General features: G+C 45.7%; 3 protein-coding genes across 4 annotated transcripts; 1 reads left to right on the top strand and 2 right to left on the bottom strand.

Moving 5' to 3' along the window:
• Positions 1-19181: 19181 nt before the first annotated feature.
• Positions 19182-64633, bottom strand: Arhgap19 (Rho GTPase activating protein 19). 2 transcript variants are annotated; one of them, XM_059258125.1, is made up of 12 exons: positions 64548-64633; positions 48447-48712; positions 45654-45734; positions 44041-44250; positions 40385-40611; positions 38579-38665; positions 35366-35431; positions 33483-33674; positions 31154-31252; positions 27028-27138; positions 26170-26248; positions 19182-22849 (listed from the first exon to the last, which is right to left on the bottom strand). In XM_059258125.1, exons 1-12 carry the CDS (start codon positions 64601-64603, stop codon positions 22839-22841), a joined length of 1485 nt encoding a protein of 494 aa, XP_059114108.1. In that variant the 5' UTR covers positions 64604-64633; the 3' UTR covers positions 19182-22838. The 2 variants fall into 2 exon arrangements, with proteins under 2 accessions (XP_059114108.1, XP_059114117.1); XM_059258134.1 differs by lacking the exon at positions 31154-31252.
• A 21444-nt stretch (positions 64634-86077) lies between these two features.
• Frat1 (FRAT regulator of WNT signaling pathway 1) lies at positions 86078-87687 on the top strand. Its single transcript, XM_059246583.1, has one exon. The coding sequence runs from the start codon at positions 86248-86250 to the stop codon at positions 87085-87087; it is 840 nt and encodes a 279-aa protein (XP_059102566.1). The 5' UTR covers positions 86078-86247; the 3' UTR covers positions 87088-87687.
• Positions 87688-102233: 14546 nt separating this feature from the next.
• Positions 102234-103452, bottom strand: Frat2 (FRAT regulator of WNT signaling pathway 2). Its single transcript, XM_059246571.1, has one exon. The coding sequence runs from the start codon at positions 103256-103258 to the stop codon at positions 102557-102559; it is 702 nt and encodes a 233-aa protein (XP_059102554.1). The 5' UTR covers positions 103259-103452; the 3' UTR covers positions 102234-102556.
• Between the last annotated feature and the right edge of the window lie 10341 nt (positions 103453-113793).

Raw genomic sequence — 113793 nt, 5'->3', positions numbered from 1 at the left:
TCAGAGACCGGCAGCTGGAGGAGAGAGAGGGAAGAGAAAGGAGAAAGCAGGGCCCCACAGTGTGCTCGGCCGCCACCAGGTGCTGAGCGTGTGCCAACTCGGAGCAAGCGCCAGGAGTCTAGAGGCTTCTACTTGGCTCTCGCCAGGCTTCGTACACCTCAACCGTAGTTCTCAACAAATCTGAAAAAGTTTTCACCGTGATTTCTTCACATTTTTCCTGCCCCTCCTCTCTTCCCTCTCCATCCGGAACCCCACATCTGTGGAAATCAGGCCCCTTGAGGTTGTCTCGCACCTCACTGCTGCTCTGTTCGGATTCCTTAGTCTTGTGGCTGTGTTTTGTTTTGATAGGTTTCTATTGTGTTCTTCCGTTCATCGTCTTCTCTCTTTCAGTGTCTAGCCCACGGTTAGGCCCATCTAGTACAACATCCCAAACGCTGCAGTTTTTGTCTGTAGTTACAGGACTTAGGACCGAACCTGGGGCTTTACACCAGCCTGGGCAAGCACTCTGCCGCTGAACTGCATTTTCTCAGCTTTTGAGACATGGGTTCCCTAAGTTACCCAAGCTGCCCTGGAACTCATTCTGTAACTTGGGTCGACACTGAACTTGAACTCTTCCTGCCTCAGCCTTCTCAGCAGCTCAGAGTACATGTTCACACCACCGCTCCCATTCCACATATCTTCTCTATTTTGATTATTATTTACTTTATGTGTACCATTATTTTGTCTGCATGTATGATTGTTTATATACTACATGTATGTCTGGGGCCTGAGGAGGCCAGAAGAGGAAATCAGGTCCCCTGGAACTGGAGTTACAGATGGTTGTGAGGGACCATGTGGGTGCTGGGGATTCCTCTGCAAGAGCAGGAAGCACTCTTAACTGCTGAGCCATGTCTCCAGGCCTGCCTCAATATGTCTTAATACGCTTGCTCCCTCCACTTCTTTACATGTGGAATAGGGTTCAAATCTATTGATTTTCGTCAGCTGTGTTATTTCCAGGCCAGCTTTGGCTGATTGATTTTTCTCTTCCTTATGGGCAGATTTTCCTATTATTTTCAATCCTAGTAGTGTTAATGGATATGAGATTGTGTGTGTGTGTGTGTGTGTGTGTGTGTGTGTGTGTGTGTGTGATTTGTTGTCATTGTCTTGTTGCTATTGTTTGGTTTTTTTTGTTGTTGTTTATTTTGCCTTTGTTGCCAAAGCAGGTTATAAACTTCTGGGCGAAAACATCCTCCAGAGGAGCTGGGGCTCGGACTGGCTGTTTCTTGTCACTGTGACAACGCCCCTGCAGAAGCAGCTTCTTCGGGAGAGAGGTGTGTTCAGGCTCACCTTTAGAGGCTGCATTCCGTCCTGACTGAAGCTTGGGGCAAGACTTGTTCATACCTTAGGAGATCAGGCAGCAGAGCACAGGCCCAACTGAGCCAGGCTACAACCCACCTCCAGTGACCTGCCTCTCCCAGCCAGGCCCCACAGCCTCCCAAGACATCACCACCAGCTGGGGGCCAGGGGTTCAAACACACGAGCCTGTGGGGGACACTTCAGACTCAAACCATAACAGAGCTGTAGGCGCGCACCACTGTGCCCGACTTACTCTGATATTACTGAAGAATAATTTTGAGCTTTGTTCTGGAATAGAGTCAAGTTACTTGGAACAGACTAATCCTTTTGCAGCATGCTTTTGAGCCTTCGTAAGACCAGAACTGCCTTCATCTAGGACTGACACCCCCCTGAAGAACATCTTCCACAAGCTTACCCAGTATCCCATGAAGGCAGAGCCTGCTCTTTGTGGCTGGTAAAACACCAACTACTCCCTGCTGGAGCTCCAAGGATGCTGTGGCCTGATCCATTAAGACGGAACTTCCTGCGACTTCAGGTGGCGCTCACATCTGCTCTAACGGTCCTCAGCACACCCTTGGCAGACGCTCTCTGCACTGCAAACCTCCATCTCATCTTCCCGAGGACTTCAGCCAGGGGGGCCTCCTGCCCTCAGCTCCTCTCCTCTGCTCAGGTCGATGGGGCTCCTCTGGACTCGTCCGTTCCCTGGGAACTCTCTCCAGCTACAAACCTGGCCATGACACGGCTCGTCACACTTGCTTTCCTTCTGTTAGGAATCTCCACCCCACATCACCTACTAAGCGTTTCCTGTCTGAAAATAGTTAGTTCATTCACATCCCCTGCTTTCTCATCATTTAAGGCAGAGGGGTAAATTTGGCCCATTGTCCCATCTTGATTAGAAATGGAATTTTTTTGAGGGGTGTTTCCTTGTTTTTTTGGTTTTTGTTTTTTGACAGTTAGCACACTGAACTCTGGAACATTTGGAGGCCTCGTCCTTTCTGATGAAGATGTTTTCCCCGGGACCCCAGGGCAGGCACTTACTCTCTGGGGCTGCAGCCCTAGGACGCCAAAGGAGACACTGCTAGGGTGTTTCCCTGCAGGAGAGAAGGCTGAGGGCGATGATTTCAGTTGGGCTGGTGATGCCATCTGGATCTGCCTGTAGATGGAGGTGTCTGCTAAGAGGGGTCCAGCACAAAGGGATCAATCAGAGCACTACCTACGGACAAAGGAAACGGGGCAGTAAAGGCCCTTGGGGAGGGGTCCAGCACCATCTGTAAAGGGGTAAACACAGATTTGCCTCTCTTCCCTGGACCAGCTCTGTAGCCCATATTCAGTTTTCCAGTCACCTGGTCCTCAGTTTCCCTCGTTGGGGACAGATGAATACACCTCAGCCCAGTCCAGCTGAATGCTTCATGGCACATCAGAAAATCATCACAAGCCTCACTTTACAGGTAAGGAAAATAGAGACGTCCCTAGAGTAGTGACGTCCACAGGGCAGAGCGGAGTGCCCGCTCCCCATGCCTTGCATATCAAACTTCTTCTTTCTGGGTCTGCCTGCCACCTACAGGTAAGCTCCCATGCTATTCCTGACCCAGGACCAGCTAGTAAGGGCTCAAGATGTGTGTAAAACTGAAATAAACTGGGGTGGAAACAGAGAAGTAAGTCCTCGATCTTTGAGGACTTACAAACCCCAGAAATCTAGGGACACTGGGACTAAGGATGTAGCTGGGAGTGGAGCACTTGCCTAGTGTGTGCACAGTGGGGCCGACCCCCAGCGCTATAAACGGAAGAGAAGGGGGGAGGGGGAAGGTTGGAGGGTGCGAGGGAGGGAAGCTCTTGGGAGGGAGGAAGGAACGCAGAAATATTAACAGGTGATCAAAGCGACCAGTAGAGACTGGACAAGCTGACCCAACTCAGGCCCCGCCCAGGGAGCGAGCTCCTCCCACAGGGAAAATCCCGGCTGCTCACTCCCTTCCCCACCCACCTGCTCACTCGTTCTCCCAAGACTCAGGGTAGGGAGATCCCAAAGGCCTTGCTTTACAGTCTCAGAGCTAGGGCTGGAGAGAGATGGCTCAGTGGTTAAGAACCTGTACTGTTCTTACAGAGAACTCAAGTCCAGTTCCAGCACTGTGACTCCCACTCCAGGTATCTGACACCCTCTTCTGGCCTCCACAGGCACCTGCATGCATTTGCTCATAGACACACACACACACACACACACACACACACACACACACACACACACTTAACAATTAAATAAAAACATACACTCTTAGGGCTGAGGAGCAGGGACGAGGATGTATTCCAGATAGTAGGGTGCTTGCCTAGCATGCAAGAGGTCCAGGTACAATCTGCAGTGTGTGGTACACACTTGTAAACCCAGCACTGGGGATGTGGAGGCAGGAGGATAAGTTGCCCTTGGCCACATAGTGAGTTCAAGACCAACTGTGCTGCACTAGACCTTGTCTTAAAAATAAAAACTTAAAGACTAGAACATTCCACAGTTTCTAGTTACAGTCTGTGTAATGTTTTCTTAAATTATTTGTATTAGTCCATTAAATAAGTATTTACTGTGCACCCACCATGAACAAGCCCTGTGTAGCTGAAATGAGAAGTGTGAACCTTGTTCAAGTCAAAGGCATGTTTACCAGTCAGGAGTCCCTAATGTGGTGAGCAAACGCAGAGTTGGTACAAGCCATGAATAAAGTCGCTATTATTTTCAAAAGTCCAGGTCAAAGGAGGTCACTTTTTAACAACATTATTACCTTTCTGGACTTTCTAGGCACAAAGAACGGATCAGTGGGCCGGGGGAGTCCCAAGCATTTTCTATTCAGAACAGTTAAGATAGATTCTGGGACAGCCACAGAAACGGAAGAAGATTGGACATCATCAGAGCAAGTCTGGGCAAACCCCAGAAAAGTCAAGAAAGAATTGGTGGGTTAAAAACTTATTCAAGGGGCTGGAGAGATGGCTTAGTGGTTAAGAGCACCGACTGCTTTTCCAGAAGATCTGAGTTCAATTCCCAGCACCCACATGGCAGCTCACAACTGTCTGTAACTTCTGTTCCAGGGAATCTGGCACCCTCACACAGACATACACGCAGGCAAAACACCAATGCACACAATTTTTTTTTAAATTTTAAAGAGTTATTCAACTCTGAAGACACTAAAGTTCAATGAAGTCACTGAAAAGAGAAAAGATTTGGGCTGTGTATGTCAGAGATGTATCGGAGGTGTATTGAACCCTGTGAGACCTTGGGTTCAATCCTCAGCAGAGGAACAGGATAAGCAGGGTGGGGGAGAAAGAGCAGAAGGAAGAAGGAGGGAGGAAGGAAGGGATATTAAACAATGAGGTGCCTGGGTGTATTAGGTGTTTGATATCCTGTCTCAGAGGCAGAGACCTCTTGGACAGCTCCGTGTCTGCCTGAAGCCCAGCATAATGATTGACATATGTCAGAGACTGTTCAATTTGATGTAACTCAGTGTACGATGAGGAAGAGTCACTTATCCCACCAGCCAATTCACCCACTCTTGTTCCCAGCAGGTTCCTCTCCAGGATGCACGGGTAGGTGTGATTAAGTCCACCAAAGACTATTTACAGCAGCTTCACTCATAACGGCTCAAACTTGGGGGCCAGCCAGACGCTCCACGGCGTGACTTATAAGTAAGCTGTGTTTTAACCACACAGCGGAACAATGAGCGAAAACAAACCACCCAGCAACGTGAGTTAATTGCACAGGCATTAATGGGGAACGAGAAGCCAGAAATCTGTGCACATGTTGCTTCGTTCCGTTTATACGAAGTCAAACAGGATCAAAAGAAATTTATGATATAAACATCAAGAGAAATGAATTTCACACCTGTAATCCCAGGACTGGAAAGACTTAAGCAGGAGGACAGCCTGGGCTACACAGTGAGTTCCAGGCTAGCCTGGACTATATAGAGTGAGTCCTTGTCTCAAAAATATAAAATTCAATAAGAACAGAAACAAAGATTAAGTTTGAAATAGTGTGACTAAAGGGGGGTACAGACAAGCATCTTGGGTGGGATTATGAATGTAGATGTATACGCACATATGTACACATACACACTTACACATATGTGAAAGTATTTATCAACTTATACAAGTAAATTAGTGTGTTTTATGAGGATGTAAGAAGAAAATTATTTCTTTCTGTGATGACAAACACAGAGAAAGCGAAGTACCACACACACACACACCAGCCCATGGTGTCAATAATTAATCACCGGATTTCCAATGTGGAGCTCAGCCTCAGAACCATTCAATCTGTGCTCCCCGCAGTGTGCTTTGATACAGAACCGGCTGGCTTCCCGTCATGCATACCTAGTGTGTGCACTGCATGCCCAGTGTGTGCACTGCATGCCCAGTGTGTGCACTGCACGCCCAGCGTGCGCACTGCATGCCCAGCGTGTGCACTGCAGGACAATGCTCCAGTGAATGGTCTTCATATACAGTGGCGGTACCAGATTATACCGGGTGGTGACATCATAGCCCTCCCAGTCTGTACAATCTGATTTCACACAACAGAATCACTTGTTAATGCACTTCTCTGAATGTGTCCCATCATTAAGCAACATGTGCCCGCGCCTTCCTTCATTAAGAGGTTTAATAGAGGTGCACTGTTGGCCTTGTTCATTCAGCTGAGCTTTGAGAAGTGGAGAAGCTGCTCCCTGGCTCCTGGTAGCTTCCCTGAAGCCCAGGTTCAGGCCCCAGGAGGAAATGGCCTCTCAAGTGTAGATTGAGGTGTGGCAGGGTAACAGTCTAAGGGACACTAGACTGAGAAGACCCCTCAGCAGGGGATAACCCAGCCCACAGGGAGCCGTGAGTCCTAGCAGGGTGCAGTCAGACTAGGCTGATTCTACCATGGAACAAACCAGATTTTCTCCCCTGGCAGGGAGTGGAAAAGGAAGAGAAGGAGAAACACTCCCCTGCAGGAGATGGCACTCTGTGACTTGCCTAAGGTCTGCTGGTGTCCTCAAATGCAGCTGTGAGCAGCAGTCCCCAGCTTCTGGCATTTTCTCAGTGCTGGTTACACCTCCTTCAGCTAATGCTTCAAGGCTCACAAGCTCCTCCACATTCACAACAACGGGGGCTGGGCGAGGCAGGAGGTCTCTTCTACCCCTACCTTTTGTTGTTTTGGTTTGGTTTGGTTTGGTTTTTGGTTTTAGGTAAGATCTCTAGCCTAGGCTGGCCTCGAACTCTCCATGTAGCTGAGTCTGATCTGGAACTGCTAATGTCTTGCCTCTACCTCCTGAGTGCTGAGGTCACAGGCAAGAGCTGTGACACCCTGTGTATACCATGCTGGTGCTAGAGCCCAAGGTCTCATGCATGCTAGACAGTGCTCAACCAGCTGAGCTCCATCCCCAGTTTGTCCCTACTTTAAAATAAGAAAACTAAAGGTTGGAGATGCAAGTAACTCATGAACATCTTAAAGATTCAAACACAAGTTGACCTGACCCCAAAGCCCATGCTCCTTCTCCAACTCAGAATTCTACACCCCGCCATCCTGCCAATCAAGTGAAAGGGTGAGATGAGCACTCCCAGACACTAATGGGCAGACTTCTCCTGTACCTTTCTCAAGAAGCAGTTAGAGCAGCTGTTCTCAACCTGTGGGTCGTGACCCCTTTGCAGTCCAACGACCCCTTCACAGGGGTCACCTAAAACCATCAGAAAACACAGATATTTACATTACAATTCATAACAGTAGCAAAATTATAGTTATGAGGTAGCAAGGAAAATAATTTTATGGTTGGGGCTCACCACCCCATGAGGAACTGTATTAAAGGGCCGCAGCATTAGGAAGGTTGAAAACCACTGTCTTAGAGGTCACCCAATCCTTTGAGATTTACTGGAAACTATCCCTGTGGGCCCTCTGCTGTTTGCCAATCTTTGCAAGTCCTTTGCCTTCATAAAATCATTTTTGTTGGCCGTGTATGGTGGCACACACCTTTAATCCCAGCACTTGTGAGACAGAGCCAAGCAGATCTCTGTGAGTTCAAGGCCAGCTTGTTGTAGAATATTATTTTAAGATGTGTTACATTTGGTTATGCTGCAGAACAAATGTTTTAGTGATGCAAAGGTGTGTTGCATTCCTTAGTTGCATTTGTTTAACTCTGTGAAGCTGTGTTACTGTGCCTGTGAAAAACACCTGATGGTCTAATAAAGCACTGAACAGACAATAGCAAGGCAGGAGAAAGGATAGGCAGGGCTGGCAGGCAGAGAGAATAAATAGGAGAAATCTGGGAGGAAAAAAAAAGAGTGAGAGAAGGAGGAGGAGCAAGAGAGATCAAGGAGCAAGAAAAGAAGGGGCCAGCCACCTAGCTACCCAGCCACCTAGCTACCCAGCCACACAGCCACACAGCCAGCCACAGAGTAAAAGGGAAAGTAAGATGTACAGAAATATGGAAAGAAAAAAGCCCAGAGGCAAAGGTAGATGGGATAATTTAAGTTAAGAAAAGCTGGCAAGCAACAAGCCAAAATAAGGCTGGGCACTTATAACTAAGAATACGCCTCCCTGGGTGATGTATTTGGGAGCTGGGTGGTTGGCCCCCAAAGAGCTAAGAGCAAAGAGTAAAAACAAACAACACCAGCTGGTCTACAAAGCAAGCTCCAGGACAGCCAGGACTGCATAGAGAGACCCTGTCTATCAAAAAGAAATCATTTTATTGCCATTTACTAGGGCTTCAAGAGAGGAAAACCAGGTTAATTCAACCAGCTATCATCCATAAAATCTGGGCTCTTCTATATATTTTTATAAACAATGACTGTTTTCAGTAATAGCTCGTACAAAACTCATATATATAAAACAAAGCTAGGCATGGTGGCACACTGCTGAAATCACATCACTTGGGAGGCTGAGGCAGGAGAGTGACAAGTTCCAGGCCAGTGTTGACTACACAATGAGACCTTACTTAAAACACACACGCACACACACACACACACACACACACACACACACACACACACACATATACATGTAATCACAAATTTTGGGATATAGGGCAGGGAGATGGCTTGGTAGATCAAACTGTCTGCTGTACAAGCATAAAGATATGAGTTGAATGCTTGGCACCCACACAAAGATCCAGGTGTGGAGGCATACACCAGTAATCCCAACACTGGGGACAAAAACAAGAGCATCCCAGGGGCTTGCCGCCTGCCGGTCTAGATGACGTGATAAGCTCCAGGTCCAGTGAGGGACTTTGGCAAAAGTGGATAAGGTGATTAAAGAAGACAGCCCAGCATCCTCTGCCTCCACATGCACATGAATAGGCAAACATACTCACAAACATATATACAGGCACACACACACAAACACACACACACACACACACACACACACACACACACACACACATGCTAGCTGGGGTGCGTTGGTTGTAACATGGCTTCTCTCCAGTGGCCAAACTGTCAAAGATCCTTTTGCAGCTAATTAACAAAAATGGAATGATCAAATTAGAACAACACCGTTTTGAACGCACCAGTTAATTAATGGATGTAAGCCCTGAGCATCAGCAACTGTGGCATCCCTCCTCAACCCCTCCACATGCACAGTAACAAGACATTATGTCCCTTTTGATGAAAGAGAACATCACCACCTCAAGCTGCAAAAAATAATCAAAGCCTAATTCTGACGAAGCCTCTAAAAATACAGGCAGAGGACATGCTGAGCTTGTCATTAGTAAAACCTGGGATCAGGGGACAGCTACCAGCTGAAAGCCCCTGGGTTTTACAACATACATTATAAGTGGGGAGGCAGACCTTTGCATAAAGAAAGGCTTAAAAGATACATCAAATTAAAACGTATGTAGATGCATAGCCAAGTTCATAGCCACATTCTTCACAAGAGCCCAGAGAAGAAGCTTAGTGTCCAGGAGCAGGTGAACGGATAGTGGAGTGTGAGATGCACATGCAACGTAACGTCGTCCCATCATCACGAAAGAGGGAAATTCTGGCACATGGTGCAATATGGATGGACTCTTAAAGGACATGGTGCCAAATAAAATAAGTCAGCCACACAAAACACAAGTAGAGTTGTATATGGCAGCTCACACCTGCAATCCCAGCACTCAGGAGGTGGCTCTCTGTGAGTCTGAGAAGGCACACATGGGTGAAAAAAATCATAAATAAATGTAGGAAAGTGATTCCCATGAAAGCCCAGAGAGGAGTTAGTTGGTGTGGAGGAAAAGGAGAGGGCCAAGGAGACTTCTCAGATGCATTTACCACGGTGGCCACTTTCCAATACCTCAGTAAGCTGTGTGTGAGTCTTCAGCAATTTTTCATTATCATCCCAAATACAATTAAAAAGTAAGAAAAAAAAATAAAGAAAACACAATAGGCAGTTGCAGTGCCGCATGCCTGCAATCCCAGCTCTCGGGAGGAAGAGGCAGGAGAATCAGGAGTTCAAGTTCCTCTTCAGCTACACAGAAAGTTTGAGGCCCTGGGCTAGATGATTCCCAGTCTTGACTTAAAGAGGGAGCAGGGGGAGCTACTGTAATCCTCTCAAGAACCACAGTCTGCGAAAACAAGCATTTTATATGGACTAACAGAGAAGAATTAGGAGTGGGGGACCCGGGGCTGAGCCAGCCCCCCCATCCTCTCCCTCTGGGTTCTTACAAAGCCTTCTGCTATACCCTTTCCTCCTTGGGCCTGGACCCCAGGTCCCATGAGTACCCGTACAGCCCACCTCCACCTCTAGGGACATTCTCATAGAGCCAGCACAATTGAGCTCTGCCTGGGGTCACAGGGCATGACAAGCCAGGGTCTCACCCTCAGGAGCACAGCATAGAGTGACTCAGACGCCCTGGTACCAGCTGTCAAGTCCCACTTTCTGGTCCCCACACTCTCTGATGTGAACTCACCCACTGTCCTTCTGCCACCCTGCTGTCACGGGGTCAGGGTTAGGAGAGCATTCTGCCTGTCTCTGTGAGGAATGTCCCCACATGCACAGAGTCCCTGGCATCCACGCAAAGAGGCGCTTCAGCTCTGAATGTTGACTGCTAGATACAAATCTGAGCTGCACCCTGACCTCGGGAAGATGCTCTGTGAGATCCCGAGCCTCAGTCTCCCCAGGTGTAAAGTGGGGCTCTCTTAGAGGTGTCATGGGTCTTGATAAGCTCCTAGCTCAGAGTAAGTCGTCAGTAATTGTTATTTCATTGACAGGACACTAGTATTGAGCTGGAACTCAGGGAGTCGAGAGCTGATCTGGCTATGCTAGTAGGTTCTGTCCGGTCAAGTCAGGACAGGGCATCTGAGGACAAGCTCCGAGACTGTAGAGTCAGGACTGCTCTAAGGCACTTCAGCCTCACACTGCAGGTGGCCCTTGGGTGAGAGACACCGAGGGACTAAATACCACAGTGGAAAGCAGTCAGCTCTCCCTCCAGCTGCACCCCCACCCTTACCCCTACCGTGTGCCGTTTTGAGGGGCTCTGGAGCCCTACCTCCCTAGCTGCTCCCTCTTCTCTTCACCTTGGACTGCTCCGAACCTCTAACCAGCTGGGCTGGACCTGGACCAGAAAGCTCAAGACCGTCATTCAGACCTGGCTTCCTGGTCTTCCACAGAGGGCTCAGAGCCCCTCCTCAGGCCCCCCATCACCCCCATCCCTGTCAAGTCAAGGTCTGGGTACTTGCCCAAGACCTAAAATTATTCTTAAAGACGCAAGCCTCCATCAACTGAAGAACCTCCCTCCCCTTCTCACTGCCCCGGGCCAGACCGTGCAGAGGGTTCACAGGGCAAGCACTGTGATGTGGCTGGGGCCACCAGTGATAAATATGGCTGGCACAGCCCAAATGCCCCTCCCCCTCCCTCCTTTCTCCTTGCTAACAAACCAATTTCATTCAGTCCCCCTCCCTGGCACCGTTTTTTTTTTTTAATGATTTATTTTATTATTTTTTTTGATGTGTATGAGTGTTTTACTCGGTGTACGTCTGAGCACCATGTGCATATCTGGTACCCTTGGAGGTCAGGAAACAGTGCTGGATTCCCTGGAACTGGGTTATGGACAGTTGTGAGTCACCATGTGGGTGCTGGGAATTGAACCTGGGTCCCCTGTAAGAACAAACGCTCATAGCTGCTGAGCCATCTCTCCAGCCCCTGACCCTGTAACATCTTTTTTGATCACTCTAAGCCATCTTAGGATGATGCTTCATTCTCCCACAATCCTCTGATTAGGAAGGAGTGTGTATGTGGCTGTTCTCGACACTGAACCGGGTCTCCGTGTCTGCTGGAGACTGTTGTTGGGAAATTTTTCCCCACACTTACTGAGGACACAGGAATATTGTGTGACATGGTGTGAGCTCCTCTGGCTCACACCATATCACACAATAATGCCTGGATCTGGGGCAGCCCTCTATGACCCTGAGAAAACAAATGACATTCTGAGAGCCACAGAGCTGAAGGCAGGAGGAATCTGGGGGCTGGAGAGATGGATCAGTAGATAAGAGCACTGACTGCCAAATCCAACTACCTGAGTTCCATGCCTGGAACTCACAAAAACTCGACAGAGTTGCCCTCTGACCTCCATACATGTGTTGTGGCTTGGACACACACCAACTCCACACAGAATAATAATCTAAAAAAAAAAAAAAAAAAAAAACCCTCCAGGAGAGGTTAGTTCAAGCTGCAGTGGGAACCCCACTGGTGGAGCTAAGACCCCTGCTTGGAAGATGGAAGCTTTCTCGGGGAGGAATCTTTTGAACTAGGTCTTAATGAAACTGGACACCTCTGGACCTGACAAGAATGTTCTTCAGACTCGAGCAGTACAGCGTCTTCCCACACACTCCTTGGCCATTTGTATCTTTTTCTTTGGGCAGGGTAAGGATCACAGGGTCTTGCTATGTGACTCAGGCTGGTTTCAAACTCAAGACTCTCCTACCTCAGTCTCCTCCAGCATGCTGGGATTGCAGGCATGCACCACCACACTTGGCCATTCCCACTTGTATCAGGATGCCCTCCTTCGATATACGACTTGCAAATACTTGATCCGTTTTGTGAGTCTGCATATCGTTTTACATCTTTTGAATCTGTCATGTGCATAAATGTAGCTAGAGTTTTCCTGCCTGGCCCACAGTCAGGACAAATCTCTGTCACCCGCCAGTCCTACAGCCGCTCAGACCCAACCAAGTAAACACAGAGACTTATATTGCTTACAAACTGTATGGCCGTGGCAGGCTGCTTGCTAACTGTTCTTATATCTTAAATTAATCCATTTCTATAAATCTATACCTTGCCACGTGGCTCGTGGCTTACCAGCATCTTCACATGCTGCTTGTCATGGTGGTGGCTGGCAGTGTCTCCCTCCACCTTCCTGTTCTCTCAATTCTCCTCTCTATTAGTCCTGCCTATACTTCCTGTCTGGCTACTGGCCAATCAGTGTTTTATTTATTGACCAATCAGCAACACATTTGACATACAGACCATCCCATAGCACATAGCACATAGATGCTTTAATTTTTCTGATAGAGACAACAAGAACATGAACATGAATACCTGTACATACATGAACACGTGCACACACAAAGTAAAAAGGAACAGGTGAAATTTATTTTAATATATTTCACTTAACCTAACACATCTGAAATTTTATTCTGTCAGCATGTAGGACATAATCAAAGTTAAAACTATTTCTTTGGTACTAACTTCAAAAGTAGACATGTAAACATAGCCCACATCAGCTGTGTATGATACAACGTATATAAACAGGCTTTCATATCCATCCTTCAGCTTCCACTCAATATATGGATATGACAAGGTGCAACTATCCCTTGTACATGCTCCTCTTCCTCTTTCTCAGAAGGGGCTAGATGACACGCAAAGTCCCCTAGAGAGCAGAGAGAGAAAGTCTGCGTACCTGCTGCCCCCTCACGCCTGCCTGGCCCCAAGTTCACAGCTGATTGTCTCAGTTTCCTTCTTCCTGTCCAGTTGCAGGCTCCCCTTGTCCACCAGTACATTGGTCGATGAAGGTCCTTCACCTGGAGGGGCAACCTTCCACCGCGGAAAGGGCTCGATCCCAGCTCCACTCTGGCCAGCTGTAGACTTCTATCACCTTCTGGCACTGCTATGGAAACGCTAGGCAGCGCCTGCCCCATCGTTGCTGAGCTTCTGATTGTTCAGGGCAGTCTGCCCTTGGCTCAGAAGCAGCAGGAGTCCAACATGGCTAAGTGCAGCCTCAACAGAAATGTGTGTGTCCCCTGAGAGATGCCTTCCCCCATCAGAACGAGACCCACACGGCAGCGGAGCTGCAAGCCGCTCAAGTGGAAGCAATCCACCCGAGAGTAACTTCACAGCAAGGGGAGCCCCTCGGAACCCACGCTTTGATTTCCGTGGTGGGGAACAGTGAGTCTCCAAGCACATACTGCATCCTGTGAAACAGAACTCTGATTTTCCAGGCCAACTGGTACCGGCACCAGGTCTTCAGCTGGCAGTTCCATGCCACCCTCAGGCTGCTTCGTGGATAGGGGCATGTGGTCAAACTAGTAATTTTGCATAAGCAACAATCTGTCGCTAAACGTGGGTAGCTCTGAAATAAGATCCCTGATCAGAAACATGTTGTGTGGTACAGCATGCTGGTGAGGCACTCCGTGAACACCCAGATGGGTTGGCAGAAGTGTTTCAGAAGGGACAGCAAATAAACACCTCTCTCACTAGGACAAATCATGCTCCCTCAATGATGGAAGGGGTCCAGTGTGACCAACCTGCCCCAGATGGCTGGCTGCCTGGCCCCTCTCCTCCAAAATGGTACACGTCTAAACCTCCTGTAAGACATTTTTCTTCCTTCCTCCATCCACACAGTTCTTCTTCTCAGGGCCTCCTGTGGCTCAGCAGCGATAGATAAGTCTTCAGGCTACAGCTTAGCAAGAGCCCAGTGCTCAGGCTCAGCAGTTTGTGTCTACACTGAGCGGGCTGTAAGTGCGGCCACTTCAAGAGACAGCGCGGTGAACGAGCAAACACTGGCCGCCTAGGCTGGGCTACCAGCCTCCACTGTTAGGGCATCACCAGCACTCCCGGGACAGGAGAGAACTTTGCCTCTGTAGGCTGTTTCCTCACTCTTGATACAGAATGGAAACCCAAGGGTAGCCGAGGCCAGCAACGCCTCGCGGTAGGATGGAAGGACTGGTTCCCCTTCGGTGTGGGACACAAGGAAGGCTTTCTCAAGTTCTCAGCTAACAGCTGAGTCTCCTTCATACCATCATAGGTCTTTGGTTCTAAACAATGTTAAGAAAATGTTCCTCACAAGAAACACCTTTCACTTGCTAAGTTCTAAAAGGTTATTAGTTATAGTCAAGCAAGATGGCTCAGCAGGTCAAGGTGCTTGCTGCCAACCCTGACGACCTAAATTCAATCCCAGGTACCCACATGGTGGAAGGAGAGAACTGACTCTACCAAGCTGCCCTCTTGACATCACTATATACTGAGGTGTGCATACACACACACACACACACACACACACACACACACACACACACAAATAAATGTAATTTGAAAATTGCTAGTTACTATGTACATAGTATATGTACAGGACAGTGGGTTTCCTTGTGACATTTACATACATATATATCATTGTACTTTGCTTGTGTTCACTCTCCCTCACTGCCCTCCCCATTGGTGACCTCAGCTGGTCCCTTTGCTCCCCTAAAACAACTCCCCCTTCTGTTTTCTACTATTATTACATGTTAATGTGTTAGCTTTAAAATTGCACATTTAATTTTTTGCCTTTTCGTAAAGTGTCTTCTGCATGGATATTAGCCTGTAGGACAGCAGGAAACAGGTGTTTTATTCCTAGACTAAGGGTTTTTCCTGTGTGTGTGTGTGTGTGTGTGTGTGTGTGTGTGTGTGTGTGTGTGCATCACCCCTATATGGGGATCAGAGGACAACTTGGGGGAGTTATTTCATTCTTCCCACCATGTGGGTCCTGGTGTGACAACTCTTCTGCTCTAGATTAAGTGGGGGAGGTGGTGGGGGTGTTGGTTTTTCAAGACAAGGTTTCTCTGTGTAACAGTCCTGGCTGTCCTGGAACTTGCTCTGTAGATCAGGCTGGCCTTGAACTTACCAAGTCCCACCTGCCTCTGCCTGCCAAGTGCTGGGATTAAAGGCGTGCACCACCACCCCCCGGCTAGATTAAGTTGTTAATGGTTTGGGATCTTTCTGACTCACTTCACTTCTGTCTAAAATAAGCCAAAGACAGGAAGATCTCAGGGTGTCTCCACCCTTTCTACAGTTTACTGCCTAGAGCATTGAGTAAAAGGTCACTTCCTCCATCTAGTGGCCTAAACGGTGATTACAGCAACATGAGACGACATTATCCTGCAGGCGACATGGAGCTTCCTGGGTGAACAGTGGAAATTAAATGTGATTTTCTGAATTGAGATATAATGTCTTTGCAAATGTATGCTACATCTTGAAGACTTAGTGTGGGGAAAAGTTAAAACATCTAACAATTGTTTCTACTGACTCTAGACATCTTGTGGTGGAGGAAGTAGCAGGGGTCATAATCCAACTGTAAGCCCAGAGTTGACTGCACCAGAGGTCTGCCTGGGGAAGAAATTCTCTAGCTCCCAGGGGAGCACCCTCACCCTGTAACACGGGATATAAAATGCCTGAGGTGCAGTGGGTGCTTGGTTAAAAAAGAACAGGTGTTATTCCTCTCCTCAGAGCTGATGGCTAGCACGGTCTCATGGTCTGCCATATGGTTTACTTCTTACCTCCTTTACCCCCCAACTGATTAGAATCCCTCATAGTTGGAGAGCCGCTCAATTCGGCCCCCCTGCACCCCGACTTTATGCCAACTGTGCTTGCTACACAAGACACTGGCTCACAGCTGGACTTCCTTTGCTGTCCCATGCCACCCTACCCACACTTGCCTATTCTTCCCAGTGAGTCTTCTCTCCCTTGGGTAGCCTTTAATCAGCCCCACCAACGAACACAAAACTACCCACATACTGCTTCCCCTATATCCACACCTCTCAGTATGGTCCCTGGAGCAACCTGTTCATCTGGGAACCAGTTAAAAATGAACGTTTTGAGGCTTCAGACATCCGAGGCCAGGAACTCCTGGAGCTCCACCCAGCTGTGTTTCAGTAAGTGCTTCGGTTGGCTTCTGCAGCATTCAAGCTCCAGAGCTACCGCTCTGTACCCCCACATGCTAGCCCACTGATACCACTTCCTGTGCTGAGGGTCTGCTCCTTCCTTTCTTCCTGTCTCCACCCGTGAAGACTGTCCTGTCCTGATTCCCTGCACCTCCGCATGCATGGCAACCCTCAGAAACGTAGTCATGAGCATGTTTCTGTCACCAGTGCAGACTGTTTCTAAAGTTTATCCAGTCATTTCTTAAGGCATTTTGTATGTAGGGTGCTTCTCTTGCATGTACATTTGTGCACCGTGTGCCTGCCTAGTGCCTGTGGAAGCCAGAAGAGGGCAGCAGATCTCCTGGAACCGGAGTTACAGACAGTTGTGAGCTACCACGTGGGTGCTGGGGATTGAACCCAAGTCCTCTAGAAGAACAGTCAGTGCTCTTAATTACTGAGCCATCTGTCCAGCCCCTCAATTACTTTGACACTAATATAATACAGAGTTTATTCTGGTCCTAAACAACCTATCAATTCAAATGTAATACACAAGCCCTGTTTCCCCTATACATTACATGAAGCAGTCCTCTGTGCATTCATGCCGGACATGTGAACTCTAGGATGATAACAACTGATGGCCAGGCATGGTGGTGGCACACGCCTTTAATCCCGGCACTTGGAAGGCAGAGTAGTGAATCTCTGTGAGTTCCACAACAGCCAGGACTACCTTGCATGAGAGAGAGAGAGAGAGAGAGAGAGAGAGAGAGAGAGAGAGAGAGAGAGAGAGAGAGAGTACAAGGCAGCTGAGTGAGACCCCTAACCTCTTCCAGAAGCTTCTGAGACTGAGGAATATGAGCAGGTAGAGCAGAAAGTTCCTGTGGAGAATTCCTACACAGCTCTTTAAACTGAGGCAGGGCAAATAAACACAAAGGACTTCCTTTATAGAGCAGCAGTATTGACTTTTGAGTTGACATTCCCTCACAGCACAACTACGTGGGGAGCAAACTAAATAGATCTGAAAATATAAAAAAAATTTCAAAAAAATTTAACAAAAAAATGCTGTTTGCACAGTGGAGTTTCTTAGTCCCACCAATGGGCCAGGTCACATCACACACACACACACACACACACACAGCATCCAGAGGTGTGAAGCATTCTGAAAGCCCATCAGGAATGAGAGAATGGCCTCTGCTTTTCTCTGGTTTCCAGCAAGATCCGCCTGTCTGTCCACGCTGCCTCAGCACTGTGATTACAGCCGCCCAGTCTACACTGGCTTTTATGTGGGTGCAGGGATCTGAACTCGGTTCCTCACTCTTGCATGGCGAGTGCTCTCAGCCAGAGCCCTCTCCCCAGCTTCCACTTGCTCTTCTAGTGCTTATATCCAAGTGCTTACGTTTGTGACTCATTTTCTAACATTGGATGTGGCACTTGTAATGTATGCAGTCACATGCCATGGGTGTTTCATGAACAAGAGACTGTATGCAACAGTGGTCCCATAAGAGTGTCATAGGCTGAAACTGCCACTGTCTGGTCAAGTCATAACTGCCACCCACAGAGTGGTGTGTTATTATGTGTGATGGTGCTTGTGGAAAACAACCTACTTTGCCACCAGCCATATAAAAGTGCATCCCATACATTATGAACAGTACACACTGGGCCGTAACAGCTATGTTACTGTTTACCACTAACCATGCTTTACTTTTTATCATTATTTTAGGAAGGACTCTTCTATTTACAAAAAAAAAAAAAAAAAAAAGCACTTTCTGTAAGCAGCATGGCACACTACGCCAGCATCCTCACATCTTGCTGACTGTGTCTCCTAAGGCCACATATGTAAGTACTCTATGATGTCACACAACAGCAAAATTGTGTAATGATGCATTTCTCAGAATGTATTCTTGTCAATAAACAATGAATGTCCCTTTCATATTACACTTTCATTTCAGGCTATTTCCACCCTCTGAGGCACTGCCATAGACACTGATCGGAAAACGTGGTGACTGCACCTGTCTCAAGTACAAACTTGAGCAGCCCTGTGGACCTTCATTCTTCTGGCTCGTGAGGGCTGCTCTTTCTCAAACCAGATTTGGTTTGACTGAATTAATCATTCCTTAATACCAAGGCACAAAGAGTAAAGACAACCTATTTCTAGAAATTTTAAAAGGGAGTTGGGTGTACTTTGTAAACGGAGTCTGTTGGAGCGCACAGCCCAAAAGCTATTCCCCCCACAATATGGACTAACTCAGAGTAAGGCACTAATTTAAACACCCTGCTCTCCTCAAGGAACAGGCCACCTACCCCGGGGCTCAGTTTTGTTGGTCTTGGTTTGGTTTGGTTTTTGAGACAAAGTCTCTCTATATAGCCCTGGCTGTCCTCCAGGACTCACTCTGTAGACCAGGCTGGCCTCAAACTCCCATAGATCGGCCTGCCTCTGTTTCCCAAGTGCTGGGATTAAAGGCATGTGCTACCATGCCTGGCCTCAGCCTTGTTTTGTTTTGAAGTTATTTTGCTTACGTAATCCAGTCTGGCCTCAACTCACAACCTCCTGCCTCTGCCTCCCAAATCCCAGGATTAGAGGTGTGTGCTACCCCATCTAGCTAAATCTCATCAGTTAAAGCCCCACTCCTCCTGACCCACCCAATACCCTCCCCCCACTGGAAAACACACCAAAGAAGAGCACTTTGCAGAGGTATCTTGTTCCTTAGAACAAGAAGCCACCTCTCTTCAAAGCAATGTGAGCCAAGAGACCAGTCAGAACCCACAGATAGGAAACAGAAATTTAATTTCAGAATATTACATGAATATAAAAACAATATATATGATGTTTCTTTATAATTACACATATCTGCAAAATAACCAAAAGTAACAAACAGGTGCAACCTTCTCTTAAGAAACCTTTTGGGGGTCAAGTGAGTGAGTGTGTAGACCATGCACAGGCAAGCCTTGCTGAAAGGCCTTGGGTGAGAGAATGTCCCCTGCAGCCCATTGGTCCAAGCACGTCAGAGGCATGCTCAAAGGCTCTTTAGCTTGGGCTGTAGCCTCACGCACTCCAGTTTCCATGGTGACACAAGCACTCAGGCTATTCATCCTGCATCTCCTCACTAGCCCACCTCCATTGAGTCCACACTGCTCTCAGCGTTAGCTGTCCAGTTAGTGAAGCCAGCTTCTGACAGTGAGTCTGCCATGGGGCTAACAGGCACGGGGTCACTCAAAAGCGTCCCCTTAGGAGCCAAACTTGAGGACAGTCCTATTGGTTTAGATCTTGATCCTAGCTTCAGTCTGCAGGCTTCAGGGTGTAGGAGAGCAGAGATGATGTGTTTCCAGGGGAAAGATACCATAACGACCTCCGCACATGACTGAGGACAGTCCCAGTGGGAGGCCCTACTTAGAACAAGCAGGCAGGCAGTCCAGAAACAGCAGTTCTCAAAGATGGCCATGGTCACATGGCCAGTCACAGTGGCTGCCAGGTCCCCTAAAAGCCAGTATTTCACACCATACACAGACACAGGCTCCTGAGAGGAAAGCCAGACAGAACACTACTCAGGAGGAAAGAACGGCTCTGCCCTGAGATGAGCTGACCTCCATACAAAACAACACAGCCCCCTCCAGAGCCTAAATCGCCACCGTCAGCATCCTGTACGACCTCATCTCCCAGGGGTGTTTTCACCGCAATCCTGACTGACTCTAGGAGGACCTTCTGAGTAAAGCACATTCTGTGTGGAGGGCCAACCGTGGGTTCCCTCAGGACTCATCAGCCGTGACTCTCAAATGTTCTGGTACTCGGATACAACCAATGTCTCCCAATTCTCGTTCCCTTCAGCGTGTGTGCTGGGGGAGGGGAGGTTCAAACCTTATCACTGACCTAGTGAGAAAATCCACTTCTGTGAAAGATTAAAAAAAGGGCCCAGCCTTCATTCATTTGCCCAGTGCAGATCCAAATTCGACATGATCTATCTCTTCATACTTGTGTCCCTCTGGTAAAAATATACTCCCTATGTTGACACATCAAAGCCTGTGGCAATTAACCCCACAAAGAAAGGAAAGGTACTTCCAGAGAGATTGTTCCAACATGAAAAATAAACACAACAAACATCCTTTAAGACATAGGTCAGCTGGGTGGTGATGGCTTATGCCTTTCTTTAATCCTGGCACTTGGGAGGCAGAGGCAGGAGAACTCTGAATTCAAGGCCAACTTGCCTTGGTCTACAGAGTTCCAGGATAGCCAAGGCTGCAGAGAAACCCTGTCTCAAAAAATAAAAAATAAAAGACACAGGTTAAAACATTAGTTAAAGACTGGCTCAAAAACAGCAACTGTCCCCATAAGAAGGGCGACAGCAAGCTTCTGGAGTAATGATGGAATTTTTGTCTGAGTTTCCCCAGGAGACACCACAGGATTAGAACAGCCACATATTACAAGACACAGAAGGTTATGCTGTCCCTCAAGCTCATTCTGCACAGGATCACAGCTCCTATAAGAAAAAAATGACCTATAATACCCTTAAATCAAGAGAATGACTATCCAATAAATAAATAAAATACAAATTCCCAAATACACATGGTAACTGCCCAAGAGGCCAGCTGTAGAAAAGCATGTGCACGGAGTAAACTTCTCTCTCACACCCTCACCCAGACCACCCATGGTCATTAGTTCCACTCATTCAATCCTGCTCCTTCTCTCTCTCTCTCTCTCTTCTCTCTGTCTCTAACAGAGTTCAGAACTCCTGGACACATCCAGGCCCTGCCCGGCCCTGCCCAGGGCCACATCGCAGCATGGTGGAACACACTTAAAGGAAACTTGGTGCTGGGGAGAATGTCTTTGATTTGGTAATACAAAAGGATTTCTGTTTAACCTCACTATATATCTGCTACAAGAACTTTATTTAAAAAGAAATACCTTTTCTTAGTGACAACAACAAAAAGAGCCACACAGAAGCCTAGACAAATGAATTTGCTGACGAAGACCTTTAAGAATGACCTAAAACTCCTTTAGAGAAGGAACTAAAACATCTCCACTGCTCCCAAACTATCCAGCTGAAGGCCAAATACCACATTTTCCTTCACCACTGCTGTTAAAGTAACAAATAAACAGTATAGTATGGAAGAGAGGACTGACAGACAGACACAAAGTCAGCCTCTGCTACCCCAGAGTCGGCTCTCCTTTCAACAACAACATAGCATTTCCAACTGTCTATCATTAGGCTGGCAAACCATATTTGCTGTGTGCCTGGATCCCCACAGTGGAGAGGGGACGGCTGCACAGTTCAACATCCTCACCTGCACCTGCTGCTCACTGGGCAGTGGCTCCTGCTGTACTCCTGCTTCCTGTGCCCATCCCGACAGGGAGAGGGGCAGTGAGCAACTGCTCTAGATCACTGGGACACACCACACTGCTTCCTGTGGGAACTCTTCATTAAATCCTATGGGCCCTGCAGAGACAGTTACACATGCCTTTCCTGATTCCCAGCTGCTCTCAGGAGAGTGCTGAGTGGCATATTGACACCTAGGACTGTGTGACTGGGTCCGACCAGAGCCAGCTAGCCCTTCCTGGGACCGCTTCAGTGTCCACACATGCAGACTGCAGCAAGCTCTGTGGCAGCTCGTGACTCTTCTCGCGTCCCAGGATCTGGCACAGAATGTCGCAGTGGCACCAGAGATGTCTCGGGTGAGATGATAGCCATGGAGGAAGCAAGCTAACAAACACACAACTATTCTCACACCACTCGGGGGAAGATTTGAGGCATGGGGTGCAGCTGACTAGCGGAAATCTGTCAAAACACACTGGACCGAGTTCTTTCTCACTGCCAGGTCAAATCCCCTATATGAGACACAGAAATAGTAAAGACTGTCTAGAAAAGCTATAAATTCTTTGAACACAAATAAGATAGAGATTTCTCAATCTCGGAACAAAAAGAGGTCAAAGACGTTTAACATAGAATCCACTTAGGTTATGAATCTAAACAATGGCTTTTAAAACAAGTAAATAAACAATCAATTACTCACCACTAACAACATGGAGAAAAGCCCTAAATACCAGTTAAAATGTAACAGTCCACTAAGACTGACAGTGCTTTTAAGAACTATTACTAGCAATTAAACATAAAATTTCCCATTTTGAAGAAGCAGAAGCGAGCTGAGCACATTGACTGAGCATAGCTGGGCCTGCCCACCTACGGCCCGGTGTGAGCTGGCTGGTGTCTAGTGGCTTCCTGACGGTAAAACAAACAGAGCGGAGCAGTCTCTCAGAGGCACAGCTTCAAAGACATCCAGTGAGTGGGTTAGAGGTATCAGTCGGTCATGGTTGATTGGCTTTCACAATTCAATATGCAGGGAGCAAGCTGCAAACTTCACTGAGAACAAAAGTAACACCTGTCCCACTAAAGAGAAACTTCACCGTGGACAACAGGGGAACTCTAGCTGACCCTTCAGAGGAATCCTAGGTTAAAACAGAAACAAGAGGATTAGACAATAATTAAAACATTCATTTTTAAAAATACCCCATCTAAAAGCTACAGAATCTACACTTAGTATTTTCTCCACACTTAGGATTAAATAATGTGAGACTGTGACCCTCTACCCAGTAAACATCATTGAGTCTGCTTGGTCTAGTCCTAGCTTGCTAACTCTCAACAGTCATGATGACAGTAACAGTCATCACTTCATAAGGGCAGTATGGTGACGGCTGTTAGCCCCAGTTCCTTGTACACATTGTCTCATTTATCCTCACCGCTACCTAGATGGGAGGTAGTGTGCTGTCATTTCACAGATGCAGAATCTGCAGCCCACAGAAGCTAGCCTGCCCCAGGATAGAAAGCTATCAAGCATGGCAATGGAGCGCTGACCCGAGTCTGAGTGAATACGGAGCTTGTGCTGTTACCAGCACTGCCCTGCTCACCAGAGAACACTCCCTAAAACCAAGAGCAACAAGCCACTGCCACTGCTGAGTCAAGGAGAAGAGCACCGGCGTTGGAGGTGGGTGGGTGTGCACGTCTGTGTGTCGGCAGGACGAGGGGCTGAACCCAGGGCACTGTGTATGCTAGGCAAGGACTTGACCACTGATATTACATATCCTTAAGTCTGACCCTTGCAAGCCTCCTTGAGCCAGATGCAGAGATATGACAATACACATGAAATAAACACCATAGATCATAGTCAATGTCCATACTTTAGCAGTGCTGACAAGATTCAATGGAAAAGTACTCTGTTTGGCTCAGTTAGCCAGACAAGGCTTCAAAGAGGAGAGCGAGGGAAAGTTCAGCTGGACTTTGAAGAATTAGAAAGATGTGACTACTGAAAAGAATGCTCCTTGATGAGTGGGTACTCCATCATGTGTTCTCATCTGGGATAATTTTGCCCCTGTATCCTCAAGGGACACTGGTAATGTCTGGAGGAACTTTCAGTTATCATAACTGAGGGCAGGATGCTAGTGGCATCTACGGGATCAAAGCTGCTAGATATCACCAATGCACAAGGTCACTCCACCCAAGGAATTATGACCCAAAGTGTCAACAGTGGCCAGAATAAGAAGCCCTTTGCCAAACAGAAGTCTCCATTATGCTATTGATGGTGACAGTGACAGTGCACTATCTTCTTCTGGGGGTGACTTCAACACCAGTGTCAACAGCTAGGATTGTATCCACTGTTCTGCAAGACAGATACATGGCAGGCAGGCTACTGAGCCGCAAGCTTGGAGACTGGAGAGTTCAGATCTAACAATGCTATTTGGGAGTGAACTGTGGAAGCAGATCAAGGTGCTAAGAAGGGCAAAATGCAAGAGAGAAGAGTGGAAAATTTAACTCAGTTAGCCAAAAACAAGCCAGATGTGGTGGTATACAATCCTATATAATGCCTATAATCCCAGCTACTCACGAGGCAGAAGTAAGAAGAGCGCAAGCTTAAGGCCAACCTCAAAAACCTAAAAGAAACCATGTCTCAAAAGAGGAAGAAACTCTTTAAGAAAGGAAGGGGACTGCCTAAGAATGTAGCTCAATAGTAGGGCATGTGTGAAGCCCTGGATTCAATCCCATCACCACACAAACTAAATACAACAGACAGACCCGAGAGACCGGCAGACCACAGTAAACCACAGTAAACAGGGAGAGGTTAAAGAGGAATACAAAAAGAGTGGGGTTGTCAGGACAGCAGGCTACAGTGCCCAAAGAGGAGGAGGGTCCTGACATGTGAGGATGCCATTCCTCATCCACCAAAACGGCATGCATGATCTGTGGGCTGCTACTCTCCTGAAGAAACTCCTTCCTTTCTTTCCAAAACAGAGTTGTCAAGATAAGAAATGATTTTCTGCTTCTCTTTAAAAATGAAAGTAACAAAAGGCACAATTGATACAAAATAGCATAGTCTTTAGAAAAATAACTCATGCTTTGATTTGTGGCCATTTAAAAAATATTTGAATATGAGTAACTCAAACCCTGAGCTTGCTTCAATAGCAGTTCTGTGCAAAAGAAAGGGAGGAAGAGAAGCGGGCTCGGGCACTCATCAAAGTGATGAGAAGAGCATACTACAGCCTAATTTCCTAGAAAAGAACAAGGCTTCATCACGACCACGACTCTGTTGTGATGGGCATGGGACCCAAGGCCTCACACGTGCTCTACCACTGAGCTTCATGGCCAACACACTTGTACTCTTTCTATTGCTCATATATCAAGTAGTAACTGAACTTCCAGAAATTCTCCTGAGTGCAGAGATTTCAACTGTGCAGGACCATGCCTGCCCACAGCAGCTTTTTAACAGAAGAACTCAGAACAGTGATCTTGGCATTAAAAAAATCCTCTCTCCCTGGTGCCCTCTTCTGGCTTGCAGGCATACATGCAAGCAGAACATTGTATACACAATAAATAAATAAATCTTTAAAAATAAAAAGATCCTCTCTCTCTTTGAGAAACCTTGTCTCAAAAAAAACCAAATAAATAAACAAACAAACAAACAGATAAATAGATAGATAGATAGATAGATAGATAGATAGATAGATAGATAGATAAATAAATAAATGATCCTCTCTGAAGTAAATAGCTTCAAAACCATGCTGACATGATTTCCAAGGTCCTTCTGCATCAGAAAAACTTCAGTGATGCCAGACAGTGGTGGCACACACCTTTAATCCCAGCACTCGGGAGGCAGGTGGATCTCTGAGTTAGAGGCCAGCCTGATCTACAGAGTGAGTTCCAGGATAGCCAAGGCTACACAGAGAAACTCTGTCTTAGAAAAAGAAAGAAGAGAAAAGAAGAGCAAAGCAAAGCAAAGCTTTGGTGACCAGGTCTGAAGTCTGCACAGAAGAGGAACGTGATTGAGTGGACTCTGGGCATGGCCATTCTCGGCCTCACACGGCTTTCGTACTTGTCCCACCTGCTTTAACACGTGCTCTTAAAACAGCTGATGGGAGCCGGGCGGTGTTGGCGCACGCCTTTAATCCCAGCACTCGGGAGGCAGAGCCAGGCGGATCTCTGTGAGTTCGAGGCCAGCCTGGGCTACCAAGTGAGTTCCAGGAAAGGCACAAAGCTACACAGAGAAACCCTGTCTCAAAAAACCAAAAAAATAAATAAATAAAACAAAACAGCTGATGTGTGGGTCTTGTCTGTGCAGTGGGTCAGTGCCTGAAGACAGTGCTAAACAGAATAACCATCCCAATTCCCTCTGACTACAAGTAGAGCACCTTGGACATTCCAACAAGAACCACTGCTGACCGAGGAGACACAGACAAGAAGGCATCCAGTAAGAACAGAGGACAATGACAGTGAGTACCTTTTCTCCCCTCTTTCTTCCCCTCAGACCATTTCAATCTGGTTGGTGTCATTGTGACAGTCGGAGAGCCAGAAAAAAACTGTAACGAGAAAAGTGTACAGAGGCTTAAACGGTCAAATGTCAGTGCTTCTTCACAGAGACCTAAGTTATACCTCTCCAATCTCTACTGGCTAATGTTAGCTTACTGAACAGCCTAGGCTACCTTGAAGGACTTAAATGCTAACCTGCCCTTGACATTCTGCTACGAACTAACTGACCCTTCAGCACTTGTTTACAGAGCCATTGTGCTGGATTGGCCATCTGTACTTGTAACCAGCTATGCTGGTTAGTTTTTTTTTTTAATCAACTTGACACAAGTGTCATCAGGGAGAGGGACCCTCAATTGAGATAATGCTCCATCAGACTGGCCTGTAGGCAAGCACATGGGGGCATTTTCTTGATTAATGATTAATGTAGAAGGGCACAGGCACTGGGGATGCCCCCCAGGCAGATAGCCTTGGGTTCTACAAAAAAAAAAGACAGAGAGAGACGCTTAGTGAGCCATGGAGAGCAAGCCAGTAAGCAGTGCTCCTCCATGGCCTCTGCTTCAGTTCCTGCAATGACTTCCCTCCATGATGGACGTAAGCTATAAGCTAAATAAACCCTTTTCTTCCTGAGTTTTGGTCAATGTTTATCACAGCAACAGAAAGGACATTAATACACATGATGTACCTTTCTTAAACTCAAAACAAATTAAATGATTTGGTGAAAACCTACAGAAAAGGCCCTGAGTACTGCTGACTGAGCCAGAGAATCACAGTAGAACAAGCGCCAGCCTATTAGCCTTCCACAGAGGACAGGGAAAGAACGTGTTCTTACCAAGCTCACATTTTCTTTGCTGACTCTCTTCAGTTCACCCATGGCCACAGACTCTGGAGTAGGGGACTTGTTTTTTTTTTCTGACATCATCTGATTGCCCAGGACTTTGCGCTGATTGGGAAATGGAAAATACTTTGTTCATTAGCATTTACTATTTTGTAGCTGTACTAGTCTTTAAAACTACAACTTCCTCAATGAAAACACTCAGCATCCTGATAACTTCTGCACAGACACAGGCTATATCATACAAAGAAGGGGAAGGCACATAGCAAACAAGAATTACTGTTTCTCTGGTGATTTAACCTACCTGATATTAGCTACTAGCAGTACATCTGTGAGCATGAAAGAAAGACCAGTCACTCTCAAGGGCTGGGCCTTTTTGGAGTTGAGGGGTTTGTGGAAGGTGTGTGCTCTCTGGCAGCTGCTAAGGGTCCCTTCCTCTCCCCACTAGGGAATCACAGACTGGGTCGACTCTAGGATTCTGCTTCTCTGTCCTCCTCACACATGACTAGTAAATGTGCAGAAATTGTCTAAGAATTCCTAATACAGCCACAAAAGGCTCCAGGCCTTCTCAGGGGGCCACATGACCATTGACACAAAGAGCAAGAATACAAGGTCTTCTCAACGGCCTGGAAGCTGATGTGACCTGCTGCGGCAGCTCATGGTAACAACTCTTAGAGGAGCCCCCATCTTCCCTGCAGAATAAGTCTGAATTCCAAAACAAGAATATTATCAAAACTAAAACAACAAAGAAAAACTATTCAACAGAACTAAAAAACTAAAGCATTAAAGTCTACATTATATCTATCGACAGGGGGTCCAGAATATCCTGATGTGATCAACTATTTATACGACATACTACTCCAGAGGAAAACCTTCCAAAGCAAGAGGTCAATGCAGGACCCACTGTCAGACACACTCTGTAAAACTGGGAGAAAAGCAAAATTCCACTAGTTTTAATTTTTTTTAAGATTTTATTTTATTTTTATTTGTGTGTGTGCACACATATGCGCATGTGAGTACAGGTGACTGCAGAGAGCAATCAGATCCACCGGAGCTGGTTTTGTGGGCAGGTGTAAGCTGCCCAAGATGGGTGCTGGGAACTGAGCTCTGGTCGTCTGGAAGAGCAGTGAGTACTCTTACCTGCTGAGCCATCTCTCCAGCTTCCAAAGTTTTAGATAGAAATCAAATAGCTTTTTTTTTTTGGATTTTTCCAGAAAAGGTTTCTCTGTGTAGTTTTGGTGCCTGTCCTGGATCTTGCTCTGTAGACCTGGCTGGCTCTGCCTCCCGAGTTCTAGGATTAAAGGCGTGCACCAACACTGCCCGGCCAAATAGCTGTTTTTTAAAAGGAACCAAATCGCTAAAACACACACACATACACACACACACAAATGCTAGAAAAATAAGGCCTGCAGACCCTCCCTTAGAAGGCAGGACTCACTGAAGATGCTGAACAGAGAACGGCAGGATCCATGAGACCAGCTGTAGAGCTTCCAGTGAATTTTCCAAAGGGCATTCTGGATTGGACCTACCATGTTTAAGGCCCCAGCACCCCTCACAAATAAAAAGAGTACTTAACCACTTCACTGCAGAGCTACTGAGCGAAATGTCTGTATCTTCTATCAGTTCAAAAATCTCTTCATTTATAATGAAAACATCTCACCCCTCTGTTTTATAAATTTGCTATTATAACCTCGGTGTTTGAAGCTGTTGTTAGCTTGGGATGTAGCACAATGGCAGAGTGCTTGCTCACAGGTATGAGGCCCTGGATTCAGCTGACAGCTGCCACCAAAAAAAGAAAAAATAATAATATTCTAAAATGTTTCATCCGATAACTTCTGAAGTTCAAGTACTCCCTTAGTAAAGAGGTAAGTAATAGCCAAACAGACAACACCACCTACATTTCAAACAATAACTACCAATACACCTCAAGCCAAAACACAAAATCACATCACTCCAGCTTCAATTACAGGAACACTTATATGTAGCCAGAGCTACACAGTGAGACCCTGTCTCAAAAAGAAAGAGAAAAGAACTTAACTTACAATCAAGTTTATGACCTTCTCCACTTAGTGGATATTTCAGTGGCATTACTCCAGTCACAGTGTCATAAAACACTGCCAGCTCACCCATCCCCACACTATCCCTCCTAAACAAAAGATAACGCCTCATTCCCTCCATACTTCAGGCCACCAGGAGTCACAAATCATTTCCTGTCTCCATGACTTTGACCACTTTAGTACCTCAAATAAGCAGAACTGTCCAACATTTGACCTTTGGTGACTGGTTTATATGACGCAGCATCACGTCCTCAGGGCCCACAGAGTGAGGAGTGCATCAGACTCTACATCCTTTCTGAGGATGAATAACCTGATATACAAATGACTCCCTGAGCCCCTGCTTTCAATTTGTTGGTATATACACAGAACTGAAATGGGTGGGTCATAAAGTAATCCTGGTGTTGATTTCTGAGAGACCGCCATACTGTTTCCCCAGCAGCTCTGCCGTTTTATATTCCTAGCAGTAGTGTACAGGGTCTTCATTTCCCTACATCCTCATCGACATTTGTAACTTTCTGTTTTGTCGACAGTAGTCATCCTAGTGAGTTCACTTTACATGCCCCTGATGATTATGATGATGAACACCTTTTCCTGTCTTTCTTGGTCACATGTGTGTCTTGAGACAAATGTCTATTCTGGTTATTTGCCTGTTTTTTGGTTTTTGGGTTTTGGGTTTTTTTTGGGTTTTTTTTGGGGGGGAGGGGGGGTTTGAGACAGGGTTTCTCTGTGTAGCTTTGGAGCCTGTCCTGGATCTCGCTCTGTAGCCCAGGCTGGCCTCAAACTCACAGAGATCTGCTTGCCTCTGCCTCCCGAGTGCCGCGATTGCAGGTGTGGGCCACCACCACCCGGGTATTTGCCTGTTTTAAAATGAGCTTGGATTTTCAGTAATTTTGAGCTATACAAGTTCCTTCTATTTCTGGATAGTGTCTCCTAACCAGATCCATGACTTTCAACTATTCTCTCCTGTCCCACAAATTGCCTTTTCACTGCACTGTGGATAGCAAAGGAAACTCTCCACAGCAAGTGTCATGTCCCAAAGGCCACTGGCCCCATCCATGAGGATGAAGAATGGATTCTAGACCTCTACAAAACACAAAAAGGATCAAAGTTAGGGCCGAGTGAAAGTGCAACTGCTGATGACTTCAGCATAAAGGGGAGAAAATGTAAAGGCACACATTTGTTAGAGAAAAAATGCAAGTTTTAGTCAAAAGGCTCTTGATATCTGTAGAATTACATACTTTAACAATATTGAAACAATTTTTAAAAGAAAAGTAGAACTAAGAACAGAGCTAATCCCTTTGGATCAGCCCGCCTTAGTCAGACATTGAAATGAGGAGCCTAGGACCATTAAATCACCTACTGCCATCTGATGGCAACATTCACTACCTGCACTCATGTTCAGCCATCTGCATACACAGCAGCAACAACACAGAAACAGACTTTCTAATAGTTCAAAAAACAAGATTTCTAATCATTTTGACACATTAAAAGAGACTAAAACAACAGTGAAATCATTAAGTTCACCAAAATTAAAGATATCAAAATTCACTGGGGTATTAGAAAATCCATTTGTCCAACAATTTCCCTAGTCCTCAGCTTGCTCACTTCCCCACACATGTAGCGAACCGCATAAAGAAGTGTGTAGTGTGCCTAGGCAGTGGTGGTGGTGCACACCTTTAATCCCAGCACTCGGGAGGCAGAGACAGGCCGATCTCTGTGAGTTCGAGGCCAGCCTGGTCTACAAAGCAAGTTCCAGAACAGCCAGAGTTAGACAGAGAAACCCTGTCTCAGGAAGAAAAAAAAAAGTGTGTAGTATGAAGCAGGAAGCAAGAGACTCCTATCCCCAGACACGGGGAAGAAGGGAAGGCTGCTGCTGCTTTCCCTACCGAGTTCCTTCCATTTGTGACACAGTAGAATGCTTTGGAAAAAAGCCTTTCCAAACTCGGTCCCTCACCAATTAACCTTGGTAGAACTCCACGGAATAGCATTAAGCTGTCTGTGCACAAGCAGAGAAGACACACGTGTCCTGAGAAGCGATGTGGACAGCAGCAGCGCAGCCGGCTCACCTTAATAAGCCCACTAAAGGAGCGTGAACGGGCTCTCTTCTGGACCCTGGGTGTGGAAGGCTCTCGCCCTGGTGTCTGAGTCAAAGACTGCTTATGGAACTACAAGAAAATACAGAGTACATTTGATTAATATTGTCCCATCAAGAAACAACAGTCTAAGGCAAGCAACAGCTGAGTGTAGATACCCAGAAAGCCAGAGTCTGTGTAGATGTAGAGAGTAGGTTGATAAGCAATCACAAAAGCACAAGTGACATTCACTATCCCTGTTTACAGACAGTAAACCAAGATCCAGAATGGTTATGAACTGCTCTAAGATCTGACAGTAAACCAGAATTAGTTTTGCATCAAGTACCTTGGAAATAGAAAGTTACTAGCACAACCCATGACAGCCCTCGGTTTAACAAATTGTATGCCAGGATTAATTTTTTTTTTTAAAGATTTATTTATTTATTTTGTATACAGCATGTATGACCAGAAGAAGGCACCGGATCTCATTACAGATGGTTGTGAGCCACCATGTGGTTGCTGGGAATTGAACTCAGGACCTCTGGAAGAGAAGCCAGTGCTCTTAACCTCTGAGCCATCTCTCCAGCCCCAGGATTAATTTTTTAAGGTAGAATCTCATGTAGCAGAGGCTGGCCTCAATTCTCTGTATGGCCAAAAACAACTTTTAGTTCCTAATCTCCCTGCCTCCATCTTCCAAGTCATGACATTATAAAGCTAGAAGGCTATACCCAGTTTATGAGGTGTCAGAGATCCAGGCCAGGGCCTCGTGAATATAGAGCAAACACTCTACCAAGTGAGCTACATTCCTAAACCAGAATGTTCCTAAGGTATTAAAGCTCTCTAACCATCCACCAGCAATACTGTGAAGGGAAAGAGACTAAATGCAAACTTTTAATGTTTTGTGTGGAGGCATCTCCAGGAGAAAAAGGGAAGACATAAGTTAGTAAGTTAGTGTATAGTCTTTAGCCAATGCTCTCATTTACTGATGTGTGTGTGTGTGTGTGTGTGTGTGTGTGTGTGTGTGTGTGTGTGTTTGGTTTTGTGACAGGGTCTCACTGTGTAGCTCTGGCTGTCCTAGAACTCACTATGTAGACCAGGCTACTGAACTCAGAGATCTGCTTGTCTCCACCTCCCTACTGCTGGGATTAGAGACATATGACACCACACTCAAATTCTGCAGTCCTAAACCATCTCTAAGGCCACAACAAAACACTTATAAAGGACTTTGTCAACTGCTGAGAACAGCTCAGTTTCCAACATTATCTGATACTTTTTTATATGTTGCCCTATGCTGGAGATGCCCAAAAAATAAATAAAGGCAACTTCACTCAAAGAAAGTACTAACTGAACAAGAAATTTAAAAAGCTGACTGCTGTACTTGGGTCTACAGTGTCCTCCAAAGCCAGGTCTGGGGTCAGGGGTGGAAGGTATCTATCCTATGGAAGGGCCTCCTGGGAAGTCTTGGTTCACTGGGGCCATGCCCTCAAAGAGTACTACAGCCCCTGACCATGAGATACACTGTTTTGCCCTTAACACATGCTGATGCCAAGATGTCAAACCTCCCACAGGCCCAACAGCAACAGGGCCACTCAGTTGTGGACAGAAACTTCCACAACTGTGCTCCAAGCGTTCCTCCTTCCTTTAGCGTGTTGATTATCCTGGGAGTTTGTACAGGAAGGGAAAACTGAATAAAATGCACTGACCTTGCCTATGCAGCTAAAATTCAAGAGGGACTGAGACGAATTTCCCAAGAAACTCCCAAGCAGTAAGGATTCATTCATACTATGCTTTGAGTCCTCAAAATGGCAAATGAAAGGCCTAATCTTACTTCCAAAACCCCAAAAGAAGCAAACTCAGACACCAGAATTCCTGTTCAATATACTTGAGCCTGCTTTATGGTGTTTCCTAACTGCAAACCATTCCATCAGGAAGAGCTACCCCTTCCGCTCTACCAGCCATTCTGCCCATCCTCTCCACCTTCACAAGTGTGACACAGGCATGTAACTATTACTGTTGTGCAAACCTGAAAGTTGAAATTCAGAAATTAAATTATTTACCTAGAAAACATAGAGCATTTCAATTCTGGACCATTGGAACTGTTGGTTCTCTCCAAGCAAACTTGGAGATGTTCTAAGCACAGTTAACTTCAGAAAGCCAAGCACTTGCACACCTCTCTTCAGGACAGGAGTGCATTGCGGTTCCATGGACCAGCCTGCTATTTTGGCTGGGCCAAAGCTTGTTCCCAGTGAGAGTGAAACCCAAGTGAGATCTCAGCTGCTCTCTGGGGATTCCCAGGGCCCACCCCACTCCCCCATCCTGGCACCTGTCTGATAAGCTGCTTCTTCTTTGCTGAGTCTGGCATGTTATGAACATGCTGGAAGAGTTCTTTCAGGGCCTCTTCTGTATGCTGCTGGGTCTCCTCCTGTTGAGAACAAGAATCGAACCTGTTCCGTTTCTGAGATCTTGCCAGCTGGAAGGACATGCCATGCCAAGAGGTTGTCAGATCAAGATCATCCTACAGAAAAATTTATAAAAAAGCAAATTAATACATCCTCAATACTCTTACATAACTTTCTGTTAATAGCATCATATATTTCTCAAAGCTCATTTGCTCATATGCTGCTGGCTAACTTTTATTGTCAACTTGACACAACCAACAGTCACTGGAAAGAGGGAACCTCCACTGAGGAATTGCCTTAATCAGACTGGCCTGTGGCCATATCTGTCAGAGATTGTCCTGACGAACGTGGGAGGGGGAGGGCCCAGCCCACTGTAGGTGGCACCATCTCTAGGCAGGTGAGCCTTGACTATCCAAGAAAGCTAGCTAAGCATGAGCCAGTGAGTGAGCCAGCAAGCAGCATTCAGGGTTTCCACTTCTGTTTAAGCTACTGCCCTGAGTTCTCTCAGTGATGTGACCTGGAAGTGGAAGATGAAATTAACCCTTTTCTACTCTAAGCTGCCTTGGTCATAGTGTTTATCACGGCAACAGAAAGCAATCTAGAATACCATCTTTTTTCTCTCCCTTTTTATTGAGAGAGAGAGAGAGAGAGAGAGAGAGAGAGAGAGAGAGAGAGAGAGAGAGAGAGAGAGAGAGTATGTGTGTGGCTCCCATGAAGGCCAGAAGAGGATGTCAATTTCCCCCAGAGCTGGAGTTACAGATGGCTGCAAGTCACACAACATGGATGCTGGGGACCAAAGTACAGTCCTCTACAAGAGCAGCAAGTGATCAAATCTTTTAACTATTTGACAGTTTAACCACATCAATGAACTTGAATAAGAATGAATTATATAGGAGTGGATATAGGCTGCATATCTGGCCTCTATTGGCACCCATGCACATACCCATACACATGAGTAAAAATTAAAGGCTGGGCATGGTAGAGTCAGAGGCAGGCAGATCTCTTTGAGTTCAATGCCAGTCTGTTCTATATAGCCAGTCTCAAGATAGTCAGGGCTACACAGAGAGACCCTGGACTCAAACCAAGATCCAAGACCCAACATTACCACCACCACCACCACCACCACCACACACACACACACACACACACACACACACACACACACACAAATAAATAAATAAATAAATAAATAAATAAATAAATAAATAAATAAAAAATTAGGACTGGAGATATGGCTTAGTAGTTTAAAACACTGGCTGCTCTTTCTGAAGACCTAGATTTGATTCCCAGGACACATATGGCAGTTCACAGTCACTTGTAACTCAAGTTCCAGAGGATCCAACACCACCTTCTGACTTCTACAGGCTACTGCACACAAGTGGTAAACTTATACACACATAAAATAAAATAAATATTTTAATTAAATTAAAATTTTAAAAAAGAATTATATAATACTGGACCTCTGTTACTATAATGTATTTGATATTTACAGGTTGCTTAGATCATAGGCTATAAAAATACAATGCATCTTATGAAAAACTTTAACCTAAGATCTGTCATGACACTAATGTAGAGTATATCATCCACCAATGAGGACCTCTGAAAGCAAACAAGCAAGCATATTATACATAGGGGCATTTTAATTCCACAACTTTCTTCTTAGTCTCTGTCCCTGCTAAAACGAATGATTATGTAAGTTTGAGCTGTAACATTAAAAACAATGGCTTAATGATGATGTTACATTTTGTTTTAAAACTTCACTAATCTTAGTCCTTCCCTTGTTTGAAGACCAGTTTCCTGTTCTTACCTTTGACACTGGGGTTCTGGAGCCCAGATAGTACAATCTGGCACATTCCCGAATATAAGCAGGAGCCTGAGTAGGACATAAAAGAAAACCAGGGCTCAGTGGCTAATAGGACTACAATTCTTTCAGGCCACAGAAAGAGAATCATAACATTATCTAACGGACAGATTACTGTGGAAAGCCAAACACTTGCCAAAATACCATATTTGACCAAATAGGCACCTCAACAGATCTAATGGGAAACTAGAAAAATACCACTGTAGTTGCCGATGTTTTAAAAAACCAATACAGCCGGGCGGTGGTGGCTCACGCCTTTAATCCCAGCACTCGGGAGGCAGAGCCAGGCAGATCTCTGTGAGTTCGAGGCCAGCCTGGGCTACCAAGTGAGTTCCAGGAGAGGCACAAAGCTACACAGAGAAACCCTGTCTCGAAAATAAATAAATAAATAAATAAATAAATAAATAAATAAATAAAAATAAAAAACCAATACAGCATGTGGCACTCACGTGAGCCAACATACAAATACAGACCATTCCCAGTGTTTCTCTCTGCCTCCCGCTTGCAGATCAAGATGGGAGCTCTCAGCAGCTCCTGCTGCCATGCCTTTGCTCTGCCGTCATAGGCTCTAACTGTCTAAAACCATACGCCTAAATTAAATGCTTTCTTTTCTAAGTTGCCTTGGTTAGCTGTGCTTGGTGGTGCACACCTTTAATCCCAGTATTTGGGAGGCAGAGGCAGGTGGATCTCTGTGAGTTGGAGGCCAGCCTGGTCTACATAATGAGTTCCAAGACAGCCAGAGCTACATAGAGAGACTCTGTCTCTAAAAAAAACAAACAAATAAAACAAACAACAACAAAAAAAAAAATCAAAAAGTTGTCTTAGCCATTGTGTCTTGTCAGCAACAGAACAAAAGTAACGATGACATATGAAAAAATGTTCCATATCACCCATCTCTACAGACATCAGAACTACAGTGAGACCCATCCCACATCCACTAGGACAACAACAATCAGAAAATAATATCAGGAAAAACAGGGTTGTTAAGGACATGGATCCTACTCTGCTATTAGGAGAAATGGAAAACAGTGTGGCAGTTTCTCAAAAACACTTAAAAAGTATTACCATACGATCTAGGAAATACACCAAAAAGAATAAAGGCAGAAGCCAAGCAGTGGTGGCACACGCTCAGGAGGCAAAGGCAGGCAGATCTCTGAGAAACCTCAAAAAACCAAAACAAAAAATAAAAAGAATAAAGGCAAGACTTTAAGAAATGTTTAACCATCCATGTTCACAGCAGCATTACTCACAACAGCTTAACCATAGAAGCAATCTAAATGTTTATTCATATATGAATAGATTAGCAGGACATGAATATATACACATGGAATACTATATAGCCTTAAGAAAGGAAAAGCTGTCACATGCTACTCTGTGGATAAATTTGAAGACATTATGCTGAGTAAGTCAGTCAGTCATAAAAAGACAAAAACTAAAAATATTAAAAAAAAGATCTACCATATGACCCAACTATCTCACTCCTGGACATGCACACCCAGAGAACTCCATATCCTCATACAACAGCTGCACCCCATGTTGACTGCTGCTTTAATCACCATAGCAAAGAATTGGAATTGATCTAGTTGTCTATCAACAGATGAATGGATAGTGAAAATTTGATATATACAAAAAAATAGACTACTACTTAGCTTTAAAGAAAAACGAGGTTAAAAATTGGCAGGAAAATGGATGGACTTAGAATGTATAATATTAAGCAAAGTCACACTCAGAAATAAAGCACATGTACTCTCATATGCAGAGTCTAGGCGTATACAATATATGTATATGTAAACAAGTGCGTATGTGGATGCAGTATAACATGAACAAAAGGGAAGAAGGCTAACAGTGAGTGAGGAAGGCCTGAACACAGGTGGTAGACATGAGTTATGGAAGAGGATGTAAACGAATTGTTTTTTTAGTTCTAACTCTGTCATGGATTGTTGGTTTGGGTGGTGGATAAGTGCATAAAATATAATCAATCCTGAGAGTGAAAAAATGAAACATGAAGCTTCACAGATTCCATTTCAAGTACCAATTCTAACTGTAAATAAGTTCATTAAGTTGTATAGACTTTGGGTTAATTTTGGTGTGTGACATCTTTATTTGCAAACTTTTTTTTTTTTTTTTTTTTTTTTTTTGGTTTTTCGAGACAGGGTTTCTCTGTGTAGCTTTGCGCCTTTTCCTGGAACTCACTTGGTAGCCCAGGCTGGCCTCGAACTCACAGAGATCCGCCTGGCTCTGCCTCCCGAGTGCTGGGATTAAAGGCGTGCGCCACCACCGCCCAGCGGCAAACTTTTTTTATTGTTGTTGTTTTAGTTTGGTTTGGTTTGTTTTTTTTTTTTTTTTTTTTTTTTGAGACAGGGTTTCTCTATGTAGCCCTGGATGTCCTGGAACTCACTCTGTAGACCAGGCTGGCCTCAAACTCAGAGATCTACCTGCTCTGGCTCCTGAGTGCTGGGATTAAAAGTCTGTGCCACCACGCCTGGCTTGCAAGAGTTTTTTTAATAATAAAGTTTACTTTAAATAAAAGAAAAGAGGGGACTAGAACTAGGTGGTGCTCTTGGATATTCTCATCCTCTCCAGAGGACAAAAGATTCCCTATCAAGGAGGTACACTCTAATGACCAAGATGTGCCTGCAGGGCCATTCCTAAATTCTTAGCAACAGCAGTGGGTCAGGGCTGCAATCTAAAAAGGTCCTTTCTCCAGGACAGCTAGGATCCTCTCCCTGAAGCAGGGGGCCTTTAGGAAACTCAAGACACTGCAGCTCAGCTGTTCAGCAGAAAACCAAAGTAGAGGACTTCCCTTTCAAATATTAGCACATGTGGCGTTTGTGTAACAGACTAAATCCATGAAATCTACACACGACATACACATTTCTTGAGAAACTTATCCCCAGAAACACTGCCTGCTTGGGCCGCAAGAGACAGTATGGCATGAAAAGGGGCTGCCAAACCACAACCTTGGTTTTTGTGGTAGGTAGGCAAGGTCACACTTGGCAACCACCAGCTAGCCAGAGCACAGAGAAGCCTTGGCTCCCATTTCTAGCCCTCCCACCACCCATTATGCTTTACAATCCCAAACAACGCCTCTCCTCCAGGATCCTACTCTGTCCCCATCTTCCCTGTCCTGTTACTAGCCAAATGCCATCCCTTACCTACCTTAAAAAGTTTCTGGGAGTGTTTGATCATAAAAGCCATCCCAGTATTTAATTTTGTGATATTCTCCTGAAGGTCATTAGCAGTGACCTAGACAGTGGAAAGAGATGGGGAAAAAAAGGACATTAAGAACTGGGAAGTGTTCAACAGTACTTCGTCACTTTGGGTTAGCAAGTTTCCACTTGAAATGACATAATAGCACAGATGTGTGTCCCTAAAGTGACCAGGAAATCCTTAAGCTTTCTTCATTTCCTACTTCTGCTCACAGACATCTAAGCAGAAAATCTAACCTAGGATTCAAAACACACACAGCAGAAAAGCCAGTCTGTACTGGCCATCCAAGACACTGGCTCTGCAGAGATTGAGGCTTTCATCCAGAGAACCGTCTACTAACACTACTAGAGCTGACATCTCTCTACAATACAGTCAAACTGCCATTGACCCCTTCTCTTGTTTCTCTTGCCTCCTTAAGCATTTCAGCATCTCTATATGCCATGCCTTCATCCTTGTTATTTCATCTGTTTGCTCTTCCCAAGGCCTCACACACGCTTCCTTTTATAACCACAGCTTGTTTCTTTCCAACAGCACTGAAGGTTTTATCTCAGTCGATTGTTTGGGAGAGGTCAAGCTCAGGCTATAGCACATACTCTGACGATAGGCTTCAAGCCTAACCCTCTAGAACTTGGTTAGCTAATTCAAAAGCCTTCACCATGAGACTTGAGCTCCTTGATGTAGATAACTGTCGGTGTATCTGCTTCCCATTAACCCACCCCTGGCTTTTCAGAGCAGTTCATTAATTTTGACTTGTTACTTACTGAGATAAAATATTACATATAACCTCTCTCCTTAACTTTCCTTTCCTTATTTCTTCGTTTGTTTGTTTCGTTGGTTGGTTGGTTGGTTTTGGCTTTTCAAGACAGGGTTTCTCTGTGTAATAGCTCTGGCTGTCCTGGAACTTGCTTTATAGACCAGGCTTGCCTCAAACATGCAGAGATCCACCCACCTCTGCCTCCTGAGTGCTGGGATTACAGGCATGTACCACCACTGCCCAGCTCCTTATTTCTTATACTCTCAAAAACCTCCCCCTGGTCACTATAACAATCTGTTCTATTGTCTTTCTAACAACTCACGAGGTAACTGATAACAGCTACTCCCTGCCCACTGGACATAGAAAGTATAAAGAAACAGGTAACAGATCTGGGCTGTAGTTTCCAACCCAGATAAACTACTCATAATCTCATCTCCTATCAAAGCCTGTGTTGTGAAGAGGTGGGAACCTGAGCTTCATGTGTTCAGGTCAAACATTTGTTTAACAGACTATTTGAAAATGTAAGGCAGTAATGAGGCCATGACCCCAGTAAGAAGCACACTTAGTTTTATGAAAGGAAACTGAATATATGGAGTAAAACCATAGGAACAGGCTAGACTACATTGTCACATGATCACACTACTCTATTCTAAACCTTTAGAAATCAATTTGTATTAATCCTTCAATCATTAGAAATCAACCTGATTTACACAGGAACATTCCTATTAAGATGGGACTCACACTGTCTAGACAAAACAAATATTCTAGCTTCTTTAGCAGCTAGAATGTTCCAGAAAGAAGTAGCCATGCAGGGTCACTGGAGACTGACGTATCAGTGAGGTTACAAAAACCAGGCCCCTCAGCTTTAATGACTCCTAAGCTCCTAACCTCATAAATATGAAGGCTGGACCTTGGATCCTTGATAACCTCACCATGTACAACCACAGGAGGGGCCCAGCCTGAGAAAGCCAACCCCTGAAGATCTTCCCCTCAATACTAACATTTTTGGGCCACAGGACATGGGGTGCAAACATAAGGGCAAGGTTGTGGGCAGACATCTTATTCTTGTCTTGCTTCTTCGCTGTTTGATACAGGAGATCAAGCAGTAACTTCAGCAAGTTCCGATTGGCTGGAGGGAGGATGAGGAAAAGCAGTTGCAGGGCCTCAATCTGCCGCTCCTTGTCTGGTATGCTGGTCTTATTTCCTTTATCATCAAACTGCATCAAATCTTAAAAAATAATAATGAAAAGGAAGGAATAAGGCAAAGAAAAGTCAATGCTACTTATTATTGATTATTATTTTCCACTCAGTCCCACCAAATAAAGAGAAGGAATAGCCGGGCGGTGGTGGCGCATGCCTTTAATCCCAGCACTCGGGAGGCAGAGCCAGGTGGATCTCTGTGAGTTCGAGGCCAGCCTGGGCTACCAAGTGAGTTCCAGGAAAGGCGCAAAACTACACAGAGAAACCCTGCCTCGAAAAACCAGAAAAAAAAAAAAAAAAAGAGAAGGAATAAAAGAATCAATCATAAAGGAAATTCAAAACTGCTAATACCTTAGGAAGGTCCTAGATTCAAATATCAACACTGTAAAAATAAAATGAAATGAAATAGGCAATGGGTTTTGCAAAGTACTTCCTGTGTGACTATGAACATGTTAGCAGGCATAGCATGAGCCCCGGCACAAGAAAGAAAATGCAAAACACAACAAATACTATGTCAATCTAATTCAATAACTAAAGGCAATCCAATTTTAAGATGTGGGAAAGAGTTAAGTAGGTTAAGTGTGGTGACGTACACCTGTGTGCCTAGCACTCAGGAGGCTGAGAGGCAGCCTGAGACATATAGTGGCACCTTATCTCAAAGAAATAACAAAAACAAGCAAAAAGCAAAAAACACTGAATAGATATTCCTTCCAAGAAAATAACACACACAAGCCAGGCATGATGACACACACCTATAGTTCTAGCTACTTAGGAGACTGAGGTAGAAGGATTGCGAGTGTGACATAATTTAGCAATGCATGGTCAATGTAAAGAAAAGCGGGAAAGGAAGAGAAAGGATAGAAGGGAGACGTCATACGAGGGGTCAGAAAGCCTGAGCATGCTTGAATCGTCTATCAGGAAAACCACAAGATACTACTTTACACCTACTAGGATGAGCTGAACAAAAGTACTGACAATACAAATACTGGAACACAAGCATTACCTTCTACTGCAGGTGGGAGTGTTAAATGGTGTAATCACTTTGGGTCTTTTTTAAATCTATATGGGTCTTCTGCCTGCATGTAAGTCTGTGCACCATGTTTGTGCACTGCCCACTTAGGCCAGAAGAGGGCATCAGATCCCCTGGAACTGGAGTTACAGATAGAGATTGTTGTGAGCCACCAAGCGGATGCTGGGAGTCAAACCAGGGTCCTCTGAAGAGCAGCCAGTACTCTTAACCACTGAACCATCTCTCCAGCCCTAGTGTAAACACTTTGGAAAACATCTGGGCAGTGCCTCAAAAAGTTAATTACAATTATGTCCCAGCACTACTCAAAAGAATTAAAATCAGCCGGGCGGTGGTGGCGCACGCCTTTAATCCCAGCACTCGGGAGGCAGAGCCAGGCGGATCTCAGTGAGTTCGAGGCCAGCCTGGGCTACCAAGTGAGTTCCAGGAAAGGCGCAAAGCTACACAGAGAAACCCTGTCTCGAAAAAAAAAAAAAAAGAAAAAAAAAAAAAAAAAGAATTAAAATCAAGTCCACACGCACCTCTGACAATGTCAGCCCTTCTCCTCTTCCCTAGTCGGACAGGTTATGGCTAAAGGGTAAGTCAGAGGGAATCATACACAGGATGACTCCTCTCCAACTGTGCCACACCTTCCCATGTTCTCAAGAGCATTGAGTCACCAGGCAGCACAGTAGAGGATGTCAGATACTGTACCAAATGAGGAGCTTAGCGGGAAGGCAAATAAAGCAAATACTCTACATGTTAACACATAAAATACCATTTATACTTTCTCATCTTTTTCATTCTTTGTTTGCTTAGGTTTGTTGTTGTTGTTGTTGTTGTTGTTGTTTTTGTTGTTTCAAGACACGGTTTCTCTGTGTAGCTTTGGAGCCTGTCCTGGAACTCGCTCTGTAGACCAGGCTGTCCTCGAACTCACAGAGATCCACCTGCCTCTGCCTCCCAAGTGCTGGAATTAAAGGTGTGCACCACCACTGCCAGCCTCTAATCTTTTTCAAGGATCTAAAACTTTATTTCTCTGAAATGTAACTGTAAAATTCCATGCATATTAGTAACTTATCATCATTTGTACTATTAAAATCACCAGTGAATGTGACTTTAAAAACCTCAGCTAAAGAGCTGGAGAGATGGCTCAGAGGTTAAGAGCATTTGACTCACAGAGGGGGTAGTAAGAAAGAGAGGGAGGAAAGGAAGGAGAGAGGGAGGCAGAGAAGGTGAAGGGTGGAGGAAAAGGGGGTGGGAAGAGAGAAAGGAAATACCATGGGTGGAAAACTAAGCATGGATTTTGACACTGTGTGCACTTAGAGCCTACTGTAGCATAATAGCTGTGCAATTTAAGAATGAATTCCCTACCACATAGACACAAAGAATGAGAAAACTAAGAGCTAAGAATAGAACAGTCTCCAAGATACACTAAGTGAAAAAGCAAACACAGAACAATGGGTATAATATTCTGCCTTTACATAAACAGAGGGAAAAAAGGATACATACACACACACACACACACACACACACACACACACACACACACACACAGTGTACAAAACACCTCTGGAAAGCTACATTAGACATCACAGCCCTGGTTGCCTCTGGGAAGAACAGGTGCTGGGAATAGGGTAGGAGAGAAGCTTTTTTATCATGACCATTGAGTATTATTTGCCTGCTCAATAAGCAAATAATAATGCTTTTAAAAGAAGAGCTTGCAGAGTCAGAGATGACCTCAACTTAGGCATGGAAATACCTGCAAAAACTCCAAACCAAGGCAAAAGCACAGAACCAGCAACCACCTGAGAGGTATAAACCCAGTGAAACACCCAACCCTATGGGAGGCACACCTTTATCGAGCAATTGAAATGTTCCAAGTGTGGTGGTAGGCTACATCTGAGATACAAAAATCAACAAGAAATTTATTTATCAAAAACATTTAAGGGGATTTAGAGATGACTCAGAGGTTAAGAGCACTTGTTGCTCTTGCAGACAAAAACACCCATACATATAAAATAAAAATAAATAAATCTTTTAAGAAAATATTTTTTCAAAGGAAAACATTTAAAGTCTGTGAGATATCTCAAAAGGTAAAGAAGCTTGCTGCCAAGCCTGATGACCTGAGATTAGTCCTCAAGACCCACATGGTAGAAGAGAACTGATTCCCAAAAACTGTCTTCTGACCTCCACATACATACCAGGTCGTTGCACATGAACACACAAAATAATTGTAATTTTCTAAAAATGTTTCAAAGGGAGAAGGATGAAGAGGAAGAAGACAGTAACTGATCAAACCAAACTTAACTAGCCAAGAGTTGTAAGTACATTAGGATCATGAAGTCTGAGCCAGTATCAGCACCACAGTGAGTAATAAGCAATAGGAGCTCACAAAGGACTTCACTAAACTGAAAAAAATATTTCCATCTCTTTCTTACTTCTTATACTCACCTGCAATTTTGAGGTGTACATGGAAATGTTTATGGGTAAGCAGGGGCTCTGGTAACTCTCCTAGAAACATCTTCAGTAGCGTGGCAACATCATTTGAGTGAAACTCTCCTGAATCCAAGTCAATATCGGTTCCATTATTGAGAGCATCCCTCAAAAGCTGCTGTCGGACACTGTTGCCTGGTACTCTGAACAAGCCTTCTACTCGCAAGTCTGCTTAGCATGGACAGCCAAAAGAGAACAGAGGAGAATCATGGTTAATGTACATAGTATAAACATGGCTTCCCTTTAAAGACCTTCCACAGCACCCTTTATAAAGGAGGTTTTGCCAATATTTCTAGGGAAGCTTAAAACCTTTTTGGCCCCCCTGAGCACCTAGAGATGACTCAAACTGAAAGGTGGTCCTGCAAAGGTCATTCATCCTCCTGAGGTACCACTGGATACCAAATTTAACAAAATCAATAGGCAAAAAAAAAAAAGCTTGAAAAACAAATCTCAAGACCTTTATCCTTGTTCCTCACAGACTCTCAAGGATCTGAGTTCATCTATGGGCGTTTGTGGTTCCTATAAACTGTTTCCTTCAGCCAAGAATAAACCTAGACTCTCTGCATTATTGTGTGACTCTAACAGATCACTCTGCAGCTAAGAGACTCCCAAAAGCTTAGGTCACTCCAAATGAGCTGCTCCCATCCAACTAGGCTCTAAACTCACATAAGGAGATCTCAAAAGACAGATAGACAGACACATTGTTTGATCTGGAAGAAGCTTGTCCATGTTTCCATCTTTGAGTATTCCCCCCATTTCAGGGCCAGGCAGGTGACAATAAAGGAATGAATGGGACCCACAACAAACTGCACAACACATCCCTGTGCTCCAGCAGGTCACGTCCACAAAGCAGCTGGGCTGAAGGAAGCCAAGGATTCTCATCACACAAACAAGCTGAAAACCTGGATTCTCTCCATCTTAAAACCCTGATGGCTGGTTATGTTTTTAATCTACCTTTTGCCAAAATAAAAAAAAAATGTAAAAACTTTTTAAAAACCCACAGATCCTGATGCCTCCAACCCTTTCAAGACGTGAGTCCACAATCTCTGTTGTGCTCCTCCTGCACAGTCTCACACCCAGTAAGTCAGAAAGGCACATCTGGTTGGTATTTAAATGTATCAAGTCATATAAAAAGCTCCACATTTTACAAGTTCTTGACTGTGCTGAGCTCTTAGATGGCATACACACACAACCCACAGGACTACTAAAAACTAAATGAGAATTAACTGAAGAGTGTATGCTAATCACAGAACTCTGAAAATGGAAGTATGATGCTTTCTTGAAAAATGTCCTAATTCTTTAGGAATAAGGAATTCTTCCAGAATTGTCTAATAGGTAATTATGATTTCATAGACATTATCTAATTTATCTACATCTTTGAAAGCAAAGCAAATCAATAATGGACATGAAATTCAAAGGGAAATATATTTTTAAAATCTACCACCTGAAAATCAGTGGTTCATTTCTTTGTTGATGGGTAGTTGGCATTTACTAACTCATCAGCCAACTCTCAATGGAAAACTGGCAATTCTTCATTAAACACTGAATACTGAAGCTTTGAGTAGTCTTACTTTTGTGCAGATATTCAATCAGTTGGTATATCTGGGCAATGCCTTCCTCTGTCAGTGGAGATCCAAATACCACTCCTTTTTCTGAAAAAAACATATCATAGGACAGGGCTGTATCACATAAAGAGTACAAGGCCATCAATGTAATGATTCTTTCTACGCATATTTATTTGGTCAGGGGCGGGGGCATGACAAACATGTGGTGTTCAGAGGACAACTTATGAAAGATGGTTCTTCCCTTCCACCATGTGGGTCCTGGGGCTCAAACTCAGGTCAGCAGACTGGCAGTGGATGGATGTCTTTATCTGCTGAGCCTTCTCACCAGTTCATGATTTTAAAAGCATTCAAGCATTCTACTTTCATTAAATGTTTTCACAAGATTGGTAAACAAAAAGTTAAAAAAAAAAAAAATTTAGACTAAAAACTAGAAATACACCAAAAAATGCTGTCAGCTCTGGGTCCAATTCCCAGCACTCACATGGCAGCTCACTTCTGACTGTGACTCCAGTTCCAGGGGATCCAATACCTTCACACAGACATACATGCAGGCAAAACACCAATGCACTTTAAAAATACATAAATCCTTAAAAAGAAAAAAAAGAAATAGTGCTCTACACTTCCTAAGTGGCTTTGAGGCCTGCTCCACAGGAGGGAATTCATACCTGGTACTATAAGCCTGGTCAAAAGCCCATGGCTGAGCCGGGCGGTGGTGGCGCACGCCTTTAATCCCAGCACTCGGAGGCAGAGCCAGGCGGATCTTTGTGAGTTCGAGGTCAGCCTGGTCTACAGAGTGAGTTCCAGGAAAGGCGCAAAGCTACACAGAGAAACCCTGTCTCGAAAAACTAAAAAAAAAAAAAAAGCCCATGGCTGGGGAGGCCCACTGGGCCTTCAGGAGCAACCTACTACTACTGTTTTGCTAAATTGTCAAGCTGTCAAACTGACTTGAAATGTTTATGCTACAGATGTGAGCTGCTCTCAACTTCAGTCAGAAAACCTTCTTTTCCAAGAGGGCATCAGTTAATGTAGACTCATAATGGTCACAGTGCCTCAAATAGCTGATTGTGTATTCAACCCTAAATGGAACATCAATATCAACATTCTCCCCAAAAAGAGACAAGACAGAAAAAAAAAAAAAAGTAGGAGCTGGGGATGGAGATGAACAAGGTGAAATGCTCTCTTCTGAACATGAAACAGCCATTACACTTAAGACCTGACAGCAACTGTGATTATCTGCAAAAGACCTGCACAAGATTAAGCCAATCAACATTACAGGCCCCACCCCAGCTGAGGAGCTATTTCAGTTGATGGCTGCTGGGGCAGCCATTTTTCTCTGGGTGTGCAGCCACTGGTAAATTCCTCATGTTCCCATACCTGTGTGTATGCAGGCAGCACAACTTATACTCTGTGGGTTATTTTAAAAAGGAAAAAAAGCCAAGCAGTGGTGGTGCATGCCTTTAACCCTAGAACTCAGAGGGCAGAGGAAGGCAGATCTCTTGAGTTCCAGGCCACTCTGGTCTACAGAGTAAGTTGCAGGACAGCCAGAGCTGCACAGAGAAACTCTATGGGGGAGGGGGGGTGGCACACACTTTTCATTTCAACACTGAGGAACAGAGGCAGGTAGACCTCTGGTGAGTTCAAAGCTACCTTAGTCTACATAGCATGTTCCAGGCTAGCCAGGGCTACATAAGAGATACTATCTAAAAATAAACAAACTGAAAGAAAGGAAGAACGGGAATATGAAGCTCAGATGGGGACATACTCGGGAGAGTCCAGGGGAAGTCAAAAGGAAGGAGGCAACAGCATCAAAATACAACTGCATACACGTATGCCTAATATGGATGTAGCCATGAGTTCATCTTCAGTAGAACAAAAAAAATTGTTCAGGCTTCCTTGACTGTACTCTCTTGCTATGTAACTTTATTTTCTCTAGTATCATTTTAACTGACCAGAGCAGTGCATTCCTGCAGTCTCAGCTACTCTAAAGGCTAAGGCAGGATGATCACTTGAGCCTAGTGAGACCAGCCTAAACAACAGAGTGAGATACCAACTCAGAGAGAGGGAGAGAGAGAGGAGAAAGGAAGGAAGGACAGAAGGTCACCTGAAAAACATTAGTTTAGTACAATATTCATAGGGCATGAAAATTAAGATGCCCTTGATAACTACCTAAACTAACCATATCCTCTCTCAGGTACTGAATATATTTTCTATCTTCTCTCCTCTCCCCTCCTCCCTTTTCTTCACCTCCACTTCCCTTCTCTCCTCTCCTCCTTCCTCTCATCTTCCTCTTTCTCTGACAGCATTTCACAAATGTGCCCAAGTTCCCTCAAACTTCAGATACTCTTGCCTCAGCCATCCAAATGCTGGGATTACAAGATCTGCATCACCATGCAGGTTTAAGTATTTCTTCATCTAGACAGTTTCATAATTTTTATCATTACTGTTTAAAGTTCTACTAATGAAAATGAGGGTAAAAGACCAAAAACTGCTTTAGGATAATTACAACTTCCCAGTGAGGGTACAGATGTTAAGGGGATAAAGCACAGTCCTGGAAGCCCACTTCAGCAAGTTAAGAATACTGTCACTCTTGCAGAGGACCTGGCATGGCAGCTCACAACTGCCTGTAACTCCCTTCCAGGGTATCTGACGCCATCTTCTGGCTGCCATGGGCACTGCATATACCTGGCACAAACAAGCAGGCACAAAACAGATAGCATACATTTAAAATACATTTTTTTAAAAAGAGAGTAAAGCCCAATCAGCAGCTAAGACTGTGCCCGTCACAGACACAAGACCTACCCTTCCGCTTGAGAGACATTAGAGACCTGAAGAACCCTGCGGCTGGGCCAGCCCCGCCAGGCAGCTTCAGGTCCACTTCCCCCATCAGCTGAGCCAGCTCAGTTCCAGGCAAATCAATAAGTCTCGTGATGTTGCTGACCACCAACTCGGTAAACACCTCCGGTTTCTCATGTCGGAGTTTCTCCACAAAAAAGTCAGGATTGAAGATAACAGGCTGACCTCGAAGGGGGGAATCATTGCAAATGACAAAATTGCAGATGGCATCACTGGAAGAAAAAAAAAGTTGAACAGAAGGCTCTTTGGAGGAATTGCTTTTGTGTTTCTTACTTCCTACCCCAAGGGTTCTGCAGTTCCTGAGTCTACACACAGCTGAGGGTTCCTAACAGGCTGCTTCCTCTAACAGAAGCCGCTGACCTTGGAATCTGCTCTTCATCGCAAAAGCATTCACAGAATGGAAGAGGCTTACAGCTATGGAAAGATATACATTAATCTAGCTTTGCCTAGGCCCACAGACAGGTTTTAGTTGTTTATTCATTTAGTTAGTGGCTCTTTGAGCATGCTAGTCAAATGCTTTCTGACACTGTACTACTGTATCTCAAACCCACTTTTCCTTTTAAACATTTCCATTCTGGATGCCTCTGACTCATGAGTTATCTAACTCTTGCTCAGAAAGGTTTTTCTCTATAGGGCCCTGATCTTCATATTTAAGAACTCAATTGTTGCCAGCAGTGGTGGTGCACGCCTTTAATCTCAGCACTCGGGAGGCAGAGGCAGGGGGATCTCAAGTTGAAGGCCAGCCTGGTCTACAGAATGAGTTCCAGGACAGCCAGGATTACATGGAGAAACTATCTTGGAGAAAAAAAAAAAAAAACTCAATTGTTGGGCCAGTAAGACAGCCAAGCCTGATGACCTGAGTTTGATCCCTGACTCCCACATGGTGGCAGAAGAGAACTGACTCCCACCAGTTGTCCTCTCATCCCCACATACATGCTGTGGTGCACACACTCACAAACACACACAAAATAAATAAGTGTCAAAAATGTTTTTATGTGTAAACATTTTTAAAATAACATTGTTGGGCATGGTGGCACGTGACTGCAATCTCAGCACTCTCCAGAGGCTGAAGGGAAGACTGGGGGGGGGGGGGGGGCGCGCTGAAGACCAGCCTATAACAAAGAGATCCTGACTAGAGGCAGTTAAGTTGCTAGAGAGATAGCTCAGCAGTTTAAGAGCACTTGCTACTTTTCCAGAGACCTGAGTTTGGTCACCAGCACCCCTATCAAGTAGCTCACAACTGCCAGTAACTACAGCTCCAGGGGATCTGAAAATAAATTTTTACAAGACTTCTAAAAAATTATAATTAGTATTATTAAATTAATAAAAATAAGAACTGTACTATTCCACCTCCTATAGCACACACATCATCGAATGTACTTACCATCTATTATCTCTAATGGCTGATTCTAATCCTTATCATATATGTATACAGTCATCAATCATATAGCCCATGAATAAATATAACACACATCACAAAGGACAACTTATCCTATTTCAGTAAAGCAAAGTTAAGTTCACCTGACTCATACAATACTTCCACAATAAAATGTCTACTGCACCCAGGCTATCAAGTACTGTTCCAGGAAAAGTAATGCCTCTAAATATTAAACAGAGCTAATCAACAACATATCTTTCTAACACAACATGATCTTCCTTTCTGGTGTTGGGCTTTTGCATTCTAGGCAAGTACCCTTCCCAGCAATATCCCAAACCTTGTTTGTTTGTTTGTTTGGTTGGTTGGTTGGTTGGTTGGTTGGTTTGGTTTGGTTTGGTTTGGTTTGGTTTGGTGTTGGTTTTTCAGACAGTTTCACTCCATAGACCAAGCTGGTCTGAAACTCATTTTACATCCCTACTGCCTCAATCTCCCAAATACTGGGATTACAGGTGTAAACTATCATACCCAGGTAATAAATTTTGTTTGTGATACTGGGAGTTAAACCTAGGACTGAGTACATGTTAGACATGCTCTACCAATGAGCCACATCCTCAACCCGGCTGATAATTTTTAATAACAGTATAATGACAACAAGACACAGATAAGTAAACTTCAAAGTTCATCTGTACTTCCCTGAAAAAAAATATTGCATAATTTTAACAGCCCCAATCTTCAGTCAGTGGTTACTACATGCCTTCCATTATGAGAAATCACCTGCGAACTCAGAGAGCAAGCTGGCTCAGTCAGTAAAGTGTTTGCCACCATGCCCAACAACCTGAGTTTGATCCCTAGGGCTACGCGACAGGAAAGAATCAACTCCCACAAATCGTCTTCTGACCTATACACACACACACACACACACACACACACACACACACACACTAAATTTATTTTTAAAAAATCACATCAGAATTTAGATCTCTGGATGTGTGTTCTCAAGTCACTGAATAGAACACTTAGAAGCTCATCCCCTCAGCCTTTCACACTAGCTTACACTGTTTTCCTATGTAAACTTAAGCACGTCAATAATTGCACAACAACTACAATCAGAAGCAACTTCTTTTTGTTTTGTTTTTCTTTTTGTTTTGTTTTATTTTTTGTTTTTTGAGACAGTGTTTTTCTGGGTAACCCTGAACTCCCTCTGTAGCCCAGGCTGACCTCAAACTCAGAGATCTGCCTGCCTCTGCCTCCCATGTGCTGGGATTAAAGGCATAAGAAGCAACTTCATTTTAACCCTTGACGAAAGCCTTTTTTTCCCCCCCGTGTCAATTATTACAGGAAAGAAACGAGAGTCACTATGGAACTAATGTTTATAATCACTGCCAATAAGAAGTGACCACCATCACCACAACAACAAAAATCAGAAAATGCAGAAGCACAAGAAAAATAACCTTGTGATTGTCTAATCAATGTAATTCACATCTCTTTAAATCTGAAGAACTACTTTCAGACCAAATTATCTCTAGCATTAATGTATATAAAACATATACATCATAGTCCTTAAGTGGAAACATGCACACATGTAAAAGGCTACAGATTTTCATTCTTCTAACAACAAGAGCATGACTGGTTAAGACTGAAATTTTTTTCCCTCTGCTGACCCTTCCAGTACTAAACTGGATCCAACATACACACTTGAAAAGGGTCTAGAAACACAAATCCCTCCTTCCTACCACCCTGAAAAAAAAATGCTTCCTCCTAAACAGCCTTGAGCGGGTTCAAGGCTGCCCTAAGAAAAAAGATACACTTGTGTCGATGAGGCACAGATCATCTCATTTCCTTCCCCTCCGTGCCCCACCCCACCCCCCTCCCATGTTCGTTCACTCTCACTATGCCACGCTTTCTCTTTAGGGAAATTATTCTTTAACCTCTTCCTCACTTTTTCCGAATGGAGCACCTGGTATGAGGACTTGGGAGACAGAAACCGAAGAGGAAGAAAGTGGAAGAGGAGCCGTGGAAAACAGTTAAAAGAGGTTTTCAAGTTCCCCACTATTGCAGAGCCCACTAATCCCCTCCCAAATATACACTTCCACAACACAAAGCTAACAACAACAAAGAATGTGTTTATCATAAGACGTTTCCAATACTATGAAAGACAACATCCTATTCTACACAATTTTTAAACTAAGTTCACTCAAGTTCAAGAAAAATTAAACTTCTTACATAAACGCCGAAAGCTTCTGATGAGGCATTGCTAAGTGCAAGAGACAGGACAAAGCTTTCTCCTGCTGTGACAAAGGACTCTCCTTTCCGGCCCCTGTGCAGCCCACACAAATTCCAGGCATGGAGGAGGCACAAGGACATATTATGGGGCCTGAAAGGCGGTCCTTACTAAGACTCAGCACTGTTCTGCAAGGAGGAACAAAACAAAAGTAAAAAACTAGCCTAGCTAATTGTACTTGCCAGTCTCTGGGTGAAATCAACAGCAGTCTCCCTTCACTTCTACACTGCAGGTTATAGAAAATGGAATATCACATAATGTAAGCACATTGGATGGGAGTTTTATAATATGTAGGAGGGGTAGGATCTCTACTCCACATTGTACACAAAAAGTAAATTCCAGCTTCCAGAAGCCATGTTTTTTCTCTTATTTATGTGTATATCTGTGTGCGTGTGTGAGTTTGTACTCTATGTGCACACAGGTGTCCACAGAGGCCAGGGTCAATAGGATCCCCTGGAATGGAGTTATAGGTGGTTGTGTGCCACCTGACATGAGTACTGGGAATCGAACCTGGGTCCTCTACAAAAGCAGTAAGCTTTCTTAACTGCTGAACCGTCTCTCTCTAGTCCAGCACAGGTTATTAAATGGAAATCCCAGAGCCAGATGTGGGATACTTCCCATCGGTCATGGAGACCCCAGAGGCCCCAGAACAATAAAAGCTATTGCTAATAGATTGTATTGGTAGACAGCACCCACTTTGGTTGCAAGACTTAGAAAAATCAGGTTGGAATTGAGCTGGAAGCTTTCTCCCTGCAGCTAGATTTCATACTGCACAGAAGGTGTATTCAGGGAAGAAAAACCACCAATGTCTTAACTATGGACCCTGCATGCTCCAATGCCTATATGCCAGGCAAGATATGACACTGGGAACATAGCAGCATGACTTTATGGGGTAGACAACTGCCTTCTGAATGGATTTGAACCCTATTCCATAGAGGGAGGGCACAGGCCCGAGGAGGAACCTACTGCTGCTGTTCTGCTAAATGCCCACGCATGCTGTCACACTGCCTTCTGTTCATGGTTATTCCCACAGACTGTGCTGCCCTTGGCCTTGGTCAGAACACAGTTCTTCAGTGCTGTGGCTACTGCAAAGTGGCCCATGCTCCAGCAAACAAACCATGCTCACGCTGACAACCCTAATTGAACTCTGGGGCTCACAGAGAGAAAGGGGGGAGTAAAGTGTGGGGACTTGGGGGGGGGAGTAGGAGTTCAGGAAGAATGGAATAAATGAGGGTAATGGGGATAGATATAATCAAAATTATCTAAACATATGAAGTGGTTAAAGAATAATATTTTTAATTCAAGACAATACAGCTCTAAATGTGGAACAACAAATGTTAAAAAAACTTTAGAAATAGTTGTTTTGTTTGGGGAGGATTTTCGGGGGAGGGTGTTCATTATTGTTCTTTTGTCCTGTGTTTCACTGTGCTGAAGATAGAACCCAGGGCTTCATGCATGCTAAGAGAGCATTCTACCACTAAGCTATATCCCCAGCCCTGAAAACAGTATTTAAGAAGAAATCAGCCAAGGTAAAGAAAGCTCAATCTTGCAAGCACACAAAGACCCAGGTACAGAGGCACAGCAGTGACTAGTGGAGGGGACAAGGAAGAAATCCAAAGTGGATGTGGTTTAAGTTTTCATGCAGAGGAGAACTCATTGGGGAAAAGCACCTGCTGTCAAGCCAGACAATGTGACTTCCATCCTTGGAATCCGTAAAAGTGACCAATATGGTTGCACACACTTGTAATCCCAGCACTGAAGAGGCAAAGGAGGGTCCCTGGGGGTTCACTAGCCAATCTAGCCTAAGTGGTAAGATATAAAAGCATAATCCACAAAGAAAATGTTGGATATTTACCTACATTAAAAATTTTAGGCCAGTGATATGGCTCAGCAGGTAATGGCAATTGATACGCAAGCCTGGCTACTCAAGTTGTAATCCCTAGAATCTACATAAGAGAGGAAAGAGAACTGACTCCAGAAAGTTCTCCTCTTAACCTCTACATCGGCTCTACCGCACATGTGACCACACGTGTCATATGTACACACACACACACACACATATATATATTCTCCATAATGAAATCACAATGCCTCCGAAGAAATGGGAAGGCTTTTCACCTGTGAGGTTCTTACATATTTGCTTGTATTGAAGTGCTGGTGTTACTTTAGTTGTTAGGATCATAGCCTGGACCCTGGCAGCCCTGTCTTCAATAGGCCAACTAAACAGACAACAAGTAGTGAAAAACAAAGAAGGGAGACTTGTCAATGTGGCCAAGAGAAAGAGGAAAAGGGATACTGTGACACGCCCCCTCCCAGTCCATCTTCAGGAGTCATGACATGAGGTTAAGTTTTTGTTTTGTTTTGTTTTAGAGACAGGGTTTCTCTGTGTAGCCCTGGCTGTCCTGGAACTTGTTCTGTAGACCAGGCTGGCCTCCAACTCAGAGATCCACCTGCCTTTGCCTCCTGAGTGCTGGGATTAAAGGTGTGCATCACCACCACCCAGCAAGGTTAAGGCTTAAATTGAAAGCAAGTGGTATGCACAATTAAGTAGTCTAAGACAAGATGTGGTCATCCATCACCATTGTCTGGGCTCCATTCTCCCCCACAAGGTGATCTGACAAGTTGATAGAACTTTTGTGAAATCTCTTTTAGGAAACAAGCTCCCCCTCTAGCTGGTATCATGACCTCAACACTTTCCTTCTTCCCAACATGAGATTCCTGGGGAAATTCCAATTTTGTGGGATCCATTTTTGTCTCAGTAGTTCAACAGCTAAAGGTAGAGGAATATCTTCATCTTAATTACTGTTCTATTGCTGTGAAGTGACACCATGACCAAAGCAACTCTCATTAAAGAAAGCATTTACCTGGGAGCTTGCTTACAGTTTCAGAGAGTTAGTCCATCATCATCATAATAGGAAGCAGACAAGCATGGACCAAAATACTAGCTGAGAGTTTTACATCCTAATCCACAGGCAGCAGGCAGAAGGAGAGAGACATTGAGCCTGGCATGGGCTTTTGAAACCTCAAAGCCCACTCCCAGTAACATACCTCCTCCAACAAGATGCAACTACTTGAACAAGGCCATACCTCCCAATCCTTCCCTAAACAGTCCACCAGCTAGGGACTAGATATTCAAATACATAAGCCTACGGGGGCTAATCTCATTCAAACCACCACAATTATTCATTTCTGTAAGACATGAAACTCAAACCCAGGGCCCGTACATCTAGGGAAGCATCCTACTAACCTATGCTTATTCTTTCAATTTTTAAGGGATTGTTTTGGTTTGTTGGTGGGTAGGGGTGTTCCTGTGAAACAGGGTCTCCTTGTATAGCTCAAGGCTGTCTTTGAACTCAAGATCTTCCTGCCTCCACCTCCCAACTGCAGGGGATTCCAGCTACCTACAATCAAACCCAGTTTCTTTCATAACTTTTCTTCTGTGTGTGGTACACACGTATGTGTGTGCACAGGTGCACCCACCCATGCGTACACTTGTGGAGCCCGGGGGTTGACTACTGGTATTTTCCACTATCACTCTCTCTCCATTTTATTTTCTAAAACAAGGGTCTCACGGAACCTGGAGCTCACCAATTCAGCAAAAATGGCCAGTGATAGGCCGGGCAGTGGTGGTGCACGCCTTTAATCCCAGCACTTGGGAGGCAGAGCCAGGAGGATCTCTGTGAGTTCGAGGCCAGCCTGGGCTACCAAGTGAGTTCCAGGAAAGGCGCAAAGCTACACAGAGAAACCCTGTCTCGAAAAACCAAAAAAAGAAAAAAAAAAAAAAATGGCCAGTGATTCCAAGGATCCACCTATCTCTCCCAGCGCTGAGATTACAAACCCTACCTGGAACCCCAACACTTGTGAGGAGGAAACTTGAAGATCAGGAGTTCGAGGTCATTCTTGAAACTACTTCCCAGGTGCTAGTAGTGCTATTATAAATCACTAAGATGTGAAAAGTGAGGAGGGTTTAAAGCTAATATGGCAAAATGTTAAGATCTGCTAGTATGAGGTATTACTCTACATATTTCTTTGTAAAGCAACATTTCATGACGAAGTTTGGGGTTTCTTGAGGATTTGTGAGAGATTTTGTTGTTTTGTTTTGTAAATAATAAAGTAATTGGGGCCTAAATCTTGCTACAAGTGATATAAATATCATAAAGGGGTTGGGAATGAAGCTCCAAGGTAAAGCATGTGCTTGGCATGTGTGAGGCCCTGGCTTTAACATCCAATACAAACAAACAAACAAAACAGAAGATCATCAAACTACATAATTTCCTCTTTTTTTGGTGTTATTTTGTTTTGTTTTTTGAGACAGGGTTTCTCTGTGTAGCCCTGGCTGTCCCGCTGGCTTTGAACTCACAGAGATCCACCCGCCTCTGCCTCTTAAGTGCTAGGATTAAAGGTGTGCACCACCATGCCCGGCTCCACTGTTATCTTAAACCTGAATGATTTAGATGACAAAAATGGCAGACTTTCCATCCCTCTTGAGAACCTTTTCTAGGTATTCTGAAAACACTCCTTAGTTTTCAGGCTTTATAGAACATCAGAATTCAAAAATCCTTTCTTCAGTACTAGACTAAAGTCCAAGCCTGGAGTGTGTACTGCCATCATCCCACACAATGCTTTTAAAAGTGAGGAAATTAGCTAGGTGGTGGTGGTGGCGCACGCCTTTAATCTCAGCACTCAAGAGGCAGAGCCAGGCGGATCTCTGTGAGTTTGAGGCCAGCCTGGTCTACAGAGCAAGATCCAGGACAGGCACCAAAACAACTCGGAGAAACCCTGTGTTGAAAAAAAAAAAAAGGGAGGGTTAGCTCCTGAGGACCAACACCCAAGGTTGACCTCCCCTATGGTTTGGAATTGGCATAGCAATAGAGTGCTTGCCTGGTACACTCAGAATCCTAGGTCCGGTCCCTATAACACACACACACAAACAAACAAACACACAAACAAACACACACACACACACACACACACACACACACACACACACACACAGCACAGATATGGTCAGAAGCAGGAAAAAGAATAATTAGGTGTGTAGGCAAACAGCTAAGATAAGCAGCTATCTCTAAGAATGGCAGAGCCCAGGGTCATTTTACAACCTAGTTGCAGTCTACAGTGATTTCTTTTACCACTAGATGGTACTCTGCATGTAAAGTGATATGCCTGGAATGGGCTGGAAAGAGGATCCACCTTTGAAAAATCAATTAAGGAAAAATGAAATGCAAGTACTTCTGAGGGCACTGAAGCCATGAACCCACACAGCTCCAGGGAGCAAAAGCCAGCATTCTGCAGATGGATCTTCTGGCTGACTCCTGTCCAAACTGTAAACCCACAAAACTAAATGTTTCCTCCCTGGTGAATTGCTTAACTTGACTTGTTTTCTAAGAACCACAACCTTGGCAGCATTTCTCAAAATATAAGCTATATTTAAAGTTGTCTAAGCCTGACTCACCACCCTGCGAGATGTATGCACTCTCTTGGTGCATTTTCAACCCTAAGAGGCTCTGAAATGCAGTGTTAAGTATGTCACTTTATTTGGGACCTATCAGAAAAGGAATAAAGTACCAAACAAAGCTAGTATATTCTCCCTCTTCCTCCATCTTCACAGCAAGTTTAAGTTGAATCATGAAAGCTATACATAGAGAAGATAAAACAGGCCATGTGCCCAGTTTAAAGGCTTTATAGCTACAAGAAACAGTCCAGAACAGTAAGCAGCACCACACAGCTTCACAGAACAGAAATCTCTTAGAACATTTAAACCCTAAAGAAAGTCTGCCCTTAAGAGACACTGCCCTGGCAAAGTTCTGTAATGTGAACCTCTTATTGTAGGGTGAAAGGGGCTAAGGAAAAACACCCTGACCCAGACTTGACCCCAGGACCAGGGCTTGAAATCCCACCAATCCCTGAGCTTGCCCTAGAGTCGGGCTACAGAATCCTACCAATCCCTGAGCACAGAATCCCACCAATCCCTGAGGTCCCTGAGCTCGAAATGCCACCAATCCCTGAGCTTGTCCCAGAATCAGACCACCAAAATCTACTCATCCCAAACCACCCTGGAAAGCCCTCACCCCTACCCCAAGAAACTCTGTATAAGCTCTATACCCTGTTCAGTTTGCTGTTGCCTCTCCCTGGAGGCAGCCACCCTCCTGGATTCCTCCTTCCCAATAGATCTCTTGAATGAGGTTTGTTGTATAGTGTGACATTTTCCGGAGAACAGAACCCAGATGTAACAACTTTCCCCAGAGCAGAGAAGAGCAGAGCTGTCACACTTTCACTGAGGAAACTTCCCCATAGTGGAGCAGAGATGTTAAACTACAGGGACAAGAGCAGAGCTGTAACAACTTCACTGGGGAAACCCTCCCCTGCTGGAGCAGAGCTGCTACATTGGGGAAACCTTTCCCTGGAGCAGGGCTGTTGTGGTATTCTTTGGCTCCCGACTGCCAGGATACCTCTCCATCCCAGCTGCAATGCCTACTTAACACTTATCTCCTAGGTTCCAACCGTCTGCAAAATTATTCAACCCCTATATATGACCTCAACTTAAACTAATTTGAAGCTACAAGAACAATTTAACATACACTGACAAACCAGAGGTGAAAGAATTCTTTGCTGGGGCTGGAGAGATGGCTCAGTGGTTAAGAGCACTGGCTGTTCTTCCAGAGGACCTGAGTTCAATTCCCAGCACCCACATGGTAGCTCACAACCATCTGTAGTGAGATCTGGCACCTTCTTCTGGCCTGCAGGCATACATGCAGACAGAACACTGTATACATAATGAATAATAAATAAATGAATAAAAATTCTTGGCTAAACCTACCTTCTTAGCCATACACTGGAATCTAATGAAAGAGTATGTTCTATTCAATGACAATGTAATGTTCTCAAACCAGAGAAGTAGTTACACTTCTCAGACCATCCATGACGCCACTTTATTGGCTTATTGGTAATGTTTATTCTTTTGAGTGTCAGAAGAATTGACATTACTCTTATGGTTGACATGTCTCATAATTTCCTTCCCTAAAGCAATGTAGACTGAGAAGGAGGCTAACTGCATTATAAAATAACACCAACAGGAGAGTGACATGGCTTAGTGGGTACAGGTGCTCGCTGCCAAGCCTGACAACCTGTGATCCCTAGGACCCCCGTGGGGACGAGAGTGAACCAACTCTGGAAAGCCGTCCTCTGACCTCCACTGGTGTGCCATGGCACACACACATACTAATGGGGGTGGGGGTGGTGTTGTTCTTTTAAAGTAACACCAGGGGCTGGCAGAACAGCTCAGTGATTAAGAGTGCTTGCTCATCTTCCAGAGGACCAGAAGTGCAGGTCTTAGCACCCACATCAAACAGCTTAAAACCATCTGTAACTCCAGCTGAAGGGGACCTGACACCCTCTTCTGGCCTATTATGAACACCTGCACACATGTGGTACACACTCACACAGACATACACACATATAAACATAAATACTTTTTTAAAGTAACATCACACCTTTAATCCCAGCACTCTGGAGGCAGAGGCAGGAGGGTCTCTGAGTTCAAGGCCAGCCTGGACTACAGAGTGAGTTCCAGGAAAGGCGCAAAGCTACACAGAGAGAAAAACCAAATAATAATAATAATAATAATAATAATAATAATAATAATAAATAATAATAATAAATAAAAAAATAAAGTAACATCAAAATTTTCTATTTGAGGAATGCTCTATAGGACATCTCGCTAACAGGGTCCCCCTCTTACCCATTTATGCCAAATCTCTCACTCCTCAAACAAGTAGAGTCAAAGACTTGCAAGTTTGTATTCTATTTGGGGGGCAGGGGGAGTTGAAGACAGGGTTTCTCTGTGTAGCCCTGGCTATCCTGGAACTCACTCTGTAGACCAGGCTGGCCTGGAACTCAGAGACACTCCTGCCTCTGCCTCCTGAGTGGTGGGACCACTATCTGGCCCAAGTTTATTTTCTATAGACTTTAAATGGCAAGAGTCCCAGGAATTAGCACTAGAAGCAATTCTATACCTACATCTGTGTGTTCCAAAATCCAGAGGGATGAATATTGTCTAAGAATCCTTTTGCCAGGCGGTGGTGGCGCACGCCTTTAATCCCAGCACTCAAGAGGCAGAGGCAGGCAGAGCTCTGTGAGTTCGAGGCCAGCCTGGTCTACAGAGTGAGTTCCAGGAAATGCGCAAAGCTACACAGAGAAACCCTGTCTTGGGAAAAAAAAAAAAAGAATCCTTTTGCTCTGGAGGATCTTATTGAAAATTTATTAGTTTGGAGAGTTTTTTGTTTGTTTGTTTGCTTGCTTGCTTGGTTTGGGTTTTTTGATGTTTTGTTTTGTTTTTCGAGACAGATCTCACTAACTTTAGCCCAAGTTGACCCTGAACTCACCATCCTCCTCCCTCAAGCACCCTAGTGTTGAAATTGACAGGTATGTGCACACCTGATTCTCTAAAATTTTAGTTGTAATATTGATAGCCATTGCATAGAGATAATTATATAGCATATATTCATTGTCCAAGACGATGGATTTTGATTTGGGTTTCTTTGTTTTCTTGAGACAGGGTCTCATGTAGCCCAGGCTGGCTTCAAGCTCTCTCCATAAGATGAGGCTGACCTTGAACTCCTGATTCTCCTGCCTCTACCCCACTAGTGTTAGGGTTACAGGTGTTCACCACCACACCTATCTAAACTATGTTGATTTAAAAAAAAGTGACAGGGATGGGGATATAGTTCAGCAGCAGATGCCTTCCTAGCACCACAAAAGAGAGAGGGAGAGGGCTATAAACATGGGAGGAGCACAGGGTAGAAGCACACAATTAGGCTCAAGTGACATAGATCTTGGGAAGGAGGAAGACTCAAAGTGCTCTTTCTATATATAATTTATTTTTATTTTATGTGCAATGGTGTTTTGTCTGCATGTTTGTCTGTGTGAAGGTGTCAGGTCCCCTGGAACTGGAGTGACAGACAGTTGTTAGCTGCCATGTGGCTGCTGGGAATTGAACCTGGGTCCTCTGGAAGAGCAGTCAGTGCTCTTAACTACTGAGCCATCTCTCTAGCCCCTCAAAGTGCTCTTTTCATTACTGGGCTCTATAATGACTCTATTTATTAGCTTTTGCATATGTTTTTATCTACCAAATAAATTAAAAACAGGAAATAAAATGGACAAGGAAAATAGAGAGCCCCAGAAACAAGCTCACATAATGCCTGAAACTTTGATATACAGTATCAGTTACTTCACAAATGTAAATAAAATATCAGTTTCCATAAAAAGAAAAAAATAAAACAATTTTCTTTAAATGGCCCCTACCAAATAGCAAACTATACTCCAAAGATGAGGTTTTCATTCTAGTCTCTTCTAAATTGAATGGAATCAGCAAAATCACATTTGGGGGCTTCAGTTAATCAAGGAACATTCAACCCCCTAGATCAATTTGTCTCTTTTCTAAATCTCCTAATCCCAGAACAGAGGCATAATTTTACACCTAGCTATTTTTAAAGTTTTTAAAATAACAGCACTTTACAAAACTTTGTGCTAGCACTTACTAAGCAGACTGTTAAGTCATTGCTATTTGAAACAGAGAAACACAGATTGAAGGATAATTTAGATTCGTGATATCTGTTCTTAATGAGTTTGCTCAGTAAAACGGCACTGAAGCTCAACTTCTCCAGATTATAGCAATAAAGACAATCCAAATGTAGGGGATGCCCAGCTCAAGACAGTACTACCAAGGCTCAATGGTTTTGGAGGGTTTTTTGTTGTTGTTGTTGTTTTTAGTTTTGATTTTTTGAGACAGGGTTTCTCTGTGTAGCTTTGCGCCTTTCCTGGAACTCGCTTTGGAGACCAGGCTGGCCTCGAACTCACAGAGATCCGCCTGCCTCTGCCTCCTGAGTGCTGGGATTAAAGGCATGCGCCACCACCACCCGTCTTTTATTTATTTTTTTATTTTATTTTATTTTTTTGGCCAAGGCTCAATGTAAGAAATCCTGCTAACCGATCCTGAACATCTCAGTGGTCTCACAAACAGCTGTCATTTCTCCCTCTCCTTTTCCTAGGCTTTTCTTCCCAGAGCAAGCACTTTTAGTTCCCACAGATAGTAATCATACACATTACGGCCCAGTTTCTACAGCTGTTTCTCTTCTTTTCTTTTCTTGTTTTGTTTTGTTTTGTTTTGTTTTGTTTTGTTTTGTTTTGTGTTGTGTTGTGTTGTGTTGTGTTGTGTTGTGTTGTGTTGTGTTGTGTTTTGTTTTGTTTTGTTTGTTTTGTTTTTTTTTGTTTTGTTTTTCAAGACAGGGTTTCTCTGCGTAGTTTTGATGCCCGTCCTGGATCTCGCACTGTAGACCAGGCTGGCCTCAAACTCATAGAGATCTGCCTGACTCTGCCTCCCAAGTGCTGGGAGTAAAGGTGTGTGCCACCACCACCTGGCAGCTACAGCTGTTTCTATACCCAGTGGTGCAACATATTTTTTTTTCTCTCAAAGCAACTTTTCTCATAAAGCAAATCTTTCCATGGGATCTACCTGAGACACCAGATAGATGCAACGTATCTGTGAAAGCTAAACTATGCACCTTGGGCCAGTGAGATGGCTCAGTAAGGCACTGCCAACCCTAACAATCCAAGTTTGACTCTCAAATCCACCTGATAGAAGAGAACTCTGTGTTGTCCTCTCACCTCCTAGGTAGTACTGTGGCACCTATGCACACACACACACATACATATAAAAGGTAATATATTTAATTGTTTTTAGTCCCATTAACTAAATGGGGCTGGGAATATAGCTGAGTCAGTAGAATGCTTACCTAGCATGCATGGAGTCCTGGGTTTGATTCCTAACACCACATAAAACTGGTCTCAGTGGCATGTGCCTGTAATCCCAGCACTTGTAAGGTAGAGACAGGAGGTTCAGAAGCTTAAGATTGGGGTCAACTTGGGTTACATGAGACTTTGTCTCAAAAAATAAGTAAATATGCAGGGTGGTAGTGGCACATGCCTTTAATCCCAGCACTCAGGAGGCAGAGGCAAAGACAGGGCAGATCTCTCAGTTCAAGGCCAGCCTGGTCTACAGAGTGATCTCCAGGACAGCCAGGGCTACACAGAGAAACCCTGTTGTGAAAGGGGGAGGGGGGGAACACAAACAATAACAAAAAGTAAATAAATAAACAAGCCTCACAAGAACACAACTTAGCTCCTGCAATATGCAATTAACTAGTATTGGGTAAACTGAAGCAGGATTGGGCATTCCAATCGAGCCTAGCTACTTAGCAAGAACCTGTCTCAACAACAGCAGTAGGTTTCCGCATCTGATAAAGCTGTGTTGTGTTGATCATGTAGTTAACAGTTTAAAATGTTAGATTCAGTTGGCGGTAGCCTTGTGGAGGAATTCGGTCCTCTTGCTGTAGAACAGTATTTCATTTGTCCTCATTTTCATTACAATTCAGGGTTTTCGAGTTGGATGAGGGATGATCTATGACATTTAGCAACCCACAACACAGTTCGGGGCAGGGTGGGGGTGTCAACCATTTATGGGTAGGTCAAAGACTGGGAAACTCCTCCATATGAAACCCTGATATACCCAAACAAGCCCATCTAGGAGCAGGAAGAATCAGACTCACAGACCCACTTTCTCAGAATTCTTGGACTCTTCTGTTCCTTACCAATGGTACCAAAGTATGACACTCATCATATTCTGAGACAATGTAAATAACCTCATTCTATTGGAGTGTATCGGTCCTCAATATCTGTAATCAGTTAAGGACAGACTCAGCTTTCCTGTTTGGAAAAGAAGAAATGAAGTCACAATTTCATGGACAGCAGAACCCACGATGTGTTGTTCTTCGGCTGTTCTCCAAGGAAACACAAAATCTATCACATTTCGAATAGTATTTGCCAGGCTGGGTGCCAGGCGCTTTAAAGGACTTGTTTCATTCCGTCCGTGTTCTGAAATAAGCATTGTCATGTTCATTTACAGACAAAGACCGAAGCCGAGAGAGGTCAGCCAGCCTGGGGACAAATCCCTTTCTAACTGTCACTCAAGTCCCTGCTGGGACTTCAGCGCAGAGGCTGCCCCGGAGGACATTTAAAGCTCCAGTGACGTTGGGGGGATTCGCTGAACCGCTCTGGGCTTCAGTCTCCATTCAAAACGCTCGGCGCCAGGGCAGGGACCGCTAGGCACGGACCGGTCGTCTGCAGCCAGAGCGGCGGGCGGGCTCCACGCACCGCCGCGAGCGCAGACCGCAGCGACGCGCCTCGGCCCCCGCAGGCGCGACGGCGTGGACACCACGGGAACGAGAAACAAAGCCCGGCCCTGTGGGCCACGGTGACTCAAGGGCAGGGCGGCGACATCGCCAACCCACAGCCCCGTCTCCTAGGCAGCGGGACTGAGAACTTGGCTCACCTCCGGCAGGAGTTGGAGGCCGGTGGCTCCCCTCCACTCAGCGCCTCAGCCGCCATCTTCCGCGGCAGTTCGGTCCGCGGCCCCGCCCCAGGGCCCGCCCCCGAGCCCTTCGATTGGCTAGAATGTTTCCTCAAGCCCCTTACTATTGGATGAACCTATGGCCCCGCCCACATAAGAGCAGTTCCATGCTACTATTGGCCTATTCAAATATCTAACTGTCATTGGTGGCAAAAGAAAGGGTGGAAGAGACACTGTCCGGAGGCTTGCCGGGAGATGTAGTTTCTCGTTTTGATTAACCCATGTAATTCCGACGACTTTTAGGATATAGTCAGAAATCCCACTCTACACCTTTTTCTTCTTATTCCCTAAGCAATGCATTTTAAAAGCTATTTATTTAGCTTTAGGTATTATAACCTAGACATGATTTAAAGTATAAGGAAGGAATGAGTAGATTTTTAGCAAAAACTATGTCTTAGGGTTACTATTGCTGTGATGAAACACCATGACCAAAGCAACTTAGGGAGGAAAGAGTTTATTTGGCTTATGCTTCCTCATCACTGTTCATTATAGGAAGTCAGGACAGGAACTCAAACAGGGCAGAAACCTGGAGTTAGAAGTGTGGGCAATTCATGCCCACTCAAGCAGCAGGAAAAGCTTTCCCTGCAGTGAGCAGATACTCCCTTAGTAAACTTTGTTATACTTTGTAAACTTGGTAAGGCCCTGCATCCCAGGCTTCCCTAACAGCACTAATTGACGTTTCCTAAGAGCTGTAACAGCCTTTCCCAGGCCTGGCCAGAGAGTGGTCAGGCCCTGCCCTACAAGAAAAAATCCCACCGGTCCCTGAGTTTGCCCCAACATCAGGCCACAAAATCCCTCCAATCCCAGGCCACCCTGGAAAGCTATCTAAAACCGTGTTCTACCCAGTTCTCTGTTGCTTCTCACCCAAGCGGAGGCAGCCACCCTCCTAGATTCATCCCTCTCAATAAATCTCTTGTGTGACGTTTGTTGTGTGGTGTGACTTTGTTGTATTCCTTGGCTTTCGACTGCCAGGATACCTTTCCATCTGAGCTGTAACACTTACAAAGAGCTGGTGCAGAGGCCATGAAGAGATGCTTTTTACTGGCTTACTCCTCATGGCTTGCTCAGCTGGCTTTCCAATAGAACCCAGGACCACCAGCCTAGGGGTGGCACCACCCATAATGGGCTAGGCTCTCCCACATCAATCACTAATTAAGAAAATTACTTACAGGTTTGCCTACAGGCAGATCTTATGAAGGCACTTTCTCAAGTGAAGCTCCCTCCTCTTCAATGATTCTAGCTTGTGTCAAATCAACATAAAACAAGCAAGCCTGAATTACTTCATTCTGTATTACTTCTATAGTTGTTCTTATGGATATTCTGCTTGATGTGAGCATTCCAAGACAGAATTCCTGCCCCACGTGGGCAAAGGCTGCATCTGCCCTGTTCCCCATCATATCTTCCACTTAGTAGCCATGCAGAAAAAGAAAAATTTTTGCACAAATATAAGCAATTCCTCAAACTACCATATCCAGATAGCTATGTGTTCTAATAGAGTTTCTCAATTGATGAATCTACGTTAAAAGTTTGTTGAGCCGGGCGGTGGTGGTGCACGCCTTTAATCCTAGCACTCAGGAGGCAGAGGCAGGCGGATCTTTGTGAGTTCGAAGCCAGCCTGGTCTACAGAGCAAGATCTAGGAAAGGCGCAAAGCTACACAAAGAAACCCTGTCTGGAAAAAAAATTTAAAAATTAAAAAAAAAAAAAGTTTGTTGAGTGTGGACTAGGGGGTAAAGCATTTGTTGTGCAAGCTTGAGGACCTGAGTTCAGAGCCCCAGAACCTAGGGGAAGCCAGACATGGTAGTCTGTGCCCGGAACCTCACCATTAGGTAAGTGGAAACTGGAGAATGCTGGAAGCTCATGGGCCACCTGGCCTGGAGCAACCAGAGAAAATCAACACAAGATCTTCTCTCCAGGTGGAAGACAAGCACCCAGACTCAAGGCTGTCCTCTGACTTCTATAAGCCCACTGTGCTATATGTGTGCTCACACTCATACAAATGAACACACACACACACACACACACACACACACACAAGATTTTTAAGTTTGACATAAGTATGTCCAAGTAAATCAGTTTGCCTAATAAATCATCTTTGTTGAGAAAATACATGAAAGAAAATTAAAATATCATGTATCAGTGAAATCTTTTTCTTTTTTCCCAGTGTGCTGGGGCTCAAACCCATGGGCTTGAATATACTAAACAAGTGTTCTACCACTGAGCTACACAGCCAATCTTTTGGTGAAATTCCCCACTGAACTTCAGATGAAACTCTAGGGTATATGAATCACTATTTTTACAAACCAGAAACCTGGAAGCTTTAACTTCTGCCCTTGACCCAAAGTAGGAACAAGCATTTTAAATTATTTTGCTTGCATGTATTATACACACCACATGCATACCTGGTGCTCTAGGAGGTCAAAAGAGGATGTCTGATCCCCTGTTACTGGAGTTAGGGATGGTTGTGAGTCACCGTGAGGGCACTGGGAATCAAACTGGGGACCTCTTCAAGAGCAATAAGTGGAGCTGGAGAGATGGCTCAGAGGTTAAGAGCACTCACTGGCTGCTCTTCCAGAGGTCCTGAGTTCAATTCCCAGCAACCACATGGTGGCTCACAACCATCTATAATGAGATCTGGTGCCCTCTTCTGGCTTGCAGGCGTACGTGCAAGCAGAATACTGTATATATAATAAATAAATAAATTAAAAAAAAAAAAAAAGAGCAATAAGTGCCTCAAACTTCTAAGTCAATTCTCCAGCCCACCATTTCTGGTTCACCAACATGATCCTGAGGGAAATGTGCATAGTAATTAAAAGCATGGGCTCTCACAGGCACGATGGCACACACCTTTAATCCCAGCACTTGGGAGGCAGAGGCAAGTGGGTCTGAGTTCGAGGCCAGCCTGATCTACAGAGCGAGTTCCAGGACAGCCAGGACTACACGGAAACCCTGTCTTGGAAAACGACAACAAACAAACAAACAGACCCCTAGGCTCTGGAGTCAGTGAACTCAGGTTCAAGTCCCAGCTCCATCACTTCCAGCTGTGTGGCCCTGGAAAAGTCACTTGGGTTTCTGATCCCATTTCCTCTTCTGTAAAATAAGAATAATAGTGATTCTCACAGGGCTGTTTCCAAAATTAAATGTGATGATCCTGAAAAGCTGCTTAGCAACACAGTGTCTAGCACTTGTTGAAATAAGACCAGTGTTTGAAATGACACGAGGAATATTTAGAATGCTACCCTGCCTCCTAAGAGAACACATCTCTCTCCCTGCCGGGAAAACCATACATTACACAACTACAGTTGAACCTGTTGCCATGGAGAAGGGCGAGTTTCTCCTTAAAACCAGCTGTTCCAACACCATGATTTCTGATTGAAGGTAAATATCACTGCTGAGGGCTGTGGGCCACACTCAGCTGACACCCCCTGGTCAGCTATAAGGTCATCCTTATTCAGAATGGTGATGAGTATGCTTGTCCAGCAGTGATCTGTGACAGCCTGAAGAGCTAAACAAAAGACCATAAATGTCCCCAGCCCTCAACAAGGAGACAAAGTGAATACATGAAAGTCGCACGCAGTGCTGGGAAGATGGGTCAGTTGATAAAGTGCAGACATGAGGCCTTCAGAACCCATGTTAAAAATGCCAGACAAACTGGCAGACAGCTGTCATCCCAGAACTGGGGAGGCAGAGACTGGAGGATTCCTGGGGTTTGCTGGCCAGCCAGCCTAGCCTAGTTGATGGACTCCAAGCCACTGGGAGATGCTCTCTCAAAAAACAAAACAGGTGACTCCTGAGGAAGAATACCTGAAGCTGTCCTTTGGCTGCACATGTACACACACACACACACACACACACACACACACACACACACACATACTCACTCACACACTCATGCACGCGCGTGTGTGCGCACGTGCACGCGCACCCACTCACTCATGCATTCATGCCCGCACCCCCCTCCAGAGAGAGAGAGAGAGAGAGAGAGAGAGAGAGAGAGCCACATGCAATAGAATATGCTCAGAATTATGAAGCACTAAATATCAAGGCAGAAAACAGCCTCCTAGAACTACAGGTGTGGTGAGGGGAAGGCCGGCCTGTCAGGGAGGGTCCTGCAGGGGTCTGGCCTTAAGTCTGCCTGAAGGTCATTGCCAATCCACCCGACTACACTTCAGACTGTTGTGAGGAAAAGGTGCTGTTCTGATACTCCTCAGGTGTCTAGGCTCAGCCTTGACGGAGGAGAAGGAAGGAAGGAAGGAAGGAAGGAAGGAAGGAAGGAAGGAAGGAAGGAAGGAAGGAAGGAAGGAGCAGGATTGAGCTACAGGGATCTGCCCATGACTCGGCCTCTGTTTTCACCCTCAAAAAAGCGACCACTTAGCACCCCAAGGGGTCTTGCTATGTTAAATCCTCTACTATGCAGTTTTTGTTTCCCCTGTTTAGCCCTGGCTGGCTTAGAACTCACAACCCTCCTGCCACAGTGGGCTGAGCGTTGGGATTACAAACTTACTCCACTATATTTATTGTCCAACTTTGCTTTATGTGTTCGCACTTTTTTTTTCTTTTTTTCCGGAGCTGAGGACCGAACCTAGGGCCTTGCGCTGAGCTAAATCCCCAACCTTGTGTCCGCACTTCTTTTTCCTCTAAATTAAGCAGGACGGCTTGATCAGAGCAAAAGGCATTGAAGATGCAGTATTTCTGAACCTTGCCCCAATACTGGGCCTGATAACGGACGAGGTAAGGGTACCCACTAAGGGCTTTTGTTGTTTTTCTCTTATTTTACTTTTGAAACAGGGGCTTGTACAACTCAGGTTAGCCTCAAACTTCCTATGTAGCCAAAGCGGGCCTCTACTTCCCAAGTCCTGAGATTTCAGGCATGCGCACCACACTCAGCTTTTCCACCGGGTGTTCGTTTTTTTCCCAGGGTATGAGATTGGACCGAGGGCCTTTCAAGCACTAAATGAGCACTCTACCTTTGAGCTACATTCCCAACATTGAATATTTTTAAAAACCAAAAACCAGGAGTCCACACCTGAAAGCCCAGCATTTGGAAGGCTGAGGAAGAAAGAATACCAAAAACCGGCGGCCAGCCTGGGCTACAGTGGAAGATCTTGTCTCAGGAAAACAACACAAGCAGACAAGATCCCCAGCTGCAATACTACCCTCTGTGTTGCTTACTATTAACGCTGCACGTGGCAGACATGATGAGTGTGTATGAGTGTGGGTACATGTGTTCTCTCATCAAACAATATTGGGGTGCAGCGGTACATAGTTGTAATCACAGCAACTCAGGATGAGGCGGGAGAATTAGGAGACCAGCCTGGGTGACACATAAGAACCTATGTGGGGGAGCAGCCGACAATCCCCCTAAAACAGTGGTTTTCAGCCTTCCCAATGCAGCACCTTCATGTGGTGGTGACTGCCCCCCCCAACTAGTAAATTCTTTTCGCTACTACTTCGTAACTGTAATATTGCTACTGTTACAAATCATAATGTAAATATCTGATGTGCAGGATATTTGATATTCAACCCCTGCGAAAACGGCATTCAACACCCAAAGGGTTTGCGACCCACAAGTTGAGAACCCATGCACTACAACGTCCTATATCTGTCCCCAAAACCACATTCTTTCTCTCTCTCTTTGACAATAAATTATTTATTATGACAAACTCTCTTTATTTTTGGCTTTGCAAGGCAGGGTTTCTCTGTGTAACAGTACTGGCTGTCCTATCATTCACTTTGTAGACCAGGCTGGCCTTGAACTCACGAAGATCTGCCTGCCTCTGTCTCCCAAGTGCTGTGATTAAAGGTGTGAGCCACCACCACCTGGCATGACAAATGCTTTGACATATTATTATAAGGGTTTTCTTTTTACCTATAATATTTACTCATTGTACATTGTCTAGCTATACAAATAACACATAAAAATACGTTTCTTGCTAAAACATCCCTTGGTATATGCATGTAATTCCAGCATTTGGGAAGTCGAGGCAGGAGGATCAGTTCTGAGTACCTTTGGCTACATAACTCTTTGTCTCAGAAATGAAATAAAATAATAAAAATTATAGTAAGCTGGGCATTGTGGTGAATTCCTGTAGTCCATCACTTGGAAGACAGAAGCAAGAGGCTCAGGAACTTCAAGTCATCTTTGGTTACTTGTAGAGTTTGAAGCTAGTCTGGGCTACACGAGACCCTGCCTCAAAAAAACAATTTAAATTGTAAGTCAAACATGACAGTATATACTTGTAACCTCAGCACTTGGGAAGTGGGAGCAGGATGATCAGGAATCAAGGTCATTCTAGCCTAGATAGTGAGTTTGAGGACAACCTGGGCTACATGAGAACCTGCCTCAAAAATGAAACCACAAAATGCTGTTTTACATTTAGAAAGAATTGTAATTATCTCATCCTTCTGTCTTAAAGATCAGACATGATGAGTCAAAGGGGAGAAAAGCCAATCCTTTACGACTAAAAATGACCAAAGCACCAGAAATGCCATGTCAGAGGTCATTTTCCCACCATAGCCGGGAATAACCTGGTCCTAGGCAAAGGCCAGCAGAGATAAGGCCTGGAAGCACTCTGCACTTCCCAGGCCCCAGCTCAGGGTGGAGACTAGGAGCCAAGTGAGTCCTGCCCCTTGCCCCAGAAAGCTCACACACTGACCCCAGGCTGGGGCACCCTGCCATTAAGGCTGTCACAGCAGAGGTAAGAGCTAAGTTCTGAAAGCCAGAGCCCTGCCAAGCAGCCAGGCCTGGCACGGGGGACAGATCCGAGGGAGGATGGTGTGATGAGTAACTGTCCAGGGGGCAGATGTGAGGGAAGATGGGATGATGGTCACTGTCCTAGGTTGCTTGTATTGCTATGATAAAGACCATGACCAAAAGCAACTCAGGGAGGAAAGAGTTGATTTGGCTTATATACCCAAGGTCACGGTGTAGATGTAACCAACCGTCTTATTAAATAAAAAACACAGAACCAATGCAAAGAAGAAAGCCAAGAGATCAGAGCTAAGAGCCTTACCCTGCAGCTAGCCTCTTAAGCCAAGAGACCTCTCCGAAAAAGACTTACTTCCTGTGTGTTTGTCTTTATATAGTCTTTCTGTTCTGCCTTCTCATTAGTTGTAAACCCAAACACATGACTGCCTCGTCACTGCCTGTCTGTAGAGACTTCCAGGTCTTCTATGGTTGGTATTGAGATTAAAGGCGTGTGTCTCCAATGCTGGCTGTATCCTTGAACACACAGAGATCTACCTAGCTCTGTCTACCAAGTGCTGGGATTAAAGGCGTGCGCCACCACCGCCACGCTCTTGCTATGGCTCTAATAGCTCTAACCCCCGGGGAACTTTATTTATTAACATACAATTAAAATCACATTTCAGTACAAATAAAATACCACTATATCACGGTCTGTTGAGAGAAGCCAGGGCAGGAACTCAGGGAAGGAAAGGAAGCAGAAACCATGGAGCAGTGCTGCTTACTGGCTTGCTCCTAGAGTCAAGTCTTTTAGCTCCCAGGAACACCTGCCCAGTGATACCGCCCATGATGTCTGTGCCCTCCCACATCAATCATTAATCAAGAAAATACCACAGAGACTTGATATTTTAGGGGTCCAAGAAAACGCTGAAGAAAGACCCCAGATTCCAAAAGTATGCAAGAGCAAAGAGCATTTACTAATATTTCAGCATGCGTGAGGAGTTGTTCACCTGTACAGAAATGGAGACGGCCATGAGAGGAGTGTGCAGGCACCCTTTAAGCACAGCTAAGGGGGTTTCAGGGACAGTTAGGCCATCTCATACATAATTGGTTAAGCAAGCAGCAGTTACACTAGTATACTTGTAATTTGCTGGGGTTCAGTCTTATCATTTTTGGACATACTTGCACAAGCTTAAGCAAGTCTGGACGAGACCCAGAAGGAGCCGCAAGACTTGTACTTGAGACATTGTGGGGCTGGCTTAGACCTTGTGTTTGTTCTCTCTCTCATCCCTGACTGCAAGGGTATTGTAGATAAATGGCCCTTTGTTGGGAGAGATATGTTTTGCCCTTCTTAGAGAACTGAAACCTAAATTCACTTGTGGGAGAGTTTAACCCCTTAAATATGATGGAGGCATTTTCTCCATTAAGGTTCCTGTTGTGTCGAGTTGTGTTTGTTGTGTTGAGCCGATTTAAAAAAAAAAAAAAAAAAACCCTAATGAGCACAGCGCCTTTCAGTGGCTGCTAAAGCCTGCAAACAGACCAGACCCTTTGCATTGGATTTCTGCTGTCCCATCAAAAGCAGGCAGGAGGCTCTGCATGCTGCTGGGGACTTCGAAGGTAGCAACACACACTCCAGGTTCCAGAGTGGCCTGGGCTATGGTGAAGTCACTGGAGGTGTGCCTTTGAAAGGGAGATCTTGCCCTCCACCCTCTCTCTCCCTTCCTCCATCCATCCATCCATCCATCCATCCATCCATCCATCCATCCATCCATCCATCCTTCTCTCCCTCTCTCCATCCCTCCTTGCTTCCTCTCTACCACCTTGCTCCACCATGGACTCCCTGTCAGGACTTCCTGCCCCACCCTAGGCCCAGATCTTTGGAAGTATGAGCCAAAATCAAGCCCTCTCCCTTTAAGTCAATTTGCTCAGTGTGTTATACAAACAGTGACAAACATAGCTGAGCGGCAGAATGTCTTAGCTACTATTTAGTGAAGAGACACCATGACCAAGGCAGCTTATAAAAGGAAGCATTTAATTTGGGGGGTTTACTAACAGTTTCAGGGGTTTAGAATTTATGATCAACATGGCAGGGAGCAGGGGCAGCAGGTAGGCAGGCATAGCGCTGGAGCAGTATCTGAGAACATATCTGATCCATAAGCTGCAGGCAGAGAGAGAGAGACTGGGCGTGGTGAGGGCTTTTAAAACCTCAAAGCCCACACCTTAGTAACATATCTCCTCCAACAAGGCCACACCTCCTAATCCTTCCTAAATAGTTCCCACCACTGGGAATCAAACATTCAAATATATAAGCTAATGGAGACTATTCTCATTCAAACTTTGTCTAGCGGTGCAAGGCCTTGGATGTGATCTTCCCACATCACAGAAATAAAGAGAAAGGAAGGGGGTGTTGGGGAGGTGGCTGAGTGGGTGAGAGTGTTTGCCACAAAAGAAAGGGAAGCTCAGTGTTGAGGGACAAAGGAAGGAAGATCCTTTGAGAGCTCACTGGCTAGCCAGCCTAGCTGTAATGGTGACCTTCAGGTTTAGTGAGAAAACCTGTCTCAAAAGAAAAAGAAAGCAAGAAAAGGTGAGAAGCAGTACAGGAAGATATCTGACTTACTGCTCTGGCTTTTTCAATCACACACACACACACACACACACACACACACACACACACACACACATTATTTTAAAAGGAAGAGTGGGAAGAGGAAAGGAGGGGAGAGGGACTAACATCCCCCCCTACTTCACTTCCATGCATCGGGAGATTAGCCTCCAACCCCCCAGGTTTACACATCTCCATTCATGGGATTTATCTTCTTTCAAAGTGGTAAGAAGAGAGAGTGGCCTTACACCTTTGTTTACACGTCGGTGTGAATTAAGTCCAAAAGTAGCTATTCTGGAACATGTGAATTTAAAGGAACATCCTAATTATGAAGTAAAAAACCTTGTCCTGGTCACAGTCATCGGCACTAGGAAGTGCAGACCCTTTCTAGAGACTCTATCTTTGCATTCCAGGTTTTCATTTGACATTCGCTGTACTTCTAGATCTGTTTGTATAATGGTCTGATTAATGTCACTGTCTCCCTAGGTTAAAGACTGAGTTCTGTTTGGCTCACTCAACCTTTTTTTTGGTTGAACAAGTGAATTAAATCAAAGAACTTAATAAGGGTTAGGGTCCTAGCTCAAAGTAGAACACTTGCCTAGCATTCATGAGACTCTGGGCTGGATCTGCAGCAATGAAAAAGAAAGTTAATGAAATGAAACAGTGCTTTTACTCAGGCCTTATGGGAAAGCATCGTCCCATCCACCATCTTAGACATAGTTCTCTTTTGATTCACCCAGCATCTCTTTGGGGATCCTCTGATCCTCTAACCTCAATGCATGTGTTTTGCACCAGAGTGGAGCAAATGACTCCCGCTGAGCCAATCATAAGACTGCCCCTGAACTGAAGGATCCTACAGGCTAGAGGAGCCCCAGTCACTAGGCAAGAAGTGAGCCTAGGGAAGTAAGTGGAGTGGGGGCAGGGAGGAGGCCCGGGAAATGATTGGCTGCTGGCAGGAGCAGAGCCAGCTTCATGGAGAATTTGTAGCCGGAATGGGTAGGATTTCATTCTCTGGAGACTGGGCAAAGGCATTTTCAACACAAGGAACAAGGCCACGCACAGAGGGACAGGAACGTATTAGACACATTTGGAAGCTGGCATGGGCCCAGCATGTCAGGAGCAAAGGGATTGTGTGGGGGTGGAAGACAAGGAAGGTCCAAAGCTCTAGGATGCCATGGGAAGTGTCTAAGGGGCGCCCAGGAAACAGTCTAAACCTGTCCTGCATGGGAGTGCTGGGTAACCTGAGCAGGCCCGGACAGCTTGAGCTGATCTGTCAGCACTGGAGTAAAAGAAGAGTCTGGGCTTGGACACAAATGGCACATGGCTGGCCAAGGAAATGCAAAGGGCATAGGCAACGAGACAGAAATAGGGCATGACTGCTGGCCAGGGCGCTGGGGGAACCCTCATCAGGCCTTGTCGAGTAAGAACAAGGCAGAGAGCTTTGCCCAGTGTGCAAGACCCTGGGCTGGATCTCCAGCACAGAAAGAAGAGAGAAAGAGAGAGAGGGAAAGAGAGAGAGGAAGAGAGGGAGAGGGAGGGGGGAGAAGGAAGGAAGGAAGGGAGAGAGGAAGGAAGGAAGAAAGAAAGGAAGTAAGGAAGGAAGGGTTCTGGGTAGCAGTTTGAGGAGGTCAGACTTTGGCACGGGTTCAAACTGAGTTTCAGCTGGGTGTGATGGTCCACACCTGTAATCCCTGCACTCAGGAAGTGAAAGGCAGGAGGATCAGTAGTAGTTCAAGAGCATCTTCAACCACGCAGAGAGTTCAAGGCCAGCCTGAATGATTAAAAAAAAAAAAAGCCAGGTGGAGGTCCAAGCCTTTAATCCCAGCACTCAGGAGGCAGAGACAGGCAAATCTCTGAGTTTGAGGCCAGCTTGGTTGGTCTACAGAGTGAGTTCCAGGACAGCCAAGGCTACACAGAGAAACTCTGACTCAAAAAAATCAAATTTAATTAATTAATAATTAATAATAGGACTGGAGAGATGGCTCAGTGGTTAAAAGCACTTACTGCTCTTCTAGAGGATCTAGATTCAGTTCCTAGCACTCACACAGTGGCTCACAACCCTCTATAACTCCAGTTCCAAGGGATCCTATGCCTCTCCCAGCCTCTATGGGCACCAGACACATACATGGTGCACAGACATACAAACAGGCAAAATACCCATATACATTAAAATTTAAATAACACACACACACACACACACACACAACCTGAGTCTGAATCCTAGCCCCAGCACTAAGAGTTTGTGTGGGGACTAGAAAGATTGTCCACAGCACTAAGAGTTTGTGTGGGGACTAGAAAGATTGTCCAGTCCAAACGGTTAAGAATAATTACCTTTTTTTTTCAGAGGACTTGGGTTTGGTTCCCAGCCATAATATGGATTTCATTCCCAGCGCCCACATTGTTCAGTTCACAACTTGCTTTTAACTCTAGCTCCAGAGGTTCCAATGGACTCCTTAAACATCTGCAGGTGTTCATAAACCCATACACAGACACGAATCCATACACATAATTCACAATTTTTAAAAAATTAACCTTTAAAAAAAAAGGAAGAAAAAGAGATAACAGTACCATGGACTAGGCCCTCTGGATAGGAGAGACAGTTGTTTAGTTTGAACTGTTTAGGGGGCCTCCAGGCAGTGGGATAGGGATCTGTCCCTGAAGCATGAACTGGCTTTTTGGAGCCCAGTGCCTATGGTGTGACACCTTGTGCAGCCTTGGTGCAGGGGGAGGGGCTTGGACCTGCCTCAGCTGAATGTACCAGGCTCTGCTGACTCCCCATGGGAGACCTTGCCTTGGAGGAGGTGGGAATGGGGGGTGGGTTTGGGGGGAAGCCTGGGGGCCGGGAGGAGGGAGGAGAGGATCTGTGGTTGGTATGTAAAATGAATAGGAAATTTCTTAATAATAAAAATTCCTTAATAATAATAATAATAAAGAGATAACAGTACCAAACTCAGAGGTTACTGGAAGACTAAAGGAAAAAACTGAGGTGAAGCACTTTCCAGGGGAGGTCAGGAAGAGAATAAATACCTAACTTAGATAAATGGGTAAAAAGTTTCCTTTTGGGGAAATGCAAATGTCCTAAAATTAGGTTACGGTAATGGCTGCATAACTCTAAACCTCTAACAGCCACTAAACTGCAGGCTTTAAATGAGGGAAATTTCTAGCATGTAAATTATATCTCAGAAATCTACTAAAAATAACATGTTTGGTAGTGACAATTATTGTCTGTTACCTACTCTGGTACTCTGCAGGTGATTGGTGATTTCAAACCACCCTGCAGATTTTCTGGTCATGGTGTCATCTTTTGAAAGGTCCTGGTTGGTCGGGCGGTGGTGGCGCACGCCTTTAATCCCAGCACTCGGGAGGCAGAGCCAGGCGGATCTCTGTGAGTTCGAGGCCAGCCTGGGCTACCAAGTGAGTTCCAGGAAAGGCGCAAAGCTACACAGAGAAACCCTGTCTCGAAAAACCAAAAAAAAAAGAAAAAAAAAAAAAAAGAAGAAAGGTCCTGGTTGGCTGGGCAGGATAGGCTGCTTCTTTCTCATCTAGACGAGACCCCTAAGCAGTCAGTATCGACTTTGTTGTCTTTGAGGGTTCACTACTTCCACTGCCATTTCCTCTCAGCCTCAGAGTTCAACATGACTTCGAGAGCTTAGCCATCACATCCACGTTCCAGACAACAAAACGAAAGAAAACAATCTGGGTGTGGTGGGGCACCCTGTGATAAAGAGACTGAGACAGACTGAGATAGCAGGATGCAAAGTTCAACACCAGCCTGAGCCGTTTAGCGAGACACTTTTAACTGTAAAAATAAAATCAGACAAGCAAAAAGATGAAGATGAAGCCTTGCCTCTTAGAGGGAAATGTCCCCAAGGGGCGACATACTTTCTACTTATATCTCATTGTCCAGAACTTAATTACACGGCCACACCTGTTTGCAAAAGGAATGGAAATATACAGTCTTTTTATGTGTTTTTGTCTTAAATTTTATTTTTATTTTATGTATATGAATATATTGGTTAAAATATTAAGGCAACTCCCCGTAGTTAAAAGGGAGGTTTATTTTGTGGGGTAACTTACAAGCAAAGGGATAGTTTACAGGGTCTGGGAAAAGTGTAGCACAGTCTGGCGGCGGTGTTCTCTGGAGAACTCTGCTCGGTCTATCTCCAGCGTCCAGGGTCCAGGAACCAAGAGAGCTCCCCCATCCAGATCCCGGGTCTTCAGGGGTCCTCTCTCAGCTCCGCCTTGTAGGCATGACAGTTGCTGAAGCCTCAAAGGGGGTAGTATTTCCAGGTCAAAGCTGGAACGGACACCCACTACATGAATATTTTTCCTATATGTATGTGCAGCACTTGTGTGTAGGGTGCCCACAGAGGCCAGAAATGGTTATTAGACCCCCTGGAACTGGAGTTACAATTGTGAGCTGCCATATGGGCGATGGGGAACTCGGGTCCTCTGGAAAAGGAACCAGTGCTCTTAACCACTTAGCCGTCTCTCCAGCCCTGATACATGCAGTCTTGTAGCCCAGATGCAACCAGAGGTCAGAGCTTATTACAGGTAGAAATGGTTATTGGAAATAAACAGCAATCTGTACTAGAGCTGCTACTTATCTGACACAGAGAGGTAGAATACAAATAATAAACACAAAAATCATTGAGCAAAATTCATAAAATATCTTTGAAAGAAACAAGCACCAAATGCTACAATTGGCCTTTTGAGTCGTGTTGTTGTTTTATCTATTTAAATTAATATAACGACTTTAAAAGTAGATACTGAACCATGCTGACTGTGTGTTTCCTAACTCACAGTGCTGTCTACACCACAGCCAGCCAGGGCATCCAGACAGGCACTAAACCTCTGCACACAGAGACTGCCTCCCCTCAACATCGACAGCCAATCATACTGCACATCACAGCCTCGGCTTCATGGCTGCTCCTTTAGGAACGAAGTACAATCCCATGCACTTCAGCCTGTCTGTCATCCTCATGATCCCTCAGCCGGGATCCTCACGTGGCTATTCTTGCCTATGATTGGCATGCCGACAGAGGTGTACTGCTCCTTTGTCTTCCCATCTCTTCATCCTGGTCCCTGACAGGCCTGGTGTGATCCAATGCTCACTATGAAAGCTGTGAAACCCTGAGCTGCCGATCTGAGATGTAGCCTTGAAAATTATCCAGTATCTGGGGTTCTCTTTGTGTGTCTCTGTCCACAATATCCTCACTCTATGCACATGCCAGTGACAGCAGCAGGACCCACACTCACCCAGTGCGAAGGTCGATGTACAAAGTCCTGGTTTTTAGGATTTTGGAGAGACACTGTTCACTCCAGTTCTGGTAAGCTTCCCACCCCAGATAGCATCCCTCTGAACCTTCCTGCCTGAGGGCTTTCTCCCTTTATTAATGAGGGAATGTTCTACCAATGTGGCTGTGTCCATTTTAACCTCTGTGCTCGAGATCCAGGGCTCTGGCACCTGTTCGCCGCCGGCAGCTGCTCCCCTTTCCCACCCCAGCAGCAGCTCTCAGAACTTCAGCCTTCCACATCTTCCTCAGCAGCTCCACTGAGAGGCATTTAAAACATCCTTCAGACCTCTTAGCAACGGTTTCCATCCCCTGATCTCTTGAATTCTCATCTTTGTACAAATCCCTGCTCCTCCGGGCTGGCTCTTCCAGCGTGCGGGCGGGCGGTCTGCGCCTGGGGAGCTGGTTGGCTACCAAGGGAGCGGTGAAGGCCAGCCTTTGTCCGCCTTGCAGCTTCTCATGCAATTCAGGGACCCTGCTGGCTTTTGAAATAGTCTCACCTCCTCTTCTAGTGTGACCACCCACAGTTGAGAAGCATTTGGTCAACTCACAGCAGGCCAAGGAAATCCTTTCATCCTTGGACTGCAAACTTACACATTTCCCCTGTGTGCCTGCCTGCCAACCTTGCAGGAGGTGTTCCATTGCCCTCCCCTCTACCCGCTCCCCTCCATCCTCATCCCTGTCCCTACCTGTACTGGGCACACAATTCTCTCCCCTTTTCTGAGGTTGAGTGATCCTAAAGTTCTTTTTTGTTTGGTTGGGGTTTTTTGTTGTTGGTGGTGGTTTTTTGTTGTTGTTGTTGTTGTTTTGGTTTTTTGTTTATTTGTTGTTTGTTTGTTTTTTTGAGAGTGGGTTTCTCTGTATAGCCCTGGCTGTCCTGGAATTCATTCTGTAGACCAGGCTGACCTGGAATTTGAAGATCCACCTGCCACTGCCTCCCAAATGCTGGGATTAAAGGTGTGCGCCACCACCGCCCGGCCATCCTAAAGTTCTTAACAGCAAGCCAAACTGAAAAACTTGACAGTAAACAATACCCTGTTATCCTGTATCTACATTTTACCCTTAACATTTGTTATTATAGCTTTTTTCTTTTCTTGTAGAGAGCTTTTTACTATGCAGCCCTGGCCAGCCTTGAACTCTGCTTCTCAAATGCTTTAAATTTTGAGACTAGGCTAGATCCCAATTAGAACTCATCTAACATATAGCATGTGCAAGCCTTGGAGTCCAGCAGCAGCAACAAAAGTAAAGGAGAGAGGAGGTGAGAAAGAGACGGACTTCCCAGAACATGAAAGCTGCCATTCTAAAGTATGCACTTCAACATTTTCTGGGGTTCTGTTTGCTTGGCTGAGGTCTGGAGATGGAACCCATGGCCTCATGCATGCTGGACAAGCCCTTTGCTAACTGAGCCATATCCCCAGCCCCCCATCTCTCCTTGCTACTTCGTTGGTGGTAGGTTTATTGAAGGGGGGTTGTTTTTTGAGACAGAGTCTTACCTACGTAGCCCAGGCTGGCCTTGAACTTACTATGTAGCTGCAGAGGACCTTCAATCTTCGCATCTCCACCTCCCAAGTTCAGGAACTGTAGGTACGTACCACCATGCCCAGCTTTTCAGTGATTTTGGGTGTATTGTATTCAACAGATATCACCACTAATTCTAAAACATTTTCATCACCCAATTAGTCCTATTCCCTTCTCTTCACATGGCCTGGCAACAGTCAGTCACTATTCTGCTTTGTGTCTCTATGGAGTTCTCAATTCAGACTTTTTGGGTTTTTTTCTTTGTTTGTTTGTTTGTTGTTTTGTTTTGTTTTGTTTTTGGCAGGGTCTCACCATGTAACTCTGACTGGTCTGGAACTCCCTATGTCGACCAGGACCAGACTGACCCCTAACTCAAGAGATCTACCTGCCTCTGCCTCCCATGTGCTGGGATGACAGTAAGCCCCTCTATTTTCCCAGCCCCCCAGCTTCTTTCACTCAACATAATGTTTCAAGTCTCACCTGTGTTATATCAGCATGTCACTCCTTTATAGTGATAACAATCCAAAGTATGGATATACATTTCATTCATCAGTTGCTGAACACTTGAGTGGTGTTGCTATTAATGTTTGTATACAAGTTTTTGTGTGGACATAATTTTTGCATTATTTTAGGTACACATCTGAGAGCATCTTGCTCACATGTGGGTCATATAGTAGCTAAGTTTCTGTTGTTTTTCATATACCTACCTGTGCTTCTGCCTTACATTAATCCATCTCCCATGTTGGTGTACTGAAGAAAGTACCAGCATTAATCAGTACACCTCCCCTCTAAACATATCAGCATGCCTGTTAGTAACCAAAAGTTAGAATTTTTTTTGTAGTTTTTAACCTATTGTGTAAAATTTATGATGAATCCTGAAATACACCATTAGTTGAATTCCTACTGAAGCCTACCCCTGTGAGATCCAGAACAAAGGGTAGAGATAAGGGTATCAACCCTCCCACCAAGGGTCCGTCAAGCCTCTTCAGAACCTCTCCGATGATACCAGTCCTCTGATTTGTCCCCATTGAAAATTACTTTGTCTGATGGGCATGGAGGTGCATGCCTTTAATCCCAGCACTTGGATGTAGCTGGGAGTTTCTGTCCCACCAGCCAACTCCCAAAAACCACACAGAGACTTATTATTATTAACTATAAATGCTCACCCAATAGCTTAGGCTTGTTACTAACCAACTCTTACAACTTGATTTAACCCATATTTCTTATCTATGCTCTACCATGTGGCAGCAGTACATTTTTTTCAGCATGGCAAATCATCTCCTGCTTTCTCTATGTCTCCTGGCAACTTGGCCCTCCTTTTTCCCAGTGTTTTCTTAGTCTGGCTCTCCCACCTAACCTCTTCCTGCCTAGCTATTGGCCAGTTGGCTCTTTATTAAACCAATGAGAATAATACATATTCACAATGTACAAAAGGATTATTCCACATCACTTGTCAGGCAGATAGATCTCTGCGAATCTGAGGCCAACCTGGTCTATATAATGAGTTCTAGGACAGCCAGAGTTACAAAGTTAGACCCTGTCTCAAACAAGGAAAGAAAGATACTTTGTCTGTCCCAACACTTCACTATGGCATCACTCTCTGACTCTTTTCTCTGGTTCCTTTCACAGAGCACACTGTTTGGGAACTTCCCGCTGCCACCATCATGATATGAAGGTACCTTAGGTTGGTTTCCATTTCCTGTAGAGGACCACTTGGGTGGATCGAATTTGGGACTGTGATCCATAAGGCTGCTATGATTGACCTTGATGTGGCTTGTGTGTTTGTTGCTCCTGGGTAAATACTGTTTGGAACTGAGCTACATGTGTATGTGTTTAGTTGTACAAGAAACTAACTGCCAGACTTGTTCCCAAAATAGTTGTACCATTTTTCATTTTCATACCCACAATAATGTATCAGGCCTAAAAATGTTGTATATTTATTCATTCTATTTTATGTGAGGGTGTTTTGTCTTCACATATGTATGTGTACCACATGCATGCTTGGAGCCCATGGAGGGCAGAAGAGAACATCAGATCTCTTGGTACTGAATCACAGATGTTGTGAACCACTATGTGGGTGCTGGGAATTAAATCCTGGTCCTCTGGAGGAGCAACAAGTGCTCTTAACCACTGAGCCATCTATTCAGCCCTGTGGGCTTACATATTTTGAGCTGAAAAAAAAAAACCCATAAATTATAAAGTGCTACTTTTTAAATTGTTTCACTTCCCTGTCTCATCTTATTTATTTTTATTTTTTATATGAGAGAGTATCTCATATAGCCCAGGCTGATCTCTAACTAACTCTATAGCAGAAACTGCCCTTGAACTCCTGACCCTTCTACCTGCCTACCAGGTGCTAGGACTATAAGCTTGTATACCATACCTGGTTCCCTATGTCACCTTAAAACTTTTAATAATCAGGTGTATAAATAATACAGCCAATAAAAACCTACCTTGACCATACTTTCATTTGAATAATGAGTCAAAATGAGGAGAAAACTTATCAGATAAAATAAATAAAATTACTTTTCCATGATTAAAAACAATTTTCAACAAACCAGGAATACAAGGGGATGTCCTCAGCTTATAAAAGACATCAATGCACAGAACCTGCAGCAAACATCACACCTAACATCAAAGACAATGAACTCCCTGACTGGTCTCATCACTTCTATCCAGTCTTGTTTCTAAGTAGAGTAACAAATAAATACATAAAGTAAATGGCATCTAAATTACAAAGGAAAAAAAATGCTTGGAGTGTGCCAGATGCTTTCTACCACAACACTCAGGAGGCCAAGACAGGAGGATTATCAGAAATTCTAGGCCAGTCTGGACTACAGAGTAAGATCTTGCCTGGTGGGGAGGTGGGGGTGGTGAGCAGACTATCTGCCAACAATTAATTTTAATTTTATAACACTGAAGAAGACCAGATTACCTAGATTTAGGAGTCTGATGACTTTCTCCAAACTGGCTCTATTACAAGCAGGGAACTGTGGCAAGAGCCTGTAATCTCAGTACTTGGGAAGCAGATGCAGGAGGATCAGGAGTTCAAGATCATGTTCAGTTACAGAGTGAATTCCAGGCCAGCTGAGGCTGCAGGAAATTTTGTCTGAAAAAACAAAGGGGGGGGGCGGTGGAGGAAACTGACTTTTCCTCTGCTCTGACATTCTTTCCTCTACACTTGACAAAAATGAACCTAACTCTCTTTAAAAATATTAAGTTACACTTATTTATTTAGGGGGTTGGGGAATGAAGGACAATGTAGGTAGACTTTTCTGTCCTATTATCCCGCTCCCAAATAACGACACAGAGACGCATTATTAATTATAAATGATCGGTCAATAGCTTAGGCGTGTTACTAACTAGCTCTTACAACTTAAATTAATCCATTTTTTAATTAATTTATGTGCTGCCATGTGGCTCATGGCTTGTTAGCTAATTTTCTACACATCCTGCTCCCTCTGTGTCTGGCTGGCAACTCTGCCCTCCTTCCCAGTATTCTCTCAGTCTGGCTCTCCCATCTAACCTCTTCCTGCCTAGCTATTGGCCAGTTGGCTCTTTATTAAATCAATGAGAGCAAAACATCTTCAGTGTACAAAAGGATTACTCCACAGCAGGACAACTTATGGGAATTAGTACTTTCCTTCCACCACTGGGTCCTGAGGCCTGAACTCAGGCAGTCAGTCTTTGTGGTAAGCGTCTCTTCCCCTCATCCATCTCACCAGCTACCAAGTCTTCTTTTTTAAAACGTTTTAAATGTGCATGGGTGTTTTGCCTGCATGTATGTGTACCTGGTGCACATGGAGGCCAGAAGAAGGCATTATTACATCCCCTAGAGCCTCCACATGAGTGCTAGGAACCAGACTCAAGTCCTCTAGAGTTCAGTCTCATTTACTTTCTTTTGAGTTCAGTCTCAATCTAAAACTCATGGGTTTGAGTAATCTTCACACCTCTGCCTCCCCAACCAATTGAACTTGGCTCCTGCTGAATACTAGAAAATACCTGGTACACACTGTCAGCCTCTTCATTGGCTTCTGTGTGTCTGTGTGCAAATGCTTTATGACTAATTTTAAAAGAACGTTATATTGTACAATTTACATATTACAAAATTCATTCGTTTTAAGTTTACATTCAGCGTTTTCCCCCCAGTGGTGGAATAGAAACCAGAGCTATCCAATGAAAGAAACACAGAGTTTCATGCAATCAGGCTGGCTTCAAATTTGCTGTTTAGTCAAGAATGATTTTGAACTTGTAATACTCCTGCCTCCACCTTCCCAGTGTTGGGATTACAGATGTGTGTCACCTCACAGATGTCTGGTGCAGTCAATTTGAAGGTCGTCGATTTTCTAATGGCTCGGAAGTAAAGCACGCCTATCATGCGCAAGGCCCTGGGTGTAATTCCCAACACTTTATATAATAAATCATTAAACAAACTTGACCTAGTGCCGCACAACAGCAAGGCGGAGGCAAGAGGATCAGGAGTTCAAGGTTATCCTCAGCTACACAGCCAATCCAAGGAGATACACAAGGTTCTGTCACAAAATAAATAAATATTTAAAAACAAATAAAGACTTGGTTAACCATTAATTCAACAATGCTATCTGGAATACTTAAAATGGCCGGGGCTCTGCTTTAAATAAACAGCTCAACATGTGCCTCCCTTGCTACCCATTATAGGAGCCTATTCTCCATTTGGCTGGTGAATTCCTTTAAACACACACACACACTTACTTTCCATATTACAGCTCCTCACAAAGGGCCAGTAGTCCAGGCAGCCCCTAGACTCCCTGGTGGGTGGGGGGTGGCAGTCGAGAAACACTAATCTGTGGACGTTTTGCGGAGTTTCCAACCCAGCCATCCATATCAGACAACAGACTCTCTTTTCCATCTTTGACATCTTTTCGCTAATCGCCACACCGATTCCTAGCCTCTCCCCCTCTCCTTTCCATCCTCGCCTGACGCTGGCGCCCGAACCTTAAAAAAAAAAAAAAAAAAAAAAAAAAACGCCACTGCCTAAACCAAACCACTTGACGTGCTGAGGGGAGTGTGTGGAGGTGTAAGTGTGTGGAAGTGACTGTGTGTGGAAGAAACCAATCGAGTCCCCCAAGGTGTCCATCTTGTGAAATGCCAATTAGGCCCGGCTGAGCGAACCTGAATCAGCTTCCCAGTACTTCCCCGCACACAGCAGACACGGCAGTGAGGCTTCGGGGCAGCCGGGCTCCACTGTGTCCCCTAGCCCTGCAGGTTCCCGGCTGCCAAGGACACAGCATCCCCCGGCCGCGCGCAGTGGTAGGAGCCGCGCGACGTCACCCATTGTTTACAAATCAACCCGAGCCGGCAGCGTTCCGGCTCCCGCGGCTGTAAGGCGCGCGGTGCCACTGCCCGGTGGCCCCGGCTTCCGCGTCCCAGGCCCGGCTCAGCCCCGGCCTCCGCCCCGCTCCCGCCTCAGCCGCGGCCCGCCGAGCCCGCGGGCAACCGAGCCGCCAGCGACGCCCGCACAGCCGCGGGGGCCCGGGCGGGGGGCCATGCCGTGCCGGAGGGAGGAGGAGGAGGAAGCCGGCGACGAGGCGGAGGGGGAGGACGACGACGACAGCTTCCTCCTGCTGCAGCAGTCGGTGACTCTGGGCGGCTCGGCCGACGTGGACCGGCTCATCGCCCAGATCGGCGAGACGCTGCAGCTGGACTCGGAGCACGACGGCCCGGCCTCACCGTGTGCTGCCCCGGGTCCCCCGGCCCCGCCTCCGCCCCCGCGGGTCCTGGCGACGCTGCCGGCGGACAAGGCCGGGGCCCCGGCGAGGCAGCTGCTGTGGCCGGCCGCGTCTGCGGAGGCCGGGGACCCGGCGCCCCCGGGGGCCGTGCGCTGCGTGCTGGGAGAGCGTGGGCGCGTGCGGGGCCGGGCGGCTCCCTACTGCGTGGCGGAGCTCACCACCGGCTCTAGCACGCTGTGCCCTCTGCCCCCGCCGCCCGGCCTTGAGGGACCCCCGGGGACCTGCAAGCCAAGCAACCCGCAGCCTCTTTCGGGCCCGTGCCGGCGGGGTTGGCTCCGGAGCGCAGCCGCGTCCCGCCGCCTGCAACAGCGACGCGGATCTCAACCGGAGACCCGCACCGGCGACGACGACCCGCACCGGCTCCTGCAGCAGCTCGTGCTCTCGGGAAACCTCATCAAGGAGGCGGTGAGGAGGCTACATTCGCGACGGCTACAGCTACACGCAAAGCTTCCCGCACACTCGTTCATCGGGCCTCTGTCGGCCCCGGTGCACGAGCCGCCTTCTCCCCGGAGCCCTCGAGCGGCCTGCAGCGACCCTGGTGCTTGCGGGAGGGCGCGGCTCAGAACTGGGGACGACCTTCTTGTTCCTGGCAGCTAACAACCAGGGTGGCCACAACACCAGCCTGTAGCTGGGGACCAAGAGATTCGCCCAGGATTGCACCGGACTGGACTGGTGGAGGACTCGAGCATTTGAAAACGGGATAATAAACTAAGAAATACTGCCGAAAAATCGCTATTATTTTCATGGGGTCACTGAAGTTGAGACCCCCCAAACTGTTTGAAATCCAGGACTTAGGCTTGTTTAAAGCAGATTTTATAGAGTGCACCGCAGGCTGTCAGCAGGACTCCTTTTTTCGCAGAATCCAACCTCGTCGCTGCAATTTCGCGCAGACTCTGCGGGGCAATCCGGCGACCACGTGGCTACGGTGCATGCTCTCAGGATCGGCCAGCCGTGGTGGAACGAGGGACGATGATCACAGTTACATGCTGTACTTTTCAGGACTGCTTTCTGATCCACTTTGGGGGAGGGGGGGGCAAGAGTGGGTGCAATTTCGGGGAGCACCCCAAAATGCTACACTTGAACATTTTATGGCAGTTAAAAGACCGTCTCGTATCTTTTGCGGTGCTGGTTTTAATGTAAAACATGCGGTACCACGAAAGGACCCTCATGGGGCTAAATAGAAGTAACATTTTTTTTTTTTCCTGTCTGTCCCCTTTTTTGCAACTGGTTGCTGTTACCGGAGTGTTGAAGGAATGTTGTACCACAAGTGGGGTTGGGAGGCGGCAGTGAGCGGTGTTGGGCCATGGAAGGGTATGGCGAAGCACGGATTGAACTCTCTGGCCTTACTGAAGTGTTTTTAAAGGCGACCCGTTCCTCCTTCGGTCAAGGTCACTGTTTCCTGAGTGTGCACCATGTTGTGGGGCACCGGCACAGAGACTAGCTGAGTTGCCTTGCTGGGAGAAGAGCGCACTGTTTTGCAAGTGTTGGAGTCCCCTAAGGACATGCGCACCACCTCCCGGAGGTGGGGGTGCGCTGGGTGTCTGTGCTTCCCGCCTGGGGCCACCGCCCTTGCCCTTCTCTTGGTCTGCACAGAAACTGCCTTGAAACAGTGGCCCCGAGTACCACCACCTTTCCCCCTTGGCTCTGGGGCCCTACCCAAGCGGAGTGGCGCTGAGGATCCTAGGGGCCAGGGAGGGGGTCTAAGGAGGCTCCACACAGCCGGCACTCCTTGGACGCAGTTTCACACAGCCGCTTATAATGGGCTCTCGGGGCCATTTGTAATAACAGCTGCAATTCCCTGGATAGAGGGAGTTGATTTCCTCCTTCTGACCCTCCCCCAGCTGTACCAGCTCGCCTTTGTAAGTGAAGGAAACCGGGTAGAAAATGTGACCCTCCGAATGGAAAAGCTGCGGGCTTTCTGCTATTGTGACTGTGAAGTGCTTGGAAATAGTGTTTACTCCGAGCGACCGTTTCGTTTTAGTTTTATGGAGTCAATGGCTTGTTCAGCCTCCAGATGTGGCTATTGACGAATCTACACTTCGCACCGAAGTGACTGGAATTGTGGCTGTCCTGATTATAGGATTTTAACTTAACTGAAATGACTGTTTTTGAATAAATGTGTTGGGTTTTTTGTTCGCTTTCATTTTGTACTTTCCTCCAGTGGGAAAGATGTACAGCACACATTTCTCTGATCTCCATAAACATGAAAACACTTGAAATCCCTGTCAGCCTGGCTTGCGGATGGTAATTAGAGGCCTTTGTGTCTGAGCAGCTCACTAGTTAGACGAGGTCTGTGCAGCTGGGTGTGTATCGGTGCTGGCATGAAATTAAATGAAAGTGAGGTCAGGTTTTGGATCAATCCCATTCACCAAACCTCAGAGCCTATGGGTGTCAGAGACAGCAAAGTCTTAGGAAGATGCCCGACAGTGGAGGACGGCAGAGCGGCAGTCTGAGATGCTTGCTCCCCCTCCCCCTCCCCTTGGGGTGCCATTAAGTGGGTTGTTGATCGGGTAGTAGGAACACTGATTGAGATCTTATTAAATCACACCTCTCCCTTTGCTCTTAGCACATTTACTATCATTCTGTCCCAGCACTGACACAACCACCCATTTCTATTCCCTTCTGAAATACTTCAGTCTGTTCCCTCAAGGAAGGAGCTGAGCTGGGTGACAGGGTGCCTAGTGTCTAAGTCCCTTACGAAGTGGGGAAGGGACCTTGGAAAAGTGTAATTCTGTGGCTTTTCCATTTCCTCGTCTGTGCAGCAGGGACAGTGAGACAATGTGTGTGATGGCTGCCCAGCATGTACTAGAGAATGGCCAGTGGCCCTTGGCCCTTCCTTTCCAGAACTGGCTCTAACTAGCCAAGTGACTGGGGTTCTCATATTTTCATTCAACAAAGTCCTGCTCATTGGGAATACTCGCTGTCTTGTGTCCTCGTCATCAACTCTCTTTTGACTCAATGTACCGTTACATCTTAAATACTTGAGACAATTACAGTCTCTGAGGGGCACCTTCTGAACACCAGCAAGGGGAGGGTGATTATAGAGTCTCATAGACAAGAAGGGGCCTCCGCAATGCCGTGCTGAGCATGGGGAGCATGGGTGGAACAGTGGGCCAGGGCTCTGATGTGGGGCATAGCCCTGAGCGTCTCAGCCAGAGTTCTTAGTTATGGATGGAATTCTCAGAGATCTAAGTGTGAGCAATCCAGAGCTTCCAAACCCAAACTGGCCACAATTGAATGCTAATGCACAGAAGAGCTGGATTTTTTTTTTTTTAATTGGCTTTTTGAGACAGGATTTCTCTTTGTAGCCCAGGCTGTCCTGGAACTCGATTTGTAGACCAGGCTGGCCTCGAACTCTCAGAGATGTCTCTGCCTTTGGAGTGCTGGGATTAAAGGCGTGCGCCACCACCGCCCAGCAGGAGCTGGATTCTTACAGTAAGAGTGCTGCCGAGCATGGAAGTTCATGTTTATCTCCCAGCACTTAGAAAGCTGAGACAAGCCGGGCGGTGGTGGCGCACGCCTTTAATCCCAGCACTCGGGAGGCAGAGCCAGGCGGATCTCTGAGTTCGAGGCCAGCCTGGGCTACCAAGTGAGTTCCAGGAAAGGCGCAAAGCTAAACAGAGAAACCCTGTCTCGAAAAACCAAAAAAAAAAGAAAGAAAGCTGAGACAGAAGGATTGCTGCAAGTTCCAGGCCAGCCTGGGCTACAGAATGAGACCATGCCTATAAATAAATAAACAACCAGAGCTCACCCTGGAAAAATGAAACATAAACTAGGCTTGGCACATGCTCATACTCCCAGCACTTGGGAGAAGAATCAGGAGTTCAAGGCCATCCTTATCAGTTGCGTATTGGGGCCAGCTTGGGCTACATAAGACCCTTTATTTCTAAAGGAGGAATGAATGAGGAAACTAAGATACTTAAGCTAAAGTACTTAAAATGCAGAATAGTTCAATAAACCTTTTTATAAAAGTTCTGCCAAGGGCAGAGGACCCAACTCAATGGTAGAGCTCCTGTCTAGAATATAGCCGGCCTTGAATTCCACAAACACACACACTTCTGCCAAGGTAAGCACAATGGCATGCACATAGTTCCAACTACTCAGGAGGCTGAAGTAGAACAGGTGAGTCAGCCCTGGAGTTTGTATCTTTAAGATTTATTTTATATTTTATTTTATTTCTTGCCTGAATGTATATATGTGTGCTACATCCATACTGGTGCTCTCAGAGGTCAGAACAGGGGTTCAGATCCCCTGGAACTGAAGTTACAGATGTTTTTGAGCCACCATGTAGATGCTGGGAACCGAATTCAGGTCCTCTGCAAGAGCAACAATTGTTCTTAACCTCTGAGACACCTCTCCTGTCCCCAGCCCTGAAGTTTGAGACCAGCCTGGGCAATATGGAAGACTCAGCCCATTTTTCTCTCTCTCTACATTCTAAGGTTTCTCAAAAAGTACCTATAGTTAATAAAAGGTAAGTAAATAAAAATTACAAATCTTGCCAAGTTCTACTACTCACCCTTGAATCCTTTTTTAGAATAGAATAAGTCAGGATTCATATACATGATTAATGTTATTAGAACTGTATGTGCTTAGCCAGGCGGTGGTGGTGCACACCTTTAATCCCAGCACTTAGGAGGCAGAGGCAGGCCGATCTCTGTGCATTCAAGGCCAGCCTGGTCTACAGAGGAGTTCTAAGACAGGCTCCAAAGCTACACAGAGAAACCCTGTTTCGAAAAAACCAAAAAAAAAAGAAAGAAAGAAAGAAAGAAAGAAAGAAAGAAAGAAAGAAAGAAAGAAAGAAAGAAAGAAAGAAAGAAAGAAAGAAAAAGAAGAAGAAGAACTGTATATGATTGCATTCATTGCCTAGCAGGTTGAACCCCAGAATTTTGTGAAAATGAAGCAAGTACTCTACCCCTGAGATATACCCAACCACATTAGAGCCTTCTTTAGCTATAACAATAGCCCAGGAACATGCGCAGGACAGTGTGAGTCTCTAAAGTAACTGATTAAGTCTATCAGACCAGAAGCCAAATTTCTGGGCTCCCAGTTCAGGCCTCTGTCCTCCCAGGTGCTCCACACCACCACAAAGTGTCCAACTTTGTTTACTGGGCAAGCCTGCATGTAAATGGTACCTCTGTGGTTGTCCAAATTAGTAACTTTGACATCAGAAACCCTGAAAAATGCTGTCCCAACTACCTATATTGAGCTGTGGAGTGCCAGGTATGCTGTAACAACTTTGATTTTCTGAAATAGGGTCTCATGTAGCCCAAGCTGGCCTTCAACTTGCTTCATAACAGAGGATGACCTTGAACTCTTGATCAACCTACCTCAACCTCCCAAGTACTGGGATAACAGGAGTCATTGAGTCCTGCAGGTTGAACCCAGGGCTTCATCATGCTAGGCAAGCATTTTACCAACTGGGTATCTCCCTTGCCCACAGTATCCCTTTTCTTACAAAATATTCTGCAAACTATGAAGACAGCTCTCTACAGAAGATGACCAGGTGAGGTAAAAAGCCAAAGCTATAGACTGAATAAAACAACAAAAAACCAAAATTAATCAATTAGTAAATAAGTGGTTTGGATAAAAGGCATACAGACCACCCCAAAGTCTGCCACCCTAAGATCATTCTAAACCAGACTTAAATGCTCTTTGAATTCAACTTTTATCTTTTTTTTTTTTTCAGTTATTTTTCCAGCTTAGAAGCAGGAACATGGAGTGAAGATCAGACAACACTTTCCTATCCAGCGAAGTCTGTGTTGAACCCTGTGATCCCTTCCTTCCAATCGGAAAGGAGTTGCCTTGGCAACCAAATTACTAACTCACTCAATTAGCGTTCTCCCCCTTTCCACCAATGCTCAGTAATCACAGAATGTCAGCCCCAGAGAGCTCAGGCTTTGCAGGCTGGGTGCCCCCGCCTCATCTAGATGGAGGTGCACTCCACACGATGCTGTGAAAGCTGGTACAGGCAGAGAAGAAGAACTCTTCTGGGCAGTGTTCCCATCCATATTTAAAGGGAGTGCAAATGACCCACCCTTAACTGTGTCTCCCAGACACAGGAAGCAAGAGCTGGGCTCAGCAAGCAGTCCTCTGAGGCTACCTGTGTGCTTTGGGGCAGGGTCCACAAGCTCATTATGTCAATAATTCATCTGCAAAACGGGGAAAGCACAGAGCCGAACTTGTGGGACTGTGGGAGATGAGGATCTTGGGCAGCCCAGGCTGACCCTCACTTCTCTACAGCCAACACTCACCCTGAATTCCTAATCCTCTTGCCTCTACCTCCCAAATCCTGAGATTGTAAGCATCCACCACTGCTTCCGGCTCAGAAGGCTATTATATAAAAGCACAATTTTGAGTCTTTTGTAGAAAAGCCTGTCTCTTAATGACTTCTTCAAAATCCCTCTTCCTCTCTTGTCCTCTCTCCTCCTCCCTCTCTCCTCCTCTCTCTACCTCTTCCCCCTCTTCCTTGTGAGGCCTCATACATAGGTTGTATCACAGAGCTATATACCACCGAGACTGATCTCTCTTACAAGGTACAGAGAATCGAGGGCTGGTAGGATGTCTCAGTGAGTAAAGGTGCTTACTGCCACACTTGACAACCTGAATTCAATCCCTTAGACCCATACGGTGAAAAGAGAAGCCCATAAGTTGTTATTTTGTGTGTGCTATGGCATGTGTGCATGCCCACACACATACACATGAAATTAATTTTTTAAAAAAAGACACAGGGAAGCCAATGAGGAGATTCACATCAGTAATCCCAGTACTTGGGAGGTGGAGGCAGGAGAATGACAAGGTCAAGGTCATCTTTAATTAATTATTTATTTGTTATCTATTTGTTTATTTGTTTGGTTTTTTTTTGAGACGAGGGTTTGTCTGTATAACAGCCCTGGCTGTCCTGGAACTTGCTTTGTAGACCAGGCTGGCTTTGAACTCACAGAGAGCTGCCTGCCTCTGTCTCCAGAGTGTTGGGATTAAAGGCGTGCACCACCACCATAGGATTCATCCTCATTTATGTGACAAGATCAAGGCCAGCTTGAGTTACATGAGACCCTGTCTCAAAACACAAACCAAAATGGCACAGAGACCGGATATATGGCTCAGGGGTAGCATGCATAAAACTGTCCCTTCTGAGGTCAGACCACTGGATCTCAAACCCAGTTTCACAGTAAAGTGTTACCAGTAGCTGAGACCAAAGAAATCATCTAAATGTTCACTAAGGAAAAGGTAGAGATCATCTTCTAGCCCAGCCAGGGGAACAGCTTGAGGTTAGACCTTGTAGAGCTGGGACAGTAGAAACATCACAAGCGAAGGGTAGAATGTACAGTGAAGCCAGCCCGGGGCCAGCTCTTACGCCCACCTCCTTCCTTATTAGAAAGTCCACCCTCTTCTAATTCAGTTTCTGTGCTCAGCTCAAGTTCAGCTTGCCTGCCCTCTGCTCTTCTGTCTGTAATTTGTGCTGAGAAAAATCATGCAGTTGTGTCCCAGCAATTGTGTTCCAGTTCATTTTGTTCCCTCCTCGTCTTATTTACCGTCATTACAGAGTTATCTCGGGGACTCATATGTGCACGCCTCCTTCCCAAAGAGATTATATATTCTTTGATGGCAGTGGAATGACAAGATGAAGAGGATGTTTTAGGCAGATTGTTGAGCCACATGGCATGGGGAATGGACTAGGGCTGAGGGGGACTATTTATGGTCACCCAGATCCATGGCTGGCTATTACAGCATCCAGGCACCAGGCGATAAAGGCCTGGGATGGGTAGGGAGAGGAAAAGACAAGAGACATTTCAAAAAGAAAACCCACAGGCTTGAGTACAGTGCTGTGTAGCCATAAAAATGCCGTGTTGGAGCCAGACTGCCTGGCTCCTTCCTGTAACCCTGGGTAGTTTTTTCACCTCTCTAGTAATGACAAGAGTTCCACCTGATACGATTGCTGTGAGGATTCATTGAGCTGATACTAGTAAAACCACTCAGGCCCCTGCCCGAAACATGGCTGCAGTCAGTACTACCACTTGGTATTGACACTCAGTAAATATTTGCAGAGCAAACAAACCAAGGGTGATTTCAACAGCCTGACACAAGCTAAGGGTGCCTGGGAAGGAGATGCAGAGCTGAGTCACCTAGAAGTCTGCAGATAGTGGGAAAGGAGAGACAGTGGCTGAACGGGGAACGAGGAGGCTGGGAATGTAGCTGAGGGGCAGCATGTTGGCTCAGGAAATACGAGGCTCTGGGTTTAATACCTGGCACTGGAAAACAAAAATCACAGAAGAGAAAATGGTCAAGGGAAGGATTCCTCAGGCAGAAGACATCCTTGCCTATTTGAGGGTAAATGGGGGATGGGGAGAGAGCCATTAAAGGGAGCTGCTGTGAAGGACCAGGCTCCTTGGCAGAGGTAGAAAGAATGGGGTTCCCATTGTGGGCAGGGCTCAAAAGGATTGTATGTGTGGATAGTTCATATGGCAGCACCCTGCGCCAGAAACTCTACAGTAATAGAAAACCCCAGGATCTGACAAGAGGTTAAATCAACTTTGTCTATAACCTTCCAGCCTGGGAAAACTGGGTGTTTCTGTGAATGAATTGCCGGTACCTGATGCTACAAAAGAATATAAACTAAGATTGATACCAAGGAGTTTAGTAACTATTTCTCCTTATCAACTGCTAACTGACTCACAGGAGGTAACACACATAACCCCAGCTGATAGGCTGCTCAGACAGTTTGTTTAACTTATTGATTTGGGTGGGTTGGAAAGGCACAAGCTGGCTATCATCCTCTTACCTTCGCCCTGCCCGCTTCTGTTTAACTGTCGATTAGGTCTCACAGCCTAATAATGAAAAAGACTTCCCTAGATTTCCCTGCACCCAAACACTGAAGCCATGGTCGCAAGCCCCTTCCTTCCCTCCCTTACTTTATTTTCTTTTTAAAAATAAATTTGTGAAACTAAAAACAAAAGAAAAAGAAAAAAAGGTGTGCCGGGCAGTGGTGGCACACACCTATAAACCCAACTCTTGGGAGGCAGAGGCAGGCTCTGAGTTCAAGGCCAGCCTGCTCTACAGAGTGGGTTCCATGACAGTTATCTTGAAAAACTAAAAACAAAAACAAAAACAAGGGCTGGAGAGATGGCTCAGCGGTTAAGAGCACTGACTGCTCTTCCAGAGGACCTGGATTCAATTCCCAACACCCACATGACAGCTCACAACTGTCTGTAAATACAGTTTCAGTGGATCTGACACCCTCACAAAGACATGCAGGTCAAACACCAATGCACATAAAAATAAAAGATTAAAAACAAACCCAGGTGGTAGTGGCCCATGCCTTTAATCCTAGCACTGGGGAGGCAGAGTCAGGTGGATCTATGTGAGTTTGAGGCCAGCCTGGTCTACAGAGCGAGATCCAGGACAGTTAGGGCTACATAGAGAAACTCTGTCTGGAAAAAAAAAATTAAAAACAAACCCCCAAAAGACCATATTCAAAGCAAATGAATAAAAGATACTAATTAATGGTGTAATAAAGGGAACTTGAACTTCAGTGTTCAAAAACTATCAATGCAGGTCACTGACCAAGATCTAGTCCCCTGTGCCCTGGACATCAGTAGCCTTGGGGCATGCACATAGAGGCAGCAGGAACAAGCCGATTGGCCAATGTGTTCCTCAATCCCCAGCTCCCTTCAGTGTCCTTGGCTTCCTGCCCTTGGTTCTACTGTTTTCTGTCTGCCTCTGAGTGTATTCTCATCTTCCCAGAAAACTAATGACCTGGTCTTTGTAAAGTGCTTAGGACAGAGCCTGGCTCTTGGTGATACTAAGTGCATTAGCGAGTGTTTTTATTGTTCCTGACACCATTTTCCAGGCTCTTAGCAAGCCATCTTAGCGTCAATTGCCAAATCTTTATCACCAGCCTTTGTCACTCAAGTCCTAGCCCTGGGAGAGCCCAGGCTGCTATCCCTGTAACTTCTTTCCTGAGTCTCCTAACCAACCCTCCCCACCAATAACCCAAGTCACCTGATACAACCCTGCTTCTCCTTGTCACTTCCCTAAAGCTATGGTCCCTCTGGCTCAGTATTTCAGAATGTTATCAGCAGAACATAGACACCAGTCCTTTCAGAAGATAAGAGCCATTTCAACTCTGCCTCTCCCCACTGTTCTGTGGCCACCCACTCTAAAAGGCAAGTGTCCTAGACAAGGTCATTCCTGGGCTGAGTACTAGGAATGGGCCATTCCAAGATGCAGTATTTTTAGAAATGGCCTTTGCTTCCTCGGGTGACCTCACAGAGACACTTTCAGACCCAAGGCTGGGTCTAGACATTTCTAGCTTTTACAAATGGCTGGATCAGCACCAGGGACTGGAGAATTAGGGTCAAAAACCCAAGAAGCTGTAAAGACCATGGCCAAGAATGAGCACTTGGTCATCAAGCCCAGGGGAGGTTAGGGGTCTTCTGGGGGAAGACATCAAGCACTCTAAGCAGAAGGTCTCTCCCTTAGTCTGAAATTCATGCAGGCTTTTGAGGCCTTCTTGAATATACACCAACCTGAGAGACAGTCAACTCTGTGCTGGCCTAGTGGAACCCAAGATCCCCCCGGGGCTAATGGTGTCACAGTCTGGAAAGGACTAATTGTTGGGGAGACAGGCTGAAGGGTGTTCAGGGAAAGCAACCCTCTGGACTCCAGGCCTAGAACCATCTGGAAGGATTTTTGTATCCAAGTTGGCAGGACACTATTCACGACATGTGGCATGTTGAGAAAGACTGGCTTGTGAGAGCTGTGTTCAGGACTGAATCTACAAGGATCAGGAGAGTGGCTGTAATTCTTTTCCCCATTTCCCCTCTCGTCATTGTGGAGGATCAGTCTAGCAAATTTAGTTTTTTCTAGAACTTCCTTAGGATCTAGAGGGAAATTGTTGAAGCTGTAGTGTTCCCTGAACAATGTTAAGTGCTATCATTATTAAAATGTGTCTGTCAGGCATCGTGGTCCAGGCCCTTAATCTTAGCACTCAGGAAATAGGAGATCTCTGTGAGTTCCAGGCCAGCCTGATCTACATAGCAAATTCTAGGCCAGCCAGGGATGCACAAACTCTGTCTGAAACAAAACCCAAATATTTCCTCCTTGCCCTATACCCCACCATCACCACAAAAGCAATTTGGCAGGCTCTGGCACAAGGCAAGAGATCAACTTTAAAAGCCCAGAGCTTAGATTCTGCCCTACCGCTGTGTCTGACAAAAGGTGCCCACCAGGGTATGTGCCCATACTAGAGCTCAGATACCTTTTCCCCTCTCAGTTTGTTGGGGCCTGTACATTTCTGTCTTTGGCAGAAGTCACCACCATTCCAGCTTCATCCCCCTTGCTGTTTCAGCCAGGATGCAGCCCCTGAGGATGTCTGCATAGGACAGAACCTTTGTTGTGGGTCCTGGGCTCATTTTACAGAGATCCTAGGATTCTGAATGAAGCAGCCACTTGCTGTTTGTTCTGTACCTCCTAGGCAATTCCTAGTCCCTTTGTAGCAGGATGTTCTTCAAGGGCATCTCAAACTCCATCTCATCCTCAGTCCCCAGCAACTTGCATCTATGTAGTTGATGTATGAAATAATAAATTTTTAAGACTTTTTATTTATTATGTATACAGTGTTCTGCCTGCATGACAGAGGAGGGCACCAGATCTCATTGCAGATGGTTGTGAACTGCCATGTGGTTGCTGGGAATTGAACTCAGGTCCTCTGGAAGAGCAGCCTGTGCTCTTAACCTCTGAGCTATCTCTCCAGCCCCATAAATAAAAATTTTAAAAAATGTCTGAGAATGGGGATGCTCTTGTGACTACTTGGTGAGCCAAGGCTTGTAGGACTTACTAAGAACTTTATTAATCCAACTCAGGAGAATATGGTGTCAAAAAAGTCTCACATAGGCTGGGTGCATGCCTTGAATCCCAGTCACTGTGGAGGTCGAGACAGGGAGATTCCAAGTTTGAAGAGAGCAGCCTGGGCAACCCAGCTAGACTATGTCTCAAAATAAAAAGCTAAGTGTGATGCCATATACCTATAATCCCAGCATTTAGGTTGAAGCAGGAGATGGCAAATTCAAAGCTAGGCTAGTTATGTGGGGGAGGGGGGGAATGGGGCTGAAGGGATGGCTCAGTAGGTAAAGTACTTGTTGCACAAACATGGGTAATTGAGTTTGCATCCTTGGCACCTATATTTAAAAAATAAATAAAGCCAGGCATAGTCGTGCATGTCTTTAATCCCAGCACTCAGGAGGCAGAGGCAGACAGATCTCTGAGTTTGAGGCCAGCCTGGGCTACATAGCGTTACAGGACAGCCAGAGCTACATAGTGAGACCTTGTCTTGAAAAACAAACAAAAGTACAGTTTTGAAAGGGAACACAGTGGGTGGTGGTGCAGCACACACCTGTAATCCCAGTACTTGAGTACTTGGGAGGCTGTGACAGAAGGATCCTGGGAGGTGGCTGGCCAACCAGTATAGCTGAATTAGTGAGCTCCAGCTTGAGAGAGCAACTGTGTCGATCCCAAATAATAAGATGGAGAGTTATCAAGGAAGAAACCTGTTCATCCCTGGCCTCCACATGCATAAACACACGTACTCATGCTCAACTGCACGCATTGTAGTTCAGTCTACAGTAATACACACAGTCAACTTTAAGCAAAATGTTGGTTGTTTTTTTTTTTTTTTTTTTTTGGTTTTTCGAGACAGGGTTTCTCTGTGTAGCTTTGCGCCTTTCCTGGACCTCGCTCTGTAGACCAGGCTGGCCTCAAACTCACAAAGATCCGCCTGCCTCTGCCTCCTGAGTGCTGGAATTAAAGGTGTGCACCACCACCGCCCAGCTTTGTTTTGTTTGTTTTTTTTTTCCCGACAGGGTTTCTTCGACAGGGTTTCTTCGTATATCCCTGGCTGTCATGGAATTCGCTCTGTAGACCAGGCTGGCCTTGAACTCACAGAGATCCAGGTGCCTCTGCTGGGATTAAAGGCATGCACCACCACCACTGCAGGCTCAAGCAAAACGTTTAATGGTCTAGACCTAAACATCCTCATAAATCCATGGGCTAGAACCAAGAGTGGGCAGTTATGTTTTGAACACTTTGACTCTCCCAAGTATTGCGTGCGCGTAAACACACATGCAGTGATTTGCTCATCATAACAAATCGTGGGATGCAGCAGTAAGGCCTGCACCAAGTGAAGCTGGGGGCTGCAGTCTTTAAGCACTTGGTAGCTCAGCGTGTTAGGTACCATGGGAGGGAGCGGTAGGCAGCTTGGGATGTGCCCCCAGAAGACTTGGAAGCAGGGGTAGGCTGTACCAAAGAAGTTATGTTATAGAGGTGAGGCAGGCCAAGCAGCTTATGTTTATAATCCCAGCATGGGGAAAGCTGAAGTAGGGATGCTACAAATTTGAGGCCAGCCTGGGCTACACAGACTGTCTTAAAACAAACAGAAATAACCCCCACCCCCACCCCTCAAAAATGCTAGGCATTAAGGTACACACCTGTAATCCCAGCATTGGGGGAGTTAGTGCAGAGGCAGAGCTACCATATGCTCAAGGCGAGCCTGGGGTGCATACAGAGATCCTGTCTCAAAAAGGAAAAACAGAAGGGTGAGACAAAAAACAAGAGAGGACGGCTAACCAGAGAATATGGGGCTGAGAATGAAGGAATGTGTCAACAACTTCCGTCTGATCCTTTTGACTATTCCAAGCTATTTTACAGCCACAAAGGAAATGGCCGAAAAGTCTTTTTTGCCTTATGTAGTAGTACAGGTCTTTAATCCTAGCACCCAGCACCTGGGAGGTGGAGGCAGGGGGATCCTTGTGAGTTCAAGGCCAGCCTGGTCTACATAGAGAGCTCCAGACAGCCAGGGTTACATGGACTCTGTTTAAAAAAATCAACAAAATAAAGTAATTCTTTTCTTTCTGTAGACTACAGCTCAAGGCTGGGCAGTCTCGAAGAAAAAACAGGCTGTCTTTGCCTGGACACTCCAATGCTTAGACAAAGATCACGCCAGGCGGTGGTGGCGCACGCCTTTAATCCCAGCACTCGGGAGGCAGAGCCAGGCGGATCTCCGTGAATTCGAGGCCAGCCTGGGCTACAGAGCGAGTTCCAGGAAAGGCGCAAAGCTACAGAGAAACCCTGTCTGGGAGGGTGGAGGGGATGATGATATGGATGGGAAAGCAGCTTCTAAAATCCCAGAAACAGGCAATAATGACCCCAGCTAGTAAGGGAATTTGCCACCAACTCAGACCACCCAAGTTTGATATCCAGGCCCCAAACAGAAGGGGGAACCTACCACATTGTCATTGGATTTCCACAGGCTTTTCTGTTGCATGTGAACCCTCCACACACACACACACACTGAACACATAAATGTAGAAAAAGTCTAAATAGCTGGGTGAATTGAGCAGGACTTTAATCCCAGCACTCAGGAAGTAGAGATAGGGTGATCTCTGTGAGTTTAAGACCGGCCTGCTCTACACATAGTGAGTTTTAGGCCAGTGAGAACCTGTCTCAAAATGTGTGTAAAATAAATGGGGCTGGAGATTTAGCTTAGTGGTAGGGCGCTGGCCCTGGGTTCGATCCTCAGCTCCAAAAAAAAAAAAAAAGTGTGTAAAATAAAAATAAACCCAGAGGCACTCAAGCACAACACGGCCCTGGCCCCAACCCCCTAGTGATCCCAAATACAGACTTTGCTTTTGAGGGTACACCCCACATGTCCTTCTTCCCTCTCCCATCTCCAATCAAAAATTCAGACCATGTTCCAAAACAAAAACCAAATTTATTCAGCAGACATCTTAATTGAAATCCTATAAATCAGGACCACCACAATTTCAGACACTCCGTTGCGAAGTGTACGTCAACAGCTACATCTGGAGGATGAACAAGCCATTGAATCTTTAAAAAAAAATGGTTTAGCTACCTTAAAGTTTGGGGGTGGCATCTCAGAAAGTGCACCCTCAAGTTTCACAAGGGAAAAAGCCGGCGGTTTCTCCTTCTGGAGTCACATTTTAAAAATTGTTTCAGTCACTCACCGAGAACTAGCAGGTGAGGAAGCGGGGGGGGGGGGGGGGGGGGGGGGGGGGGGGGGGCTCAACTAGCAGGTGAGGAAGCGGGGGGGGGGGGGGGGGGGCTCGGACTCTGCAGAGGGTCAAAAGAGAGCACAGCAGTGTGTCCAAGGCTTTCATCCAACCCCGCACACACCACAAATAACGATGGCTACAGAGGATGGGAGGTTGTTTGTGGCCGTTTCTGAGAAAGCTGGTGCCATGGCCAAGAGTGGTCTAGCAGGAGGAGGAGTTCTGGAAAGAAAAAAAAAAAGCACAAAAAGCGCAAATAACTCTCCCTTCACGGCCCTGTTGGCCTGCGTGTCCTCGGGAGACTCCAAGCGGTGGCAAAGGAGACAGGTTTGAGCTTGGATCCAAAAAAAAAAAAAAAAAAAAAAGACACCGCGGTTAGCTCTCCCAAGAATCCCACAACACCCCACTCACAACCAACCTGACCTTGAGTCAAAGTTGGCAAGGTCAAGTCATTTACAAGTCCACATTTAAACTCAACTCTCCCCACCTTCGGGAATTCACCAACTGGGTCCCATCGCCCACCTTTGCCGTCACATAGTAAGCAGAAAGCAGGCGCCGCCAACCCACCCAACTGCCAAGTTTTAACATTCTTCACTCCAGAACCTCTTCGATCTCCAATTGTAGCACCATATTCCGGAAGCTTCTCCACCCGAAAATAACGAGACTATGTATGCCTACTAATCGTTTTCAAGTATTGTTAGAAAGCCCTCCTGACTCCCGCCCCTATGAGCCACATCTATAAACAATCCAAGCACACGACGTCCCCTAAGGGCTAAGTCAGGTCCAAGTCGATCAAGTAGCTGCCACAGTTCTCTCGGTAAATCCCAGGTCCTCGGCTGCCGTTGCTGCACAGCCGAGTCCGTTTTCTCTAACAGCCTCGCACGGCCCGTAACTTTGGGGCTGTAGCCCGTGGAATGGACGACGGCTTTAGCTCCGGACTGTCCGGACCAGAACACTGTTGGATCGGAGTAGCCGCGTCGTCTTCCTTCTCCGGGAACCCCGGGTCAGAGCCAGGCGTCCGAGGACTGCAGGGTGACTGAGTCCGGTCCGCTTCGGCCACCCACGGACCCCGGGGCGCTCGCGGGGCTCGTGGCTGCGACCGCGGCAACCGCTCGCTGGAGCCTGCGCACCGCCTCCTTGATGAGGTTCCCCGAGAGCACGAGCTGCTGCAGGAGCCGGTGCGGGTCGTCGTCGCCAGCACGCGCTCCACCTGGGGCCCATCGCCGCTGCTGGATTCGCCGAGATGCCACGGCACCCTGGAGCCATCCCCGCCGCCCGGGCCCGGGCAGCGTGCTGGAGCCCGCGGCGAGCTCCGCCACGCAGTATGGAGCCGCCCGGCCCCGCACGCGCCCACGCTCTCCCAGCACGCAGCGCACGGCCCCCGGGGGCGCCGGGTCCCCGGCCTCCGCAGGCGCGGCCGGCCACAACAGCCGCCTCGCCGGGGCCCCGGCCTTGTCCGCCGGCAGCGTCGCCAGGACCCGCGGGGGCGGAGGCGGGGCCGGGGGACCCGGGGCAGCACACGGTGAGGCCGGGCCGTCGTGCGCCGAGTCCAGCTGCAGCGTCTCGCCGATCTGGGCGATGAGCCGGTCCACGTCGGCCGAGCCGCCCAGAGTCACCGACTGCTGCAGCAGGAGGAAGCTGTCGTCGTCGTCCTCCCCCTCCGCCTCGTCGCCGGCTTCCTCCTCCTCCTCCCTCCGGCACGGCATGGCCCCCCGCCCGGGCCCCCGCGGCTGTGCGGGCGTCGCTGGCGGCTCGGTTGCCCGCGGGCTCGGCGGGCCGCGGCTGGGGCGGGAGCGGGGCGGAGGCCGGGGCTGAGCCGGGCCTGGGACGCGGAAGCCGGGGCCACCGGGCAGTGGCACCGCGCGCCTTACAGTCGCGGGAGCCGGAACGCTGCCGGCTCGGGTTGATTTGTAAACAATGGGTGACGTCGCGCGGCTCCTACCACTGCGCGCGGCCGGGGGGGAGAACGATAGTGAGAGGACTTCGGGGAACGGGACAGCGCGCACCGTGCGGGGCCGCGGCCCGGGGCCCTCCGTCCAGTGCTAGATTTTCCACTCGTGAGCAACCCCGGGTGCAGGCACCGGTTTCGGCGAGCCCAGGCCCCACGAGCGGTCCGGAAAGAGGCACTCTCGGAGACGGCCAGTTGGCTTCTCCCACTCGCGGACACACCCCCCGCACACACCCAGCCCCTCCTCCGCCGAGCCTGCTCCCTCCCCACGTGTCGGCAACGCCTGCGCTGGCCCGGCTCCACTCCGCGCACCCGCAGTGGCCCGCGCGGCCCCGGGGGAGGGGTGGCCCTGACCGTGGGGGCAGGGGGAGGAGGAGGAACCGACGCTGCTGGGGCACAGACCCTGTGGTCAGGGTATTTCGACTTCCTCCCCTCCAGGCTACTTCTTTTTGCCGCAGCGTGGTTAGAGTTGACTTTTTTTTTGTAGTTCAAATTTTCTTTCGTAACCTTAGGATTCAAACCTGATTAACAGACTTCTTTTTCCTTTTCAGCCTCTTCTCTTGTACATCATACAAACAGCCACGCGCAAGAACATTACACTTTGTTTTAAACCTCACATTAAATTATAAACGTTTTTCCAGTGATTGCACGCACTTTGAAAACATTGTAATGATTACGTAAGTTCCATTAAGTGCTTGTAATTATTTAAATTCCTTCAGCGGTTGCTGTTTCCCCCCATTTCACCGTTGTAATAAGTGTGTGACTAATGTTTCTTCCCATAAAACTTTTCCAAATTTATGATTTATTTTTCAGAGTACATTCCTAAGAGTGGAGTTTTAGGTCAAAGGATGAGAGTATCTTAAGTTTGTCTTTTTTTTTTTTTTTTCTTTTTTTGGTAATTGTACAAAATCACCTAGAATTCGACAAATGTACTCTTCTCACTAATTCATTGAAACCACTAGATTGTAGTAGTATTAAAAACCTTATTTTGTGTGTGTTCCTATTTTACAGGTGAAACCGACATCTTTTCAATTTGCGGTTTTTAGTTTTATTTTTTTGTTTTGTTTTTTGGGTTCTTTGGGTTTTGTTTTGTTTTTTTTGTTTGTTTGTTTTTTTTTGAGGCTTTTTCTAATTTGTTGAGTCACCTCACTTGCCTTTTTTGTAAATTGTTTTCTAATAAGTTCTTACTACTACAGAGATTTTATATATTTCCATGACTCACTGGCATTCCAGAAGTTAACCTTTTCTTCCTCATATTTTACTCCAATTTTTTTTTCTGGGCTTTGTACAGCTATCCCTCCCACACACACACACACAAACACACACATAACTTGCGCACTCCCCCAATAAAAGAATTTTCTTGGTTTTTGTTCAGAGTTTCTCTGTATGGTCCTGGCTATCCTGGAACTCACTCTGTAGACCAGAGATCTGCCTGCCTCTGCCTCCCAAATACTGGGATCAAATAAAGGCTTGGGCCACCACCACCTGGCTTCCTCAGAGACTGTTTAGTTTTTTGTTTGTTTTTGTTTTTGTTTTTGTTTTTGTTTTTCGAGACAGGGTTTCTCTGTGTAGCTTTTGAAGCCTATCCTGAAACTCACTTTGTAGACCAGGCTGGCCTCGAACTCACAGAGATTCACCTGCCTCTGCCTCCTGAGCGCTGGGATCAAAGGCGTGTGCCACCACCGCCTGGCCCTCTGAGACTTCTAACATGGGGATAGATCTAGTCTTCCTGCCTCCAAAAGGTTATCAAAGTGCTTTCTTTCTTTTTTCTAATGCCTTGTTGCTTTTGTTTGTAGTTTTTTGTTTGTTTCTCAAATCCAGATGGAGTTTTTTTGGTCTTTGGTTCAGAGAGATGAGATGAAATTAATCTCTTCCTTCCCTTCCTCCTCAGCTTGCCAGCCAGGGCTATATTTCCTGGCTGAAATAGAGGATTGTGGATTGGGTACACAGAGGCTTTGTCCTGAGTTCCCAGATGCTGGGAACTGGTGGTTGTGAGAAATGGGTGGGGCTGGGAATATTCTGATCAGTCTCGTGGGAGTCCAAAGAGCTCTGAACAGGTAGTACAAAGACCTTGATCCAAGTCTCATCCCTGCTACAAGCTGGGTGTGGGACTCCCTACAAATCAGTTTACAAGTGTTTTCACTTGTAAAATGGAAAAAAATAATCCCTGCCCTGCCTCCTTTGGAGATTGTTTTCAGGATCCAGTGAGATGGTGGGAGCAGGCTTTGTCGGGCATTACCCAAATGCACGGTGGGATTAGGTCCAGGGCTTTACTGACAGCCTCTGGGCTCTCTTCCAGCCATTCCCTTGGGAAAGAGCTAATATCTCAATAATAAAGGTTATACCCTGTGCCCACTAAGTAGACCACGAAGGCAATTCTTCCCAGGACTGGGCTGGCCCTTAGAATCCTCCCTCCTGTCGACTTTGCCCTGGGATTGCTTAGGGCCATCCTGAAAGCACCCAGGGGCTCCCAGATTTCAAGGTGTGTCATAACTACAGCTAGTTCTGCAGGTTTGGGTGAGGGCACCTTTCCCAGCAGGCAGCTCCCTCCTCCACCTCGAGTCTCTTCACACACTTTACTGCTGAAGACTGGAAGCCATTCTCCCCGGAGAGAAAGTCTCATTTTCATTCCGATGGTACTTACTGGAGAATTTCAAGGAGAATGAAAATTAGGAGAGGGCTTATGGATTTCAGCAGAGTTAAAATGGCAATTTCCCCCCCTCCACTCTGTAAGATGATGCCTGGCTGTAAGTAGAGAAAAGCAGTTTTATGCTCCATTGACTTTAAACATTAATGGGTCTGGCAAAGCTATTGTTTCTAACCCAGCATCCCTGGAAGTTGTTTTGTCTTCCTGTCAGAGTAATTCCAATAGTGTTCTTACTACTGTAGGAAATGGAACTGTGAGATGGCATTAAAAGAGAAAGAAAGAAAAAAAAACCTTCCCTTTGTAATGTTGCTTTTGTGTGCAGATTTCTATGTAAATATGCCGGGATGTGGACATTACACTGTTCATTACAGAGATGAATGCCTTTCAGGAGCCCTGCTCCATTTTCTCGGGGCACTTCTCGGGAGAGCTCCGTAAAAGAAGTGCTGTGCTGGACCAGTGGGAGGTGGAGAGGAATGCCCTGGATCAGGAAGCAAAATACAAGATGTGAGAGAGGCCCAGATGCAATTAAAAGTAATGAGAAGGTATCAAGAAAGGAAGCAAGGAGAGCCGCGTGCCTGGCACACTGGCTGCCAGCCTGGGAAGAGACATGGCAAGCATTCAGAAACACCCGTGGAGGGACAGGACTCGGGGCCTTCAGCATTCAGTCAGACCACACATCCATCCTCCCCAGCGAGTCTGCCTGCCTCATGGACCCCCTTCCGAGCTCATGGGGAATGAACCTGACTTGGAAAACCACCGGGTGGGGCCACTTCATTTTTTTTGTGTGTCTTTGATTCCTAATCTGTAAAATAGGGTATACTATATATACTATATACTATATAGATAGGGAATAAGCCTCCTATAGGTAGTACTAGAATAGAGTTATTCCCTAGGGAGCAGAAATACTTCTAGGCATATTCAAATGCAAAAATCCAGTTCTGTGGTGTGGTCCATTAGTAGTTGAGTGGCTAAACAAATTAGGATATATCCTGAAATCTTATTCTGTCATAGAAAAAGAATGAAGCCCTGATGTTTCTACTCATGGTTAGAGATACAATTCAGAGCCCATTCTCTTGAACAAAACTCATGCTATTAATTAGGTTAAAAAGAATTAAAGGGCTGGGCGGTGGTGTTTCACACCTTTTTTTTTTTAAAGAGTCAAGAATTCCTTTTTTTTTTTTAAGATTTATTTATTATGTATAATATATCCCTGCAGGCCAGAAAGAGGGCACCAGATCTCATTACAGATGGTTGTGAGCCATTATGTGGTTGCTGGGAATTGAACTCAGGACCTTTGGAAGAGCAAGCAGTGCCCTTAACCTCTGAGCCATTTCTCCAACCCAGTGTTTCACACCTTTAATCCCAGTACTCAGGAGGCAGAGCCAGGTGGATCTCTGTGAGTTCAAGGCCAGCCTGGTATACAGTGTGAGTTCCAAGACAGACAGGGCTGTTACACAGAGAAACTGTATCTCGAACAACCAATATATACATATACAGATGTATATGTACTACTACTACTAATAATAAAGAATTAAAGGGCATGGGGGATGGCTCAGTGGATAAAGTGCTTGCTGTTTAAGCATTAAGGACCTAAGTGCTCAGCTCCTCTCCTGCCTCTTAAAAAGTCAAGCACAGTTGCTGGGCAGTGGTGGCCCACGCCTTTGATCCCAGCCCTTGGGAGTCTAGGTAGGCAGATCTCCAAGTTCGAGGCCAGCCTGGTCTACAGCGTGAGTTCCAGGACAGCCAGGGCTACACAGAGAAACTCTTTCTTGAAAACAAAACAACAAAATGTTGAGCCGAGTCATGCATACCCTATGTGGGAAGACAGAGAGAGGTGGATCCCAAGAGTTCTCTGGTCAACCAGTCAGTGACCTTCAGGTTCACTGAGAGACCCTGCTGCTGTGGGATGTATGGCAAATGTGTTGCTGATTAATCAATAAAACACTGATTGGCCGTTGGCTAGGCAGGAAGTATAGGCGGGGCAAGGAGGAGAATAAAGCTGGGAAGTGGAAGGATGAGTCAGAGAGACACTGCCAGCCACCACCATGACAAGCTGCATGTGAAGATCCTGGTAAGCCATGAGCCATGTGGCAAGGGATAGATTTATGGAAATGAATTAATTTAAACTGTAAGAACAGTTAGCAAGAAGCCTGCCATGGCCACACAGTTTGTAAGCAATATAAGTCTCTGTGTTTACTTGGTCTGGTCTGAGTGGCTGTGGGACTGGCAGGTGAGAGAGATTTGCCCTGACTGTGGGCCAGGCAGGAAAACTTAAGCTACACCCTGCCTTAAAAAATAAGATGAAGAATGATGGAGGAAGATTCCCAGCATCCTCTGGCTTCCACACATGCATGCATTAATGGGTACATACCTGTACATACATATGCATGTACACATAAGGGCATAGAAAGAAACAAAGTGTAAAGGATGATGTCCTGGCACAGGCTACAACATGAGTATAAGTGACAGAAGCCCCACAAAAGGTGGTTCAAGCTTCACTCCAGGCTAAAATGGCTAATATTATGGCATGTGAATTTCATCTCAATAAAAACATGACATGCTGTATCTGACATTTGGTTCTCTTCTTTATTACATAATTGGAACCACAGTCTATTTGCTGGCATGAAATAATCTCATTACCATGTTTCCAGTGCAGATCTACTCTTCTTCAGTTTTGAGGGCACACTGAATGTAATACATAGGAAATGTCATATAAAGGCTAGCAGGACGGCTCAGTGAGTAAGGGTGCTTGCAGTCAAGCCTGACAACCTGAGTTCGATCCCCAGGGCCCAGATGATGGAAGGAGAGAAGGGACTCTGACGTCCACACATGTGCTATGACATTCTCACATACAAACAAATAATTGGGGTGCCGTGGGATGTTCTGTATGCTAAATGTGTTGCTCTGATTGGTTAATAAATAAAACACTGATTGGCCAGTATCCAGGCAGGAAGTATAGGCGGGACAAGGAGAGAGGAGAATTCTGGGAAGTGGAAGGCTGAGGCAGAGAGATGCTGCCAGCCGCCGCCATGAAAAGCAAGATGTAAGGTACCGGCAAGCCACAAGCCACGTGGCAACTTATAGACTAATAGACATTGGTTAATTTAATATATAACAACAGCTAGCTAGAAGACTGAGCCATTAAGCCAAAAAGTTTAAATAATATAAGAGTCTGTGTGTTTATTTTATAAGTGGGATGAGGGACTGCCAGGGCTTGGCGAGAGCTGGAGAGAAACTCCAGCTACACTGGGGCTGGAGAGATGGCTCAGTGTAAGACTGGCTGCTCCTCCAGAGGACCCTAGTTCAATTCCCAGCACCCACACAGCAGCTCCAAACTCTCAATCCAGTCCCAGGGATCTGATGCTCTCTTCTGACCTCCAAGGACATCAGGCACTCATGTGGTACACATACATATATGCAGGCAAAACATTCATACACAGAAAACAAAATAAAATCTACAAGACAGAAAATAATAACTGTTGGCAAGAAGGTGGCAGAGAACCAGAACCCTCGCCACCTACAAAGGGCATGTGAAATGATGCCTGTGCTTTTGGAAACAGTTTCAAGCTAGCAGTTCCTTAAAAAATTAAACACAGGCCAGGCGGTGGTGATGCACACCTTTAATCCCAATGCTCGGGAGGCAGAGGCAGGTGAATCTCTGAGTTTGAAGCCAGCCTGGTCTATAGAGAGAGTTCCAGGATGGCCAGGGTAACACAGAGAAATCCTGTCTCAAAAAAAAAGATTAAACACAAACTCTCTGCATGACCCAGTGAGTCCACTCTTAGGACTCTACTCAAAGGAACTAGAGACCTATCCGCACAGACAGGCACATGAATGTTCACAGCAGCATTAGTCATGATTTTGAAACTGAAAATAACCTAAATGTCCTTCAAATGATGAGTTAATAAAATGTGTGTGGATCCACACAATGGAGTATTATTCAGCAATGTGAGAAAATAAACTGCCAGCCAGGTGTGGTAATGCACACCTGTAATCCTAGCATTTGGGAGGCTGAAATGGAAGGCTTGACTTGAGGCTAGCCCAGGCTACATAGTAAGGCCTTGTTTCAAAATGAAAACATAACAGACATGAGGAAACCTTTCTGGGATGCTCGGAATGTTCTTTAACTGCAAGCTGGGGGTGGTTACACAATCTATCACTTTACTACAAGCTGCAGAAGTACATATAATGAGAGAATTTTACAGCATGTACACCATACATAATAAAACTTAAATCTTGTTGAAGGGGAATTCATTGCTTTAGTAAAGGAAGAGTCAAGAGATGTAATGTCCATTTGTAAGCCTCCACCCCTAAGCATTATTGAGCACTCGAAACACAGCTAGCCTGAACTGAGATAACCCATCACATTTAAATATAAACTGCACTGCATAGACAGTGTCAAAATAAACTGGATTCAAAACATATTATGTTACATATTGAAATATCCTGGATAGATCAGGTTTAAACAACACTTTTAAAATGGTTCACCTCGCCAGGCAGTGGTGGCGCACGCCTTTAATCCCAGCACTCGGGAGGCAGAGCCAGGCGGATCTCTGTGAGTTCGAGGCCAGCCTGGGCTACCATGTGAGTCCCAGGAAAGGTGCAAAGCTACACAGAGAAACCGTGTCTCAAAAAACCAAAAAAAAAACCCAAAAACAAAAACAAAATTGTTCACCTCTTTTTTGCATTTATGTATGTATGTTTATTTACTTATTTATTTTTGAGAGTATCTCATGTACGTCTGGCAGTCCTCAAACTCACTCTGTCGCAAGGGTAACCTTAGCCTTCTGATTCTCTTGCCTCTGCCTCCAGAGTGCTAGGATTATGGGTAAGGTTTAGAGATTATGGTGCTGGAGACTGAACCTAAGGCTTTGTGTTTGGTAGGCAAGCACTCTACCAACTACACACATACACACACAAACACACGCATCACACCACACACATACACATCAGAATCATACACCACCACATACACACATCACACACCACACACACATCATAAACACACACACACACACACACCATATACCACATTCACACACACTGCACACACACATATACCTCCCTATTCATTTTACTTTTATTTATTTATTTGATTTGGTTTTTTGAAACAGTGTCTCACTACATAACTCAGGCTGTCCTGGAACTCACTCTGTAGACCAGACTGGCCTCGAACTCACAGAGATCCACCTGCCTCTGCCTCCTGAGTGCTGGGATGAAAGGCTTGCGCCACCACACCTGGCTTACCTTTCTTTCTTTCTTTCTTTCTTTCTTTCTTTCTTTCTTTCTTTCTTTCTTTCTTTCTTTCTCTCTTTCTATTTTTTGTTTTTTGTTTTGTTTTGTTTTCGAGACAGAATTTCTCTGTGTAGTTTTGGTGCCTGTCCTGGATCTCACTCTGTAGACCAGGCTGGCCTCTAACTCACAGAGATCCGCCTGCCTCTGCCTCCTGAGTGCTGGGATTAAAGGCATGCTCCGCCACCACCCAGTTATTTTTTGTCAATTTATTTATTATTGCTGTGTATATATGCGAGTGCAGGCACACATGTGTCATGGCCCAACCTCTTTCCCTTTTGTTGTTGTTGTTTTCAAGACAGGGTTTCTCTGTGTAACAGTCCTAGCTGTCCAGGAACTTGTTTTATAGACCAGGCTGGCCTCGAACTCACAGAGATCTGCCTGCCTCTGCCTCCCAATCGCTAGGATTAAAGGCATGCACCACCACCCCACACAATACTTTTAAAAATGAGGAAATTAGCTGAGATTAAAGCATGGGCCACCACTGCCCGGCTACCCACCGCTATTCTGATAACTCCCTGCCCCCCCTTCCCCCCCTCAAGCCATGAGTCCCCAGATTGCTGTGCTCTGCTGTTGCTGGTGGCTGTTCCTACAGGATTTAAATGGGGGCAGGTACATAAGACACTGTCCTGATCCAATCTATTTTTTTTTTTTTTTGAAAGATCATTGGCTGCCAGGCAGTGGTGGTGCACGCCTTTAATCTCAACACTTGGGAGGCAGAGGCAAGCGGATCTCTAAGTTCGAGGCCACCCTGGTCTACAGAGTTAGTTTCGGGACAGACAGGACTGTTTCACAGAGAAACTCTGTCTCAAAAAAAAAAACAAAATACAAAACAAAAAAACAAAACAAAAAAACCATTGGCTGTTGTCTGTTGTGAGGATGATGTTGTATGGTGTAGAGTGAGGAGGCAAGAAGATGAACTGATGAGATGGTGCTCTCCAGAAGTGATATTCCCTCTTCTTCACTCCCTTGGTTGGGCAGGCCTGACCTCCAGTCAGTTACTGGAAAAGGCCAAACTTCTGCTTCAAGGACTCCTACCTTATTCTTCAGTCTGAGTCATTCTTTCTCCCCTACTTTGCCTGTAGCCACAAGACCCCAAAGTGGAACTATCTACTCCCCAATCACACCCACATCCCAACATACACCTCTAAGGAAAACAGTGAGCTTGAGGGCAAAAACCACTTGGAGACAGGTCCACTAGTTTGCTCCCTTTTTGCTTAGACACCTGGGAAGGTTGGACCCTAAACCCTCTCACCCTTCAGACCTTAGCCAGTAGACGCTCCTATGACAGCCATCATTCAAGTAAGTCCCCTCAAAGCATCCCTGCTGTCCTCCACAGCCCTCTTCCAATCATGTTTCATTGTTTTGTTTTTATAAACTTATTTTATGCATAGGGGTGTTTTGGCTGCATATATATATATATATATATATATATATATATATATATATATATATATATATATATATATCTCAGCATGTTGGTGACTGTTGCCCTAAGAGGCCAGAAGGCAGCTGGCATTAGAGGTGGCTGTAGTGCCATGTGGGTGCTAGGAAGCAAACACAACACACAAATCCTCTGGAAGAGCAGCAATTACTTTGAGACACGTCCCTGCCCCATTTCTTTCTTTACTTCTTTTTCTTTTAAGTTTTAGATTTATTTTATGAGTGTTTTACCTGTACGTATGTCTGTGCAGCATGTGCACGCCAGTCCATAATTGGAATTAGGAATGATGGTGACTCACCATGTGGGGTGCTGGGACTTGAACCCAGGTCCTCTGCAAGAGCAACAAGTGCTCTAAATCTCTCCGGCCCCTTTCATTGTTTTACGTTCTGCCTCATCTCATCAACTTTGTAGAAAATAATTATGTATGTTTTTGTGTGTTTTTGTCTGCATGTGCATCTGCACACCTGAGGGAGGGCATCAGACCCCATGGGACTACAGTTATAGACGGCTGTGAGCCACCAAGGGTGTTAGGAATTGAACCTCTGGTAGAAAAGCCATTGCTCTTAATCCTTGAGCCAGCTCTCCTGCCCCAACCTCATCAACTCTGACAGCAAGGATCCTGCCTGCATAGCTTACTACTATGCCCCATTGCCTCCAAGTTTTTGTTGGAACTGCTCCACTCGGAATAAATGCAAAAGTGTGTGAGGTAGGGGAGGATGGGGAGGGAGGAAAAAATAAGGAATGTGAGAAAAGAAAGTGATGTGAAGAAAGCCTTGCAGGTCCCAGAAGGCGGAAGAGAAAACGAGCACTCAGTCCTGCCCTTGGCTGTCCTGCCCTGCCCTTCACCTCAGCCAAGTCAGCAGACCCACCCTCCTCACCTGCACCAGTTCTGTAATTGGTTCTTGTCTCA

This window comes from Peromyscus eremicus, chromosome 1 (genome assembly GCF_949786415.1).
Source record: "Peromyscus eremicus chromosome 1, PerEre_H2_v1, whole genome shotgun sequence".
Taxonomy (NCBI): domain Eukaryota; kingdom Metazoa; phylum Chordata; class Mammalia; order Rodentia; family Cricetidae; genus Peromyscus; species Peromyscus eremicus.
The sequence above is the reverse complement of the archived record's forward strand: the minus strand, read 5'-3'. Positions and strand labels throughout refer to the sequence as shown.

What these genes read in the sequence shown, in the direction of transcription:
- Frat2 (XM_059246571.1), bottom strand. Translation starts at nt 103,258, where the DNA reads ATGCCGTGCCGGAGGGAGGAGGAGGAGGAAGCCGGCGACGAGGCGGAG.
- Frat1 (XM_059246583.1), top strand. Translation starts at nt 86,248, where the DNA reads ATGCCGTGCCGGAGGGAGGAGGAGGAGGAAGCCGGCGACGAGGCGGAG.
- Arhgap19 (XM_059258125.1), bottom strand. Translation starts at nt 64,603, where the DNA reads ATGGCGGCTGAGGCGCTGAGTGGAGGGGAGCCACCGGCCTCCAACTCC. An exon ending in GATTGAATATCTGCACAAAA is followed by an intron (nt 44,251 to 45,653) that starts GTAAGACTACTC and finishes CATGCTAAGCAG; the next exon opens with ACTTGCGAGTAGAAGGCTTG. An exon ending in ATGTCCTGTGGCCCAAAAAT is followed by an intron (nt 38,666 to 40,384) that starts GTTAGTATTGAG and finishes TCCACTGTCTAG; the next exon opens with GTCACTGCTAATGACCTTCA.